General features: G+C 39.5%; 4 pseudogenes; 3 read left to right on the top strand and 1 right to left on the bottom strand.

The window, feature by feature from the left end:
- Nucleotides 1-6,719: 6,719 nt before the first annotated feature.
- On the top strand, nt 6,720-7,943 carry LOC129489514 (pleckstrin homology domain-containing family B member 2-like; annotated as a pseudogene).
- A 2,210-nt stretch (nt 7,944-10,153) lies between these two features.
- LOC129488141 (nuclear factor erythroid 2-related factor 3-like) lies at nt 10,154-48,771 on the top strand (annotated as a pseudogene).
- A 37,548-nt stretch (nt 48,772-86,319) lies between these two features.
- Nucleotides 86,320-87,632, bottom strand: LOC129489508 (endosome-associated-trafficking regulator 1-like; annotated as a pseudogene).
- A 3,640-nt stretch (nt 87,633-91,272) lies between these two features.
- Nucleotides 91,273-91,369, top strand: LOC129461443 (uncharacterized; annotated as a pseudogene).
- Nucleotides 91,370-119,648: the final 28,279 nt, after the last annotated feature.

Genomic DNA, 119,648 nt, shown 5'->3' with positions numbered 1-119,648 from the left:
CTTCACCTTCCACGTAACTTAGGGTCCTTCTCCTCCGTGGGCTACTTGTGAGCAACACTTGCCTGCACCCCATCTTTTTTCAGCATCTCACTGCTCACTGTGGAGGATTCCCCTTTCAGCAGCCTAGGAAATTTAAGCTGCCAAGAAGCTGCCTTTCCAATTCCTTTTTTCTTCCCTTAAAATCCTAATTTACAGTCTCTGAACAGAAGAATAGTGGGTGCTGGCAGGCCTCTGTTTCTGGTAGTCACTCTTCAACTGACCTCATAGAGATCATAAAGCTCTCAGAATTTGGAGCTTTATCTTTTTCTTTCTTTTTCTCTCCAGAAATATGCTTACCCAAGAATATGGGGCTAGACTGATTCACCAAACAACTGCAAATTAATTAATTCAGATGTGTTAATTCTGAAACTTTTTTCAGGTACAGATAAGAACCCAAACTATTCATTGCACTTAAAGAAAACATAATTCAAATTAATCATACCACTTAGCATTAATTAATGTACTAGTTCATTACAGAATCTAATGTCCATGGTCAATTCCACCAAATCAATTTCAGAGGCTGCAGGTCTAGAATTATCTCTCTTCATTTGTACTCTTTCTCCTCACCAGAAGCCAGTATATTAAAACCTGATTTAATTAGATACAGTCAGCAGGGAATGGTTCAGCTTTCTTTCATTTGGGCAGTGTAGGATTCTGTTATAAATAATCCCAAAATATAAGTTGTTTAACAAAATTTAAAGTTCATGGGTTGCTCACAAAAAGTCTAATGCTGTTGTTCTTAGTTGAGAGGACTTCTAGGCTTCTCTCTTCCAAGGGGCGATTTGGGGACCCAGGATCCTTCCATCTTGTGGCTCCATAGTTTGGCTTCCAGGTCACTGTTATGCACTGAATTGTATCTTCCCCAGATTCACAAGCTGAAACTCTAGCCCGCAGTTCCTCAGAATGTGACTATATCTGGAAACAGGGCCTTTAAAGATGCGATTAAATTAAAATGAAGCTGTTAGGATGGGCCCTAATCTAATGTGACTGATGTTCTTATAAGAAGAAGAGGAAACTTGGAGATATAAAGAGACACCAGGGATGTGCACACAGAGAGGAAAGCCCATGTGAGAACATGGCGAGAGGGCAGCTGTCTGCCTGCCAGTGAGAGAGGCTTTAGGAGAAACCAAACCTGCCAGCACCTCGGTGATGGGCTTCCAGCTTCCAGAACTGTGAGAAAATAAATTTCTGTTCTTTAAGCTCTGCTAGTCAGTGATGTTTTGTCATGGTAGCCCCAGCAAACTAATACCTGCACCTCGGCATCATCCAGGGAATTGATGAGTGGAGTGAGAATCCCATCTGGAAACTCTTCGTGGCCCATGTCTGTAAGTAGTATATCTTTTCCATCTATATTCCCTGGCCCAGAATTTAGTCACAAATAGTGGTGGCTTTAATAAGTGTTCACTGATAATTAGTGTTCAAATTGTTTATATTATAAGTACTCGGACACATATGGTGCATATCATAGTGAAAAAAAAACCCACCAAAAATTCTACTCCAGTGCCTCCAAAGTAGTAGTCTAATAGATAGTTTAGGTAGCCCTTTTTCTCTCTATGTTAGGGATCCTAGATTAGAGAGTTAGGGCAGGAAAAAGAATCTCTCTACTTGTTTTTAGGTAAATCTCTCATATGATTTGAAATTTGTATACTTTTTTTTTTGTTATTGTTATTTTATGTTTGTATTTGTAATGAAATAATGCTAAGGACCCTGTTTTCATAAAAATACATGATGCACAAATTACAAATTATTCTTTTCCTGTTATTAAAGGGCATTAGATATTTTTAAGAAGAGATTTAGGTGGTTTGTCTTCTCTTCTCTTTTTCTTCTTTCAGTGACAGGTTCTCACTCTGTTGCCCAGACTGGGGAGCAGAGGTGCAATCATAGCTTACTGTGACCTGGAATTCCTGAGTTTGGACTCACACAATCCTCTTGCCTCAGCCTCACAAGCAACTGGGACTACAGGCACATGCCACCATGCCTGGCTAATTTTTTTTTTTTTTTTGGTAGAAATGGGACCTCGCAATGTTGCCCAGACAGGTCTTGAACAATTGGCCTCAAGGGATCCTGCTGCTTCAGCCTCCCAAAGTGCTAGGATTACTGATGTGAGCCACCATGCCTGGCTTGTTTTGACTTTCTATAAGTCTTCTGAAAATAACCAACTACATTTCTTTATCAAAATCACACTTTTTCCAATAATTTTTCAAAATTAGTGTCTTGCTGCAAGCATGCATACTCATTTCCCCCATCGTTTTTTTTTTTCTCACAAAAAGACAACAGCAAAGATGTCCAGAAATCAGTAGTTGACCAAAAGCCTTTTTCATGCTTTCGTGTTTATGTTCGGGGCATGCCATATCTGCTGAAGAATGGTAGGGCTCCTGAGGTCTGAATTATGGCTTCCACTGAAGCCTGAGACCATTGCCCTTACAGAAGCTTATTCAGAAATACACTCTCTGAGAAGCAAAATTGTGTGGTAATTAAGGGCAAAGACTCCGATTTCAAATCCACCACTTAATAGCTGGAGAATTAACTTAAGCTCTCTGTGGCTCAGTTTTCCCACGTGTAAAGTAGGAATAACGCTAGACCTACGTCATAGGGTTGCTGTGCTGATGAAAAGAGTTAATATATAGAAAGAACTTAAAACAGTACCTGACACGAAGTAAGTGCTACCTAAGTGTTTGCTGCTATTGTTACTAATAATCAACTAGGTATTATCATCTTCCACGGACATAAGTCTGCCACTGTTTTTCTGTTTTAGCATCACATTTTCTAGGAAGAGTAGAAACTATCGGTGTGGGGAAAAAACTAATATGTTAATTTAAAAAATGAGGCCAGTTGCACAAGAGGCCTAAACGAGAAAATGAGTGCCTGTCTTGGAGATTCACAAGTTCAAGCATGATTCCTAACAGGTGCCTCAGAATTCTACTCCTTTAGAAAAGATTCACGCTGAAAACCCATTGTCACAATCACAGTTGCTGAACCAATCATCTTGCTGAGTGCTCCTAGACCTGCCCAAAGGGAAAGTCCAGGGATGGTGTTGAAATTCCGTTCTGAGCTAGAGGGCTGTTTTAACAGAGAAAGGAATCTATAATTGGCAAGAAAGACCAAGCTTAATCTCAAAGCAGTTTGATAAGTCTGGAGGTCTGAGATCACAGAATGTCTAGGCCAAGACTTACTCAGTCAGAATGAAACACGTTTCTGGAGGTAGGTAAATGAGATTAGGGAAGGGGAAGACACAACTATTTATCATGTGACTTTTTCTTCCTTAACGTTCCACAAAGAATTGTTGTGGGGCCTGATAAGACATATGTGGGAGACTAAAAGCTTAATGACACTCAACTCTGGCCAACCTAGTTCTCACTGTGTGCTTGGGAGAAGGATTCCTACTCTTGGGTTTCTGTCCCTTCTTCCCAACTCCGGTGTGACTTCCTGCGGTGAGCCATCTCTGCCTCCTCAATGAAATAATTGAACCAGAGAAACTTCTCAGATGTGGGTGGATTTAGAAAAAGATATGCGTGTGGGGAGAATGATTGAACACCTTGTATATGGGGTGATGCAGTGGTGGTCCCCTGAAGCAGTAACCGCTGTAGCAGGCTTCCTCGTTGGGCCCTGATGCTGCAATGTTGTGTGAACTTGGACCAATTAATGTTAAATTTCAATGATCTTATTTGAAAAATAGGTAGTGTAAAATCTACTGCACTAGCTGGATTAAAAGCAAAATTTCTAGTTCCATAGGTGGAAGTTGAAGCAAGATGTTTTTCCTCTAAGTGCATGGGTCTTTACACAGAGAAGCTAGCTGCATAGGATATGAGTAAGACAAAAACAAATTCAAAACAGACTGCTTCCAGTCTGTTTTAGCTTAGCAGGAAAAAAGACAGAAGGGAGAAAGAGGCTGCAGTTTTCCTCCACTTCATTAGTGACCTGGGGAAATGGAGGGGGCACTATTCCAGCAGCTCACTGGTTCCTGAAATGTGTTGACTCACAAAACTTTTGGTACCGGATGTGTTTGTTTTTCTTCCCCTCACATTAAGCAGTTCTCTAGTTCTTCGGAAAACAACCGGGTGATCTACAATTCCATTCAAGTCTGATAATTATCACCTGGAGTTAGTGCAGGTCCCATAGCTAAGGGTTCAGTCCCACAAGATTGGCCTCACTTCAGACGCCAATCACATGTCCTGGGTTGCCACCTGCACTTTGGTTCTGATTGGCTGGCTATAAATCAGGAGTTTCCATGCCCTTCTCCTCATGTTTGAGAATTTGATGGAAAAACATGGGAAAACCCTTTACTTACATTTACTGGTTTGTTATAAACGATACAACTCAGAACAGCCAAATGAAGAGACAAACAGGGCAAGCTATGGGGAACGAGTGCCCCATTCCCCCAGCACCTCCATGAGTTCACTAATTTCAAAGCTTCCCGAAGCCCCTTGTTTAGGGGTTTTTAGGATGATGGATTAAATCCTTGGCCATTGGTGATTGAACTCAATCTCTGGCTCTCTCTTCTCCCTGAAGATCAGGCTGTGAAACTGAAAGTTCCAATCCTGTAATCATGCATTGGGCTTTCTGGCAACCAGCTCCCATCCTGAGGCTATCTAGGAACCACTAGTCACCAGTCATCTCATTAACATATAGAAAGACACTCTTTTTTTAAAAAAACATTTATTTATTTATTTTTGTTATTGTTGTTGTTTGAGATGGAGTCTCACTCTGTTGCCCAGACTGGAGTGCAGGGGCGTAACCTTGGTTCACTGCAACATCCGCCTCCCAGGTGCAAGCGATTCTCGTGCCTCAGCCTCCTGAGTAGCTGGGACTACAGGTGTGTGCCAACACACCCAGCTAATTTTTGTATTTTTAGTAGATACGGGGTTTCATCATGTTGGCCAGGCTGGTCTCGAACTCCTGGCCTCAAGTGATCCACCCACCTTGGCCTCTCAAAGTTCTGGCATTACAGGCTTGAGCCACTGCTCCCGGCCCTTAACATTTATTTTAAGTTCAGGGGTACAAGGGCAGGTTTGTTACATAGGTAAACTTGTGTCATGGGGCTTTGTTGTACAGATTATTTCATCACCCAGGTATTAAGCCTAGTATCCATTAGTTATTTTGCCTGATCCTCTCTCTCCTCCCACCTTTCCACCTTCTGATAGGCCCGAGTGTGTGTTTTTCCCCTCTATGTGTCTGTGTGTTCTCATGATTTAGCTCCAAATTATAAGTGAGGATATACGGTATTTAGTTTTCTGTTCCTGTGTTAGTTTGCTCAGGATATGGCCTCCAGCTCCATCCATGTTCCTGTGAAGAACATCATCTCATTCTTTTTTATGGCTGTGTAGTATTCCATGGTGTATATGTGACACATTTTCTTTACTCAGTCTATCATTGATGGGCATTTAGGTTGATGCCATGTCTTTGTTATTGTGAATAGTGCTGCAATGAACATATGTGTTCATGTGTCTTTATAACAGAATTATTTATATCCCTTTGGGTATATACCCAGTAATGGGATTGCTGGGTCGAGTGACATTTCTGTCTTCACGTCCAAAAAAACCACTCTTAGTCATGCCAGAGATACTATGGGTCTTAGAAGCTCATGTGCCAGGAACTGTGGACTAAGACTAAATATACATATTTTTATTATCTCATATTGGCTCTGTTCATCCAGTTAGAAGAACAGCATTTCTTCAGGGGGATCTCAACAGAGACATGACATAGGGAAGGTGCAGAATTCTGTATGCCCGGATGCATTGAGAGCTGTCCTGAAGAGAGGCCAGCTAGAGGCTGGCTAGAGGCGGTGGAGACGTGGTCCTGATTCTTACTGTTGGGCTCAGGCATTGGGGCCTGAAATTCCTACCACAGGAATAAAAGAAGAAAGTTCATTCATATTCAGATAGTTTTAAGCTGGTAAGTGAGTTTCTATTCAAACTCCTACATTATTTTCAAGGTGCATTAGCCCATTTATGTTTAATACCTGTGGTTTCAACTAGCTCAGGGGCATTCTGATCACTGGAAAGAAAGCTGTTTACAAGGTGGTTTATGTCAGATGACTTTGCCAATAAACCTATCTTGAAAGGTTGCTGGAAGGATTATGTGAAACAGCATATCAAGGTTCTAAACAGTGCCTACTACATTAAGTGCTGGATGGTGACTAAGACATACTCCGTCCCTCTCCTTATGGTCCTCACGGTTTAGTGAGAAAATGGAAAAATAAACGTCATTTCATTCTCATTCTAACTGGCCGGGGTGGTGATGCTGAGTAAAATCTGAAGAACCCCTGTAAATTGTATGCTAAATTAAGCTTAAGTGAGCACATACTATTTTCTAGGGCTCAAGTCCAAAGATTTCATTAAATTTTTAAAGGTCTCCTTGGCTCATAAGAGTTTAAGGATCATTCGTTAGAAGTAGATGAAAAGCACCCCAAATTATCTTATGAAATATTTTCCTGTTTCCCAATTTATTGTATGAAAGCTAGCATTACATTTTATAAAAGCCAATAAAGATATTTCAAAAGTAAAACTATAGGCTGATTTTACTTATGGATATAGGTGTAAAAATTCTAGATAAAATATTCACAAACCAAACGCAGTATTACATTAGAAGAATAGATATTGGTGTGACAGTTGGAGCTGAGGAACCCCAGCAGTGTCTTTGCATTCTCCACTCTGGCTGGTGGGTGAAGAGATGGCCTGAAGAGTGGCTGGTTGCTGCAACAGAGTGCTATGTTGAAGCTCTGGAATAAGAATTGGTTTGACCTGTGGTCACATGGTACCTGACCTATTATGATGACCAGACTCGGCAGAGTGTTAAGGATAAGGCCCACATGCAAGTGGAATGCCTCAACATCCCTACCGGGCAGGAAATGTCGGGATAGTCAGCCTCTGGATGGAAAGTCAAAAGACTGCATACTGCCGGGAGTGGTGGCTCACGTCTGTAATCCCAGCACTTTGGGAGGTCGAGGCAGGCGGATCGCTTGAGGTCAGGAGTTCGAGACCAGCCTGACCAACATGGTGAAACCTCGTGTCATCTAAAAATACAAAAATTAGCCAGTCATGGTGGCACGCACCTGTAATCCCAGCTACTCGGGAGGCTGAGGCAGGAGAATTGCTTGAACCTGGGAGGTGGAGGTCGCATTGAGCCGAGATTGTGCCACTGCACTCCAGCCTGGGTGACAGAATGAGACCCTGTCCCCCCCAAAAAAAATGTATAAAATATATATTATATTTTGCATAATAAATAATATTTATATATTATATAATCATATTTAAATATATTAATATTTAAATATGATTATATAATATATAATATTCTTATTAAGATATATATCATATATAATTTATATATGTGATATATATATATCACATATTTATATATGTGATATATATATAAATATATATATATTTATATATGTGATATATATATATATAAATATATATATATTTATATATGTGATAGATATATATATATATATAGAAAAAGACTGCATGCTGCAGATTGTTTGCTCAGATGGGAAAGCAATTAGTCTTTGTGCAGAAAACACAGTGATTGCTTGGCCTGGAAATTTACACTCCAAGATTCCGGGACAAACACAGCCTGTGTGGGCTCCACAGTCATGACTGATGAGACACTCGTGGTTTCCTCCCCTTCACCACACACAGCCTATGCTGCACCAGCCACTGAGGAATAGGCCTGTGAGCCATACAGTGGTGTGTGCCTGCCAGGAACTCAAATTGTCTATGCTGCTAATGGACAGGCATATGCTGTGCCCTACCAGTACTCGTATGCAGGACTTTATGGACAGCAGCCTGCTAACCAAGTCATCATTCAGGAGTGATATCGAGACAGTGACCTGGGCAGTGGGCATGTTGGCAGGAGTGGCCATGGTCATGGCCTTAGGGTGTCTGTTCTTGGTCTTCTAGAGGCTGTAAGGTATTGATGTGCATAGCTCCTGATAACCCTGTGTGCAGTAACATGATTTACAGGGCATTTCTGTTTGTCACAAATGTTTTTAATAATAATTTTAATCGTTCCTTTGAAAGTAGTGACATCATAATTGTAACTAATCCACGTAAGTACCACAGAGAAAGGTTTGAACTGTGCTATTTTTTTCTTTTTCCTTTTTTTTTTTTGAGATGGAGTCTAGCTCTGTCGCCCAGGATGGAGTGCAGTGGCGCGATCTTGGCTCACTGCAACCTCTGCCTCCAGGGTTCAAGTGATTCTCCTGCCTCAGCTTCCCAAGTAGCTGGGATTACAAGCACGTGCCGCCATACTCGGTTAATTTGTGTATTTTTAGTAGAGATGGGGTTTCACCATGTTGGCTGGGATGGTCTTGATCTCCTGACCTTGTGATCCACCCACCTCAGCCTCCCAAAGTGCTGGGATTACAGGCATAAGCCACCACGCCTGGCCAGAACTGTGCTATTTTGTTCAAATATGGGCTCTCCAGGGGCACTGGCTCATTCTAGGACTGTCCTTACGGAGGTCTCGGAATACTTTATTTGAGCATAGCTGTTTTGAAAGGCATTTTCTTTTTAGAGTTAGGTGTAGTGCTTAAGGGATACTTTATTTTCATGTTATGCCAGTAATATAGTGCTGTATGCGTCATGAGTGATTGTGGCAAGAAAATCTACAGTTCCTTTCTGTTTAACTTTTTCAAACAAAAGACCAGAACCGGATGCATGTTACCTTAGGAGCTGTGGATTGGCAAGCTTCTGGTTACTTCTCCGAGGCTGTGATGTGAGAGCCCCCTGACTCGCCTTCTGGGGCTCCATAGGCCCCCAGCAAGGGTGACTCCTCAGGATGAGAGGGCACAGCCAGCCTTTGAAAAAACGATGCTTCAGAAATCTGCCTAACCCTAGCTTCTTCTTTTTCTTTCTTTTCTTTTCTTTTTTTTTTTAAGACAGAGTCTCACTCTGTCACCCAGGCTTGAGTGCAGTGGCACGATCTAGGCTCACTGCAACCTCCACCTCTCGGGTTCAAGCAATTCTCTGCCTCAGCCCCCCGAAGAGCTAGGATTACAGGCGCCCGCCACCAAGCCTGGCTAATTTTTTTTGTATTTTTTTTTTTTTTAGTAGAGATGGGCTTTCACTATCTAGGTCAGGCTGGTCTTGAACTCCTGACCTTGTGATTCACCCGCCTTGGCCTCCCAAAGTGCTGGGATTACAGGCTTGAGCCACTGTGCCCGGCCCCTAGCTTCTTATTCTCAGGTTATTCTTGTATGGTTTTGGTAGCCGTATTTGGAAAACATATCCCTCATTAGGAATTGATTTGAGCTTCTGAGTTTTAGGGTTTTATCCTTTAAAACTTGGAGAAGCCAGAACAATAACAAACAAGTGTGTGGGGGCAGATTTGCTTTATTCAGAGAGAGCTATTTGAGTGTGTGTCTGCCTGGGGTGTTTGCATTGCTGCCTCAGCCTCCTTATAGCCTATTTTTCTGCTTGTTGAGAGACTAATATTAAAAGAAAGGTGGGGGAGTGGAAGGAGAGCCTTAGTTAGAGCGTTTTCATTTCAGGCCTTCTGAGAGGTTGGACTGTGGGGGGATTGCTCTCTCTTGTCCCCCTGAAGGCCCACAGGAATGGGGCCCTGTGGCTGTCCACTGAGCACCAGGACAGACCGTAGCTGAGCAAACTCGGGTTATGGACGGGAAATGGGGCCCAGGGGCCCTCAGGACACAGGGACTGGTTCAAGGTGCCACTCAGTCTGGCCAGGACCCCTGCCTTGCTTTTGTTCTTGATCTCTGCATGATAGAGAAGCTTAGAACATGGAATTTTGAGCCCCAAAATGTGGGAGTCTCTGGAAAATCCAGTCCTGCCTTTCTGTCCAGTGCTCTTATTTCCAATATGATGAACTATGTATTTCAAATATTCACGTTTCTGTTGTTTCATGTTTTCAAGCTCTGAATTATTCTGGTTTTCTGTCCTGCATGCTTTAAACATGTGATTGTAAAAAGGCAGTTTAGCGCAGTGAATATCTCTGCCCCACCCTCCATATGGTCCTGTTTTCCCTAACATACGTTCCAGGTAGCACAGACGTGTTATTTTGCCCGACTAGTTACATACATGCTGTCTTGCTTTGCTGCTCAGTCACTTCCCTCTGAGGCCAACTTACATAGGATTCCACATGAAGCCAGATGCCCGAGAAACTGAGTGGTGACCACAAGTCTGTTTTTATCGCCAGTCCTAGGGGACTTGTTGACGTGAGAGTGTCTGTTCCCACCTGGAAGGATGTGTGTTTATCTGTCGTCTCTGGATAGATGCAACGTATGACAACGCTAGTGCCCATGGTTTAAAATGTCGCTTTGAGGATTTTCCATCCTGTATAATAAGAACGGCTTTGTTAAGATTATAATCGTTGTTAAAGCTGTATGTACGCTTTACTTAAAAACTGTGAACAGTTTTTCATGTTGCACTGGTGGTAATTTTGGACTTGGAATTACTGGGAGGGAATTACAGGAACCAGAGAGTATTGACTTTTGCAGCTGAAATGCTCTTGAAGCAGACGTCTCCCTGTGCCCCATGGCTGCTTCTGGATGAACTGGGGGAGATGTGGACTGAAGCTTGGGCACCCATGTGTGTCCCCTCCCCAGTCCCCATCCCCAGTGGGGCCAGCCTCATTAGGCAGCCATAGTTGAGCCTGGAAATTCACGGTCATTAGTGATTTGATCCTGGTATGAAATGCATACTGGGGATGAGGTGGGCTCAGATATTTCATTTCTTTGGCCACAACTCCCACAGATGCCAACATTTTGATAGCCTCAGTATCTCAATGACATCCTTTGTTTACGGTGCTACACTTAGTAATTCCAAGTCAAGAAGTGCGTGAGTTAGAAGAAACTTCTGTTCATTTTTGAGTAAGCATTTTACTTCCATGTGTCCTTTTTTTTTTTTTTTTTTTTGAGACAGAGTCTCACTCTGTCGCCCAGGCTGGAGTGCAGTGGCACGATGATCTCAGCTCACTGCAAGCCCCACCTCCCGGGTTCACGCCATTCTCCTGCCTCAGACTCCCGAGTAGCTGGGACTACAGGTGCCCGCCACCACGCCCCGCTAATTTTTTGTATTTTTAGTAGAGACGGGATTTCACCGTGTTAGCCAGGATGGTCTCGATCTCCTGACCTTGTGATCCACCCGCCTCGGCCTCCCAAAGTGCTGGGATTATAGGCATGAGCCACTGCACCCGGCCTCTATGTGTACTTTTAAATAATGATCCATACCTTGAAGAAGTTGGCCATTGACATTACTTGCATGCTAAACTGATTGTTCTTTTAGCTCTGTTCTTTTCATTCCTTGAATCAACTTCAGGGTCTTGGATATTAAAGAGAAGAGGGAGAACTGTGGTTAATATCTTGGATCATAATTTGTGAACAAGGCCAGACTTTGCCCATTTTAGGCCTTCCAGGACTCAGTGTAGCCACCTGGATCAGAATAAGATTCTCAGCTGAGACAAAAATGACCCCAGTTTATTTTCCACATCAAGTTTTGATCCCGCGGAATATTTCTTTTTCCTTCCCTGTGTATATAGATACCAGCCATGGAATGCAGCTCCACTTTCTCCCCAGAACTGAACTTTTTGTGATTGCTTTCTGTCTCTAGTATTCTTTCGTGTCTACGGAACTGATTTTTTTTCCTACGTATGCAAATTTTACGTTTGTAAGCAAAAATGTCAATATATTAACGTGTTAACCTTGAAGAAAAAAAAAGAATAAATACCAAGATTAAGTAAATTTATTCTGGAATGCAAGAATTGTTCAACGTTTAAAAAGCTATAAATAATAATCAATTACAGTAACAAATTAAAAGAGAAAACCTGCAAGATTATATTAATAAATATTTAAAAGTATGTGATAATTCAATATTCACTTCAGAGAAAAAAGCTACCTAAATATGATGAGATTTGCCAAAACCCAAAAGCAAACATCATACCAAGTATTATAGAACAAAAAAAGGTAACTGAATTAAAATGAGGAATAAGGCAGATACACTTGTTATCTCAACTTATTTATTACTCCTACATTGTTTTGGAGGCTCTAGCTAATGCAATAGAAGATGAGATTATTTGCTTAAATATTGAAAAAGGAAAGCACAATACTAGAATTAATAAGTGAATTCGGCAAGTCATTTGGACTTTTTGTTAATTGTCTTTGGCTGTTATTTATTGAATGATATGACATTGTAAGGAAATGTAAGTTTTATGTTTTTACACTAACAGATTTAAAAATCTTTTCCTTTAAATTTAGGATTTTGCATCTCTGCTTAGAAATGACTTCCTCATGCTTAGAAATGACTTCCCAGGATTTCTTCTAGTAGTTTTATGATTTTATGTTTAAACTTTCAATTCATCAGGAAGCTCCTTTTGGCTTGTGAGGGAAAATTGGGCCTAAGATTTATTTATTTTCAAAGTATTTTATGTATTACACAATGCACTTTCTCCCATTGATTTGAAATGCCAACATGGCATAAATTTCATTCTAGAATGCAGCTGGGTCTGTTTCTGGACTCTGTACCTCTGTTTTCTTCTTTTGCAGTTCCAAGATATTTTAATTATCGTAGCTGCATTTTATGATTTACTACCTGGACGAGTGAGTTTCTAGGGAGAAATTGTCAGCATTTTAAATAGTGAAGGGAAGGTACTAGCAGGGAGGTTAGTGATGTTACACAAGGGTGTATTTATTTATTTGTTTTTAGAGATGGGGTTGTGCTTTGTTGGCCAGGTGGTCTTGAACTCTTGGCCTCAAGCAGTCCTCCTGCCTCCACTTCCCAAAGTGCTGGATTACAGGCAGGAACCACCATACCTGGCCAGAAGGTTGTATTTAGATGACAGATCCCTGAAGAGGTGGGTGGGTGATAAGGGAAGTGCCGGGGGTTGAGAGGGTAGTGGGGAATGGTTTTCAGGGCCAGGTTGGGGTGTTAGCCTTGACCAGGAGGAAGGGTACTCTGACACTGTGAAGAGACAGAGAGAGGGAAAGCTGGCATTAGCAAGATTACAGCCCTTCCAGGAGAAAGACCCTTCATCCTACTCCTAATGCTGGTCTTAGGTAGCCATATTTTGTGACTGTGAGTCCCTGTCCATCCCAACCATCCCCGATTAAATCAGGAAGGCCCTGTTACCAGAAAGCGGTCCCCATCCAGACCCCAAGAGAGGGTTCTTGGATCTCGCATGAAAAAGAATTCAGGAAGAGTCCATAGAGTAAAGCGAAAGCAAGTTTATTGAGAAAGTAGAGGAATAAAAGAATGGCTACTTGGTAGGCAAAGCAGCCCCAAGGGCTGCTGGTTGCCCATTTTTATGATTATTTCTTGGTTATATGCTAAACAAAATGTGGATTATTCATGCCTGCCCTTTTTAGATAATATAGGGTAACTTCCTGACATTGCCATGGCATTTGTAAACTGTCATGGCGCTGGTGGGAGTGTGGCAGTGAAGACGACTAGAGGTCACTGTCGTCACCATCTTGGTTTTGGCCGGCTTCTTTACTGCAAGCTGTTTTATCAGCAAGGTCTTTATGACCTGTATCTTGTGCTGACCTTCTAGCTCATCCGGTGACTTAGAATGCAGCCCGGTAGGTCTCAGCCTTATTTTTACCCAGCCCTTATTTAAGATGGAGTTGCTTTGGTTCAAATGCCTCTGACAACCAGAGCATGGCAGCCATTCCAGAACAAGCAGACTGTGAAGTGACGTGACATGAAGAGCTCTTTTCCAAACATGAGGAAGGGAATTCAGTTAGAATCTCTAGTGTATTGATTTGCTGGAACACTCATTGTCAAGTTCTAGATTTTCTTTATGTAGAAAACGCAGACTCACAGTGTGAACAAAGCAAGTTTTAATGCTTCCCCACTTCCTCCCCAGACCCAGAGGGAGTGAAGGAGGGCAGTGTTCCTGTCCAGAAGTGGGTCAAGGCTTGAAATTTCTTACCACTGGGTGCAGGACTGGCTCTCACCAGGGATTGCAGGTCCTAGAAGATGCTGGGTCCTACCTGATGGAATCAGAGAGAAAGTCCAGTAGCTTGGTCTCAGTGGGGCCTCAGCGCAAAGAGACAGAGTGGATGTCCTTTTCCTCCAGACTGCCGGGGGCAGCAAATTCCATATGTATGTTTTGCTAAAATTTTTCTTCCTGAGAGTTTGCCTTCATGCGAATCTTCCTGAAGGGTATTTTCCCTGGGTCTAACCCCCTGCATATGAAAGCTAATGGTAGGCCGGGAGCAGTGGCTCATGCCTGTAATCCCTGCACTTTAGGAGGCCAAACTGGGTGGATCACCTGAGGTCAGGTGTTTGAGACCAGCCAGGCCAATGTGGCGAAACTCCGTCTCTACTAAAAACACAACAATTAGCTGGGTTTGGTGGTGGGCACCTGTAAACTCAGCTACTCTGGAGGCTGAGGCAGGAGAATGGCTTGAACCTGGGAGGCCAGCCTGGGCAAAAAGTGAGACTCTGTTGCCAAAAAAAAAGAAAACAAAAAGAAAAGAAAGCAAACAGTAGCAGTGGGTGGGAGTGTTGAGAAAGTGAATGATGGATTGATGGGCTCTTTTGCAAACCAGAGAGTTTTCAATTGAAGGAGGAAATAATCATGTTGTTTATTTGTTTCGCACCTGTCAGCTAATCAAGTGATTTGTTTCATTGACAGATGAACTAAGAAAGTTACTTATTTCTAGTGGAAAAGCATTCACAATAATTTAATCTTATCAGTAAAACTGAGAAGTTGTTCAGGGAATTGAATATCATTTCTGTGCCCAAATTCCCTTCCCATTTCTATTTATTTATGTGAACAAGTTTTTCACAGTTGTATATATATATATATATAAAAACAAAAATAGGAATAAAATCCATGCCAACTTAGTCTCACGCTATCATCTACAGATACATTAAAAATTGCAAAAGCCCTCTAAACTATTAAACAAATAGTACCATTCACCTTTCAGGAGCTTCGTTCTCAATATATTTCCTTTATATTTTATATTTACTTTCTGTTTAATGACTTAAAATATGTAATATTTAGGTACTTTGATCAACTGTTCACTGAAAACAATGGTAAAGATAATTTAATCCAGAAGAAAATTTAAATACAGAGCTTTAAGATCAAAGTAAATAATTTTTTAAAATTTCAATGTGTACACCTATTTTTGTTATAGAAACATAAGGAAGTTCAATAAAAGACTTTTAGACAGAAAAACACATTCCATTAGGATATAATTCTGTAGGAAATGTGGAAGGGCAGAGGTCCGGAGCCCGGGTCTGTGAACTCCCTTTGCCCCCAGGTCCTCAGATCTTGCCCTCCATGCTGAGATTTAGAGACTGGAGGCCCTAATGGCTGCTGATCTCGTATCAGGTGAGAGCTCATCTCCTTGATGACAACATCATTAAGCCCTAATTAGTCAGGCCACAGGAAGCTGGTATCTATTATTTAAAGGAAAGCAAAACACATTTTCCTTCTTCTTTGGTAGAACAGGAAGCAAGGCCACATGCTGAGTAGGAGGAGCCAGCACAGGGTGGAGTAGTGAAGGGCCGCTCTGCCCTAGCCACGTCTCAATGGTGAGCTTATATGTATTTCCCACTGGGCACAGCCGAGCGTCAGGGATTTGAGGTGTGTGTGTGTGTGTGTTTTGCTTATTTGCTTCACAAAGTCATTCTGGACCTCAGTTGAGAGAGAGAGGCTCTGATTCTTTAACTGGTGGCCCCAGGCCCTAGCACCCACTCTGTAGATGGGGAAAGAGAGGAACATTTGTGAGAGGTTTGGATAATCCTGGTCCAGAGAAAAGGCACATCATTTAAATTTTTATTTTTTTATTTTTTGAGATGGTCTCGCTCTGTTGCCCAGGTTGGAGTGCAATGATGTGATCTTGGCTCACTGAAGCTTCTGCCTCCCCGGTTCAAACGATCCTCTCACCTTAGCCCTGCAACTAGCTGGGACTACAGGCACATGCCACTGTACCTGGCTATTTTTTTATTTTTATTTTTTGTATTATTTGTAGAGATAGACTTTCACCATGTTGCCTAGACTGGTCTTAAACTCTTGGGCTCAAGCGATCCACCTGCCCTGGCCTCCTAAGGGCTGGTATTTCAGGCACGAGCCACCATGCCTGGCCTTTTTTTTTTTTTTTTACTTTAAAGGTTTTCGATATTTCCAACAATAATGAGCTTGAAGGGGCACATCACTTCTGCTCATACTCCATGACTTGAACTTGGTGGTTTGTGGCTTTCCTGGGGGTCCTGGAAGCAGGAGATGCTGGTTGGCTCCTCAGCTAGCTGTCTCTGCTCTACGGGGGTAGAAGGTTTGAAGACAGCTGAGACGGTTGGAAATAGCCACTGCAGCACGAGGAGAACAGCTGATCAGGAAACACAAGCCTGGTGGGCAGCATTAATGGCCAGCTGCAATCTGTGGGTTGGTGGGCTTTCCTCCAGCAGCCTCCAACTATGCCCCTACGAATGTCAATAGGAGAAGAGCTGGTTAGATCGAGCTTGTGGTTTCAGGGGAGAGGCATGTCAAGGGGACAAGGGGGCAAGGGAATTGAAGATCTTGGCAGGAAAGAATCTGAGGAACTACTATGTCTATGTTGGATAAGGAAGAGAGTGGTCATGGCAGGTGGGCGGAAAAGAAAGGGCTCAAGTACCTACAGGTCTTGATGAAACTGAAGAAGAGATGGAGTGGATGGAAGTGCTGGGATTACAGGCGTGAGCCACTGTGTCTTGCTCTGTTGCCCAAGCTGGAGTGCAGTGACACAATCACAGCTCACTGCAGCCTTGACCTCGGGGGCTCAAGCGATCCTCTCACCTCAGCCTCCTAAGTGCTGGGACTACAGGTGCTCACCACCATGCCCCCCTAATTTTTGTATTTTTTGTAGAGACAGGTTTTTGCCATAGAAACTCTGTATTTGTATTGTACTTGTATCTGGCCTCTAAACAGAATATACATGTTTAGAAATTGTTGCCCAAGCTGGTTTTGAACTCCTGGGCTCAAGTGATCCTCCTGCCTTGGCCTCCCAAAATGTTGGGATTATAGGTGTGAGCCACTTTGCCCAGCTCAATAAATTTTTTTTTCTTCAAGCCCCAGTCCAAAACTCAGGCTACTACAACAGGTATCTCAAATATGACACTTTTTCTTCTCATATTGGCACCATTGTCAGTTCAGTCTCTGAAGGTGAAGTGTCTTGAGATCACTGCTCTCCATACATAAAAGCAGTAAGAGACTTCTTCAAACTTGTATTTTAACCACGTGGCTCTGCTTTTTACCTTAAATTAATGATGACTATCACCTGTTTTCCACAGTAGTATTTGTTAACCGAAGCTACTAAGTATTGTAAGTTTGTCTAAGGCAGGATGATAGGGTACATAGGAAAAAATTAAATCTATTTTATAACTATAAAGGGAGGCATAAAACTAGAGCATGTTCCTGAAGCAGGTCATGTTTCAAAAAGATGTTCAGGGATGATGGACTTCTCCAGCAGCATGCAGCATTTTTTTAAAACTAGGAACTACCTTTTTTTTTTTTTAAAGATTAACAAAGAAAAAAAACAGGAAGTAAAGAACAACAACAATCTGCATTGCTGTACCCAGCGCAGGAGAAGTTGTCTGATGTGTAGATATAATTTCAGTCATTTGAGATTAAGAAACTTTAAAAGGGTCCAGGTGTGGTGGCTCATTTCTGTAATCCCACCACTTTGGGGGGCCGAGGTGGGCAGATCACTTAAGGGCAGGAGTTTGAGACCGGCCCAGCCAATGTGGTGAAACCCTATCTCTACTAAAAATACAAAAATTAGCTGGGAGTGTTGGTGGGCGCCTGTAGTCCCAGCTACTCAGGAGGCTGAGGCAGGAGAATCACTTGAACCCGGGAGGCGCAGGTTGCAGTGAGCTGAGACCACGCCACTGCACTCCAGCCTGGGTGAAAGAGTGGGACTCCATTTCACCAAAAAAAAAAAAAAAAAAAAAAAAAAGTTTAAAAGGATAATTTGGAATACTTGTATTCAGACTCTTAACACAGTATATATGTTTAAAAATTGTGGATTCTCAGATGATATTTGATTAATAAAAACATATTTTTATCATTGGTGAATGTACTGGGTTGGTTAGGGCCTCCCCAAGTTCACGTCTCCCTGGAACCTCAGAACATGACCTTATTTGGAAATAAGGGTCTTTACATGTGTGATCAAGTTAAGATGAGATCATACTGTATTAGGTTGCACCCTAAATCCAATGACTGGTGTTTTATTTTTTTTTTAATTTATTTTTTGGACACAGGGTCTCTGTCACCCAAGCTGGAGTGCAGTGGCACAATCTCAGCTCACTGAAGTCTTGACCTCCCAGACTCAGGTGATCCCCCCACTGCAGCCTTCCGCGTAGCTAGGACTACAGGTGTCCACCAGCATGCCTGGACAATTTTTAAATTATACATAGAGACAGGGTCTCCCCATGTTGTCCAGGCTGGGATTGGTGTTTTTAGAAAGCTGTACAAAGACACAGAGACACACAGGGAGAATACTGCATGACAATGGAGGTGGAAATTGGAGTGAAGAGTCTAGAACCAGGAAATGCCGGCAGCCACCTAGAGCTAGAGGAGGCAAAAGGGGCTTCTTCCCAAGCGCCTTCAGCAAGGACATGGTCTTTCTATACCTCAATTTCAGACTTCTGGCCTCCAGAATTGTGAGATAACAAATTTTTGTTGGTATAGGCAAGTTTGTGGTACTTTGTGGTAGCAGCCTAGGGAACCAACATACTTAGGTGGGGTAAAAAATATGGAGGTAGAAGGTTGGAATAGCTGACATTTTTTCTAAATGTTATGATGGACAGTCTGTGGTATAGCCTGAATGAACCAGATGCTTCCTGCTGGAACAGTGACATTCGCAGGTTCTTTGGTTCAGAGTTTACTAAAACATAGCCAATAGACTTCCCTTCAGATGGAGAAATGATTTTCTATTTTATATATAAACGAGTTTGGTATGCTTCATGGTATCTTTAACTTCACTAAATAAAACGCTGCACAGAAACATCCTACACTGCAGTCCCTGAAGATATTACTTTTCTTTTCTTTTTCTTTCTTTTTTTTTTTAGACGGAGTTTTGCTCTTGTTGCCCAGGCTGGAGTACAATGGCGTGATCTCAGTTCACCGCAATCTCCGCCTCCTGGGTTCAAGTGATTCTCCTGCCTCAGCCTCCAGAGTAGCTGGGATTACAGGCGTGTGCCATCATGCCCAGCTAATTTTGTATTTTTAGTAGAGACGGGGTTTCTCCATGTTGGTCAGGCTGGTCTCGAACTCCCGACCTCGGGTGATCCGCCCGCCTTGGCCTCTTAAAGTGCTGGGATTACAGGCATGAGCCACTGAGGCTGGCCGATATTACTTTTCATAATTTGTTTTTGCATTTTTCTTTGTCTCCAAGGCCAGCCTCATAGATGTGTAATATTTAATTTTACGTTTAGCTAATGGTTACAAATATTACGTTTCTTTGTCATTGAATACTTTTGAAGTTATTCTGATGCGTATTTACCAAACTTTATGAGGCTAAAAACCTTTGTGATTTTTTTTTTTTTTTGGGAGCATAGACAATATTTTTATATGCTGATAGCTATAATCGAAACATAGGGGTTACTTAAATGAACAAGCGATCTATCACAAGAGAAATGGAAACAGACATTTAATGCATCATTTTGCTAATGGTTCTTCCCTATCCACTAATCAGCCTCCATTCACTTTTTTGCTCTGATAAATGTACTATATTGTTTTATAAATTTTCTTCTGAGTGTTCATGTAAGAAGGAAGTTATTGCAGCCCTCTTTACACAGAGACCTAATGGAATGAAGGACTTGATCAACATCACAGTTTTCCTATCAGTGAGTAGGTTTTCTAGCTGGATTAATGCCAACTCTTCCTTTTTTTTTTTTTTTTTTTGAGATAGAGTCTCACTCTTTCACCCAGGCTGGAGTGCAAATGGTGCGATCTTGGCTCATTGCAACCTCTGCCTCCCAGGTTCAAGTGATTCTCCTGCCTCAGCCTCCTGAGTAGCTGGGACTACAGGTGTGTGCCACGATGCCTGGCTAATTTTTGTATTTTTTTTTTGTAGAGACAGGGTTTTACCATGTTGGCCAGTCTGGCCTTGAACCTCTGATCTCAAGTGATCTGCCTGCCTGCCTTGGCCTCCCAAAGTGCTGGGATTACAGGCGTGAGCCACCACACCTGACTCTTACTCCTGTTCTTAGCTCAAATCTCATCCAAAGGAAATTGGCACTCTCAATTTCCTTTTACATTAAGAATGAGTTTGATGTTCATAAGTATATACTCTGAAATGGTAACCAATATTCCCTTTGAAATGGGTCCCCTTGATGTCAACACAGGGAAATAAGGCAGAATGGCAAGACAAGGCCCTGTACTTACCCTGCTCTGCAGCCAAAATGGAAACTAAAGACCATTCGTTTAGTCAGGCCATTAACCTACATAATCATAAAAGCAGAGATCCTTGTCCATTGGTGATATCTACTCTAAAGCACAGTGAAATTTAGTCTAACACCTATTTTAATGTTTTGATTTTCCTATTCTGTAGCCTGATCTTGTAGGCATTGAGTTGGTGCTTTTAACCCTTGGTGAACACAAGATTTGAAAAAGCCTCTGAGAGGCGAGGGAATTACATAAACTATGCTGCATAGTTAGATGGTCTGAAACTTTGCTCTGCCTATGAAGTAAACACCTTCATAGGTTGTCACATTCTTAGAAATGCAAATAGCTTCTGTGGAGATACATTAAATATAAATTTCCAAACTTATCGGCCAGCTAACATAGGAAATATGTTAGATTTAAACACCAGGATTTTAGAATTTGTGTACTTTCTTTTATGGCAGCTGCAACTGGTTGTCAATCCAGAGAAAAAAGAGAGCTGAGTTTTGGAAGCTACTCCTATGTGGTATCTATTGTTTTTATTTTATTTTGAGACAGAGTCTTGCTCTGTTGCCGAGGCTGGAGTACAGTGGTGTGATTTCGGCTCACTGCAACCTTCACCTCTGGGGTTCAAGCTATTCTCCTGGTTCAGCCTCCCAAGTAGCTGGGATTACAGGTGTGTGTTATTATACCCGGCTAATTTTTGTACTTTTAGTAGAGTCAGGGTTTCGCCATGTTGGCCAGGCTGGTATTGAACTCCTGAGCGCAAGTAATACACCCACCTTGGCCTCCCAAAGTGCTGGGATTATAGGTGTGAGCCACGGTGCCTGGCCTGGGGCTAGGTATCTTTAAATATTGGGCAACTTACTAGCGATTTTCTTGGAAGGCAGATGGCCTCTTCGGTCACCAATTCTGTAGGGTCTATGAAAGAGGATAGAGTGAGTAATTAAAATATAGGCATAAAGAAAAAAGTGAGACAAATAGCAGGGGGCAGACCTCTGGGTTACAGAACACCACCCAACATTTCACTGTCTTAGCTTCGTGTTTTCTCTACAAAGAATTTCATTCCATCTGTTTGGGAAGTTTCTTCCCTAACTTCCATAGAAAACACATTATTTTGTTAGAACTGGAGGGTGGTATTTGTGATTTCAAGATGGTTTTTCGCCATTTTAATCTCTCTTTATCTGAGGTTAGACTTTTGTTTGCAGTTGTGATTTTCAAAGAAAAGGTCCTGTCAAATGTTTCAAGTAGAACACAGCAACACACATTTATTTGCACCCCAACTTGTCAACAAAGTGTGGGGACAGGCATGAAGGAGAGATGCCATTAACTGCCATTGTTTAACTTCATTGCTGCCTGCCTCAGAACTCATCTGACTAAAAACACTTCTTAACCCCAATGTTTTTCTGTCATTTTAGGATTTCAGTGTGGCACAATATGTTCCTGCGGTCCAAAATTGAGAAGGGAATTGAAACAAGGGAAACTTTTACTGTTATGAAATATAATAAATAGTGCTTGCTTTACTGTATGATTTTTATGCTTTCTGATTATATGGACTCTATACAGTTTGTATAGTCACAATGACAAGAATTATTTTATCTTCCCTTTCTTTGGCCCAGCTTTTTGGGCCACTCTCACTATGACTAGCAATGAGCATTAAGTGGTTAATAAGGAAGCAGGTGCCCAGATATTGGCTCCAGTTTTCACAGTATCCACCAGTGACTGTGGACACTTTGGGTAAGTCATTCTCCACAAAGAACGTGGTTTATTTGTATTTTTATAGATTTGAGCTATGTAGTTAATAAGGCTATGGTAGCTCTTTGATGTTCTATGCTGAATTTTCTTAGTTCATTCTTTGTTTTTTTGAGACAGAGTTTTGCTCTTGTTGCCCAGGCTGGAATGCAACAGAACGATCTTGGCTCATTGCAGCCTCCGCTTCCCAGGTTCAAGTGATTCTCCTGCCTCAGCCTCCCAAGTAGCTGGGATTATAGGCATGCACCACCACACCCAGTTAATTTTGTATTGTTAGTAGAGACGGGGTTTCACCATATTGGCCAGGCTGGTCTGAAATTCCTGGCCTCAGGTGATCCACTCGCCTCAGCCCTCAAAATGCTGGGATTACAGGCATGAGCCACTGCACCTGGCCTCGTAGTTCATTCTTAAAATCTATAACCATTAGCATTAAAACATAAATAACTGAAATTTAAGCATAAAATATTTAATGAGTAAAAAAATGGCCCAGAAGAGAAGTAAAAATCAATAGCTATTCATAAGGGTAGGTTTTCATATAGCTTGTATTAGGTAGCATTGTATTGTGTGTGTGTGTGTGCGTGTGTGTGTGTGTGTGTGTTGGGAGGAGTGCATTAATTTGTGAGGGCTCCCATCTCCCATAACAAAAAACTTCAGACTGGGTGGCTTAAACAACAATTTTTTTCTCACAATTCTGGAGGCTAGATGTCCGCGATCAAGGTGTCGGCAGGGTTGGTGTATTCTGAGGCCTCTCTCCTTGGCTTGTAGGCGGCTGATTCCTCACTTCATTTGTTCTTTTCTCTGTGCCTATCTGTGTCCAAGTCTCAGGAGGACAACAGTCATATTGGATTGGAGTTCATTCTAATGACCTCATTTTAATTCTATTGCCTCTTTAAAACCTTATCTCCAAATAGACAGTCATATTCTAAGGTATTGGGGGTTAGGACTTCAACATGTGAATTTGTTTTTGGCGGTGGGGGGGGGATACAATTTAGCCCATAATAGTGGGTATATGGCTTTAACAGCTTTCTTGAGGTTTATCTTATGAACTATACATTTAGCCCATGTTAAGGTTGACCAGTCTTAGTAATTTTATGCAGCCCTGCAACTGTCACCGCAGTCCCATTTTTTTTTTTTTTTTGACAGTGTCTTGCTCTGTCGCCCAGGCTGGAGTGCAATGGTGCGATCTTGGCTCACTGCAACCTCCGCCTCCCAGGTTCAAGCGATTCTCCTGCCTCAGCCTCCCCTGTAGCTGGGACTACAGGCGTGTGCCACTATGCCCAGCTAATTTTTTGTATTTCAGTAGAGATGGGGTTTCACTGTGTTAGCCAGGATGTTCTTGATTTCCTAACCTCGTGATCTGCCTGCCTCAGCCTCCCAAAGTGCTGGGATTACAGGCGTGAGCCACCATACCATGCCGCAGCCCCATTTTAGAACTACATGACGTTGTTCTAAGTCTCTTGGAGCACAATGATGTAATGGGAGTATTGGATGACAACCCAGTTGTTATATTCTCAAATTACTTACTAAAATTTATGTTTTAAGCATCAGTTAAAATGATTGCCTGTTGGTCTGTAAATTTTCCTAATCGGTTATACCGATGTTGATATATTTTGCACTTAGCATCCTGCCTATTTTTTTTTTTTTTTTTTGCCATGGTTTTTCTTATAAGGATGAAAGAGGAGACCCCAAATAAGCTACTTAGAAGGGAAAAAGTGTTATAAGTTTTCATATGGAAGATTTCATCTGATTTTGATAGAATGGAAAGGGCACTGGCCAGGCGCAGAGGTTCACGCCTGTAATTCCAGCACTTTGGGAGGTTGAGGCAGTAGGATTGCTTGAGGCCAGGAGTTTGAGACCAGACTGGGCAACATATGGAGACCCTGTCTCTACAAAAAATAATTAAAAAATTAGCTGGCTGTGGTGGTACATGCCTGTAGTCCTAGCTACTCGGGCCAGGAGTTAGGGAGACCTGGGTTTGCTCTGAGATTCATACTTTCCAAACTGAGCCTCAATCTTCTCAACCAAATAAGACCCTGCTCAGCATGCAACACTGCTAGGAGCATAATAAAGAATATTACCCAGAGTAAAAATCCTTAAAAAGTTTTTTAATGTAAATATAGGATGGTATTACTTTTTGAAGAAAAATAAAATGGGGTCCCTGATTAGAAATAATTAAAATAGACTTTTCTGAGCTGTTAACAGTTTACCCAGTTACTTCAAAGAATAATTGTTTTGCCAGAACCTTAAACTTTAAATTGGTCTATAATCTAAACATTATTATTATTATTATTTGAGATGGAGTTTTGCTCTTGTTGCCCAGGCTGTAGTGCAATGGCACGATCTCGGCTCATTGCAGCCTTTGCCTCCCGAGTTCAAGTGATTCTCCTGCCTCAGCCTTCTGAGTAGCTGGGATTACAGGCATGTGCTACCATGCTCAGCTAATTTTGTATTTTTAGTAGAGGTAGGGTTTCTCCATATTGGTTAGGCTGGTCTCAAACTTCTGACCTCGGGGGATCCGCCTGCCTTGGCCTCCCAAAGTGTTGGGATTGCAGGCATGAGCCACTGCACCTGGCCTATAATCTAATTATTAATGTGCCAAACAGCCTAAAGAAATTGGCTCAAAAAGACAAAGAGATTAAGGTAAATGTTAACAATTACAAAATCATGCTTCAAGTTTATGAACAGCAGTCATATTTCATCATGCTTTTAACTGTCTCATTAGATTGTGTTTAAATACATTGGGAAAGTTGTTTGCAGTTTGAAGCTTCCTCTGCTTTTGCTCACAAGGGTCTCTTCTCAAATAATTATTATTTGAAAGTAATGAGGGTCTGAGAAAGGAAAAGTCACTCCCACCACTCCACTCTACCACACATGCGAATTCAGATCACCCTGACTTCAGCCGAAATACCCTGGTTCTACAGTTACACTTGGTCTTAATTGAAATATGTGCAGTGACGCAGGTTTATAGCAAATTGATTTATTATTAAATAATGTTTGCTCAAAACTCATAATTTTAATTGAGATTTTTTTGTCCTTGGAGCAATGTACAAGCATAAAAGGGAGGCCCCTTCTTTGTAATCAAGAGGTTTATTTTTTTTTGAGATGGAGTCTCACTCTTTCGTTGAGGCCGGAGTGCAAAGGTGCCATCTCAGCTCACTGCAACCTCCACCTCGTGGGTTTAAGCAATTCTCCTGCTTTAGCCTCCCAAGTAGCTGGGATTACAGACACCTGCCATCACACCCAGCTAACTTTTGTATTTTTAATAGAGATGGGGTTTCACCATGTTGGCCAGGCTAGTCTCGAACTCCTGACCTCAGGTGATCCACCTGCCTCGGCCTCCCAAAGTACTGGTATTACAGGAATGAGCTGCCGCGCCTGGCCAAGAAGTTTCTTGAGGCAGGGATTTGAACGTGGAGAATGGGTGTAAATATGTAGGACAGCTCTCAGTCAGATATTTCAGGAAATAATGTTATTACCATCTGTGCTCACTCACTCTTTACCTCTTGTACAAGAGTTTACTGAGGGGAGTATATGTGAACCCCCATTTGTGCACTAATTGTGATGGTTAATCCTGAGTGGCAACTTGATTGGATTGAAAGATGCAAAGTATTGATCCTGGGTGTGTCTGTGAGGGTGTTGCCAAAGGAGATTAACATTTGAGTCAGTGGCCTAGGAGAGGCAGACCCTGGCAGGGGCAGATGCCAGCACAGCTAGAAAAAAGCAGGCAGTATAATCCCAGCTACTCAGGAGGCTGAGTCAGGAGAATCGCGTGAACCTGGGAGGCAGAGGTTGCAGTGAGCCGCGATTGCACCGAGCCGCGATTGCACCATTGCAGTCCAGCCCGGGTGACAGTGTGAGGATCCGTATCAAAAAAAAAAAAAAAAGAAAGAAAAAAGCAGGCAGGGGAAGGTGGAAGAGCAGACTTGCTGAGTCTTCCGAGCTTCATCTTTCTCCCGTGCTGGATGCTTCCTGACCTTGAACATCAAACTCCAAGTTCTTCAGCTTTTGGACACTTGGACTCGTTTGCCAGAGGGTCTTGGGCCTTTGGCCACAGACTGAAGGCTGCACTGTCAGCTTTCCAACTTTTGAGGTTTTGGGACTCAGACTGCTCCACCACTGGCTTCCTTGCCCCTCAACTTGCAGATGGCCTATCGTGGAGCTTTACCTTGTGCTCATGCGAGTCATTCTCCTTAGTAAGCTCCCTTTCATATATACATATATCCTGTTAGTTCTGGCCCTCTAGAGAACCCTGACTAATACACTAATGTTCTGTCATTTGCAACTTCCAGTAAAATGAAGTACTGTTTAATGATATTTAGAACTTATGACTGGCAATTCTTAGATTGAATCATTCAGACTTCTAAAGATCTGGTGTGTTCTTAAGAACATTAAGTCTTGCAACTTGTATTACAAAACCTCTTTCTAAGTGGCTTTGCTCTTTTCAAATGGAAAGTGTCAGTAGTGCATTGAACCATATGTGGAAATAAATCAGATGGCAGAACATGCTGTTAATTTCCCCAAGACGCTGATTATAAATATTCTTTACAAACAGGTCTAGCTCAACATGCTTGCTTTTCCTTCATGGAAACTGAAATCTCACCTGGCAATAGATTTCAATGTCTGGACACACACATAGCACTTTCAGGAAAGCCACTGAAAACAGCTGCGGCCAAGAAAGTCTTCAAATCTCAAGGCCACACCTAAGATACAAAGCCAAGGGGAGGAGCCAGCTGCAGGTTCTGCATTAGATGGATTTCCCAAGGGAGGGGCAAAATGTCTCTCTTACTGAACTCCACAGAGTGTATTTTGCTGTCTAGGTAAAGGTGGGAGGGAAGGGGCCCTAGGATTGTTTGAGATGCAATCTTGAGAGGTTGTGAGATTACACTCATTACAAAAAATAACTAGCCAGGTGCAGTGGTTCGTGCCTGTAATCCCAGTACTTTGGGATACTGAGTTGGATGGGTTGCGTAAGCCTAGGAGATCAAGGCTGCAATGAGCCATGCTCGCGTCACTGCACTCCAGCCTGGGTGAAAGAGTGAGACCCTGTCTCAATTAAAATAATGATAATAATAATAATAACCTTAGATGGAACTTGGAAATGGTACCAAGAAGCAAGTGTCTTTGAATATCTAAGGTAACTACAAAATCTGCCCCTGGAACTCCTAGCAAGCCATGAGATTGGTAACATTGATCCAGGCTCAGACTGATGTCTGTTAGTAAAAAACTCTTTTCCATTTATTCCTTATTATTATTATTATTATTTGAGACAGAGTCTTGCTCTGTTGGTCAGGCTAGAGTGCATTGGTGCGATCATGGCTCACTGCAGCCTCAACCTCTTGGTTGAGGTGGTCATCCTCCCACCTCAGCCTCCTGAATAACTGGGATCACAGGGGCAAGCCACCACACCCAGCTAATTTTTAAAATATTTGTGTAGACAAATAGTGAGACAGGGGTCTCTGTGTTGTTCAGTTTGGTCTCAAACTCCTAAACTCAAGTGATCCTACCACCTTGGCCTCCCAAAGTGCTGGAATTATAGGTATTAGCCACCATGCCCGGCCTCCTTATGCTCTTTTAAAACAGGAGTGAATAAAGCCCTGACATGTTCCCAAGCCTAAATTTCCCTCATTATTGATTCTTTTGTTCGAAATGTCTCCAAGGCAGTCATCTCTCTAAATTATTTCCTGATTACTCAGACGTGATAAATCATAAAGTCACCTATTTCTTCTACAGAGATTTGGAGAAGTGTTAAGTGATCAATATCCAAGCAGTGCAACATGAGCTGCTGGATTTGCTAATGATCACTCTAAATAGGTTTCTTGTAAGCGTTGGCAATGAACTTGAGAACTCACTTTATTCATTTTCTCTGATTACAGAGAAGATGAAATTTCACATAAGTGCACTGTAAGAAGCTGCCCATGTTTCTCCTGTATTCAGATAGTTTCCACGATTCCATTCTCATTCTTAGAGAATCAGTCCTTCCCTTGGTAGATGAAGATAGTTTCTGTTTAGCAGAGGACTGGGCCCATCTTTCCTTAAGGGATGACAATCTTTGTGCCATTGCCACTGGTGAAGGCTTCTAGGACATCTCCATGGATGGAATAAGCCATTGCAGAAGGAAGGTCACCTCCTCAGAGAATGGCCTTTGAGGAAGATCCATGGGGAAGAGGAAAAAGGTAAGAAAATGCATATCTACTAATAACCTTCAGTAAAACCAACAGGGTAAACTACAAATCAATTTGAAAGGAATACGTTAAAGACTAAATGTTCCAAATCAAATTGGTGCTGAGTTTGTGCACGTAAAAAACTTGTGTGCTAAAGCAGGGAACAGATTTCTAAATATTACTTGCCAATGCCAACGTGTACTTGAATTTTTACTCAGTAAATGTTCATTACTGTCAAACGTATCCCCAGGATCCTTTTAATTTTTAGAAATACAAAAATGAATAAGTCATGGTCTTTGCTAAGATGAGAACACAAATTAGTAAAAGATATTTTAGTAATTTCATTTCTCTCTTTTTTTTTTTTTTGAGACAGTCTCACTCTGTCACCAGGCTGGAGTGCAGTGGTGCACTCTCAGCTCACTGCAATCTCGGCCTCCTGGGTTCAACTGATTGTCCTGCCTCAGCCTCCTGAGTAGCTGGGACTGTAGGCACGCACCACCACGCTCAGCTAAATTTTTGTATTTTTGGTAGAGATGCTGGTCAGGATGGTCTTGATCTCTTGACATCGTGATCCACCTGCCTGGGCCTCCCAGAGTGCTGGGATTACAGACGTGAACCACCATGCTCAGCAGTAATTGTTAAAAAAGTGTGGTTTTGGAAATGTGCCAATGTAGAGCAAACACAGATTATATATATGAATTAGATCTAAGGCTTTTAGTGCCCTTATAGTGAAACATTAAGACAAATTTCTCTTTTTCTCTCTGTACAAACTAATAGTAATTTGTTAATCTATATTACTCTGATATCAACTGTGTAACAAGATGAGCTCATCTTTATCGATGAAAACATGATGTAGTTTTCCATTTTGGTGGTAGCTGACAAAAATGACTAACCTTTAAAGGGTTTATTATGACTCACTGATTTGAGCTGGGTGTATACCAATGAGAACTTGACTAAATATTAAGGTAGTTTGAAAAGAAACTTGCTGAAAGACTTAACATCTTTTGCAATAACTGGTTTACACTCAGTATCTCTACTTTATGCTATAATGAATATCATACCTGAATCTCCTTTGTAAATATTTACTTGTTCGAGTAAAAGAGAAATAGAAAAAAATTACTTGGCCAGGTGCGGTAGCTCATGCCGGTAATCCCAGCACTTGGAAGGCCAAGACAGGTGAATCACTTGAGGTCAAGAGTTCAAGACCAGCCTGACCAATGTGATGAAACCCCATCTCTACTAAAAATACAAAAATCAGCTGGGTGTGGTGGCACGTGCCTGTAATCCCAGCTACTTGGGAGGCTGAAGCAGGATAACTGCTTGAACCCAGGAGACAGAGGTTGCAGTGAGTCAAGATCGTGTGCCACTACATTCTAACCTGGGCAAGAAATTCAGACTCTGTCTCAAAAAAAAAAAAAAAAAAAAATGGCTGGGTGCAGTGGCTCATGCTTGTAATCCCAGAACTTGGGGAGTCCGAGGCAGGTGGATCACCTGAGGTCAGGAGTTCGAGACCAGCCTGGCCAACATGGTGAAACCCTGTCTCTACTAAAAATACAAAAATTAGGCGTGGTGACATGTGCCTGTAGTCCTAGCTACTCGGGAGGCTGAGGCAGGAGAATCGCTTGAACTTGGGAGGCGGAGGTTGCAGTGAGCTGAGATTGTGCCATTGAACTTCAGCCTGGGCAGCAAGAGTGAAACCCCATCTCAAAAAAAAAAAAAAAAAAAAAAGACAAAATTACTCATTCTTTTACTAAGAATAAGGAAGTTTATGAACCTAAATCATTTGGTGGCACCAACAATGACAGACTTCAACTTTTGATGTCAATCTTCAATGTTCAGGTTGGGCTGAGGTGCTGCAGAGACACCATAGGAGCACCAAACCCCCTACTTAACAAACTCAGGGTGGTATTTGCATGATGAGTTTAGTATTCCACTCGTCAGATGGAGAAATAGAGCCACAGAGAAGTGGAAGCAATCATGAATGTTTTGGATTGAAGACAAGCTCAGAGAAATGATTAAAATTCTTGAGAATTAACATCCTGTTCTGGCCCCTAGTTCTGGTTTCCCCTAAATTAGGTCATAGAACATCATTTCGGCCAGAAGAAAAATTTGATTCTTTAGTTTTAAAGCTTAACCCCTACCTCCAAAATGCACAGAAGCCAGATTCTACAACATCAAAATACCATGTGTCAAAGGAAAAACATGTTTAAAAAATTTTTTCCATAAAATAATTTAATATATTATTATATATTAATTATACATATAATTAATATATAATATATTATATAAAAATTATATATAATAATATATTAATAATATAATAATATTAACTATAAATTAATATTATAATATAATATTAATTATAAATTAATATAATATAATATAATATTATTATATTAATAATATATTATATATTATATAAAATAATATATTAAATGAAATGTAATATATTATTAAATTATTGAATTTAAGGTGCAGTAGAATAACTAGCTGTAGAGCTAAAACATGTAGTACTTAAAAGTAAAATTTAATTTTTATTAGTTCATATTCCAGCCAAAAAGGCTCTTAATAGTAACTTACAGTATATCATAAAAGACTGTATCAAGTGTCAAACTGGAATAGTCACTTATTAGAGTCTAAGGAAAACAAAAGAACTTTGATTACTCAGATTGAATCGTGGGATAAAATATTAGCAGCCAGGTCACCTTGATCTCAAGTTATATGAACAGTAGACTAAAGCGATTTATATTTACTTCCCTTTTCCTCCCCCTGCCTTTTAGTGTTGAAGACAGACTTGTTTCCAGAGGCTAAATAGAGCTGATGTGTCCAGGGAGTTTTAGACAAGCTCAAGGGGAATTGTGAGCTATGAAAAAATCAGACAGAGGGCCACTTGCCATTCTCATCTCATTTTAATCATGTTATTGTTCCAAGGATTAATACCAAATTTTCAAGACTGTTATTCGCCTATTTTTAAAACTATTTTTCAGCTTCTATGCATAGCTCTGGCATCATGCATAGATAAAAACTTACCTATGCAATCCTGCTGAATGAGACCTTCCTGGAGACACACATTCCTTCCTCTTTTGTGTTACCATTAAGGCCAATGTGGACAAATTTCCAAAGTGTTCTACAACTGTCTTTTCAGACTGTACTCAAATAGGTCAGAAAGACAAAATTCTTTAATGATGACACTTGTTCCCTGCTTTGATGACAGGAAGTACAGATGTCAAGCAAATAACCACATCTGAACTGTAAGCCTACATTTCATTTAGTGTTTTGAGAAACATAGCATATGTGATTCAGAGTAAAGGCATTTATTATGACACTTAGTCATAGAGAACTTACCTTGGCAATTTCTGCTGTCTAAAAAAGTGCATTCAGTTTTTAACCCATGGAATTCTGATAGCTCCAATTTTGCCTATACTAAAATTACTTTTGCACTTCTTAGGGGTTTGAATGTAACCTCCTACATAAATTTTTTGGTGTCCAGAGATACCATGCCATGGAAAGAGAAACAGATCTATTCTTTTTTAATTTTTGAATTTTTAAATATATTTTGTAATTTTTGTGGATACATAGTAGATGTATATATTTACGGGATACCTGCGATGTTTTGATACAGGCATGCAATGTGAAATAGCACATCATGGAGAATGGGGTAATCATCCCCCTCTCAAGTATTTATGCTTTGAGTTATAAACAAGCCAATTACATGAAGTTATTTTGTTTATTATCATTATTATTATCATTATTTGTGACAGGGTCTCACTCTGTTGTCCGAGCTGGAGTGCCGTGGCACAATCAAGGCTCACTGCAGCTGTGACCACCCTGGGTTCAGGTGATCCTCCCACCTCAGCCTCCTGAGTAGGTGGCACTACAGGTGCATGCCACCGTGCCTCCCTATTTCTTTTGTATTTTTTGTAGAGACAAGATTTTGCCATGTTGCCCAGGCTCATCTCAAACTCCTGGGCTTAAGCAATCCATTTGCCTTCGCCTCTCAAAGTGCTAGGATTACCAGCATAAGCCACTGTGCCTGGCCCTAAGTTATTTAAAAATATACAATTAAGTTATTATTGACTATAGTCACCCTATTGTGCTGTCAAATAATAAACATTATTTCTAAAAGAACAATGGAAACATATAGATGACAAAATATTTTGTCATTTTATTTTGACTTCTGGGAGATGCAGCATGGATGTTGAAATTTTGGCATTTCAGAGACATTTAAATGGCTTTATGGGATCACAGGGCAGAATCTTTTATCCCAAATTTTTACACATTCAAGTTGTGTTTTTCTATTCAAATATTTAATTTTTAAAATATTGAAATATTTAAAAAATAGAGAAAAGGATTGCATTCATTTACTTCATAAATATCTATTGAGAGTTTACTACATGGCAGCAACTGATCTCTGTGTTTGGGATATATCAGAGAACCATGTAGACAAAAATCCCTGGATTTCTGGAAAATATAATGTAGCAGGGTAGGCACGTGATAAAGAACAATTGCAGAGATAGTCTTGACTAGATGCAGGCCACGTTACCTAGTGCTCATGCACTGGGAATTGGATGTAGATGGTCCCATACACTAATGGGCAGGAAGGCAGAATATGTGGGTATAGATGCTAGTGGGCGGTGGATGTGATGGGGGAGGCTCTGGACCCTCTGATGGCATCATTGCTCTCTGGGAAGTAAGAAGCAAGGTCGTAAGCAGAAAGCAAAGATAGCAGAGGAAGTGGTGGATATTTGAGGAAAGAAGCTGAAGGTGTGAAAAATTTATTTATTTAGTATAGAAAATGACATAACAGATACTTATAAACAACCCTAAGTTTAAACAGATAACATTTTGCCATATTTTGTTCAGATTTTCTTTTTTTAAATAGTTACAGATATACAGTAACTCTCTGTTGATCATTTACCTTTCCATCTTCTCAAAGAAAACCACTGTCTCAAAACTGGTGTATTTGGTACTTATGCCTGATGTTCAAATTAGGACTGTTTAAGTTGGATTTGAAGCTGCTTATTTCTCTGAGAAACTGAATTCAATACGCTCCCCCCCACCCAGTGCCTTTTATTGCTTTGCTTTTTAAAATTGTGGCAAAATAGACATAACATAATATTTGTAATTTTATTTTTATTTTTTATTGTAAATTGAATATTCTTAATTGTATATATTTATGGGAGACAAAGTGATGTTATAACTCACGAATACAATGTGGAATAATTAAATGAAGCTAGTTAATGTATCCATCACCTCAACAACTTTTTTTTGTGGTGAGAGCATTTGAAATTTACTCTTAGCAATTTTGAAATGTGCAATACTCTATTATTAACCGTATTCACCACACTGTGCAATAGAACTAAAAAAAAAAAAAAATCCCACACCATGTTTCTCTTCTGAGATTTTGTACCCTTTGACCATCATCTCCCAACCCACTTCACCTTCAGCCTCTGTAGCCACCATTCCACTCTCTGCTTCTATGGGTTCAATTGTTTTAGATTCCACATGTAAGCAAGAATATATGGCATTTGTTTTTCTGTGCCTGGCTTATTTCACTTAGCATAATGTTCTCCAGTTCCATCCATGTTGTTATCAATGACAGAATTTCCTTCTTTATTAAGGCTGAATAATAGTTCATTGTGCATATACATCACATTTTAAAATCCATTTATCTGTTGATTCATGGACATTTCGGTTGATTCCATATCTTGGTTATTGTGAACACAGCTTCAGTGAACTTGGGCGTGCAGACATCTCTTGGACAAACTGATTATAACTCTTTTGGGCAAATATCCAGAAGTTGGATTGCTGGATCAATATTTGTCATTTTAACCATTTGTAAGTACAATTCAGTGGCCTTATGTACATTCATAATCTGTGTAACTATCACCACTGTCTCTATCCAGGACATTTTACTTATCCCTAACATAAACTCTGTATCCACTAAACAATAACTCTTCTTTCCCCACCCTCCCCTAAGCCCTAGATAGTCTCTATTTTGCTTTCTGTCTCTATAAATTTGCTTGTCATAGGTGCATCATGTAAATGGAATCATGAAATATTTGTCCTTGTCCTGGCTTATTTCACTTAGCATAATTTTTTCAAGGTTCATCCATGTTGTAGTATATGTCAAAATTTCATTTATTTTTATGGGTGAATAATGTTTATAACAGGCTTTTAGTATCATAAAAACTTACTACAACCATCATAGTCTAGTACAGGGGTGCTAAGGACTGCAAAATCTTACTGATGGCTTCTATCTTCCTTGTCAGTATTTCCTATTGTCTTTAGTGCAAAATTATTCTTCATAAATCCTTTTTGGGCTGTTTCACTGACATCACCTCAAAGCCATACTGAATGTCATATGGTAAGGCAGGATCTTGTTCACTAGCAAGCTATGAAGACCTTGGAAGGCTGCCAGGCTCCCAGCTCTGAGGCCCTGCTTGCTGCAAATTATCTCTGTTGGGCCGAGCAGGGCAGGTGCAGAGGAAAAGGGCAACTGTAGATCAACAGCAGCTGCTGCTTGCTGACCGGAAATAGGGCCGGTCGAGAAGAAACATCTTCGGTAATGGTTTCCATAGTTTCCCTCCTTAGGAGGAAATAAATGACAGTCACAAAAAGAGAGACCATGAATTACGGGAATTGTACTTTGCATAGCTTTGCATTCTGCAGCTTAAAAACATGACTTTTTGAAGTTTGAATGACTTAGATTTGGCAATCCTAAAGGTTAAAGGCATTTGGTCATTTTTATCTGAAATATCATGTTTTAAAAGAGATACTGTCTCATTTCTCAAATATTGTTTCTCAAAAGAACTAGTGCCTGAAAAATGTTTTCTAAAATTCTTACAATGAGCAGTGTTTCTTTTTTTTTTCTTTTTTTTTGAGAAGGAGTTTCTCTCTGTCGCCCAGGCTGGAGCGCAGTGGTGCAATCTCAGCTCACTGCAACCTCTGCCTCCCGGGTTCAAGTGATTCTCCTGCCTCAGCCTCCTGAGTAGCTGTGATTACAGGCATGCACCACCACGCCTGGCGAATTTTGTGTTTTTAGTACAGACGAGGTTTCACTATGTTGGCCAGGCTGGTCTCAAACTCCTGACCTCAAGTGATCCACCCGCCTCAGCCTCCCAAAGTGCTGGGATTACAGGCGTGAGCCACTGGGCCTGGCTGAGCAGTATTTTTTTTTTTTTTTAATGAGAATGTGTTAATTTGAAAACTCACTTTTGTTCTTGTTGTTAAAATTTAAAGTTTCTTATACTTTCTATATCAGTGTCTGTCCTAATTTTTCTGCAGTGTATTACTAATACCAACAATAGTAGGAAATATTTTTTGAAGGCTTAGTATATGCCAGTGTCCAAAGTAGGCATTTTATATAATCCTTACTTAACATTTGTAATTATATGATAAAGTAGAAGTTATAATATTCATTATTCTCATCTTTGAAATGAGGAAACTGAGGCTTAGCATAGGTGACAAAATACATAGCAAAACCATGAGTCAAGGCAAGCTTGGCCAAATGTCAGTGACCTTCTTCTTAGTCACCGTATGCATCAGGTTATCAGATGAGGTTCAAGAATGAAGAGTGCCTTGAAACTATCTGATTAAGCGCCCCCCCGCCCCGCCTTTTCAAATATGGACAGTGAGGCCCAGCGTGGCCTCAGCCCTCTTCCACACTTGTTGAGTGGGTTAGTTGCAGGGTGGGAGCCAGGAGGGGTCTCCCAACACCAGAAGACCCTTGTGCTTTCATACAAGAGTGCTTGTATTTTCTTGTAACTGCTTTATATCCGATGGTTTCAAAAAGAAAACTCTTGTAAATACTAAAACACAAAACAATATGTTGAAGAAGAGTGATTTGGGAGGTGGTATCTTCATGACTTTTCTACAAAGTGAAAAATGGGCTTGTTAGTGTCTGCTCATTTCACAACCACATTCAGTGAGAAGAGGTTTTTTCTTCATTAATTACATTCTCTATATCCTATAGCATTTGTATACTATGCATTTTCAGAAATGGCTAGAAATTCCTTTGAAACAAAACTAAAAGGTAAAATTAAAAATACATATTTCTGCTAAATATGGCCTTCATAAAAGATTCGTAAGTGTTGTTTATTTTTGATGCTGCTTCCCTCTATCTCTGTACACCAAGGCAACTTTGCATAACCTCGTATAACACTTCTACTGCCTTGTCTTGTCATGTCTGAAGCCCAGCTCTTTAACTGTAAGAATATTTCCTGTTTGCCTCTTTTCTAGCTTAGCCCCATCTGGCTATTGCCTCTGCTTGGAAGGTTTGAGGAAAATTCTGACTATTCGTATATTTCACTTCTATCACTTCTAAATGCATCTTCTTGTAAATACATCTTCTAAATATTTTGGAAGCCATCTCTGGTTTTCTTAAATTTTCTCTTATGCTAATTTTGTTCGGTTCTTTTTATCTGATAATAACAATAGATTCTTTTTATTTTAAATTGTTCAGTTCAGTAGTTTACAATTTAAAGTTGTACAATCCAGTAGTTTTAGTAGATTACAGAGTTGTGACCACTGTCCCTGCTATCGAATTCCAGAACATTTTCATCACCCAGAAAGAAACCTCATACCAGTTACTGGTTACTCTCAAGTCCTCTCTTCCCCTGTCCCGTGGCAACTGCAAATCTACTTTCTGTATCTACAGATTTGCCTATCCTAGGCATTCTGTATAAATGTCATCATATAGTATGTAGCCTTCTGTGACTAGCTTCTTTCACTTAGCATCAGGTTTCTCAGGTTCCTTCATTTCGTGATATGACTTAACTTTATTTTATGACCGAATAGTATTCCATTGTATGGATATACCACATTTGTTTATTCATTCTTCAGTTGATGGACAGTTGGGCCTGGTTTCTTTGTTAATTAACTCTCCCGTCTCCTTGATTTCCTCACTCCAATGCATAATCTGCTACATGTCCAGAATTATCTTCTCAAAGAGTTGTGATCACAGCACCCTGTATACGAAAACCTGTGAAGGTTCCCCAGTGGCTCACCCTCAGAATGAAGCCTTGTCCCCATCCCCCCACTTTAGTCTCATTGCCTATTCTTTCCAGATGCCCCATGTGGATGAACTCTTATGCCACTCACCTTCCTTGCTTGGGGCCCCTGCCCTGACTAGAATACCCTCTGCTCTCTCCAAGTGGCGAATTCCTCTGGCCTTCCCTGGGAAGGCTTTCCCAAGGCCTGCTGGGAGAAAGCATGATGCCTCAGCACTTTCTACATTGCCCTTAATGGAAATATTTACAATTCTGTATGGTATTTACCCTTTAATTGTCACTCTATAAAGAGTGTGAGCCCTTTGAGGAAAATGCATGCTTCTTATTTATCTTCTATCTCTCCATGACTTTTCTGTGACCAACTCAAAGCAGTTGTATAATCAGTGATGATTTAATTAATGTGAATACCTGTGCTTCACCTTGACTTTGAAATGTTTATGGAACCGTTTAATGTTTCTGGCACTCAGTTTCTTTCCTGGGAAAATGAAGCCAGCTACTTTGAGCCAGGTGCTCGCGTGGCCCCAGAACAGAAAGCAGAAGTGCGTTACCTCATACTGTGCCTGCTGCCCCACCTTCCAGATGATAACATGTTTTTGCATACTTTATCTTCTTTTGATTGCACATTGTCTGTGTATCTGGCAACTATTGTTGCCCTCAGTTGAAAACAATTTGAAAGCGAGACTTTTGCCTGTTTGAGGTCACACAGGTAGAATAAAATCTGTCCCATTTAAGCCACATTCCTAAGGAAGGAAGAGATCCGAAAGGAAAGAACATAAACTCTGCACTGGATAATTTAGCTCCTGAGGGGAAATGGTGGTTTTGCATAGGTTGTGTTTCCGCAAAGGAGGAACTCTTTTCTCCCCAAGTTCTTTTTCTTTTCAGTGTACGTGCATGTTGATATAAACATTCTGTGAGAAAGACAATGCAATAGGCCTAGATTGTCATTTTTTTATTTTTATTTTTTGAGACAGAGTCTCCCTCTGTTTCCCAGGCTGGAATGCAGTGGCACGATCTCAGCTCACTGCAACCTCCGCCTCTCAGGTTCAAGCCATTCTCCTGCCTCAGCCTCCCGAGTAGCTGGGATTACAGTCGTGTGCCACCAGGCCTGGCTAATTTTTGTATTTTTTTTTTTTTTTTTTTTTTTTTTTGAGAAGGAGTCTCGCTCTTTCGCCTAAGCCGGAGTGCAGTGGCGCTACCTCGGCTCACTACAACCTCCGCCTCCCGGGTTCACGCCATTCTCCTGCCTCAGCCTCCTAAGTAGCTGGGATTACAGGCGCCCGCCACCGTGCCCGGCTAATTTTTTTTGTATTTTTAGTAGAGACGGGGTCTCACCGTGTTAGCCAAGATGGTCTCGATCTCCTGACCTCCTGATCCGCCCGTCTCGGCCTCCCAAAGTGCTGGGATTACAGGCGTGAGCCACCGCGCCCGGCCAATTTTTGTATTTTTTTGTAGAGACTGTTTCATCATGTTGGCCAGGCTGGTCTCAAACTCCTGACCTCAAGTGATCTGCCCACCTCGGCCTCCCAAAGTGCTGGGATTACAGGCATGAGCCACCGAGCCCAGCAGGATCTGAATTTTCAATTCTTTTACTGTTCTTGCTCCAGAGTGATCGACCCCAAACCTGTGAGCAGAGAGACGATACAACAACCAGCTTAGGGCTTCTGGGCTTACAAGAATCAGGGAGCACAGGGAGTCCAAGTCAGGGTTGGAGACATCATTTTCAGGGCCCAGGGCAAAATAAAATATAAGATTCCTTGTTCAGAAAGTCTTAAGAATCTCAAAATCATGACAGTAGAGCATTAAATCAAGTAAGGGACTCTTCTAATATGGACATAGAGATTCCTTCTTGTACAGGTCACATGCCCATGAGGCTGGCCCTGGTCAGAATTGCCTAGTCTTCCTTTGGTATCTGTGGGAAAATGATTCCAGGACCCCTCCCCTGGTATTGAAATTTGAGGATATTCAAGTACCTGATATAAAATGGCATAGTATTTGCATATAACTTAAACACATCCTCATGTATACTTTAAATCACGTCTAGATTACTTATAATACCCCATACAGTGTAAAAAACCATGTAAATAGTTGTTATACTCTATTGTTTAGGAAATAACAACAAGGAAAAAAGTCTGTACATATTGATACAGATGCAACCATCCATTTTTTTTACAAAAATATTTTTGATCTTCAGTCGGTTAAATCCATGGTTGCAGAACCTACAGATACAGAGCAAATACACTTTGTTCTCAGAGTCATGGAGAAAACACCACCAACATCAACATTAAGGAATACAGACCAAGACGATTTCTCTTAAAATTCTTTTTTTCCCCTAGAATCTAGCTTATATAATAATTGTACTTTCTATATTCCAGGCACAGTTATAAGTGTTTTACAAATTCTGACTCATGTTTTTCTTCTTGAGAACACTATGAGGTAGATGCTACTATTATAATACCCATTTTGCACTTGAGGAAACTGAGGCATGGGAATTCATGTAAATTACTCCAAAATCTACAGAACTTAGCCAGTCTGGCTGAAGAGGCTGTGATTTTAATCACTACATACACTGCCTCTCTGAAATAAAAATAAGACATATTTACCTTAGTATATGACTCTGTTCCCGACATATTTTTGGAAGATGACAGTTTTGAAGAGTATCTTCTTTTTTAATCCTCAAAGAGAGAGGATTTAATTAATTACAGGTATCTGTAAAGAACTCCATGAATCCTTCAGGTTCCTGCAACCCAACCCATCCATGTATGATCCTATATGTACTGTTACATCATCTCACTTTTCAGCTCTCCGATTCAGTCACAACTATTCAAAAACATATCTGAGAAAGAATAAATGTACAAAAATACATCCCTAAAGGAACATCAATAACTATTACTACCCCCTTCCCTCCCCAATAACAAAGTAGCTTTCAAGAAAAGCTGATAAGACCTTGAGCAAATAAACACACAGCACTTAAGGTAGCTCCTGAGAATACCTCTATACTCACTGCCGAGGGAAACAACTAGCATTTTTGAATTTGAAGAAAAGGTTAAATTGGATCTTGCACTATAAAAGAGAGTAAACTGCAAAATGAATCTCAGCATTTTATTCAAAGTGTTAAAATAAATACAAAGTTATGGTATGTATATAATAACTTTATATAGAAGCTTCATATATTCATTCCCATTTACCTTTCATGAGATGTTTGATAAATGTATTGTTTCTTTTTCTTTTTTGAGACAGTGTCTCACTGTGTTGCCCAGGGTAGATTGCAGTGGCACAATCACAGCTCACTGAAGCTTCAAACTCCTGGGCTCAAGTGATCCTCCTACCTCAGCCTCCTGAGTAGCTGGGACCACAGGTGCATGCCACTGAACCCAGCTAATTAAAAAAAATTTATGTAGATATGGTGGTCTCACCATGTTGCCCAGGCTGGTCTTGAACTCCTGGGCTCAAAGAATCCTCCCACCTTTGCCTCTCAAAGCGTTGGGATTGCAGGTGTGAGCCACCACACCTGGCCGGTTTCTATATTTTATTTGCCTCTCTGTGCACTTTAGCTTCTGGAATGGAAATTAGGATTGTGGATTTTAACCTCACTGATGAAGACAGCATTTTTTTTTTCAAGGAATCTGAACTGATCCAAACGAAATGATACAAATAGATGGAAGAATATAAAAAAAACCCTTACTACACAAAGAGAATTCTTGTTTCCCTGAAAAGTGTTTACTTGAAAGCTATTTCTTAAAAAATGCTGAAAGGAGGCCGAGCGCGGTGGCTCACGCCTGTAATCCCAGCACTTTGGGAGACCGAGGCAGGCGGATCACGAGGTCAGGAGATAGAAACCATCCTGGCTAACGTGGTGAAACCCTGTCTCTACTAAAAATACAAAACATTAGCCGAGCGTGGAGGCGGGCGCCTGTAGTCCCAGCTACTCGGAGAGGCTGGGGCAGCAGAATGGCGTGAACCCGGAAGGCGGAGCTTGCAGTGAGCCGAGATTGCGCCACTGCAGTCCAGCCTGGGCTACGGTAGTCTTACGCAGACTCCGTCTCAAAAAAAAAAAAAAAAAAAAAAAAATGCTGAAAGGGTATGGGCGCAGCGGCTCATGCCTGTAATCCCAGCACTTTGGGAGGCCGAGGTGGGAGGATCACTTCAGGCCAGGAGTTTGAGACAAGCCTTGTCAACATGGTGAAGCCCCCGTCTCTACTAAAAATACAAAAATTAGCCGGGCGCGGTAGCGCATGCTTGTAGTCGCAGCTACTCGGGAGGCTGAGGCAGGAGAATCGCTTGAACCCAGGAGGTGGAGGTTGCAGTGAGCCAAGGTCGTGCCACTGCACTCCAACCTGGCGACAGAGTGAGACTCCGTCTTAAAAAAAAAACACGTCTCTGACCCTCTTGTGTTTGGGAACCTTATTTGAACAACTTACTGAGTGTAATGGAGTCATGATGGATTTTCCTAGACATTGCTTAGCGCTTCACGGACCTTGCTCCGTGATGTTTTGTCAGGAAATGCTGCTCCCGTTGGCATGCTTTCTCTCTTCCCGCGGTCGCCGGTGGGCTCCGGGGTTGTGCTGGTTATTCGCTTGCTCTCAGGTACATTTTTCTCCCTTCTCTTCCCTTCTCAGCCATGCAGCTCTCTTGCCCTCTTCTTTCCATGAAAGTTCTGCTAATATAAGACTAGAAGAGAAGATGCCAGGAAAAGCCTGGGTTTCTCTCTCTCTCAGCTGGAATCTTGGGAAGTGGATTTTCCTCAGAGCAGCTCCCTCTACGCTGTCCCTCTTTCCCCCTCCTTTTCTCTCCTTGGTTTTACCCTGCTCCAGCTTCAAATCCCCTCCTTTTGACATAAACTATGCTGCCTTCCATTTTCTGACTAGACCCTGACTAATTCAGGGGTGATTAGGAGATGTGCTAACCTACACCAAAATTGTCTCTGTTCCTTTCCTTCTGGCCATCACTTTTTTGAGATTATAGAACAGGGATGTGTACCTTTCACTGTTCTGATGTTTGTGGACAAATATTTTGGCTCTTTAAAAACTTTGGTGAGGTCGGGCGCGGTGGCTCACGCTTGTAATCCCAGCACTTTGGGAGGCCGAGGCGGGCGGATCACGAGGTCAGGAGATCGAGACCACGGTGAAACCCCATCTCTACTAAAAATACAAAAAAATTAGCCGGGCGTGGTGGCGGGCGCCTGTAGTCCCAGCTACGCGGAGAGGCTGAGGCAAGAGAATGGCGTGAACCCGGGAGGCGGAGCTTGCAGTGAGCCGAGATTGCGCCACTGCACTCCAGCCTGGGTGACAGAGCGAGACTCCGTCTCAAAAAAAAAAAAAAAAAACTTCGGTAAAACATTAGAGAAAATTTCATCTGCTGTTGTCTCTTGCAATTCCATTATCAGTGTTTTATTTTACTTTATTTTAAATTGTAAATCAAACTTTATTTTTAATTGTAAATTGTCAACTTATAATTATATAAATTTATGGGGTACAAAGCGATGTTATAATTTATAAATATGAAATGAAATAATCGCTCTTAGCAATTTTGAAAGGTACAACACTCTAATATAAATATATTCACCATGCTTGGCAATAGAACTAAAAAAAACCTATATTCTTCTGTGAAATTGAGATTCTGTACCCTTTGACTATCATTTCCCCATACCTTCATCCGTCTCTCCTCACCCCTACTCCACGTCTCTCAGCAAGTGCCAGGCTCTTATTTATAAAATACTCTCATCAGAACTGCATTTTTGCAAAATATCTTTTTTCTAATAACAAGTGTATAAAGAGAGAAACCTACCTACGCACTGACCAACTTCTAACTAGAATAATCCATCCCGATTTCTTACAGCTTCATGGGTTTCAGACACATAGGTCAAAGTCTGCTTCATCTTGAGCTCATTCTATTTCTTTCCTTGGCTTGTCACACTCCTTGCAGGAAAGTCAAATGACTCTTAGGAGCAATACCTATTTATTTATTGTTTGTTAATTGGAAAAGGTAAAAAGAAAAAATAATGTAATAAGCATTGGCATCCAAAAGAACATATTAAACTCATAAAATTAAGAAACATTTCTAATAAAGTTGAAGTTCCCTTGATCTTCTCTCTGATCCTGTTCCCTTTATTTCTTCCCATAGGTCCACACAATGATAACTGGGCATTTTATTATGTCTGTTCATGCTTTAAATTTTGCTACAAACGTATTTTTAATATATAGCATATAAATATTGCTTGCATGTGTTCACAAGTTTACAAAAGTGGTGTTGTGTTTCGCCAAGATCCAGATCAATCTAATCTCTGGGAATAAGAAAGAATAAAATTTCCTGAAATTACAAGCTCTGTTTTAGAAACTGTTCCCTTGAGCAAATTTTAATCTCTAGAGTAATCGGAGTGGCAAATCTTCACTGCAGACAAGAATTCTTGAGCCTCTTTTTGCCTTAGCGACTTTATGAGGTTCTCTTAGAAAATGACACCAGCTGGGGACTGTCTCTTACCCGAGGTCTGTAAACTTGAGAAAAACTTGCTTTCAGAACATTTCCAACAATAGATTTCTTTCTGAGAAGCTGATTTTTTTTTCTGCATCTATTAAAATCCTCAGGTGGTCACTATAGTGAATAAACACATATTTGCTATATTTTAAATCCCTGGATACAAGATGTCATTGTAGTCACAGTTTTATCTGTCCCAATATAGATTTTTCATGTTAGTGACAAAAATTTCAGAAAAAACATTAAAAATGTGAGTTAGTCATAGTATTTATAAATCCATCTTCTTTTTCAGCATGGAAAATTTTAATGATGTTTCAGAAATACACATGGGAATTATAAATTCTTCAAAGGTATATAGTTCTATACTCTTACAGTACCATGAGAAACAGCTGAGTACTTTCATACTTTAATTAGAATGAAATGTCTCCTCACCTTAGGGTGATTTTAATGAAAGCTGGTATGTTAATGAATCTAGCCATCTAGTGGCCACCTGTGACTAAAATACTCAATTACGTTGTGTTAGATTTTAGAGTAAGAATTTTATTTCTTTGAAAGTTTAATGAATGCATTCAGTTTAATATTTATGGATAATTGGATTGATTCACAATGTCTACTAGTAAAGTGATTAGCCATCCTGGTTTTCCTGGTACCAAGGGGCCTCCCAGGACATGAGACTGTTTTAAAACCATTCCTGGGCGAGCTGGGATGAATTGGCCACCCTACCTACGTAGGTACAACGTGCTGTCTAGGCACGCAGGAGACAGCAATAACTAAGATAATCAAGTCACTGTTCTCATCTAGTGCATGGAGAAAAACAGATGATATATAAACAATCATGTGTAACATCAGATAGCTATAGGCTATGCGGGGGACTAAAACAGGTTAATGTAATAGAAAGTAGCTGGGTAGCTATTTTAGGTAGAATGTTTGAAAATGGGGAGGTGACATTTAAGCTGAGATGAATGGCATATAAGTGCTGGTCATATAAAGACAGGAAGAACATTCTGGTCAGACAGAAAAGTTAGAACACAGCTTTTAGGTCAGGAATCAGCTTGGTGTGTTCAAGGAGCCCAGAGGGGTCAATATGCCTAGAGTAGTGTGGGTTTATTAGTGGCCTAGGGCTGCTGTAACAAATGACCCCAAAGGGTGGCTTAGCTCAATAGGGTTTTATTGTTTCACAGTTCTGGAGACCAGAGGCTGAAATCAGTGTGTCAGCAGGGCTACAGTCCCTCTTAGCTACCAAAAGCTAGGAAGGGCAAGAAAGGATCCTCTATGGGAGGATTGTAGATGCATTGCTCCAATCTCTGCCTTCATTGTCACCTGACATTCTTTCTGTGTCTCTTTTCTTTGAGACAGTGTCTCCCTCTGTCACCCAGGCTGGAGTGCGGTGGCGTGAATATGGGTCACTGTAGCCTTGACCTCCTGGGTTCAAGCCATCGTCCTGCCTCAGCCTCCTGAGTAGGTGGGACCACAGATGTGCACCACCATGCCCTGCTAATTTTTTTTTTTTTAGAGATGGAGTCTTGCCATGTTCCCCAGACAGGACTCGAGCTCCTGGGCTCAAGTGAACCTCCTGCCTTGGCCTCTGAAAGTGCTGGAATTACAGGCATGAGCCACCATGCCCTACCAATGTCTCTGTCTTTACATGGCCTTTTCTTCTAATAAGGACACCAGTCATTGGATTTAGGGCCTTCTGTAATGATGTCATCTTAACTTGATTACATCTGCAAAGACCCTATTTCTAAATAAGATCACATTCACAGGTATGAGAGTAGGCTGTGTTAGAGATTCAACATGTCTTTTTGCGGGACACAATTCTCTTCACTACAGTGGGCAAAGCCAGAAGTGGCACAAGAGACAGAGATGGAGGCAGGGCCCAGATCATGCAGGTTTTGCAAGGCAAAGTGAGGACTAAAACTCCTGATGGATTTTAAGGAGCAGAGAGATGTGATACCACAGCCAGTTAAAAGTAAGATGATAGCTGTGGAGAGATGGACCACAGGAGGGTAAGGGTGGAGAGAAAGAGACAGGTTAGGAGAGGGTTGGCATGGCCTGGGTGATGATAGCGGTGGTGAAGACGCAGTGAATTGAACAGAGTTGGGATATGATTTAAAGAGAGAACTACTAGGTTTTCTAGCATAGAAAGGACAATATCCCATTCCTAGACCCCATGCCTCATGGGGTAAGAAAAGATAGCTGCTTCTCTAGAGGGCTGTGGGGAAGGAGGAAGAGATGTTTTTATGGAATAAGCACGTTTCAGATAGGGCATGCGAGAGGAGAGGAGAAGGTTTAGAGAAGAGTTTGAGGATAAAGCGAGTTTCCTGATGATACACTGTACATTCCATAGAACGCACCAGCAGGGTTTTGGAGGGTGGAGACGAAGGGAAATTGGGTCAGATTAGAGCACGTGCCTGCTAGTTTGGGTGATGGTGGCTGACAGGCAGAGTTCGGGCTGCTGCTGATGACTGAGGTGAAGTGACTGTAAGCATGCTTTCTTAAAGATGCATCATAAGCTGTTTTTTTCCCCATAAATGGAAGTGTTAGAGAAACACTTTTAAAAGCAAATGTTGAGAATATGTTAGTTCAACATGTTTATTTCTGCATTGGTTTGTATGAAACAGGTTTACACATACAGCTTTAAAAGGCAAACATAAGTATGCTTTCTTAGTAATTCATTATAAGCTGAAGGATTAGTATAATGATCTCATAGCGGAAGACATCCAGTTTAGTATGTCTCATATGGGAGCCACTGGACAATTGCTCTGTCTTGCAGTTTCCAGGGGCAGAGTGGGCAGGTGAGAGCCAAGGCCTTCTACAGACTCCTTCTTTAGGAGGTTGGGAGTAATAGGCTCCTGGTCAGCTGGTAGAGAGCTGGCATTATCTGGAGCAGGAGGTTAGGCATTGCCTTATTTCCTGGTGACACACTTAAGCATAGACTATTATTCACAAAGCCTCTTCTGTTGCAGGGAGCCTCTTCTGCTCATGTGTCAAGTGGTCATGGTGCTAAGGTTTAGTTGCTCTAGACATGTCTACGGTTTAGAACTCATGCACCAAAGATGAATATTCCGTGCTCCAGGACGAGCTGCTGTTCCTGGGCGGCCAGGCCAGCTCCGCCTATGCGCTCAGCCTCTTCTCGACCTCGGGAGGGTGGGGGCGCGCGGGCCAGTTGCACCCCAAGGGCCGGGAGCTGGACCCTGCCGCGCCGCCCTAGGGCCAGCTACTCCGGGAGGTGCGTGTGCTCAGGGTCCCCTTCGTCCCTCGCGCCCGGGTGGATGCGTGGCTGGTGCACAGCGTGGCTGCCAGGAGCGCGGACGAGGCCCACGGGCTGCTTGGCGCAGCCGCCGCCGTGTCCACCTGAGGAGCCGGCGCCAGCCAGGCTGTGCAGGGGGGCGGCGGGGACCCCCGAGAGGCTCAGAGTGGTCCCTTGGACGCCGGAGAAGAGGAGAAGGCACCCGCGGAACCGACGGCTCAGTTGCCGGACGCTGGCGGATGTGCGAGCGAGAAGAACGAGGTACTAAGAGAAAAGCACGAAGCTGCGGATCATAGTTCCCAGCGTGAGGAAACTGAAGAAAGCGCGTCAGCCCAGAAGGAGAACTCACTTCAGCAGAATAATGATGATGAAAATAGCAGAGAAACCTGACTGGCAGAAAAGACCACTGAATCTAGAAATGAGAGACATCTGAATGGGACAGATACTTCCATCTCTCTGGAAGACTTATTCCAGTTGCTTTCATCACAGCCTGAAAATTCACTGCAGGGCATCTCATTGGGAGATATTCCTCTTCCAGGCAGTATCAGTGATGGCATGAATTCTTCAGCACATTCGCATGTAAACTTCAGCCAGGCTATAAGTCAGGATGTGAATCTTCATGAGGCCATCTTGCATTGTCCCAACAATACATTTAGAAGAGATGCAATAGCAAGGACTTCACAGTCACAAGAACCATTTCTGCAGTTAAATTCTTATACCACCAATCCTGAGCAAACCCTTCCTGGAACTAATTTGACAGGATTTGTTTCACTGGTTGACAATCATATGAGGAATCTAACAAGCCAAGACCTACTGTATGACCTTTACGTAAATATATTTGATGAGATAAACAATGTCATTGGCCACAGAAGACAACTTTGATCCAATCGATGTTTCTCAGCTTTTTGATGAACCAGATTCTGATTCTGGCCTTTCTTTAGATTCGAGTCACAATAGTACCTCTGTCATCAAGTCTAATTCCTCTCACTCTGTGTGTGATGAAGGTGCTATAGGTTATTGTATTGACCATGAATCTAGTTACCATCATGACTTAGAAGGTGCTGTAGGCGGCTACTACCCAGAACCCAGTAAGCTTTGTTGCTTGGATCAGAGTGATTCTGGTTTCCATGGGGATCTTACATTTCAACACATATTTCATAACCACACTTACCACTTACAGCCAGGTGCACCAGAATCTACTTCTGAACCTTTTTTGTGGCCTGGGAAGTCACAGAAGATAAGGAGTAGGTACCTTGAAGACACAAATAGAAACTTGAGCCGTGATGAACGGCGTGCTAAAGCTTCGCATATCCCTTTTTCCGTAGATGAAATTGTCGGCGTGCCTGTTGATTCTTTCAATAGCATGTTAAGCAGGTATTATCTGACAGACCTACAAGTCTCACTTATCCGTGATATCAGACGAAGAGGGAAAAATAAAGTTGCTGCGCAAAACTGTTGTAAACGCAAATTGGACATAATTTTGAATCTAGAAGATGATGTATGTAACTTGCAAGCAAAGAAGGAAACTCTTAAGAGAGAGCGAGCACAATGTAACAAAGCTATTAACATAATGAAACAGAAACTGCATGACCTTTATCATGATATTTTTAGTAGATTAAGAGATGACCAAGGTAGGCCAGTCAATCCAAACCACTGTGCTCTTCAGTGTACCCATGATGGAGGTATCTTGATAGTACCCAAAGAACTGGAGGCCTCAGGCCACAAAAAGGAAACCCAAAAGGGAAAGAGAAAGTGAGAAGAAACTGAAGATGGACTGTATTATGTGAAGTAGTAATGTTCAGAAACTGATTATTTGGATCAGGATCAGAAATCATTGAAACTGTTACAAGAATTATATCTTTAAGTACTGCTACTTGAATAACTCGGTTAAGGCTCTGTTTTGAAGCTTACATGGACAAGTGTTTAGGACTTCAAGTTCACACTTGTGGGAAATCTGGGGGAGCCACAACTTTTCATGAAATGCATTATATACAAAATTCATAGTTATGTCCAAAGAATAGGTTAACATGAAATCCCAGTAAGACTTTCCATCTTGGCAGCCATCCTTTTTAAGAGTAAGTCGGTTACTTCAAAAACAGCAAACACTGGGGATCAAATTATTTTAAGAGGTATTTCTGTTTTAAATGAAAAATAGCCTTATTTTCATTTAGTTCGTTAGCACTATAGTGAGCTTTTCAAACACTATTTTAATCTTTATATTTAACTTATAAATTTTGCTTTCTATGGAAATAAATTTTGTATTTGTATTAAAAATTAACTTTTCCTTTTTATACAGAAATCTCAACCAAATTTACCTTACTTTCCTTCCAAAATTTCCACTTTCAGGAATATAGGTGAATAACAAATAGGGCAGCATAGCAAATTGCTCAGACTCAAGCCGAATTGAGGTCAACATAGTATGACAAAATAAGGCAAATCCACCCCCCTACCCCAGTACTTAACACACAGAATACTATGTGATACAGAATGCATTGAAAACCTACAGTCACTGGTAGTTTAAGCCACAGGGCTTCCTCATGTAACCAGAGACAGAATGGACTACTTGCATAAATATAACTCCTTGTGTGTATATTAAATCCATAAAATCTCTGGCAGTAAAGCCAGCCTGAAGGGGTGGCCTCATCATCTTAGAATACTGAGATCTCACCAGAACATTTTAAGCCATATAAACAAACAGTAGGGGAAGAGTCAGTAACAGTGAAAACATCTAAAAGATTTAAGTGTTTAAAATGGGCAAAAGCGATTAGGGGAAAAAAACAGGTGAATTTGAAAATAAACCAGGGTAAGGTAAATTCTAGAAATAATGACATTTGAAATGAAAACCTCACTTAAGTTCACTGGAACAGTAAACAGGAGATTGTTGAGTTTTCTGAAGACAGCAATGACCTCACCTAGATGACTGTCAAGTTTGGGGAACATCAAGATTTTAATGTGTACTATAATGCTTAATATGTCCAAATTTTCAAAATGAAATTTCTCAGATGTTATTTCTGCCATAGGAGTTACAGTGTAGAGTAGGACATAAATATCTTGGGCTAGAGAAATGCAGTTTATATATACCGTTGGATTTTTATAATAAAGTTTTTTTCCCAAAAAAAAAAAAAGAAAATTCCATCTGTTGGTAAAATAATTGAATACTCTCAGTGTCTTTAAACAATACCTGCTAGTTAGAAAACTTGTATGTTGATTTTTATTTATTGTTATTTCGTATCTGATAAAACACCATACAATATGAAGATATAAAATGAAAATAGCTGGGTGTGATGGCATGCATCTGTAGTCCTAACTACTTGGGAGGCTGAGGTTTGAGGATTGCTTGAGTCCAGGAGTTCTGGGCTGTTGTGTGCTATGCCGATTGGGTGTCTGCACTAAGTTTGGCATCAATACGGTGACCTTCCGGGAGTGAGGCACCGCCAGGTTACCTAAAGAGGGGTGAACCAGCCCAGAAACTGAGCGGATCAAAACTCCAGTGCTGATCAATACTGGGATTGCGCCTGTGAATAGTCTCTGCACTCCAGCCTGGGCAACATACAGAGACCTTGTCTCTTAAGATAAATACATAAGTAAATAAAAAGAAAGATCACTTCACAATTCTAAGCTTATGTGAATGCATATATAGATTTTTTTTCCTATGCAAATTAATGGTCTTGTATTTAGACTTCCATGTCAGGCTAGGATCATGAAAACTCAGTAATAAATCACCTCTATGATGAAAGGGGAAGAAGCAGGAGGAAAAAAAGAGTAAATGCTCATTTCTCTCTTGTTTATTATTTTTCAGTTCAAACAGGTTAGAGAGGCCGGGAAGCCAACCAGACCTAGTTGATATGTCATATATCACATTCCAGTTCATGTGCATATTTCTGTCTGGTTCTGTGCAGAGAAGGGAAGACAAAAGAGAAAGGAAGAAAACAGCTGGCCTTTCTTCTCCAGTCCCCATTTCTGAGCTGGCCTTAGGGTTGAGGATAAGAGTGAGAATCAGTAGCACCTCCTTTGGGAGTGAACACAGAAAGACCAAAACAGAACTTTTCTTTTTCAGTCACTCCAGAATTAATGCACATAAATCCCTCCCTCCCCAAAAGCATTAAGAAGATTAAGTACTTGGGCTTTTCATTAGTTGCTTTCTTCTGTTTGGAATCAGTGTGGACAAGTATAGTGTAAACAAGAAGCTGTCTTTGGACAAAATTCATTTTCCTTTATTTTAGACAAAATTCATTTTGTTTTATTTTAAACAAAACATTTTGGCTAGTTTATTTTATAATGTACAAAGTATAAAAGTGATTCTTTTTGGTGTACTGATCTATAGATTTTGACAAATGTAAAGAGTTGTAACAACTACCACGATGAAGATACTGAACCATTCCATCACCCCATCAGCCCCCAAAATTCTGTCATGCTGACCCTTTATTCTGTCTTTTAAAGTAAATTATATTTTTATTTATTCTTAGGCAATTGATCTATATCAATTGGGTGAAACTGAAGAAAAAAATTAACATTTTTTAGAAAGATTAACCCCTCTCTATAACATGAGTATAAGAAGTTCTTTTCACTATGGGCCCATAATGGATTTCCATAGTGTAGTGCTTCTCATCTTCACCTCACAGTATAGGCTCCCCATCAGTCTATCAGCCCCCTCCAGTGTGATCACAGATTGCTTTCTGGGTCTAGCAGGATTAGGGTTGCTCTTTGATTCAAGTCGTTGCTTACAACCATAGGACTTCAATTCTCTTTATATTTATTCCACTCTTCCTCATAAAGTGGTTATTGATTTCTTCACTGTGTTTACTGCTCTTTAAGTGTGCTAAAGCAACTCTTAAAACATGGTGCCCAGAATTAGATGCAATGCTCCAGATGTTGATATCGTACATGATGGGCCTAACAAGCACACACTTTCCCCTCCTGGATTCTAAAACGGCAGTAGCATTTTTATTTTCATAGCCACAATTCAGTGTTTACTGACTGTGAGTATTCTGGTCAATTAAATTAAAAACATTTAACACATGGCTGTGAATTCATTTAGTCCTGTTCGTGTAGCACTGGGATTTTTGCACCCAAGTAAAGGCTTTTATGTTTACCCTCACAATGTTTTCTGTGTAAAAGTTAGCCATGGGTCCAGTCTGTTATGGGTCTAGATGCTGTTTCTGTGACATCATGCATTAGACATCCTTGCTTATTTGCCATCAAGGATAGCAGGCAGCCAGGATTGCTTGCTCACTGCCTTGTTAGTCTCACATCTCTCTTTAATCTTGATGCTGGCTCTTTTTTGCCCATTTTCTCGTTGCTCATATCTCTTCAAAAGTGAAAGACTCTACAGCCAGAGTCAATAGAAAGAGAAAAGGGACAGACCCAATAAGTGCTGCTGGACCTGCAACTCCTACTTGGGGGCTTATGAGGACACTGAAAACTGGGTCTTCTGCCTGGCCAACATGGCAAAACCCCATCTTTACTAAAAATCCAAAAATTAGCTGGGCGTGATGGTGCACACCTGTAATCCCAGCTACTGGGGAGGCTGAGGCATGAGAATCGCTTGGACCTGGGAGGCAGAGGTTGCAGTGGTCCGAGATAGAAACAAACAAAAAGAGAAAACTTGGCCTTTTCTGGAAAAACAAATGGAGGGGCTAGTAAAAAAAAAAAACAAAAAAAGGTTCATGATTGGGATTATTACCTTATGATGATATATTGGGCAAGCCTTGGAAAGAGCATGGTTTGGACTAAAGAATAGAAGGAACCCTCTATTAGTAACATTTCATCGGCACATACTTAGTGAGTTGCATTTAAAGGGGAAGGATAGATTGGATTGACTTATAAGGATTCTGGATGCCACTGTTACATGGGCATCAGTAAGAATGCAGAGAATGGCTGGGCACTGTGGTTCATGCCTGTAATCCCAGCACTTTGGGAGGCTGAGGTGGGTGGGTCACCTGAGGTCAGGAGTTTGAGACCAGCCTAGCCAACATGGTGAAAACCCACCTCTACTAAAAATTACAGAAAATTAGCTGGGTGTGGTGGCATGTGCCTGTAGTTCCAGCTACTCGGGAGGAGAATCACTTGAACCCTGGAGGCGGAGGTTGCAGTGAGCAGAGATCACGCCATTGCACTCTAGCCTGGGTGACAAGGGTGAAACTCCATCTCGGGGGGCGGGGCGGTGGGGAAGAATGCAGAGAATGATGTTTTGTACAACAGTACAAAACACAGTATATTTCACATTCTTGCACACTCTTGGTATTGCCACACTTTAAAAATTTTGCCAATCTTATGGGTATAAAGTGGTAGGTTATTTTTATTTTAAGTCTTTACACTTTGTAAATACCAGCTTAATTGAGATATAATTTACATACCATACCACCCACCCTTTTTTTTTTTTTTTTTTCTGAGACGGAGTCTCGCTCTGTTGCCCAGGCTGGAGTGCAGTGGCACGATCTCGGCTCACTGCAAGCTCCGCCTTCTGGGTTCACGCCATTCTCCTGCCTTAGCCTCCTGAGTAGCTGGGACTACAGGTGCCCACCACCATGCCCGGCTAATATTTTGTATTTTTTTTAGTAGAGACGGAGTTTCACCATGTTAGCCAGGATGGTCTTGATCTCTTGATCTTGTGATTCACCCGCCTCAGCTTCCCAAAGTATAGGGATTACATGTGTGAGCCACTGCACCCGGCCACCACCCACCCTTTTAAAAGTATATAATTTGGTGGTTTTAGTCATAGTCTCTTTTTGTAAATGTGTCTTTTTTTCATATAAAAGTTTCAGGAAGTAATGTAGTTAAGTTAATCGATTTTTTCTCTTATGATTTATACTTTTTGTATCTTATATAAGATTTCCTTCCTTATCACATTTTTTTTTAAAGAGACGGGGTCTTACTCTGTTGCCCAGGCTGGAGTGCAGTGATGCAATCATGGCTCACTATAGGCTCGACACCCAGGCTCAAGAGATCCTCCCACCTCAGCCTCCTAAGTAGCTGGGTCTACAGGTGTGTGCCACATGGCTGGCTAATTTTTAATTTTTTGTAGAGACAGGGTCTCACTATATTGCCCATGCTAGTCTTGAACTCTTGGGCTTAAGCAATCTTCCCACCTTGGCCTACCAAAATGTTGGGATTACAGACATGAGCCACCGTGCCTGGCCCCTTATCACAATTTTAAAAAGTTACTGTCTTACATTTTCTTCTGAAATTTTTCAAAGTTTGTTTTTCACATTTAGGCTTTTAATTCTCCTAAAATTGACTTTTATCTATGGGGTGAATTTAAGGATCTTAATAATCTCTTTCTATAGACTCCAAACCATTTTTAAAACAGTTTATTCTTTCCCACTGATTTATAATGTTAATTCAGTGTACATCGGATTTCTATATTTACTTTCTAATATGTTTCACCTATGTTTTTTGTTTTTATTATGTTAAGATCACAATGTCTTAATCATTTCACTTTACAGTGATATTCCTTAGAGTAAGGACATCCCCTGTCTTCTTCATTAAAAGTGGTTTTGTGGCCCTTTTGCTCTTCCAAATGAAATTTAACTTTGGCCTGTCAAGTTCAAAAACCTTAATGAAATCTGAAATGGAATATTAGTAGATTTACAGATTAATTTGGAGAGAATTGACATCTTTATTATATTCCCAGTCATGAACATGGTCTATGTAATTAAGCTTCCTTAATTTTTGTCTCCACTTACAACATAGGACCAATAGGAGAATGTCAAATACGACCCCTAATCAATCAAGTTAAATGTCAGGAGAATGTCAAATATGACCACTAACCAATCAAGAATGTCAAATATGACTGCTAACCAAGTGCTCTGTGTAGGCACTTAACTGAAGAAAAATCATAAGGTGCATAAATCTAGAAAAGGATACTTTATTTCTTGTAAAGGGTTACAGCTAGCAATGTGGCCAATCTGACAGGCTGGGAAGTATAGTCTCAGGCAAAGACCAGAGACAGGCACTTTGAAGAAGGGGTTGGGTAGGCTTCTAGTTAGTCTGCCTCCAGCTTCCCCAGGCCAACAACAGGATATACCCAAGCCTCTCATTTTTCCACTATAAAGCTATTCCATCTCTCTGCCTGTCTTTGCAGCTCTGCCAAACACAAGCGATTGTGGCTGGCTTTCTTGCTAGAGCAAGCTCTGAATGAATCACCTTTCCTTGTTCTCATTTGGATGGTCTCCATTTATTTCTTCCACACAAGAAAGGGAGAAGCACAACAGAGGAACACTGCTGAGATCTGTAGGATAATGTCTTCTCATGCTAACTCCCTCATGGACTAGATCCTGACTGGTGAAGATCCAAGACAGGAGATGTCAACATTCTTGAGGAATAGAGGATGTGTACAGCTTGGTTCTAGAAGTTCAGAAGAATTTATAACCAGTAAAGACATGAAAGAAGGGGTGGGTGAATGAGAAGATAGTTCTCTCTTTTATTTGTTTTTCCCTCAGGAGATATGTGAAAGTTGAGGGGGAAAAGGCCCTAGGATTATAGATGGAACTAATAATACTGGACTAGCCTAGACAAGGAGGTGAATTGTTGTTACAGGGTTGACCTTTGCATCCTTTCAGACTTGTGTTGATTTTAACATCCCTCTGGAAATCCCTCTGGCACATTGTAAGGGCCTAATATATGTTTGCCAAATCTGAATCTGAGGCTACCTGGCCAAGGCAATGTGGGAGATGACTTGAGGTAGAATCAGCCACTTTGGGGTTTCAGAACGTGAAAATCAAGCCATTTATCTTTTAGTTCCTCTTCTATTTTCGTCTCTGAATAATTATTCATTCATTTTAAAAATAATGTATTTAGTATCCCCTGTATGCTAGTCTCATTAGCCACCTAGAGACCAACTTTAAGTTCTTCCAATGCTGCCTAACAATTCCAGTTGATCGTGTTTTCTCTTTTCAAGCAAAACTAAATTCTGAGCTAAACTAGATGTCAACCTAAAATGTGAATGGCATTTATCCTTTCTATTACAAACAGTGTAATTATACACTTTTAGGTATTTTAAAATGTACAATTAAATCATTATTGACTACATAGTTATTTTTGTGATCATAATAAAAATTATATAGAAATATAAATAAAATCCATACATTTGAGTCATGAAAAATTATTAATAAATATTTGTTATATAGTTCTCTTTTTTAAAAAAGGTGAACAGTTAATTGAATTATCTCTTCTAATGTGTGTTTGCAATTTTTAAAGGGTGGCATTAGTACAGGTAAATCTCTGGCTTATTCCTGGAACATATTTTGAGCTAAATAGATTTTTTTAAAAAGTACCTTACCTCTATGCATCTGCTGGAACATAAAAGTATGGCACCAGTCATCCAATATCACTTTACTTTTTGGGAAATCCCCACTGAATGGAGCTCTGTTTAGGCGCTTAACAAAACAAAAATCAGGCCGGCATGGTGGTTCATGCCTGTAATCCCAGCACTTTGGGAGGCCGATGCGGACAGATCGCCTGAGGTCAGGAGTTCAAGACCAGCCTGGCCAATATGGTGAAACTCCGTCTCTACTAAAAATACAAAAATTAGCCAGGCATGGTAGCAGGCACCTGTAATCCCAACTACTCAGCAGGCTGAGGCAGGAGAATCACTTTAACCGGAGGTTGCGGTGAGCCGAGATGGTGCCATTGCATTGCAGCCTGGGCAACAAGAGCAAGACTTCATCTCAAAAAAACCAAAACCAAAACCAAAACAAAAACAACAAAAAAAGAAAAATCATAATATCTATAAATCTAGAAAGGGAGACTTTATTTCTTGTAAAGGGTTACAGCTAGCAATGTAGCCATTCTGACAAGCTGGGAAGCATAGTCCCAGGCAAAGACCAGAGACAGGCACTTTGAAGGAGGGGTTGGGTAGGACCTTTATGATGAACAGATTGGCTAAACATACATATTCAACAGGTTATGGCAGGAGCTATGAATATTTATGAAGGTGATCCTGATGCTTGCATATTGAACAAATTTGCATGTTACATATGATCCGTGTTTACTTTGGGGTGGAGAGTTAACATTTACATGTATTACAAGTAGGCCCCATATGTCAAAAGATCTCTTTAGGACACAAAGGCATCCGAATACACAGCATCTGTAAACTGACCAGAGCTAGTCCGTGGTTGTTGGGTCTTCCCATCTGGAGATATTTACTGCAATCAGTTTTGTGACCACGTAACAGCTGTAGTTATGGCTGGTGGAACAAGGGTTCAGTTAGTCAGCATCTGGTGGTGGATGAGCTGCGATTGTTTCAATAATGCTTATCTCGAGGCCAGTGCTTGTTTAGCTGTTTGTTTAAAGAAAAAGAAAAACCTTGCGGCAGTTAGAAGATAGTTTATTTTTTAAGTGTAAGGCACTGCCTTAGGCTCTGTTTATAATTTGGAATCTTATTGCTAGAAAGAGTCCACGCAGTCAGTCGTATGATCTCCATTTTCATATCGATGGCGGTCCAACTATTCTGTAACTTTTTAATAAAAGTTTAAAAACTCTTCTGAGAGTTGAAGCTACTCCTTATAAAGATGAGGAATTATTTTTATAAATTTTATTTTTTCTGTCACCACAGAATCACAATGCCTTTGCACATTATAGTAGGAAAGAGGGATTGTAATTTCAAAAGTATTAAAAATTCATAAGACAACATTATTGAGATTTAACTTAAAACAGGAATATTTCTATCTCTTTATTGCCTATTTTTCTTTTGGGAACAAGAAAACATTAGCAAAATCTGAGTGCAGTGGGAGTTTAGTCCTCGTGTCTAAACTGCAAAAGGGAGGGGGTATAATGAGGGTGTCTGACCTCCTGCCCCATCATGGCTGGGAACTCCGTTTTTAAGGTTTCTCTGGGGTCTCCTTGGCCAAGAGGGGGTCCATTGAGTTGGGTGGGTGGCTTAGAATTTTATTTTTGGTTTATAGGGAGAAACCTGGAAAGCGAGTCTCCATGGGCATAATACGTACTGAATCCCCGCACAAGAAATGCAGAGGTCACGGGCTTGTGGCTTAGAGTTGGGTATGTGAGTGGAGGTGATACAGGGCAAGTGAGCCCCCAACTGGAGCTTAGACAGTGAGGGTTCTTGGCTTTGCCCAGGAAAGAATTCAAGCGCAAGCCAGAGCTAGGAGAAAACAGCTTTATTGAACAGGCAGTGTTACAGCTCTGTGACTGTTCCTGCAGAGCAGGGTCACCCCACAGGCAGAGTAGCAGCTCAGGGCAGTTTTGCAGTCATATTTATACCCCCTTTTAATTGCATGCAGATTAAGGGACGTTTTATGCAGGGAAGGGATAGTAACTTTTGGATCACTGGGCGCCATGGAAAGGGGGGTAACTGCCAGGTGTTGCTGTGGTAACAGCAAACAAATATGGCACACTGGTGGGAGGGTCTGATTGAAAGCTGTATTCACCCTGCCCTGTTTTAGCTAGTCCTCAATCTGGTCCAGTGTCTGAGCCCCACCTTTCGAGTCCAGTCCCTCCTGCTACCTCAGAGATGAGGCTTAGAAAGGGACTCTTAGATGAAGAGAGGCTTAATAGAACGGGCTTTGAAAGCAGAAATTCAGGACACAACAATCCAAACAGGGAGGTCAAAGTGGGATGTGAAAGTGCCATGAAAGAAACATGAAGTGTTAATTTTAGTTCACTGAGAACAGTGAAAGGTGTTGAAAAGCCATTACCCTTAAAACAATAATTTTTTTCCTTTGTTTTTTTAAGATCAATGGCTTTTTTTTCCAGAAAAAGAAGCAAATTCTTGTGTATTTTAGTATGTCCAGCTAAGAGCATGTTCAATATATGTTGATTTAATCAATTTATCAAAGTTCATTAAGATTCCCTCCTGCATTAAATAACATGCAGGTTGAAACTCTCACTGCACTCAGATTTTGCTAATGTTTTCTTGTTCCCAAAAGAAAAATAGGCAATAAAGAGATAGAAATATTCCTGTTTTAAGTTAAATCTCAATAATGTTGTCTTACGAATTTTTAATACTTTTGAAATTACAATCCCTCTTTCCTACTATAATGTGCAAAAGCATTTTGATTCTGTGGTGACAGAAAAAATAAGATTTATAAAAATAATTCCTCATCTTTATAAGGAGTAGCTTCAACTCTCAGAAGAGTTTTTAAACTTTTATTAAAAAGTTACAAAATAGTTGGACATACTTCAAAACAGACCCAAACATTTGTAAGCACATTTGTAATTTTCTCATGAAAGTCTACACATCATCTAAAGATATGCTTTTTAAGTGTAACGTACCATTTTCTTCTTTTTAAAAAAAATTTCAATAGCTTTAGGGGTACAAGTGGTTTTTGGTTACATGGATGAATCGTATAGTGGTGAAGTCTGGAATTTTAGTGTGCCCATCCCTCAAGTAGTGTACGTTGTACCCAGTACATAGTTTTTTATCCCTTACCCACCTCCCACCATTCCCCATTGTGAGTCTCCAAAGCCCATTATACTATTCTGTATGCGTTTGCATCCTCATAGCTTAGCTACCACTTCTAAGTGAGAACATATGGTATCTGGTTTTCCATTCCTGAGTTACTTCACTTAAAATAATGACCTCCATTTCCATCCAAGTTACTGCAAAGATCTTTTTTTTTTTCGGCTGAGTAGTAGTCCATGGTGTATATATACTACATTTTCTTTACCCACTCATTAGATGATGTGCACTTAGGTTGGCTCCATATCTTTGTAATTGTGACTTGTAGACTGGTACTGCAATAAACATATGTGTACAGGTGTCTTTTTAATGTAGTGACTTCTTTTCCTTTGGGTAGAGGCCAGCGATACGGTTTGGCTCTGTGCCCTCACCCAAATCTCATCTCAAATTATAATCTCCATATGTCTAGCAAGGGAGGCAATTGAATCATGAGGGTCATTTCCCCTATGCTATTCTCATGTTACTGAGTGAGTTCCCACAAGATCTGATTGTTTTAAGTGTTTGGCAGATCCTCCTTCGTTCTTCTCTCACCTGCCGCCATGTAAGATGTGCCTGCTTCCCCTCTGCCATGATTGTAAGTTTCCTGAGGCCCCCCCATCCATGTGGAACTTGAGTCAATTAAGCCTCTTTCCTTTACAAGTTACCCAGTCTTCGGTAGTATAGCAGTGTGAAAACGGACAAATCCAGCCAGCCTAGACAACATAATGAGAGGGAAGAAGGGAAGCCTAGGGAGGTAAGAAAAGCGAGGCAGGTGAGGCAGGCAAGGCAGGCAATGCAAGCCTCTAGGCAGGCCAGGAAGGCCAGGCAGCCCATGCAGGCAAGAGGCCATGCAGGGTAGGTAGGCAAGAAAGGCAGAAAGGAAAACATATATGGTTTCATTTACCTTCTTGAACATATGGAGTCTATTTAGGATGGTTGTTATAACATCCTTGCCTGCTTCTTCCATTATCTCTGTCATTTCTGTGTTTCTATTTCTGATTTTTATTTTGGTTATGGGTCATATTTCTGGTTTCTTTGTATGCCTAATACATTTTAAATTTGTGCTTGACTTTTGAGTATTAGTTATTCTAGGGCTGTTTTAGACCCTCTTTCTTTCTTTTCTTTTCTGCCTTCCTTGCCTGCCTGGCCTGCCTGGCCTGCTTAACCTGCCTGGTCTGCCTAACCTGCCTGGCCTACTTAACCTACCTGTTCTTCCTGGCCTGCCTGGCCTGCTTAACCTGCCTGGCCTCGGCCTGCTTGGCTTTTCTTACCTTCCTAGGCTGCCCTCCCTCCCTCTCACTGTGTTGCCCAGAGCCTGGCCTCAAGCTCCTGGGGTCATGCAATCCTCTCACCTTGAGCCTCCCAAGTAGCTGCGCCTATGGGCATGCACCACCGTGTTCAGCCTAGTCCCACTTTTAAGGTAACATCTTTCTGAGGTTTCTACTGAATGCCTGTGTATTCAAGAAGACCCCCTGCAACCCCCTATTCCAGCTGGAGGGAATGAAATAATTCCTGGCACTGTATAAGCTTTGGAAATTGTTCATCTTACATCTCCCTTGTAATTGTTTTTTTCCCTTGGTAGTTGTTGTTCCCTGACCTTGTGATATTTCCTCTTATGTATGTACGCATTGGAATTCAGCCAAAGACCGAAGTAGATCTCTATTCTATGTTTGAATAACATTTACTTGGTAGGCTGGAGCACAAATTAGTGGTTAGTGTGCTAATTTACTAAGTAAGAACCTTTTGACATCCACTATGTGTGTGGTGCTTTATTAGGCTGCCTGACACTCAAAGAAATTGGCCAGATATACCATGTGACATATGGAAGAATTGGTTTTGTTTTTAATAACCACCATCACCTCCCCTGGGGAAGTGTCTTTTGATGTTCTCCAATACCTGTGTTATGTTTAATTACAGGAGGAGAAATACAAAACAACAACAACAAAAAAACAAAACAACCTCCCCCAAAAACAGGCAGGTCATAAAGGATGGATTGAAAATAACCTGGTGACAATTCTCCCATGAGAATTTCTGTGACTCTCTTCCTACCTCTTTTCCTTTGGAGAAGTTTACTCATTTCTATACAGAACTAAAAGGAGTGTGATTGAATTACACCACTCTCTGATTCAGCTGGCAGTGGCAGCGTAGTCTAGTAACTGGCAAGGGCTCTCAAGTTGTGCTACTCAAAACACATGATCCCCATATGCTCCCGTTAATAAATTCTGGGAAAATCAAACATTGTTATGTCTTAGCATTGATTCTGAAATCATCTGTGGTGCATTATTTACAAGTCTTTATTTTCAATTAATGGTTTTTTGCCTTTTTTTTTAAATTGGAAGAACCTTTTAATGACTTGAAATCCAGTTTGAAAGTCACCTCTCTAGTCATTGTTACACATGGTGAGGGAGTGAGAAAGGCTCTGGATTCAAATGCCAGGTCGGAGTCTCAGCTCCACCACTTGTGTTCATTATTTGGCCTCTATGAACCTCGGTCTGCTTCTTTAAAAGGGGTAATAACGGTACTGTATTATAAGATTGTTGTGAGTATAGAATGAGATAATCCATGTAGGGCATTTATTATTATTTTTATTTTGAGACAGGGTCTTGCGCTGTTGCCTAGGCTGGGGTGCAGTGGCATGATCACAGCTCACTGCAGCCTCGACTTCCCAGACTCAGGCAATCCTCTCATCTTAGTCTCCTGAGTAGCTGGGACTACAGGCAACTGCCACCATGCTTGGTGAATTTTTGTATTTTTTTGTAGAGATGGGATTTCACCATGCTGGCCAGGCTGATCTCGAACTCCTGGCCTTGTGATCTGCCCGCCTCACCCTCCCAAAGTGCTGGGCTTACAGGCGTGAGCCACCGTGTCTGGCTGAGGCAAGGTCTTTAGTGTGCTACACTTGCCTGTGTGAGACTCCTGGTACTCCCTTGCAGTAATGAGTAGATTCACCTGCAGGTAAAACAAAACCAAATCATCAAACTTGATGTAGTAGATTTGTACTGAGTCAATGAAGCTAAGCTGGAATGATGTTTCCCTGAATTCCCTTCCCTGCAGAGTTCCCCGTATAGTTAGTATGGTCCAGAAGGGACACTGATGTACGAGATTTGGAAGGCGGAAGAGAAGCAGCAGCATGTTGCTTTTATGCTCAGAAGGGGGTGCAGGGCCCGGGACCTCTTCTGCTCACATGTGTGATTGCATCTCTGTTGGCCGCCCTGGGGACATGGGCAGCAGCCGGCCTCACAGCTGCTCCAGCTCCTGTGCCCAGGGACCTTTGTGAGGATGAGTGCCAGCAGGTCACTTTCCTTGCTGAAGTTGGGGGCACTGAGGGACTGAGGTGGGATTCGGCCTGGCCATGTATGTTCCACCTTGTCCTTGTAGTCGTCTTGAGAAGAGCGTTGTGTGTGCACGTGTGTCTTATCAGGCATCGGTAGGAATTTAAAACATAGAGATGCTCATAGGCCAAGCAAATATTGCTCAGTTCCATTAAATAATCCCTGGAGCAATTTCTGGTCCTATCATGAGGGTCAATGAATAGAACTTTGGAGTTTTTGTTTCTTCTTTTCCTTTATTGTCCTCTCTTTACTTTTCCAAGTTGCCTCCCACCCCCACTTTTGCCCCAGGTCTATACTTTAATCAATTAGTCAAAATTTTCATTGAGTGCTTACTGTATCTATACTGTGTATGTGGGAATGTATCAGGCATTGTGCTGGGTACTACGGATACAGTAGAGAACAAAATGGAAATAGCTTAATGTTGGTCCTCTTGGAGATAGGTGTGAAACAAACAAGTCAACACAGGGATATGTAATTATAATTTCCAAAAGAACTATGGAGGAAAAGTTACCTACAAACGTATCTAAGGTACCTTCTTGACACTCAAGGTTCCTTGGTACTATAGCCTGAATGTTTATATTCCCTCCAAATTCATAGGTTGAAACCAAAACCAGTGTGACAGTATTTGGAGGTGGGGCCATTGGGTAATGATTGGGTCATGGTGGCGGAGCCCTCATAAATGGGATTAGTGGCCTTATACAAGGGACCCTAGAGAGCTCTCTTGCCCTTCTGCCATGTGAGGACACAGTGAGAAGATGCTATGACCAGGAAGCAGGATCTTAACTGACATCGAATCTGCCTTAATCATGGACTTTCCAACCTCTAGAACTGTGAGAAATAAATTTCTGTTTTCTGGTAGGCCACCCAGGCTATGGTACTCTGTTATAGTAGCTGGAACAGCCTAAGATAACTGGTCTTATACAATATGTAGGAAAGAAGAATTTATAAGAATGGCTACCAGGAAAGGTATCTGCACATCAACATTTTTCAGTGTTTAGCAGCCCACAAGGTTGCAGTCTATATGGTACAAGCAAAACCCTGGAACCTTATATTCCCCAGCACAGTTATCTTGGAAACTTCTAGTCAAACTGAACTATATGAATCGTATATTTATTTTTGTTTGACAATTCAGAGAATGTCTTCATATCTTTTCCTCCATTAGCGTTACGTGATCATGTGAGCAACCCATTTCTCATAGGGCTAATTTATAGGTCTTGATTTATGTTATGCTAGATAACAAGTTTTAATTATAAATAGTAAGACAAAAAGCAGGTCTTTAATTTTGACCTGTCACATGACTTAGGTCACCATCCTCAGCTTTGTGACAATCTACCATGCCCATCACCTTGTAAGGCATCATAAGAAATTCATTCCCAACCTTGGTGCTCTTCATTTTCTCATTTTGTCCAAGCTTCTAAAGTTGTATTTTTTGTTTTGTAAATAATTTTCATCAATATATTTTCTTAAAAAATATAAGGCCATTAAAAAAAGACAAAGCAACACTCTAAACACAGCAATTATTTTTCTATCTTCAAATTAATTTCCAGTCGTTTTCACACAGGTACATATTTCTTACGTAAATTAAGTAATTCACAGTGTAGCTGAAGAAACTTATACAGGGAGAAGTTACTGCTGCTGTGCAGTAGATGGCGCCAGACACCAGGTTACCAATCAGCCTGTATTTAAATTAAACGTCTTTAAAATTGCTGAATAAATTTCATAAGTTTGATAGCATCTTTCTCATTTTATTTGAGGAACATCAAATTGGCTTAGATTACTTTTTTTGTCCAGTTATCATATAGTCCAAAGTTTTACATTTTAAAATATCGTGAAAAAGTGCTATTTATTTTGGGGAGCATTTTTAACGGTTTTTTGTTTGTTTGTTTGTTTGTTTGTTTTGAGACGGAGTCTCGCTCTGTCGCCCAGGCTGGAGTGCAGTGGCGCAATCTCGGCTCACTGCAAGCTCCGCCTCCCGGGTTCACGCCATTCTCCTGCCTCAGCCTCTTGAGTAGCTGGGACTACAGGTTCCCGCCACCACGCCCGGCTAATTTTTTTTTGTATTTTTAGTAGAGACGGGGTTTCACCATGTTAGGCAGGATGGTCTTGATCTCCTGACCTCGTGATCTGCCCACTTCGGCCTCCCAAAGTACTGGGATTACAGGCGTGAGCCACCGCGCGCGGCCAAGGTTTTTTATTATACTTGTGGAAATTCTATAAATGAAAGTATCCTTAGAGGTAATTATTTTATGTGCTAAAAATTATGCATTTATAGAGTTTAAAATGCTTTTTGAATTATAGCAGTAAAAAATTGCCTGTTAGGCTGGGCACAGTGGGTCATGCCTGTAATCCTAGCACTTCAGGAAGCTGAGGTGGGAGGATCGCCTGAACATAGGAGGCTGCAGTGAGCTATGGTTGTGCCACTGCAATCTAGCTTGGGCCACAGAAAAATACCCCATCTGAAAAAAAAATGCCTGTAATCTGTGTGTTGGTGAGGCTGATTTTACTAGCTCTTAAAAAATTTTTTGTCTTTTAACACTATTCATCTTTTAATACTATTCTCAGGGAGTATGGTGTGTAATGTTGGTGTTATAGGCAGATGAAATAAGGTGCTGACTTACTTTGTAGGTGATTGATAGTTTCTTTTTGTAGCAACAGCTCAGAATGGGGAGTTTTTAGGTGAATGCCAGCCTTTGGCAATTGAATAGAACCAATCCAGTAATTATTTCAAGTTAACATTTTAGCACATCAGTGTAAATAATGCTGGATTATCAACATGTTCCTGTTTCTTACATAATAGAACAGTGTTTCTGTTTGGTATGAATATCCTTGGAAAGTGATATTTTGCACATCTTTAAAAATAAGTGGCTTTATGCGTGAGCATAGTTCTTAGCTTTATACACACAATATACATATTTCTATTTTGGGTAAAGTTAAAATAACCAAAATAATTAATTATTCTGGCCTTTTTATGTGGCCATTTGCCTCTTTTACATTTGTTAAAATATTTGCTTTACAAGTAGCTGGTCTTTGCTTATGTTTAGATAAGTACCTGTGTTATTGCCCTGTCATTTAGTAATCTAAAATTCTAAGCCAGGAGAGCCATCACCAGGTGATATGGTTTGGCTCTGTGTCCCCACCCAAATCTCATCTTGAATTATAATCCCCACATGTCAAAGGAGTGGCCTGGTGGGAGATGATTGAAAAATGGGGGTGGATTTCTCCCTTGCTGTTCTCATGATAGTAAGTGAATTCTCACAAGAGTTGATGGTGTTTCCCCCTTTGTGTACACTCTCTCTCTCTCCCACTGCCCTGTAAGGTGTGCCTTGCCTCCCATTCCATCATCATTGTAAGTTTCCTGAGGCCTCCCCAGCCATATGGAACTGTGAGTCAACTAAACCTTCTTTTTATGAATTACCCAGTCTCAGGTAGTTTTTTTATAGTAGTGTGAAAATGGACTAATATACCGGGGGTCTTGTAGTCAGTTGTTTCTTAGTAGATATTCTCATTTATATCCTGTGGGGATTCACTTTGGTACATAATTAAATTTTCAAGAAAACTGAAGCTTTTTTCTTAGCCAAATATATAAACTTAAAAAAATTCCTATTACTTGGAAATTTCTTAGACATCTTCTTCCAAATTACACTAAACATTTAATGATCTCTTTCTTAATGAGATGTTTTACTTTATAGTGCTAGTCATTATTTTATTTTTTGCTGCTTGCTTCTAAATGGAATATTCCTATAGAGTGGCTGTAATTCATCGTTTCCTGCATTTTATCATTTAGATAACCTAAATACAAAAAAATTATCAACCAGTGTAGCATGGATAGAGGTATCAGAATGGATGCTAGCTGAAAACACCTGCCTGATCATACCAGCATCTCCTAGTTAAATATTGGCACCTCCATTTACTTCCTCTAAGTCTGACCCTCTGTCCAACAAATGGCTTTCTGATGACTAATTTGGATACCAGGTACTTTGATTGGTGGAAGAATATGCTCTGGAGATGCAATATAAATATTCTGGTTACCACTGAAAAGGTGCATCCCCCTTCACTGTAAATAAATGAGTTGGCATCCAATCCATTGGTGACATGAGAGTTTAGTAGCTGATCTGAAAAGCTGAGGATCAGCTACATTATGGCCAACCCTCCAAGCTGGGAGGCTCTTCCAGAGAAACCAGCCCTCCCTTCTCTGCTTGTCTTGACCTGCTCTATCTTTCACATCTCTCCCTTTCACTCCAATGCTATCATCAGCAGAGAGTGAGAACATCTAAACGATGTTTTAATGTGGTCTCAACATTGACCACACACACACAAAAAAAGCCATTTGGGCTCTTTTGGATAAGAGCCCAAGTTTTAAATCATTAAACTTCTCCATATCGAAGTGAAGAAGTTTAATGATTTAGTCTCAGACTAGCATGATTGCTGATAGTATGAACTCTGCAATTAAACTTTGTGAATTCAAATCCTAGCTTTTTCACTTACTAGACCTATGAGCCTGTTTTCTTCCCTGTAAAATGGGGATGACAAAAGTTCTTAATACATAGCCTTTTAGGAGCAATAAATGCATTTAAGATTCCTAAATAGAACTTAGCATATAGTCATTACTCAATGAAGCTTCACCATAATTACCTTTTCTGAACTTGGTTGGGGTTTTAGCACTGCTCAAGTGCTCATTATTCCTTGTGGTAGTTATTTTAAAATTTTCACACTTTGCTCAAGCTTTTCTCTCTCCAATTCCATCCCTTTTTCCTGATTACCATGCCTCTTTCTTCACAGATAAGATATAGACAATTGAGTGTAATCTTTCCCACCATCTCATCATCTATAGATTTTTTTTGCCACATATCCTTTTAACTAAAGGATTGTTTCTCAGTGTATGGTCACCAGACCAGTGTCATCATCATCACCTGGGAAACTTTAAATGGCAGATTCTGGGGCCTCACTGCAGACCTACTAAATCAGGTTCTCATTGCAGACCTACTAAATCAGATTTTCTGGGGGTAGAACCCAGGGATCTATGATTTAACAGAATCTCTTAGGGAATGCTAAAGTTTGAGCATCGTTGCTCTAAAGCTTGGGGGTCTGACATGCAAAGTCCCCTTGACCAGGTCATTCTCTCCCTGGGAGTAGACCCTTAGCTTTATAAACCAAGAGAAATAAAATCGTTTCCTTACGATGTCTGATGTGAACCAAGGGGATTTAGAGGAATCAAATGATGAATGACTGGCTTAGCTTGGTTCATCTTTTCACAGTAAATCTAGGATGCCAGTGGAAGTATACTGTGCAGAGTCCATTGGAAAAGACTTTTAATGGGAGTACCTTGGGGTCACGCTGACAATATTTTCTTCTGTATCTCTTTTTTCATTAGTACCTCCATGGCTTTTAACTAAGATATTTCTTCTTTACATATACATATTTAAATTTTTTATTTTTAATTATTATGGGTATATAGTAGCTGTATATATTTGTGGGGTATATGTGATGTTTTTATTTTTATTTTGTATTTTAGAGACAGGACCTCTCACTATTTTGCCCAGGCTGGAGTCCAGTGGCATGAGCATAGCTCACTGCAGCTTCAAACTCCTGGGCACTAGAGATCCTCCCGCCTCAGCTCCCCCAGTAGCTGGGACAACAGGCATGTGCCACTATGCCTAGGTAATTTTTATTTTTTAAGATTTTTTTTTGTAGATATGGGGTCTCACTATATTGCCCAGGTGAGTCTCAAATGCCTGGCTTCAAGTGATTCTCCCACCTTGGACCCCAAAGTGTTGGGATTACAGGTGTGAGCCAGCAAACCTGCCCCATGTGATGTTTTAAGATCCTTCTTTCCATAGATTAATTCATCCAATCAGATTACCCACTGAAAAAGCATTATTCCTCTCTATTGTAAATGAAGGAATTGGCATTCTACCCATCACTAACACAAGTTTGGAACCTATTTCCTTTTTGTATTGATCTGAAAGCTTAATTGCAAGAGCGCAACCTTTTTTTCCCCACACTTTCAAGCTCTTAAGTAAAGTTTCTGTAATAACAAGGGATTAAATTAGTGCCAACAGACAGGAAAGCATGCAAGCAAATAATAATGTTTTACTTTTCTTCAAAGTGAAGGAAATAAGGATACCTTCATGTCTGATGCTTCTACAGTCAAATTAATATGTATTCTTGGGAATGGGAAAATGCCATTTTCTAATCAGGTTTTGAGTAATTAACCCACTTACTATCTATTGTCTCCAAAGGAGATAGAAAAAAAAAAAACCTCTATGTTAATATCAAACCCAGTGGAAGAAAAGGAAACAAGAAAGGAAATTAGGAGTTATTTATGGATGCGAAGAGTAAACATTTTTGACAGGGAACTTCAATGGATACAAGTGGAAGAAAGAAATTTTGATGAGTGCCTGTAATTATGCCAACTAACCTGTGATTATGTGTACTTGTTTTACAAGAAGAAATTCATTCTGAGTGAGCCTGTTTCCATGTCTTTAATATTTCTATATTATATCTCAATATTCCCTAAAGTTCTGCAGAAGAGTTCCTGCCTGTGATGGATACTGTGGTTGGCTTCCTCATTACCCCTTCCAACCCTCTTTCCCTGTTTCCCTCCCATTTTACAGTCTTGAAAGCTAAGATCCCATTTCTGGCTCTCCTTCAACTTGGGTGGCTGTGTGATATAGCCTGGCTCTTGAGGGATAAGTTGAAGTCTTCCACTGGGGGTTTCTGTGCAAGCTTTTGCTTTTGGATATAGATGTTTCCCCTTTCTGACTCGATTCTTCATCTCCTACTGGGAAAATGGTCTCAACTGCTGCAGCTTCACAACCTACTTGCTACCTGGTATGGTTTGGCTGTGTCCCCACCCAAATCTCATCTTGAATTGTAGTCCACATAATCCCCATGTGGGAGGGGCCTGGTGGGAGATAATTGAATCTTGGGGGCGGTTTCCCCCGTGCTGTTCTCGTGATAGTGAATGAGTTCTCACGAGATCTGATGGTTTTGTAGGTGTCTGGTGTTTCCCCTGCTGGCACTCATTCTCTCTCCAGCTACCCTGTGAAGAGGAGCCTTCAGCCATGACTGTATGTTTCCTGAGGCCTCCCCAGCCATGTGGAACTGTGAGTCAATTAAACCTCTTTTTAAAAAAAAAATAAAATAAATAAATTACTCAGTCTTGGGTATTTCTTCATAGCAGCGTGAGAATGGACTAACACACTACCATCAGGAAGAGGATAGATGGCTATTGAGCCTAAGTCCTGTTTTCTTTGAGCTGCTGAAACACAGCCAGCAACTGTGTACCTCATGATCATAAGTGCAAGGAAAGAAAATCATCACGCATTTAAACCATCATTATTTGGGTTTTCTGTCACTTGGAGTCTACCTGATACATGGTCTGTCTCAATGGAACTAGGCTAAAACAAGTTTTTGATAAATGAGTCAGAGTGGAGACAGCAATGAGACAGAGAAAGATTCAAGAAGAGAGGACAGCCCTGGCATGGTGACTCACGCCTGTAATCCCAGCACTTTGGGAGCCCGACGTGAGCAGATCACCTGAGGTCAGGAGTTCGAGACCAGCCTAGCCAATATGGAGAAACCATGTCTCTGTTAAAAACACAAAAATTAGCTGGGCGTGGTTGTGTGCGTGCCTGCAATCCCAGCTACTGGGGAGGCTGAGGCAGGAGAATGGCTGGAACCTGGGAGGCAGAGGCTGCACTGCAGTGAGCCAAGATTGTGCCACTAAACTCCAGCCTGAGTGACAGAGCGAGACTCCGTCTCAAAAAAAAAAAAAAAAAAAAGAGGACAAAAGAGATAAACTTAAGGTGGGAGTTTAGGAAGTCAGGGAGAAAATTGTCAATATGTTTCTCTTTGAGATGATGCGTGATCTGCTCTGATATGCTAGTCCAATAGATAATCATTTCATAGAAATGTGATTTTCTATACAGGCTCAAAGAAGGCTACCAAAAGTTGGTGTTAGAATATGTGTGAGCCTCTTGCACAGTTTCTCAATGGGGTTGCTCTTGAAATTTTGGACATGACTTTTCTTTATATGGAGAAATTATTATACACATATGGGATATTTATCAGACCAAGCCCCTGCTCATTAAATGCCTATAGTGCCTACCTGTTATTTTGACAAACAAAAATGTTTCTCACAAGTCAAATGCCACCTGGGAGGGTGGCCATATGTCTGGTAAAGAACTGCCTTCTTAGAGCATCTAATACAGTGCCCTCAAATGGATGTATTTGGTTAAACAGCTCCCATTGAGTGGTATGCTAGTAAGCTAGCTCTCTGAAAAAAAGCCCTGATTTGTAGCCTTTGCCAATTTCTATGTTGTAAATACTCCAAACGTGTCAATTTCATGCTGTCCATGGCTTAACCACTGGCTTGTGAAATTTAAAAATATTTAACAGTTGGCTCTTGAGGGCAGGTAGAGCTGGTTTCAGCACACCCATATGCTCACAGAAGTTCTGGAAGGAACTTAGGGATTACATAGTATGCCTTGGTTTATAAAAGAAGTAACACTGAAGAAGGTTTACAGTCAGAAGTATGTATTTTGTTATGACCAATCAGTCTTTGTCTAAACAATGCCCCAACAAATTTTCCAGGGAGCCTAAAGTGTTTAGTGGCTTAGCCACTAAATGACGATGGTTGTGGAAAGTGACTCAGGTCGCAGACCAGGCTGCAAATTCTTTTCAGGCACTTTGCCTTTGGGTTTATCTAATGTGTAGGTACACTTAATATGTATGCGTTATTTAGGTTAAACACACAAGCTGACATTTATTTGATGCTTCCCATGACCCGAAGGATTAAAGGAGAGAGAAGGAAATGTCCTACCCAGAGAGCTTGCTCTACTGTGTCCCCTTTTTTGCAGTAGCTACTTAAGCCTTTGGCTGGGAAGGGGAGGAGAGGTTCTTCATGGCAGCCTCCATTTCCATAAGATGCGAGATCATCTTCTTTTTTTTTATTATTATACTTTAGGTTTTAGGGTACATGTGCACAATGTGCAGGTTTGTTACCAAGATGGCCGAATAGGAACAGCTCCGGTCTACAGCTCCCAGCGTGAGCGACACAGAAGACGGGTGATTTCTGCATTTCCATTTGAGGTACCGGGTTCATCTCACTGGGGAGTGCCAAACAGTGGGTGCAGGACAGTCAGTGCAGCGCAGTGTGCGCGAGCTGAAGCAGGGAGAGGCATTGCCTCACTTGGCAAGTGCAAGGGGTCAGGGAGTTCCCTTTCCTAGTCAAAGAAAGGGGTAACAGACGGCACCTGGAAAATCGGGTCAGTCCCACCCTAATACTGCGCTTTTCCAATGGGCTGGGAAAACGGCACACCAGGAGATTGTATCCCGCACCTGGCTCGAAGGGTCCTATGCCCACGGAGTCTCACTGATTGCTAGCACAGCAGTCTGAGGTCGTCTTCTTTTGGTCATCTACAGAGTCCATGTGTTTGCAGCAGTGACATCCCTTTGGAGCTTTTTCCTCCTACATAAAGATCCCTCAAGTGGAAGTGGAGGTCTTCCCTTTTTATGAGACTGGTTACTGCTATAACTGGCATTAGTTTCAATGAGATGTGCCTGTCGTTCACCCTCTTGGCTCTCCTTCACTCTCACACTCATCAAGCCAACACTTTCATAATCATACACAAAATTTTCAATTTTAGACCTAGGGGCATACAATCATTTAGACAATAGCCTACGTACTATCAGTAGAAACCTCCATTGCTTGGTGTGGTCCTGCAGGACTTTAATGGGGTTATGTATATCTATAGTGTCAGAGCCACAACTAGAAATCAGGTCTCCTGGTTTCCAGGTGTTAATGAACTTGGCCAAGGTCAGACAGCTAGTAAATAGCGGAGCCAGAATTCAAACTGTGGTCTACTTACCTACTATACTACACTAGAGGAAAGGAAGTAGCTGCTGCCAGCTTTGGCTTAGGAAGAAGTTCTAGGTCATATTCCAGCATGCAAGTGACAGAAACCATTGGCCTAAATCCAGCATCCCATTAGATGGTCTCTGATAAATTGGACTATTAGAGCTATGCCTAATTAGCCTTTTGCAAGAAATGTCCATGATAGCCACGTGGTAACATCATGGACCTCCTCACTGCAATTTCAGTCACCTGAAGCAGGGATAGATAACCCATTCTGGGGGCCTGCAGGGCTGCCAATAGCTTTGGAATTAGGTACACTTGGGTTCAAATCCAACTCAACAACTTACTAGATGGGTGCCTTGGGAAAGTTTTATTTTATTTAAAATTTTGAGTCCCCTCACTGTTTCTGGGCTCTACTAGCTTCCTGTGTCATTGTACTTAATATGTACTTAATATGGATTTTTATTACCTATTTTCATGTCTTCCCCACTAGTCTATGAGTTCCTTAGCGGCATTTTCGGTTGTTAATATTAGTGTTCCTAGTGATGTTTACACTGTTTGTTATGTAATGGGAGCTTAATGAATTTTGGATAAATCACTGAACAGTGAAAGATGGTATGTCTGAGCTTTGACAATATTGGGGAAAGCTCGTCCTATGACTTGGGATATGATTGGGAACATTTTCTTTCTGTAAGTAAAAATTTCCTGAACTTCCTAATATTTTCAGTATTCAAGATGTTTCATTGCCATACAAGTAATGGGGATGCTTTAAGACAAATCAATCCTTGCTTTATCATCTTTTAGACATATGAGAACCCCAAGAGAACATGCTAGGCTGGATTTGGCCACTAGGTGGAACACTTAACCTAATGCCAACACTTGTTGAAACCAGCTGGATTTATTTCCAAACCCTTTATGGATATGAATCTTTGGTACAAATGGAAGTTTCTAACATTCTAGAGCTGTCATTTCTCATGTCCAAGAAGACCAGACCTAGGATTTATTTTGTCTCTTCAGTATATTGTGAATCTTCAGAATGTAACTAAGCTGCCTCCTATTTAGAAAGCAAAGGCAGAGGTAGAGAATTATTATTCTTGTCTTTCGTTGATGTTAAGAGAAGAACTCCATGGGCACCCACCCTATAAATCATATGGAAGAGTGAGGGATAATTTCAAAAATAGATGTCAGTTTAGTAAAATTTAAATCAGCCGATAATTCAAACAAACTTGAAACAAGTTCTGATGAAGTGATACCTATTTTTTTCCACCTTGCAATCATTTAAGTATTGTTTCCTATTATAAAATGTCCATTGCCAGAATTACAGTTTTATAATTTAATATAGTACTTTTGTGATACTTGAGATAATTTTATTTTTGAAAAAGTTGTTTATGGAAAATGTAAACTGAAAACAAAGAAAAGGAAGAGAGTAAAAAATATCAAGGGATAAAAGGAAGAACAAAGAACAGAAAACCTAAGTCCCACGTTGAAAGTGATATTCTAGGAGTATTTGAAGTATAGGAACACTTTCTTCTTCTGTTAGTTAGTTGTACTTTGGCAACTTGTTTTTAGAATTCAGAATTTTCATCTTAGTTTAATAAGAAGCTGCTCAAACTTTATATGACAAATACAAAAGTCTACACTTGTTCATACAGGCTAATTACAAAGAAACCTCTGTTACTATTTTTATTTATTTATTTTTAAATTTTACTTTAAGTTCTGGGATACATGCAGAACTTGCAGGTTTGTTACATAGGTACACACGTGCCATGGTGGTTTGCTGCAGCTATGACCTGTCCTCTAAGTTTCCTCCCTTCGTCCCCCACCCCTCAACAGGCCCCGGTGTGTGATGTTCCCCTCCCTGTGTCCATGTGTTCCCATTGTTCAACTCCCACTTATGAGTGAGAACATGTGGTGATTGGTTTTCTGTTCCTGTGTTCATTTGCTGATGATGATGGCTTCCAACTTCATCCTTGTCCCTGCAAAGATGTGATCTCATTCCTTTTTATGGCTGTGTAAGTATTCCATGTGTCTGTGTACCACATTTTCCTTATCCAGTCTATCACTGATGGGCATTTGGGTTTGTTCCATGACTTTGATATTGTGAATAGTGCTGCAATAAACATATGTGTGCATGTGTCTTTATAACAGAACTATTTATATTCCTTTGAGTATATACCCAGTAATGGGATTGCTGGGTCATACAGTATTTCTGGTTCTAGATCCTTGAGGAATCACCATACTGTCTTCCACAATGGTTGAACTAATGTACATTCCCACCAACAGTGTAAAAGCATTCCTATTTCTCCACAGCCTTGCCAGCATCTATTTTTTCCTGACTTTTTAATAGTCACCATTCTGACTGGCGTGAGATGGTATCTCATTGTGGTATTGATTTGCATTTCTTTAATGATCAGTGATGTTGAGCTTTTTTCATATGTTTGTTGGCCGCGTAAATGTCTTCTTTTGAGAAGTGTCTGTTCATATCCTTTGCCCACTTTCTAATGGGGTTGTTTTTTTCTTGTAAATTTAAGTTCCTTGTGAATTCTGGATGTTAGACCTTTGTCAGACGGGTAGGTTGCAAAAATTTTCTCCCATTCTGTAGGTTGCCTGTTCACTCTGATGCTAGTTTCTTTTGCTGTGCAGATGCTCTTTAGTTTAATTAGATCTCATTTGTCAATTTTGGCTTTTGTTGCAATTGCTTTTGGCATTTTCATCATGAAATCTTTGCCTTTGCCTATGTCCTGAGTGGTATTGCCTAGGTTTTCTTCTAGGGTTTTTATGGTTTTGGGTTTTACATTTAAGTCTTTAATTCATCTTGAGTTAATTTTTGTAGAAGGTGTAAGGAGGAGGTCCAGTTTCAGTTTTCTGCATATGGCTAGCCAGTTTTCCCAGTACCATTTATTCAATAGGAGATCCTTTCCCCATTGCTTGTTTTTGTCAGGTTTGTTGAAGATCAGATGATTGTAGATGTGTGGTGTTATTTCTGAGGTCTCTGTTCTGTTCAATTGGTCTATATGTCTGTTTTGGTACCAGTACCATGCTGTTTTGTCTTGTAGTATAGTTTGAACTCAGAGAGCATGATGCCTCCAGCTTTGTTCATTTTGCTTAGAATTGTCTTGGCTATGTGGGGCCTTCTTTGATTCCATATGAAATTTAAAGTGGTTTTTTCTAATTCTGTGAAGAATGTAAATGGTAGTTTGATGGGAATAGCACTGAATCTATAAATTATTTTGGGCAGTATGACCATTTTCATGATATCAATTCTTCCTAGCCATGAGGATGGAATGTTTTTCCATTTGTCTGTGTCCTCTCTTATTTCCTTAGGCAGTGGTTTGTAGTTCTTCTTGAAGAGGTCTTTCACATCCCTTGTTGGCTGTATTTCTAGATATTTTATTCTTTGTGTAGAGACTGTGAATCGGAGTTCATTCATGATTTGGCTCTCTGCTTGTCTATTGTGGGTGTATTGGAATGCTTGTGATTTTTGCACATTGATTTTGTATCCTGAGACTTTGCTGAAGTTGCTTATCAATTTAAGGGGTTTTTGGGCTGAGATGATGGGGTTTTCTGAATATAAAATCATGTTCATCTGCAAACAGAGACAATTTGACTTCGTCTCTTTCTATTTGATTATGTTTTATTTATTTCTCTTGCCTAATTGCTCTGGCCAGAACTTCCAGTACTATGTCAAATAGAAGCGGTGAGAGAGGGCATCCTTGTCTTGTACCAGTTTTCAAAGCGAATGCTTCGAGATTTTGCCCATTCAATATGATATTGGCTGTTGGTTTGTCATAAATAGCTCTTATTATTTTGAGATATGTTCCATCAGCACCTAGTTTATTGAGAGTTTTTAACATGAAGTGATGTTGAATTTTATCGAAGGCCTTTTCTGCATCTATTGAGATAGTCATGTGGTTTTTGTTATTGGTTCTGTTTATGTGATGGATTATGTTTATTGATTTGCGTATGTTGAATCAGCTTTGCATCCCCGGGATGAAGCTGACTTGATTGTGGTGGATAAGTTTTTTGACATGCTGCTGGATTTGGTTTGCCAGTATTTTATTGAGGATTTTCACATCGATATTCATCAGGGATATTGGGCTGAAATTTTCTTTTTTGTGTGTGTGTCTCTTCCCAGTTTTGGTATCAGGATGATGCTGGTTTCGTAAAATGAGTTAGGGATGAGTCTCTCCTTTTCAATTGTTTGGAATAGTTTCAGAAGGAATGGTACAGGCTCCTCTTTGTACCTCTGGTAGAATTTGGCTGTGAATCTGTTTGGTCCTGGGCTTATTTTTTGATTGGTAGGCTATTCATTACTGCCTCAGTTTCACAACTAGTTATTGATCTATTCAGGAATTCAGCTTCTTCCTGGTTTAGTCTTGGGAGGGTGTATGTGTCCAGCAATTTATCCATTTCTTCTAGATTTTCTAGTTTATTTGCAAAGAGATGTTTATAGTATTCTCTGATGGTAGTTTGTATTTCTGTGGAGTCAGTGGTGATATCCCCTTTATCATTTTTTCATTGTGTCTATTTGATTCTTCTCTCTTTTCTTCTTTATTAGTCTAGCTAGCAGTCTATCTATTTTTTCAAAAAACCAGCTAGTGGATTCATTTATTTTTTGTGGAGTGTTTGTTGTGTCTCTATCTCCTTCAATTCTGCTCTGATCTTAGTTATTTCTTTTCTTCTGCTAGCTTTTGGATTAGTTTGTTCTTGCCTCTCCGGCTTTTTTTTTTTTTTCTTTTCTTAAGTGGAATCTTGCTCTGTATCCCAGGCTGGAGTGCAGTGGCATGATCTTGGCTCACTGCAACCTCTGCCTCCTGGGTTCAAGCAATTATCCTGCCTCAGCTTCCTGAGTATCTGGGATTACATGCACCCTCCACCACGCCCAACTAATTTTTGTATTTTTAGTTGAAACGGGGTTTCACCATATTGGTCAGGCTGGTCTCGAGCTCCTGACCTCAGGTGATCCACCTGCCTCAGCCTCCCAAAGCACTGGGATTACAGGCATGAGCCACCTTGCCCGCCCCTCTAGTTCTTTTAATTGTGATGTTAGGGTGTTGATTTGAGATGTTTCTAGCTTTCCAATGTGGGCATTTAGTGCTATAAATTTCCCTCTTAACACTGCTTCAGCTGTGTCCTAGAGATTCTAGTATGTTGTCTCTTTGTTCTCATTGGTTTCAAATAACTTTTTAATTTCTGCCTTAATGTCATTATTTACCCAGGAGTCATCCAGGAGTAGGTTGTTCAATTTCCATGTAGTTGCATGGTTTTGAGTGGGTTTCTTAATCCTGAGTTCTAATTTGTTTGCACTGTTGTCTGAGAGACTGTTTGTTATGATTTCAGTTGTTTTGCATTTGCTGAGGAGTATTATACTTCCAATTATGTGGTCGATTTTATAATAAGTGCCATGTGGCACTGAAAAGAATGTACATTCTGTTGATTTGGGGTGGAGAATTCTGTAGATGTCTATTAGGTCCACTTGAACCAGAGCTGAGTTCAAGTCTTGAATATCCTTGTTAATTTCCTGTCTGGACAATCTGTCTAATATTGACAGTTGGGTGTTAAAGTTTCCCACTATTGTGTGGGAGTCTAAGTCTCTTTGTAGGTCTCTAAGAACTTGTTTTATGAATCTGGGTGCTCCTGTGTTGGGTGCATATATATTTAGAATAGTTAGGTCTTCTTGTTTAATTGTTCCCTTTACCAATATGTAATGCCCTTCTTTGTCTTTTTTGGTCTTTGTTGGTTTAAAGCCTGTCTTGTCAGAGACTAGGATTGCAACCCCTGTTTTTTTTTTTTTTTTTTTTTTTTTTTTTTTTTTTTGCTTTCCATTTGCTTGGCAAATTGTCCTCCATCCCTTTATTTTGAGCCTTTGTGTGTCTTTGCATGTAAGATGGGTCTCCTGAATACAGCATGTTGATAGGTCTCAACTCTTCATCCAGTTTTCCACTCTGTGTCTTTTAATTGGGGCATTTAGCCCGTTTACATTTAAGGTTAGTATTGTTATGTGTGAATTTGGTCCTGTCATCATAATGCTGCTGGTTATTTTGCATGCTAGTTGATGCAGTTTCTTCATAGTGTCATTGGTCTTTATATTTTGCTGTGTTTTTGCAGTAGCTGGTACTGGTTTTTCCTTTCCATATTCAGTGCTTCTTTCAGGAGCTCTTGCAAGGCAGGCCTTGTGGTAACAAAATCTCTCCACATCTGCTTGTCTGGCAAGAATTTTATTTCTCCTTTGCTTATGAAGCTTAGTTTGGCTGGATATGAAATTCTGGGTTGAAAATTCTTTTCTTTAAGTGTTGAATATTGGCCCTCAGTCTCTTCTGGCTTGTAGAGTTTCTGCTGAGAGGTCCACTGTTAGTCTGATAGGCTTCCCTTTGTAGGTGACCTGGTCTTTCTCTCTGGCTGCCCTTAGTATTTTTTCCTTCATTTCAACCTTGGGGAATCTGATGGTTATGTGTCTTGGAGTTGATCTTCTCATGGAGTATCTTAATGGTGTTCTCTGTATTTCCTGAATTTGCATGTTGGCCTATCTTGCTAGGTTGGGGAAGTTCTCCTGGGTAATATCCTGAAATGTGTTTTCCAGCTTGTTTCCATTCTCCCTGTCTCCTTCAGGTACTCCAATCAAATATAGGTTCAGTCTTTTTATGAAGCTGCATATTTCTTGGAGGCTTTGTTCAGTCCTTTTCTTTCTTTTATCTCTAGTCTTATCTGCATGCCTTATTTCAGCAAGGTAGTCTTCAAACTCTGATATTGTTTCTTTTGCTTGTTTAGCTGTTGATACTTGTGTATGCTTCACAAAGTTCTCGTGCTGTGTTTTTCAGCTCAACCAGGTCATTTATATTCCTCTCTAAATTGGTTATTCTAATTAGCAGCTCCTCTAACCTTTTATCAAGGTTCTTAGCTTCTTTGTATTGGGTTAGAACATGTTCCTTTAGCTCAGCGTAGTTTTTTATTACCCATCTTCTGAAGCCTACTTCTGTCAATTTGTCCAATTCATCCTCTGTTCAGTTCTGTGCCCTTGCTGGAGCAACACTGTGATCATTTGGAGAAGAGGCACTCTGGCCTTTTGGATTTTCAGGGTTTTTTTTGTTGATTCTTTCTCATCTTTGAGAGTTTGTCTAGTTTTGATCTTTGAGGCTGCTGACTCTTGGAAAGAGTTTTTGTGGAGGCTTTTTTTGTTGTTGATGCTATTGTTGCTTTCTGTTTGTTTTTCCTCCAATTGTCAGGTCCCTTTTCTGTAGGGCTGCTGTGGTTTGCTGGGGGTTCACTTCAGGCCCTTTTCATCTGGTTTGCTTCTGTGCCTGGAGATGTCACTCAAGGAGGCTGGAGAACAGCAAAATTGGTGTCTACTCCTTCTGGGATCTCTGACCTTGAGGGGCACCAACCTGATGCCAGTAGGATCGCTCCTGTATAGGATATCTGAAAACCCCTGTGAGAGGGTCTCACCCTGTTGGGTGGCCCGGGGAACAGGAACTGTTTAATGAAACACTTTGTCCCTTGGTGGAGGGGGTGTGCCTTTCCCTGGGAGGAAACCCACTCATCTGGGCTGCCCGGATTCCTCGGAACTACCAAGAGGGGTGGTGGCTGCAGGTTCCCCCTATTGGCTCAGGCCCAGAGAGATCCAGGTTCTGTCCCTGAGCCTGTGGCTGGAGTTGTTAGAGTTTCTGCAGGGAAGCCTTGCCCATTGAGGAAGGATGATTCAGGGTTAGACCTGAAGAGGCACTCTGTCACAGTCTGCCAAAGCTGGTGTGTTGGGCTGTGGGGACATGTCTTGAGACCAAGCCGTCCAGCTTCTCTGTCTCCAGCAGGGGAAAAGCGAGGCATGGAGCTATAGAGATAGATGCTGCCTTCCCCCCCGCCCAGAGAGCTTAGGGTGCTGTGAGTCCCAGCTCTGGCTGTTGCCCCTCCCCCAATGAGCTCAAATGGCTTAGATAGCAGGCAGCTGTAGCTGTGGTGCTGATCGCCCCTCCCCACCGGGAGCTCAGTAAGCTTAAGCAGATTCCAGCTGAGAGGCTGCTGAGAATCTGCAGGGCTCTGGGGTTGGGACGCTAGGCCCTGGAGGTGTGGGCTTGCGAGTGGGATCTTCTGATTCATGGGTTGCACGGTTACATAAAAAAGCATGGCTTCTCCAGCTGGGTAGCACGTTCACTTACCGCCTGTCTTGCCTCGGGGGTGGGGGCTTCCCTGCCCCGTGTGGCTCTCAGGTGGGTCACCGTACCACACTGCTCTTCCTTCCTCTCCGTGGAAGACATCAGTCTCCTAGCCAGTTCTGATGAGAGAACCTGGATACCTGCTGGAAGTAATGAAATCCTCATCCCAGAGGGTCCTGAGCCCCAAGTTACTGTGCCGCTCTCAGTCTGTGGTTGCTATTCTTAATTGAAGGAGGGGCATGTGGATCTCCTCCTGAGTCATGATTTTATTTTATGTTATTATCTTTTTTTTTTTTTTTTTGAAACACCGTCTTACTCTGTTGCATGGGCTGTAGTGTAGTAGCACGACCTTGGCTCACTGCAACCTTTGCTTCCCAGGTTTGTGATTCTCCTGCCTCAGCCTCCCAAGTAGCTGAGTCTACAAGCATGTGCCCCCATGCCTGGCTAATTTTTGAATTTTTAGTAGAGAAAAGATTTCACCATGTTGGCCAGGCTCGTCTGGAACTCCTGACTTCAAGTGATCTGCCTGCCTCGGCTTCCCAAAGTGCTGAGATTACAGGCGTGAGCCACCGTGCTCGGCCTTATTTATTTATTTATTCTTTCACTTTTTTGAGTATCTTACAATTTTTAATTTCATTTTGTTATAATTTTTAAATTTATTTTTTATTTAAATAGTTTTTTAGGAGCAAGCGGTGTTTGCTTACATGAATAAGTTCTTTAGTGGTTATTTCTGAGATTCTGATGCACCCATCACTGGAGCAGTGTACACTGTACCCAGTGTGTAGTCTTTTATCTCTCGCCCCCATCATGCCCTTTCCCCCAAATCCCCAAAGTCCATTGTATCATTTTTATGCCTTTGTGACCTCACAGCTTAGCTCCCACTTATGAGTAAGAACATATGATGTTTGGTTTTCCATTCCTGAGTTACTTCACTAAGAGTAATAGTCTTCAATTCCATCCAGGTTGCTGCAAATGCCATTATTTTGTTCTTTTTTAAGGCTGAATAGTATTCCATTATATATATATCTCACATTTTCTTTATTCACTTGTTAATTGATTGGCATTTGAGCTGGTTCCATATTTTTGCAGTTGCAAATTGTGCCGCTATAGACATACATGTGCAAGTGTCTTTTTCATATAATGACTTCTTTTCCTCTGGTAGATACCCAGTAGTGGGATTGCTGGATCAAATGGTAGTTTTAGTTCTTTAAGGAATCGCCACACTCTTTTCCATAGTGGTTGTACTAGTTTACATTCCCACTGGCAGTGTAGAAGTGCTTCCTTTTCACCACATCTTGCCAACATCTATTCTTTTTTGATTTTTTGATTATATTATGGCCTTTCTTGCAGGAGTAAGGTGTTATCACGTTGTGGTTTTGATTTGCATTCCCCTGATAACTAGTGATGTTGAGCATTTTTCCATATGCTTGTTGGCCATTTGTGTATCTTCTTCTGAGAATTGTCTATTCATGTGCTTAGCCCACTTTTTGATGGGATTGCTTGTTTTTTTCTTGCTCATTTGTCTGAGTTCTTTGTAGATTTTGGATATTAGTCCTTTGTTGGGTATATAGATTGTGAAGATTCTTTCCCATTCTGTGGGTTGTTAACTTTGGTGATTATTTCTTTTGCTTCGTAGAAGCTTTTTAGTTTAATTTGTTTCTACTTGTAAATTTTTGTTTTTGTTGCAATTGCTTTTGAGGACTTAGTCATAAATTCTTTGCTAAGGCGGATGTCCAGAAGGGTATTTCCTTGGTTTTCTTCTAGGATTTTTGTAGTTTTACATCTTAGATTTAAATCTTTAATCCATGTTGAGTTAATTTTGGTATATGGAGATAGGCAGAGGTCCACTTTAATTATTCTGCATATGACTAGCCAATTATCCCAGCACCATTTATTGACTAGAGAGTCCTTTTCTCATTGCTTATTTTTGTTGAATTTGTTGAAGATCAGATGGTTGTAGGTGTGTAGTTTTATTTCTGGGCTCTCTATTCTGTTCCATTAGTCTATGTGTTTGTTTTTGTAGTAGTACCATGCTGTTTTGGTTACTCTAGACTTGTAGTATAGTTTCAAGTTAGGTAATGTGATGCCTTTGGCTTTGTTCTTTTTTGCGTAGGATTGATTTGGCTATTTGAGCTCTTTCTTGGTTCCATATGAATTTTAGAATAGTTCTTCTAATTCTGTGAAATATCATATTGGTAGTTTGATAAGAATAACATCAAATCTGTAGATCGCTTGGGCAATATGGCTATTTTAACTATATTGATTCTTCCACTCCACGAGCATGAAATGTTTCACCATTTGTTTGTGTCATCAGTGATTTCTTTCAGCAGTCTTTTGTAATTTTTATTGTAGAGATCTTTCACTTCCTTGGTTAGATGTATTCCTAGGTATTTTATTTCCTGTGGCAATTATAAATGGAACTGCCTTCTTGATATGGCTCTCAGAATTAACATGATTGGTGTACAGAAATGCTACTGAATTTGTGCATTGATTTTGTGTCCTGAAACTTTACTGAAGTAATTTATCAGTTCTAAGAGCCTTTTGGTGGAGTCTTTAGGGTTTTGTAGGTATAGGATTGTATCATCAGCAAAGAGAGATGATTTGACTTCTTCTTTTCCTATTTGGATGCCTTTTATTTCTTTCTTTTGCCCCACTATAATTTTATATCCTACAGACAATTTGTTTTGGAAGTGTCTTTTTAATTTAGTACATTGCAGAATTCCAAGGAGGAGATAAAAGGGCTCCCAGTCTCAAGAAGCTTAGTCGTGCAATTATTAAGACATTCAAATTTAAAACAATGCAAAGAAAAAATAGTGAACTGAAACAAAAAGAAGACAACCTTTGGATTCAACATTCCTAGATTTCCCAGCTTCTCTATTTAGTAGCCATAATCTCTGAAAGTAACAACGTCTGAGCTTCAGTTTTCTTATCTATAAAATGGAAATTTTAGCAATACCAAATGGAGGTAATGAGGGTTAGGAGGTAACATCTAAATCATTTATTCATATGAGAGTTTATATAATAATTAATAGCAGAATATGGGATACAGACAAATAATACTCTAGAATTGTATAGGAATGATTACTTATGCTACAGTGGTTTGACAGGATTTTCAATTTTTAGCAGAATTTTGAAAAGTGTGGAATAATGAAGGAGCTAGTCCAATTATGGCGAATAATGTGAACAAAATTTTGCAGCATTATTTATCTAATGTAACAAAAAATGTAACCTTGTCCAAAGTAGGTTTGTTTAGGGAGCTGAGCAAGATGAGCCTGACAAAATGAAGAGAATTTGAATGTCTGGATGTCTGTCCATTTAAGGAGAAGGACAAAACCAAGATGAGCTTTTAGGCTGTATTATGCAGGAAGACTTGGACACGATTCATGCTTAGCCCCATACATCTGTTTACTGTCTCTATATTTTTGTCTTTTCTAGAATGTCATCTAAGTAAAATTATACACTATTAGCCTCTTGAATCTGGCTTCTTTCACTTATCATAATTCATTTGAGATTGACTTATATGGTTGTATGTATCAGTAGTTTGTTCCTTTTTATTGCTGAGGAATATTTTATTGTATGGCTGTAAAATAAACAGTGTGTTTATTTACCAGTTGCAAACATTTGGAATGTTGCCAGGTTTTGGCAATTATGAATCAACATTCGTTTAAAGGTTTTTACATGAATATTCAGTCTTCTCCTGGGTGACTGCTTAGAAATAGGATTGCTGGGTCATATGGTATGCTTATTTTTATAAGAAATGGTCATAGCATTTTTCAAAGTGGCTATAATATTTTGCATTCTCTTCAGCAATGTATGAGAACTCATCCATATGTCATTTTATTTGCTTGTTTTAAAAAATGAACTTCATTTTTTAGAACAGTTTTATGTTTACAGAAAAATTGCCAAGATAGTAAAAAGTTCCCATATGCCCCACACTGAGTTTCCCCTGCTGTGAACATCTTACTATTACATTATATGATTGTCACAATTCATGAAGCAATATTTATTCCAGCACTGAACCAACATTTTTCCAATATTGAGTATCTTTTAATATTGAACTGACATTATTATTAACGGAAGTCCATTCTTTATTCAGATTTCCTTAGTTTTAACCTAATGTTCTTTTATTGTTCCCGGATGCCATCCAGGATCCCACATTACACTTAGTCACCAAATCTCTTTAGGTTGCTCTCGGCTATGACAGTTTTTCAGACTTTCTTTGTTTTTGATGACCTTGACTGCTTTGAGGATTACGGTCAAATATTTTGTAGAATATCCCTCCATTGGGATTTGTCTGATGTTTTTCTCATTGTTACACTGGGGTTATGGGTTTTGGGGAGGAAAACCACAGAGGTAAAGGGCTATTTTTGTGTCATAAGAAGGGTATCTATTATGATTTAGGCATGATTTACCACTGTTCATGTTGACGGTGACCACTTGGCTGAGGTAGAGTGTGTCACATTCCTCTACTGTAAAGTTACCTTTTGCCTCCCCTTAACTCTATATGTGATTTTTTAGAAAAATATTTTTAATTCACAAATAATAATTATATATATTTATGGGGTACATTGTGATGTGATATTTTGATATGTGCATACAAAATGGAATAATTAAATAATCTAATTAACATATCATTACTTCACTTATCCATTTTTGTGGTGAGATATTTGAAAGGTACTCTGTTAGCAATTTTGAAATATACAATGCATTAACTATAGTCACTATGCTGTGCAATAGCTTGCAAAAACTTATTCCTCTTGCCTAACTGAAACTTTTTCTTTGACCAACATCTCTCCATTCCCTCCCTCCCGCCATCAGTCTCCAGTTACCACAATGCTACTCTCTACTTCTATGAGTTCAACTTTTTTAGTTTCCACATATAAGTGAGACCATGAAGTGTTTGTCTTTTCATGCCTGTGCCTGGCTTATTTCACTTAGCATAATGTCTTCCAAGTTTATCCATGTTGTTGAAAATGACAGAATTTTCTTTTTTTAAAAAAAGGCTGGCTAGTATTTCACTGGCATGTTTAAAAAAATATATGTATCCATTGGTGAATGCTTAAGTTGATTCCATATCTTGGCCATTGTGAATAACGATTCAATGAATATGGAAGTGGAAGTTTCTCTTCAACATATTGGTTTTATTTCCTTTGGATGTGTACTGAGAAGTGGGATTGCTGGGTCACATGGCAGTTCTATTTTTAGTTTTTTGAGGAATCTTCATACTGTTTTCCATAATGGCTGTACTATTTTACATTCCCACCAACAGTGCACAACAGTTACCTTTCCTTTACATTCTCATCAACGCTTATCTTTCATCTTTTTTTTTTTTTTTATAATAGCCATTCTAACAGGTATAAGGTAATACCGCATTGTGGCTTCCATTTTCATTTTCTTAATGATTAGTGATGTCGAGCATTTACTCATGAACCTGTTAGCTATTTGTAAGTCTTCTTTTTTTTTTTTTCTTAAAATCGCTGGCTTTTATGTCAATGTCTTCCAAGAGCCCATTAGAATCTATAAAATCGCAGGAATTTTGCAAACAAGGGCTGCATAGAAACCACAGGGTCAACTCGGCCAGGGCTGCTCCCATTGCGGTGGCCAAGAACTGGCTGAGGGCACGACACTGGACTCTTGTGATAAACACTTTACTCTGGGTGAAGACTGCATATTTAAGGACACAACTGCGCATTTAGATCAAGCAAGCGGTGGTGATCTCAGGGCATACACGGAGCTTCATGCTGAGAACACCCAGGGGTTCTCAAGAGTCTTCCTCCTCGTCTTTAATTTCAGAAATTCTGTCTATAGATTTAAGGATTTCGGCAACAAGATTCAGTGTCTCAGCTCCGGAAACCAGTTGCTTAATGGAAGCCTGTGCGCTGTTCATGACCACCCGGAGGTTCTGCTTCACCACTGTCAGGCTGGCGCCTGGCTGCACCGCAGGGCTTCATTCTCTGGCTGGAAGTTGGAGACCTGCGCCTGGAGCAAACTGATTTCCTGTTTCAGTTTCACGACGTGGTTTTCTGCCTTTACAGCCCGTTTGGTCATCAGCTCCAGGTTCTGCTCCACCTGCTGAACCACCGACTCCAAGTCGTGGTAGTCGCTTTCCTCCTTGATCATTTTTGCTTCTAATTTCCGCTCAAGTGTCCTCACCATCTCTGTTTGAGCTTCAGAGAAGCTCTGAACCTCCTTCAGCTTTCTTCTCAGCTTAGAATTTTCGGTGCTTTGTAACTTATCTGCAGCGTCCGCAGGTGCCTATCTCCCAGAGACTCTCCATGAACTGCAAAATCTGTGCTAGGACTTCCTGCCGGAGAGGCCGGAGGCACGCGAGAATCAGTGTCACTCAACGCCCACGGGGGCAGAGACTCAGGCCCTGCCAGCTCCGACGGGGTGGAGAAAAAGGAAAGGTATGTGCTGCAGGGCGACGTGCAGGCAGGGACCCTCTCTGGGTGAGTCTGCTCGATGGCGGACGGCAGGGAGGCCCCACTCCGTCCGGTGTCCTCATCCTCCTCCTCATCCAGGAGGTCACCGGCCCCTGTCAGGTCCTTGAAAAATGGCTGCTGATACTCCAGGCCATACGCCCCGGTTTGGGAGGGTGGGGAGTTGTGGTCAAGTCCCAGTGAATGCCTCGACGCTTCCTTTGCATGAATTCTGCTGGCCGGGTCCTCTTTTGACCCTCTTGGTCTTCAGAAACTCTTTAAAGGAGAATGGATTTGCCTCTTCAAGATCTTAAATTTGTCATCTCCAAAACGTGTCTCGTGGGCTCCTGACGGGCTCTGCTTAGAACATTTCCCCTTTCCATAGCCAAAATCATCGGGAATTGGCGAGGCTCCGGGCTCAGGACAGCGGGGTGACGCCCGGGCGGCGCGGGTAGCCCGACATCGCCGTGGGCCCGGCGGGGCAGGACCTTCCTAGCCCTGCAGCGGCGGCTCCATGGCCACGGCTCGGCCCGTGCCGCGGCCCGTGTCGCCCGCTCCCGTTGCCCGCCGCACGGTCACCCCTGATCCTCCGAGCCTCTCGTAAGTCTTCTTTTGACCAATGTCTATTCAGGTCCTTTGCCCATTTTTAAAGCCAGTTATTTGTTTTTTTTGGTATTGAGTTTAGTTCCTCATATGTTGTGTTAGGCCATTCTTATATCACTCTAAAGAAGTACCTGAGGCTAGGTAATTTATTAAAAAAAAAGAGGTTTAATTGGTTTATGGTCCTGCAGGCTGTATAGAAAGTGTGGTGTTGGCATCTTCTTCCGGTGAGGGCCTCGGGGAGCTTACAATCTTGGTGGAAGGTGATGGGAAGCCAGCATGTCACATGGTGACAGTAGGAGCAAGAGAGAAGGGGGGAGGTGCCATACTCTTTAAACAACCAGATCTTGCGTGAACTTAGAGTGAGAACTCTCTCATCACCAAGCGAATAGAACTAAGCCATTCCTGAGGATCCATCCTCATGATCCAAACACCTCCCACCAGGCCCTACCTCCATCACTAGGGATTACATTTCAACATGAGATTTGGAGCAGACAAACATCCAAACCATACCATATTATATGTTTTGGATAGTAACCCCTTATCAGATGTATGGTTTGCAAATATTTTCTCCTATGCCATGTATTGTCTCTTCACTCTGCTATTTGTTTCCTTTGCTGTGCAGGAGCTTTTTAGAGTGATGCAATCCTATTTTTCTCTTTTTGTTTTTGTTGCATATACTTTTGGGGTTATATTCAAAATATTGTCCAGACCAATGTCATGGAGCTTTTCCCTTATGTTTTCTTTTAGTAGTTTTACTACTAAAAGAAAGTTTCAGTAGTTTAGTGAAACTACTAGGTTTCAGGTCTTAATTTGTCTTTAATCCAGTTTGAGTTGATTTTTGTATATGGTGAAAATAAGGATCCAATTTCATTCATCTACATGTGGATATCCAATTTTCCCCACACCATTTATTGAAAAAGCTGTCCTTTCCTCATTGTCTCTTCTTGGCACCTTTATTAAAACTCAATTTTCCATAAATATTTGGGGTTATTTCTAAACTCTATCCTGTTTGACTGATTTTATGTCTGTTTTTATGGCAGTACTGTGCTGTTTTGATTACTATAACTTTGTAATATATTTTGCAGTTAGGTACTATGATGCTTCCAGCTTTTTTCTTTTTGGTCAAGATAGGTTTGGCTATTCAGGGTCTTTTGTGTTTCCATACAAATTTAAGGATTGTTTTTTCTATTTCTCTAAAGAATGACATTGGAATTTTGATAGGGATTACACTGAATCTGTAGATTGCTTTGGATATTATGGACATCCTAACAGTATTAATTCTTTCAATTCATAATCATGCCTTTCCATTTACTTCTGTTTTCTTCAGTTCCTTTCATCAATGTTTTATAGTTATCAATATATAGATCTTCACTTCCATGGTTAAATTTATACCTAGGTATTTTATTTTATTTTTTTGCTATTGTTAATGAGATTGTTTTATTAATTTCTTGTTCAGATAGTTTGTTGTTAGTGTTGAAATGCTCCTGATTTTTGTATGTTGATTTTGTATCCTGCAAATGAACTGAATTTGTCAGTTGTAATGTTTTTATTTGGTAAAGTCTTTAAGGTTTTCTATATATGAGATCATGCCATCTGTAAACAGGGACAATTTAACTACTTCCTTCCAATTTGGATGTTTTTTCATTTCTTTTTCTTGCCAAATTGCACAGGCTTGGACTTCCAGTAAAATGTTGAAAAGAAGTGAGATTGAGCATTCCTGTCTTGTTCTAGATCTTAGAGGAAATGCTTTAAACTTTTCACTGTTGCAAATATTAGCCATGGACTTGTCATTTAAGGCCTTTATTGTGTTGTGGTACATTTCTTCTCTACCGAATTTGTTGAGAGTTTTTATTATGAAATGCATTTGAATTTCATCAAATTCTTTTTCTATATCTACTGAGATGATCATATAATTTTTGTTCTTCATTCTGTTAATAAAATCAGAAACAAAAGAGGAGACATTACAACTGATACTACAGAAATACAAAGGGTCCTTTGGGAAGCCGAGGCAGGCAGATGACCTGAGGTCAGGAGTTTGAGACCAGCCTGGCCAACATGGTGAAACCCCGTCTCTTCTGGAAACTACAAAAATTAGCCAGGTGTGGTGGCAGGCACCTGTAATCCCAGCTACTCAGGAGGCTGAGGCAGGAGAATCGCTTGAACCCAGGAGGTGGAGGTTGAAGTGAGCCAAGATTGTGTCACTGCACTCCAGCCTGGGTGACAGAGCAAAACTCTGTCTCCAAAAAAAAAAAAAAAAAAAGAAATACAAAGAGTCACAAGAAACTACCATTAGCAATTATACCCCAATAAATTGGATAATTTAAAAGAAGTGGGTAAATTCCTAGACACATATAACCTGCCAAGACTGAATCATGAAGAAATAGAAAATCTGAACAGACCAATAATAGACAAGTAGATTCAATCAGTAAGAAAAAGTCTCCCATTAAAGAAAAGCTCAGGACTGATTGGCTTCACAGATGAATTCTGCCAAACATTTAAAAAAGTACTAATGCTAATCCTTTTCAAACTCTTCCAAAAAAAATTGAAGAGAAAGGAATATTTTCAAATTCATTTTATGAGTCCAGCATTACCCTGATACTAAAACTGGACACAGACACTACAAGAAAAGAAAGTTACAGGCCAATGTCCCTGATGGACATAGATGCAAAAATACTCAACAAAATACTGGCAATGCAAATTCAACACCACATTAAACAGATCATTCACAATGGTCAAGTGGGATTTATCCCTGGGATTCAAAGCTATTGCAACATATGCAAATCAATAAATGTGATACTCTATATGTGGTTTTGATTTCACCCCCCCTTCTCAATTATGTTCTCTGTCCTATACCATAAATGTTTTTTCTATATAGTCTTACCATCAGCCTTGAAACATGCTTCAGAAAAATTATCAATCTTTTTGCTTTTAAAGCTTATCAATTTGTTCTAATCCAAGAAACTTAAAAAACAACAGAATTTGGGTGATTCTGACTGAATAGATTGGGGTGGGACACAGGCATCAGTATCTTTTAAACAGTCCTCACATTTGCCTTCCCACTGGGTACACCCTTACCTGATGAAATCCTGTTTACCCTCCAGGATTCACCTGCATATCATTTCCTCAAGGACGTCTTCCTGAAGACTTTGATCTAAATCAGGTGCTCTCATAGCGCCCTGTTTCCTTTCTTAGAGCATTGATCATATTTCTAATCCAGAGTTTCAAACCCTCAGCACCACTGACATTTTGGGCTGGATATAACTTTGTTCTGGTGGTCTGTCATCTGCCTTGTGGGATGTTTTGCAGCATCCCTGGACTCTGCCCACTGGATGCCAGAAGCACTTCATCCCCAGATATGGCAACTGAAACTGTCTCCAAACATCGCCAAATGGCCCCAGGAGGGAACCCCTACCCCTCGCCTCATTAGAACCACTGCTCTAACACATGGTTATTTTATAGGTAGTCTGTTTCTCCCTCCATACTATAAACTCCAGCAGGGCACTTGCTTTGGCAACACATATATACCCAAATTGGAATGATACAGAGATTGGCATGGCCCCTGTGCAAGGATGACACACATTTGTGCAGCATTCTATTCAAAAAAAAAAAACGCAAAACCATCAGAAGAGCTTTCCTTTCTCCTAGATTCCCAAGGACATACCTCAATGCCTAGGCACATCCCAGATGTTGGACAAGAATTTGTTGAATAAATGAATGAATGAGATGGCTAAGCCAGGATTTCAGAGCTCTAATAAGGGTGAAGACCACAGGTGTCAATAGCAGAGAAGAAAAGGAAGGAATACATCTGAGCCACATTTAGAGAGCAGAAATTAAATTTTATGGGAACACAGTCACTTCTATTCATTTGCATATAATCTGCAGCTGCTTTTTGTGCTATAGACGGCAGAGCTGAGTAGTTGCAACAGAGACCACATGGCTGATGAAGCTTTAAATATTTACTGTTTGACCCTTCACAAAAAGAGTTTGTAGACCCCCTTTTTAGAGATTGTGTTTAGAATATAAATCCTAAGTAAACTATTATGAAAGTAGCTGATTGATTTTGATTATTTGCAAAACAGATTTCCATTTTTAAACATTTTACCATTGCCCTATTTCTCACACACGTGAGAAATTTGCATGCACAAAAATGTACAAACATGCATTGCAGAGATGTTCTTTCCTAATAAATAGTTTATCCTGTTATTGGATTTTTTTTTGAGGGGTTTTGAATGCACTCCACTCCTCTTTTCCTAGAAGGTCAGAACTTCTTTTTTTAAAAAATTTCAATCTTCTAGTTTTCTAAAGATTTTGTTGGGAACAAGGGAAAATTAAGAAAAAGGGTCTCAGTCCTCTGTGTAAAAACTTTTTTTTTATAGCTTTTGTCATGCTAAAGACACAAATCTGTTTATTTTGTGGTTGCTGACAGAATATATAAATTCTGTCTTGAAGATTGTGTGAAGCTTTTATAGCTCATTTGCTGATTCATTCAACAAGCATTAAGAAATGCCTTCTGAGCACTGGGCCCTGCGGATGCAGAGATGCATAAAACGCATTCTTTGCCGGTAGCCAGCCAACAGCAACAGACAGGAAGCAATTACCTGGAAGACAGCCTTGTTTGTGCTAAAATAAAGTGAAAATGGGAGTGCAGGGAAGGTCCAACCAAGGCTGCTTTACAGAATGGAAGGAAGCATAGGTTTTGTATCTTAAATTATACTTTTATTTGTTATTAATAGATACTAAGGCTCCAGTATCGTTGGTTAGAAAAAGTTTACCCCCAAATCTAAAACTCAAATGTAGTGTCAACTGTAAGAATCATGTTTAATTATTTTCCACCAGTACTCTCCCGATTAGCATGAAATATAAGAATCAAGTTGGCCGGGCGCGGTGGCTCACGCCTGTAATCCCAGCAAATTAGCCGGGCGTGGTGACGGGGTGCCTGTAGTCCCAGCTACTCGGGAGGCTGAGGCAGGAGAATGGCGTGAACCCGGGAGGTGGAGCTTGCAGTGAGCCAAGATTGCTGGGCGACAGAGTGAGACTCTTTCTCAAAAAAAAAAAAAAAAAATCAAGTTTTATTTGATCATTTCCTGAAAATCCTCTCCTAACTGCTGCTGTTAGCACAGGTGATGTCCCTTAGGACTGAGCTCTGCGTGCAGCGTGGAACATCTGGCTACTCAGGAGAAGACTATGGGATTCAGTACAGTTCTGGGGAATCAGGGGTGCCTGCATCTGAGTTCACAGATAACCAAGGTCTCTTCGGGAAGGGTACCTGAGGTTTGTTTCCTTTACTAAGTATCTCTTAGGTTCCAGCCCACTGAGCTGGCATCTTTTCCCAGACAGTATTATTTTCATGGGTGGTGTGAAATAAGGTCTGAGGCAGTGTTTCTGTCCTTGAATGTTGCTGTGTATTAGAATTACCTAGTGAGCTTTGTGTCCTGAAACCAGGCTACTTCCCAGACAAATTACAGTACAACATGGTGTCTGAGGGCAGGACCCAGACAGCTGTAGTTTTTAAGCTCCTTAAGTGACTCCAATGTGCAGCCAAGTTTGAAATGGCTGCTATAAATCAACAACTCTGAAATGTTAGCTTGCCTTAAAAGTTCCCACTGGGCCTGTTAAACAGATTGCTGGGCTCCAGCCCCAGAGTTTCTGATTCAGTGGGTGTGGGGCAGCTGGGTAATTTGCATCTCTAATAAGTTCCCATGTGATGCTGATGTGCTGTTCTGGGGACAACACTTTGAGAACCACTGCTTTAAATTAAAGTAATGAGAAGGAATGACTGTGGGAGAATAGTGGTTCTTCTTATTTCTTCACTAAGTTGGTCCAGTCTGCTTTTTGAAGAACGAGAGTGGAGAGGGTCAGGCTGGAGATGTTACTGCAGTCGTTACTGTGTACCTTTAAGGCATTCTTGGAATGATATATAACCCGTCTTTAGAATGCCCTTGCCCTATTTGGGAAAACACAGTACTTTTCAGGGTCTCTCACTTTGCCTCTCTCTCTCCCCCTTTCTCTCTGTCTCTCCTCCTTCCTAGAAAAGTCTTGAGAAGGGAACTTTGTTAAAATACTAAAGGGCATCTAAGGGAATCAGTTGCATTCAAAACACTTTTAATGTTAGAGGAAATTTGACATGTGAAAAACTTTTTGTGAAAAGCAATCTTAAATGATGTAGGTATTTCTGATGATTGTTTTTTAGCCCTATAGGAAAAACTTGTAACTAATAGCAGAAAGACTCATTCCACATGAAATAACAGTGAGTTCAAAAGTAATAGTAAATACAACACAAATAATTAAACATATTTTAACTGTCTATATTGACATCAGCAAAGAGCACCATGGCCACACCTTAATTACCTTAAGCATTTATGAAGCAGTCTCATACCACCCCAAACTGATTTCTCCTTCAGCCCACCTCTTACGTGCCATAAAACCAGATATTTATATCACATTCTAAATACCCTTTCAAACACTTCATATTCAACTGAGGGAATACTCTTCTTGCTAGTCATGATTATTTAGCATCTTCTATTTATATAGGCCATTTAATGAGTGAAAATTTCCCAGTGGCTGTGAAATTCCAGAAAGTAAATCAGAACAGAGGACACATTCACTAGTAGATAATTATAGGCCCTGGAGAATTTATAACAACACAGATATTTCAGGAAGGAAGTGGTGAAGTCAATTAGGCAAAGTCTACAGAAGTAAAGTGGCGAGCTGGCCAGTATTCTCTGAATTTTGAGTCCTTATCCTCTGAAAACCCAGGAGCTCTTTGATGTGATGTTTCCCTTTTCCTTTACTTAAAGAAATACTTTATTTTTTAAGAGCATTTTTAGATTTACAGCAAAATCAAGAGGAAGGTACAGAAATTTCACACGTATCCCTTGTCCCCATACAAGCACAGCCTCCCCCATTACTAACATCCCCCACCAGAGTGGTACGCATGTAACAATCCACAAACCTACATTGACACATCGTTGTCACCCAAAGTCCATAGTTTAACATTAGGGTTCCCTCTTGGTGTTTCACGTCCTATGGGTTTGAACAAATGTATAAAGACGTGTATCCACCATTGTAGTATCATACAGAATATTTACCCTTCCTACAGATCCTCTGTGTTCTGCCTGTTCATCCTGCCCTTTCCCAAAAACCCTGACAATCACTGATTTTTTTTTTTTTTTTTTTTTGAGACGGAGTTTCGCTCTTCTCGCCCAGGCTGGAGTGCAATGGCGTGATCTCGGCTCACTGCAACCTCTGTCTCCCAGGTTCAAGCGATTCTCCTGCCTCAGCCTCCCTAGTAGCTGGGATTACAGGCATGTGCCACCATGCCTGGCTAATTTTGTATTTTTATTAGAGACGGGGTTTCTCCATGTTGGCCAGGCGGGTCTAACTCCCGACCTCAGGTAATCTGTCCTCCTCGGCCTCCCAAAGTGCAGGGATTATAGGTGTGAGCCACCGCGCCTGGCCCTGACAATCACTTATCTTTTTACTGTCTCCATAGTTTTGCCTTTTCCATACTGTCATCTCATTGGAATAATACAGTGTGTGTTGCCTTTTCAGATTGGCTTCTTTTCCTTAGTAATAGGCATTTAAGTTCCTTCCATGTCTTTCCACAGCTCGATAGCTCATTCTTTTTAGGGCTCAATAATATTCCATTATCTAAATGTACTTCCTTTCCTTTTTTTATTCCTTCAGATGATTAATCTTTCTTTCCACTCTCTTTTGCCTGTTTATACAATCCAAGAACACTTAAAAACTCCATGCTACAAGAGATTATTCTTGTATGACTAAGAGTTTATAAATGATCCAGAGTTGTAGAAAGCAATCTGTTTTAAGAAGAAGAAGCAAGAAGGAGCAGAGAGAAGACATGCTTTGGAGTTGCCTTTTAGCAGTTCTGGCAGGTTGAATGTGAAAGCTAACATAGCCCCTTGCAAGGCTCTCATGACTACTAACAGGGAAAATACAGAAGTGAGTCTGCTACTGAGTGGGTTCTCAGTCTGTAAATGTTGGTTCCTTCACTTTCAATTGCTTGAAGAGTTTATTTCCTTTAGCAGACATTTACTTAGAGACTTCTCTGTGGCATGTTTTGGGAATACAGAGATGTGAAAGATAGTTCCTTCTTCTGGAGGACTTCATAGTGTAAAAGAAAGGTAGAAAAATAAACAGGTGGCCAGGGGCGATGGCTCATGCCTGTAATCCCAGCACTCTGGGAGGCCGAGGCGGGTGGATCACGAGGTCAGGAGATCGAGATCAGCCTGACTAACATGGGGAAACCCCATCTCTACTAAAATTACAAAAATTAGCCGGGCATGGTGGCATGTGCCTGTGGTCCCAGCTACTCGGGAGGCTGAGGCAGGAGAATTGTTTGAACCCACGATGTGGAGGTTGCAGTGAGCCGAGTTCGCGCCACTGAACTTCAGCCTGGTGACAGAATGAGATTCTGTCTCAAAAAAAAAAAAAATCTTATACTGATTGAAAAACTTATTGTAACATTAGTACAGCCAGAGTCTGTGGAAAAACACAAGACTCAAAAGGTTCAATTTAACAACAATTTATTGAGCATCTACTATGTTTTATATATTATTCTTTGCTCTTGAGATGTATTTGTTACCATTAATAATAACAACAACCACAATGAACCAAAAAGATCCCAGCCTGAGGAACCAGGGCAGGGTAGGTGTGTATGTGTACAGAAATAAACAGTAAACATCATAAGTTATATGACATAAGTAAAACGCATGTTACTTTAGAGGGTAATAAGTAATAGTGATAAGCTGTAGAAGAGAAAAGATCAGAGTAGGTAGGATGGGTCAGGTTGGGGTAGGCAGTTTACAATTTCAAATAGGGTGGTCAGAGTAAGCACAGTTGGCCCTTGAACAGCATAGGTTTGAACTGTGTGGGTCCACTTATATGTGAATTTTTTTTTCAATAAATATATTGGAAAGTTTTTTGGAGATTTGTGACAATTTGAAAAAACTTGCAGATGAACCACATAGCCTGCAAATACTGAAAAAATTAGGAAAAAGTTATGTCATGACTGTGTAAAATATATGTAGATATTAGTCTATCACTTACTATCATAAAATATACACAAGTCTTATAAAGGTAATAAACATTTATCAAAAAGTGCACACACTTAACAGACCATATGTGGCACCATTCATAGTAGAGAGAAATACAAACGAATGTAAAGATGCAGGATGGAATCATAACTGCATAAAATTAACTGTAGCACATACTGTACCACTGTAGTAATTTTGTAGCCACCTCCTGTTGCTATTTCATGAGCTTAAGTGTTGTGAGTATCAGCTTAAAACTGTGTGACCCTAATCATCTCTGGGTGAGCAGTTAATCTCTCCAGTACACTGTGTATGGAAGTAAAAGTGATGTCTCAAGGTTCTGGCACATTGTGTTTATTGCAATACCATAAACCTTGAATAACATCATGGGGCTCATACAAAGTGCCACCAGTGATGCTGGGAGCGCTGCTGAGATGCAGAGAAACATCAGACACGTCTTGTAAACAGGCAACGTATTTATGGCATCAATAAATGCAGTATGGTATTGTGAATGTATTTCTTCTTCCTTATGATTGTCTTAATATTTTCTTTTCTATAGTTTGTTGTGTGAGTACAGTCTCTAATATATATATAACATTAAAAATTGTGTTAATTGGCTGTTTATGCTATTGGTAAGGCTTCCAGTCAACAGTAGGCTATTAGTAATTGAGTTTTTTCGGAGCCAAAACTATACATGGAGTTCTGGCTCCATAGGTTGGCACCCCTAACCCCTGCATTGTTCAACTGTGGTCCTCATTGAGAAGATGATCTTTAAGCAAATACTCAAAGGAAGTGAAGAAATTTACTAGGCTAATTTTAGAACAGACTGTTCCAGGAAGCAGGGATTTGTTGAGTATGCCTGGAGTATTCTAGGAAAAGCTGAAAGGCCAGTATGGCTGGAGAAAGAACAAGAGAGAAAGAAGGAAATTGAGGTCAGGAAAGGGAACAAGGCAGAGACAGACCATATAGGGCCTTAAAGATTGAAGAAAAATCAGTGTAACCTATGACATAGTTTTCAACATTAACTGAATAAACACTATTTTCTACTTGTAATTTTCTATAACAGATATTTCTAATTTCACCATTACAAGTCAACAATCCTCAGAATTTTTGAAATAGATTTCTGAATAATGCAGGGAGGATTGCTGACCTTATTAAACAGACATACCAAGGAACCTAGCTTTATGATGACAAGATTTAATAAGCAGTGATTCAAGATAAACTTTGTGGAAACTGTCATTTCAATACTTTTTATCCTTCTTTCTACCTAATTAAATAAATGTTAATGAGTGGCCTAATGCTTTGTACCATCAAAAGCATGTGATGTGTTTCAACAGCTCCTTTCCTTAAACATTGTTAGGTGCTATTTAACATATCATTTCAAACAAGAATTTTACAATGGTTGAATTAAAAAATTTAGAGCTTCTAGTAACTTATTTTTATATTTCCCAATTTCTGATCAAATATCAGGGAGGATACCCAAAAAGACAGAAGTAAAAAGAAATGCTAAGGAAGCAAAAAGATAGAAGCCTCAACCAAATGTGTCAGTTGTAACAAAAAAGTACATAGAACATCCCTCCCACCATTTTTTTGTTGATATAGATGTTTTATTGGTGGTTGTCTGTTTTAGACAGTTGTGCTATATGAACATTGTTATTATTTTAAATGTTGAATTATAACAGAAGTATCAATATGTCACAAATTTTATAAACACACATTTGGAAAATGATACATTTTCCATTTACCGTGGTTTATTTCTCCCTACTATTACTGTGTTTTTTGAGCTCTTTCTAATTTTTCTTAGAATAACTAATGATATTAGGCACTTCTTCACAGAGAAAACATCCCTCTCTTTCTCTCACTGTCAATCTATTTATCATATTTTTCTGTATATATGAAACAAATTCTTAACCTAACAGAAAAAAGGAAATTTACAAGGAAAAATATATATTGTCTAAGAACATGCCCCTGGGCTTCTGACCCACCTGCTTTTGAATCCTGCCTCTTCTGTGAGACAAACCTGCTTATTGCTTAATCTATTTAATATTTGAACTTATATATAAATTTACTATCTACCGCACAGAATCATAATGCAGAATAAATAAGATAAAAGTAAAATATTTTATCACACCCCTTTTCAAAGGACAATTGTTTGGCCTTCCAGCAATGTAACAATCTGAGCTTGTGCAAATGGGACATCTTATAAATACTTATAAACATAAAATGAGCTCAAAAGACTGTAATTTCCAGGACTAAAGCCAAAACTGGAAATAAAAATGAGAATAGCAAGGAGACACTGAAAGCCCACAGTGACTGGGGACTGGGTATGTGATGGCCAAATAGTGGTCGCAGGTGCATGTGAAGTGAAAGAGCTCGGAGCAAGTGTCATGCATGCCTGAATCTTAAACCTCAACTCCACTCACTTTCCTTGAACAGTACTGGGAAGCCTGGATGGGAAAAACAAGTCAGCCATGAGGAATGTGTTCCTTTGGTCCTTTCTCAGATGCAAACATAAAATTTTCTTGTAACCCAAGGTACAGGAGACACAGAATAATGAGTCACTGCTAAAGACAAGCTCAAAAAATAATAAAAAATATTTCTACTATAAATATATCAAAACATCCCATCGAAGAGCATAAATTTATACAATTATTATTTGTCAATTAAAAAAATCTAGTGAGGAAAGCAAATAATGTCACGAAGATGAGTGTTAATTGCATAGGAATTGGAAATACTAGAACAATTTAAAAATTTTAAAAAAAGTTAAAATGATGAAAAAGAGAAGTCAATTTTCTCCCCCCCGCCACCCCCCTTTTTTTTTTTTGAGACACAGTCTCGCTCTGTTGCCCAGGCTGGAGTGCAGTGGCATCATCTCGGCTCACTGCAACGTCCACCTCCCAGGTTCAAGGGATTTTCCTGCCTCAGCCTCCGGAGTAGCTGGAATTATAGGAATGCACCACCACGCCCAGCTAATTATTAAATTTTTAATAGAGCGGGGTTTCACCATGTTGGCCAGGCTGGTCTCGAACTCCTGACTTTAAGTGTTACACTTGTCTCAGCCTCCCAAAGTGCTGGGATTACAGGTGTGATTCACTGTGCCTGCCAGTGAGAAGTAGATTTCAAGTAAAACAAAAGATTATGAAAAAGAAACAAGGGATTAGAACATAAAGTCCTAGGAATGAAAAATAAAATCACTAAAATTACTCAATGAATGTGCTAACAGCAGACTAGATACAGATAGGAACAGAATTTTATAGGGACTGGTATATTTGAAGAAACTATATCCAAAATACACTGTGAGAGATAGTATCTGAGCAGATACAGGACACAGAATGTAGAATGCACATACGCCCGTGGGGCTGGGCATGCAGGCTAACACGACCAAGCAACAATTGGCCCTGTGTGTCTAGGTGTGTTTGTTTCCAGTTGCTGCTGGAACAAAGTACCACAGTTTCACCAGTTTGTTCATCATTGAATCAACATCATGCTATTTGAATACTGTGATTTCATAATGAATCTTGTTGGTAGTGAAGAAATTGCAAATCTGTTCTTAAGATTTGCTCAGGTTTTTTTGGGGGGGGTCTTTTTCATTTCATATAAAATTTAGAATCATCTGTTGATTTCCCCAAAACACCTGCTGGATGAATAGGGTAAGACTGAATATGTAGATAGATTTGGGGATAATTGACATCTTTACAAATGAGTCTTCAGTTCATGAGCATGGTCTGTTCATTTATTTAGTTATTCTCTCAGCAACAGTTTAGTTTTCAGTAAATCAAAGGGCACGTCTTTCAATAAGTTATCCCTGTGTATCCATTTTTTTGCATGCTATTGTGTATGGTATTGATTTTTATTTTGTTCTTCAATTTTTAAAAGTAATATGTACATATGTACTATATGAGTTTGCATCCACCAACTTTGCTAAATTCTTTAAAAAATCTTATAGTTTGAGTTCTTTTGGATTTTCTATGTATGCATTCCTGTCATCTCTGAATAATTACATGATTACTTTTTTCCCAATAATTATACTATTTATGTATTTATTTTGGCCTTATTGCACTGGCTGGGTGTAATATAGGTGATGAACATCTATGTTTTTTCTGATCTCAGGAAGAAAGCTTTTAGTGATTTTTCTATTATGTATAATGTTAGCAGTAGGTTTTTTCATATATAATATTTATCGGAAGGAAGTTCCCTTTTAGACTTCATTTGCTGAGAATTATTTTTTAATCATGAAATGATATTAAATTTCATCAAATGCATTTTCTGCATGTCATTTCTCTCATTTATTCTATCAATGTGGCAGAAATAAAGCTATTAGTTGCCAATATTGAGACAATTGAGGAAATTTGAATATGGACTGTGTATTAGATAACATAGTTAAAGCAATCTTAATTTTTTTCATTATGGTAATAGAATTCTGTTTATGTAGGAGAGTGTCCTTGTGTCTAGGGTATACATGTTGAAATTTTTACATCTAAAACTTATTTTTAAGTGCTTGTACAATAAATAATATCTATCTCTGTACCGAGGTCCATGAAAACACATACAAGTTGTGTCTCTGTTATTTCTCCATCTATCTATCTACAAATGTAGCAAAATGCTGACAGCTGGTGAATCTAAGAGAACTGTAAGAGTGCCTGGAGTATTCCTTTAATCTTACTATAGGTTTGCAAATAAAAGACATTTGGGGGAAAATAAGGATAAGTCAAATGCAGATTTAATAATGAACTTTATACCCTTTTAAGTAACTGTACTTTATTTCCATTGCAAAGGTAATATTTATAAAAGCATTTGTATATGAAACCCAAAGAAATCTCAATAAATGTAAAAACTGAAGTTAAAGAGACATAATTCTCTTACCATATGAAATGAAATATAACTAAAAGTTAGTTATAATGTTTAATACGAACACTTTTAAAGTTTAAGTGAAAACTTTATTATTTAGAAATTAGCAACAGAGATAACCATATCACAACATACCAATTCTAAACAACCAGTAACCAGAGAAAAATTCACATCTTAAATATTTTATTTTGTTGTTACATAAGAAAGGTTTAATAATGAACTAACATCCATTATATGCAATAAATATATACACCTATTATGTACTTTCATAAAAATGAAAGTTAAAAAATTAAAACACTCCATCCATTTTATGAATATACCACAATATGTTCATCTAGTCACCTGTTGACAGACATTTGGATTGATTTCAGTTTTGCTTATTACAAATAGTACTGTTATGAACATCTGCATACTACTCATATGAGAATACATTTTTATTAACTTATTTTTTGGCAAATACTAGGAGCAGAATGGTTGTGCCATGTGGTAGGTATATATTTAACTTTTTAAGAAACTGTTCAGCTCTTCTTAAGTGGTTATATCATATTTGCATTCCCACCATCAGGGCATGAGACTTCTAGTTGCTTTACATCCTTAGGGTCAGTTTTGTCAATTCTAGTCATTCTAATAGGTGTGTTATGGAATATCACTGTAGTTTGAATTTGCATTTCCCTAATCATTAGTGATGTTGAGTGTCTATTTATTACTCATTTGTCATTTAGTTATATTCTTTGGTGAAGTGTCCAAATATTTAGCACAACATTTTGTTAGATTATGTGACTTTTTAAACATTGAGTTGTGAGAGTTGAGTATTCTTGAGACAAGTCCTTTTTCAGATGTGTAATTTGGAAATATTTTGTTCCAGTCTGTGGCTTATTTTTTCAATCACTTACCATTGAGTGAAAGAGCAAAAGTTCAAAATTTTGATAAAATCCCGTTTATCTTTTTATTTCTATTTTTTTTTGCTTAGAAATCATGTTTTAGAAGTCTTATGTAAGAAATCTTTACCTTGGGGGCGGGGCAGGGACGGGGGCGATCCCCACCCCATCCTGGCCAATTAAAAAAAAAATCTTTGCCTCACCCAAGGTCAAACATTTTTTTCAATTTCTAAAATACTTTCAGATTTAACATTAAGGTATATGATTCATTTTGAGTTAATTATCATTTTTTTGCATATGGTAAAAGATATGGAGTAAAGTTTGTTTTTTTAAATATGGGTATCCAATTTTTCCTGTACCATATGTGGAAAAGGCTATTCTTTCTCCACTAATTGCCTTTACACTTTGCTAAATACGAATTAATCATACATGTGTATGTCTACCTCTGAACTGTATTCTGTTCCATTGTGATTTGTTTATCTTTTTGCCAATACCATACCGTCTTGATTATTATAGCTTTATATTTACTCTTGAAATCAGATAGTGTGCATTCTCTTTGTTCTTTTTAAAAGCTGTTTTGGCTATTTTATGTCCTGTGCATTTTCATATAAATTTTAGAATCATCTTGTCAAATTCTACAAGAATATTTTGTAGATTGGATTGACTATATAAATCAGTATTGAAGAGAACTGACATTTAACAACATTCAGTCTTCCAATCCATGAACTCATGAACATGACATGTGACTTCCTTTATCCAGGACTTCTTTAATTTCTCTTAGCATTTCTTTGTAATTTTCAGTGTATAAATCTTGTATAACTTTTGTGAGATTTATTCTTAAGCATTTCATATATTTAGATACTATTGCAAATGATTTATTTTCCAGGAGATATATAGCTTATTGAATTATATTTTTGGGAATAATATTTTAAAATTTAAATTTCTGATTATTTATTGTTAGTATATAGAAATAGAATGATTTTTGTATATTGATCTTGCTTCCTGGAACTTTGCTATACTCATTTAGTTTAAGATTTTTTAAATCTAAGATTACGTTTATTGTTTTTTGTGTGTTTAGATCATTGTGTTTTTTTTTTGTTTTTGAGACAGAGCCTTGCTCTGTCACCCATACTGGAGTGCAGTGGCAGGATCTCGGCTTACTGCAACCTCTGCCTCCTGGTTTCAGCCTCCCAAGTAGCTGGGAATACAGGTGTGTGCAACCACAGATGGCTAATTTTTTTATTTTTAGTAGAGACGGGGCTTTGCCATGTTGCCCAGGCTGGTCTCGAACTCCTGACCTCAAGTGATCCACCTGCCTCAGCCTCCCAAAGTTCTGGGATTACAGGTGTGAGCCAGGGCACTTGGCCAGATCATTGATATTTAATGTAATTGTTAATATTGTTGGAGCAAAAATTACCATTTTGCCTTGGGACAGCAAGAGCAGCCACTGTGAGGAAAGGCATGGACCTGCACCCAGATCCTTCTTCTCTATCTCCTCTATAGAACAAAGTCTTTAATCTGCTGAGGAAAGGGGAGCACATTTGTGACCTTCAGGTCACAGATGAAGATCCAATGCATCTGGGGGAAGGAAAGAAAAAAATACCCTCTATTCCTGGGTGAGAGAAATATGTCCTGGGCCCAAACCATTAGAAACTTTCTATCATTGAGTGAGAGGCAAGTTCACCGAGAATACCTTGCCCAGAAGATTCAGGGGCACGGTGTCTACCTAAGAATAAATCTGAGCAGCAGCAACAAGGAATGCACATGCCATCTGCCAACACTGGGGAGAATAGGGCTCCTGACAGCCACAGACACAGGAAAATTCAGATCCTTTTGCAGACTCCTCTCCACAGACCTCACTAGGTGATCACAAGAAAGACTGGGCACGGTGAGATGCTGGAGAAAGCTCCTGATGAAGACATATCCGAGACTGGCAAGAAAAATAGGTTTAATGGACTCACAGGTCCACGTGGCTGGGGAGGCCTCACCATCATGGCGAAAGGCGAAAGGCACTTCTTACATGGCAGCGGGAAGACAGAATGCGAAAGAAGCCAAAGCGGAAAGCTCTTATAAAATCATCGGATCTTGTGAGACTTACTACCATGAGAGCATTATGGGGGAAACCACCCCCATGGTTCAATTATCTCCCACCAGGTCCCTCCCACAACATGTGGGAATTATGGGAGTACAATTCAAGATGAGATTTGGGTGGGGACACAGAGCCAAACCATGTCAGTCCCCTTTCTGATGGGGGTGTCTGTGTGTGATTCTCAGGAGTTATGTACTCTCTTGCTATCCCACAGCAGGACTACAGTAATTTATTAAGAATTTTAGCTGAATTCTTCCTACTAGTTCGACCAGTTTCCAGCACCTCTCCAGACACACATGGGCTCACATTCTGTCTTTTATTTGAAGCTTTTGGATGTGTTGGTTGTCCCTGAGTTCCTTTCTTTGATGGATTTTAAATAGTTGTGATTTTGCAAATTATCCAGCTTTTTTTTTTCCTTCAGTGGGAGCACACTCTTTCTAGTTTCTTACATTCTAGGCAGAAGCCAGAAGTTAGTAAATGTTGTTTGAATGTGTGTGTGTGTGTGTGTGTGTGTGTGTGTGAAATGATGTAAGGATGAGGGATGTCTTGAAATTGTACCTCATAACATATTTTACTCCCTAAAGTTACAAATATATTTGAAACAATTCTATGTTGGGAGTCTAAATATTTTAAACATCTAAACATTAGAATTTCTATAAAAGCTCCTTTCAAACAGTTGTTCCTGATTTTACAAGATGCTATGGCAATAAATGAAGCAGGATTTATCATAGTGGTGGTATTTGGTGATGGCGTAATCCACCTGCAAGCAAGTGGCTGGTTAAATCAACTCAGTTCATTAGAGATTGACAAGGTATTGCCTTCTTGCTGGTGATGGAGTGGCTTAACAACTCCATTAAAATATTGCATTGCAACTGTGTGCATATGGTATATTCATTGTCCCTCTCTTGTCCTTATTCTCTTTTGATTTTAAGAGACATAAACTCTAGATACATTTTAATCTAGAATTGTTTCAGGTTCCAGATACTATGGATAAGCAATATTGTACATTAAAATAAGAACCTACCTTGATATCCTTCTTAATTCACAATATTGTTACAAAGCTCAAAAGAAATGAATATAATAGAAATGAAAGTACTTAGACTCCAAAATTCTATACAAATATAAAGGTTTAGGATAAGAACTGTCTAAACATAGTGGCTTTTTAGTTACAAAATTAACCATTCCTAGCAAAACAGTAAGAAAATGGACTGGAACCTTTTAAGATTTCTAGTAAACCACAGGCACAGGAAGACTTCTCAGGTCTTCCAAAGACTGTTGCAAAAAACACAGAAATTTTAGGAATCACGTCTTTCCTCTGAAAAGACAGTTTCTTTGTTGAACTATCTACCTTTAAGTTAGACGTTAGCACGGTATTTTTTATCATAGGTAGGCTTGAAGCCTAGTATATAAACATTTTATTTTACAGGGAGGAGTTAACCAAATGTAGGTAGGTCCAACAAGATGTGCCGTTATAAATAAAATGTCATTGTTGAGGTTACACGGTGAATATAGTTTGCTAATCATAGGCAATTCCTGTCTTTCTTTGGTCCTTATGCTTTTCCGGTTTTAAGAGGCATAAGCCAATCTCAGACATAAACTTTATAAAATCAAAAATCATTGTTTGAAAAGAGCTCTTTTACAACAATTCCATGTCTCTTTCTCAGCCATCTACTTGATGTTAGTTGTATGGTACAAGAAGTATTAGAATACATTATAACTGACCTTAAGCTAGTCCACATTGCTGTGCTAGGCTTAATAAGAAACCTTAGCAAATCCATTAAATACTGTTTGGGACTATTTCTTAGTACTTTTAAGTGACCAAGACCATTGTATTAGCCAAACGTAAATATAAAATCTGTAGTCATCAATAGTATTTGTGAGGCATTTCATACAAAGCATAATTTTCTTTTTTCTTTTTGACAGAATCTTGCTGGAGTGCAGTGGCAGTAAGATCTCGGCTCACGGCAACCTCCACCTCCCGGGTTCAAGTGATTCTCGTGCCTCAGCCTTCCTAGTAGCTGGGATTGCAGGCAGGCGTCACCATGCCCGGCTAATTTTTATATTATCAGTAGAGATGGGGTCTCCCTTTGTTGCCTGGGCTGGTCTTGCACTCCTGGCCTCAAGTGATCCACCTGCCTTGGCCTCCCAAAGTGCTGGGATTACAGGTGTGAGCCACCACGCCCAGCACCGTAGCACAATTTTAGAGAAGTTCATTCATAGCTGTCCCAGGAAGTAAGAAGGGAAGATTCAGGATAAACCATCATGTGTGACTTGCTCTCAACTGAATCTGTTTAAAATCGTCATTGAGCTCAGGACTGAAAGGAGAAATCATACAACATGAAGCCTGAGGAAGAATTGTAATATTTGTGAGATAAACTATTCCTCCATTCAGTATATATTGATTGAACACTCCCTTTATGGAAGTAGCAAATCGTAAGATCCTTTCCTCCTTTAACTAGCAACATTACCCTGGTTCCTTTGTCCCTCCTTCACTTGTGGTAATGGGCTAGTACACCACGATGCCCTTCCCCTTTTAACCATATTAACGAAGTTGGTTACATGTAGCAGGCTGTTCCAAAAGTTTACTCCATCCCTCTAACCACAGAGTTTGATTTAGAGGTAAATAAAGGCCCTAAACTTGACCAATGTGAACCGTTTCTAAGACTTAAACTATCCCTTGGAGAAATACAGGGAGAGACACCCTGAACTCTGACAACACAGCATTATTTGAGACTCTGGGTCCAGTGATGCCTATAGCTAGATGCACTTCTGAATTTCTAATTTCTTAGGCCAAACTTTTTCCTTTATTCCTAATCTAGTTTCTAGTTTTCTAGTTGGGTTTCTGTCACTTCCAACAAAAGGATTACTAATAACTTATTATGAGTCAGGCATAGTTCTGGGTATGTACTGGAGAAATTATGGTGAAGAAGACCCAGGCTTCGTACTTGTGGGTGTAGTTGTAGACTTGGTGTGTATGCGTGCACACATGTGGGGGACCGATGTCTGAGGCATTGTGGTTTCTACAATCATGTTGGATGAATGACCAAAGATCATAGTCTATTGCTGAAACTCTTCATGCTTCTGATTCCTCCCCAATTCACTTGAGCTGCTGAATCTGAATTGATGAGGTACGTTTGCACTAAATACACATGTTTTCATGGCTTGTTTGATCAAGAGAAGGTCTCACAGTTCTCTCAGGTTTGATCATAAGCTACTATTAGAGAGTTTTAGAAAAATACCTAAAAGTATCAGTATTTAGAAAAATATTTGCATATGTGCAATAAACATCCTAACTTTTGTGACTAGGAATTGGAGATCAGGAAATATTGTGGGCTGATGAGAACATAATCACCAGACAGAAAACCATGTTGGAGGTGCTGAATGGAAAATTTTATTCTTTTATTTTTTAGACAGTCACGCATTGTTGCCCAGGCTGGAGTGCAGTGGTGTGATCTCAGCTCACTGCAAGCGCCGTCTCCTGGGCTCAAGTGATTTTCCTGCCTCAGCCTCCTAAGAGGCTGGGATTATAGGAGCACACCACCATACCTGGCTAATTTTTTGTATTTTTAGGAGAGACGGGGTTTCACCATGTTGTCCAGGCTGGTCTCGAACTCCTGACCTCAAGTAATCTGCCCATCTCAGCTTCCCAAAATGCTGGGATTACAGGCATGAGCCTCTGTGCCTGGCCTTGGAAAATTTTATTATAATGGAAACATAAATAGGATTTAAGAGAAAAGGATGATGAAATTAGAAATATGAAAGAAAATAGGACAGATAGCAAAGTCATATCTAGAAGATTCAATCTAAATTGTAATCAGAACCCCAAAAGGAAAAATAGAACAGATGAGAGAATCAGAAGCAATAATTAGAGAAATAAGAGAAAAAACAACATTATCTTAAAAATGACATTAATCTAATAAAAAATATTCAGTGTTCAGCAAAATAATAAATACAAAACAGCACCTAGAGCTGTGCTTCCTAAAGTGTGTCCCATAGACCAATATTGTTATTTGATGTTCATCTGAAAAATGATTTTGTGGCCTGGAAAGTTTGGAAAATTTTGCATAATATAATGGCTTCTGAAAGATTCACATTGTGCATTTGCTAGTTAAGTGAGATAATACTAAGACAAACAAATCTAACATATTTTAACACAGAATTTACCTAACTTCTATGACCACTTTTTTGTGATAACACTAATAAAATGTGTCAGAATAGAGTTCCACAGAATTTATTTTGGTGAAACAATGACTTAGACATTTCCTGATTAGATCACTAAATTTTAATATATTGGTATCTCTATTTCTATCTATATCAGTTCTATATATACATCTTCAACTACAACTATTTCTACCTCCAGATCTCTATCCCCATCTCTGTGAATGCTTAACATTAAAAAACTATAAATATTCATAAAATAAGAAATGAAATGACTATTTTCTAAACCAATGAATTAAAAAAAGACATTAGGAGTGATTTTTTCTTTTCAAAAAATTTATTGCATTTTACTCAGACTTGACACTGAATTTATATTAATGTAATAATTACTAATATAATAGTATATATTTCTATAATTTTTATTTTTTAATTATATATTATAGTATATAGTAGTATATATTTCTGTAATTATTGTTTATAATTGTTTCTATAGTTATTTCTATAAAGGAAATAATAGTATATATTTCTATAAATTGAAGTCAACAAATTTTAGCAATATAGATAATCTTAAATTTTTTTATATCATTTAAGCCAGTGATTTTAATCCTGGAAATCTATTCTAATGACTTCATATGAAGAATGGACAAAGAATATACAAGAGAGTTCATTTAATCTTTAAAAATGAAGATACAAGTCATAGAAAATGTTTAAAAAATTGCCAGGCCGGGCGTGGTGGCTCATGCTTGTAATCCCAGCACTTTGGGAGGCCGAGGCGGGCGGATCACGAGGTCAGGAGATCGAGACCATGGTGAAACCCCGTCTCTACTAAAAATACAAAAAAATTAGCCGGTCGTGGTGGCGGGCGCCTGTAGTCCCAGCTACTCTGAGAGGCTGAGGCAGGAGAATGGCGTGAACTCGGGAGGCGGAGCTTGCAGTGAGCCGAGATTGCACCACTGCACTCCAGCCTGGGCGACAGAGCGAGACTCCGTCTCAAAAAAAAAAAAAAAAAAATCGCCTATTTGGAAACCATGTATCTGATAAGGGGTTAGTATTCAGAATATATAAGGAATTCATATAACTTGATAGCAAAAAATCCCAAATAACCCAATTAAAAAATGAGCAAATAACCTGAATAGACATTTTTCCAAAGAAGGCATGCACACAGCCAACAGGTGTATGAAAAGTTGATCAACATCACCAATCGTCAGTGAAATGCAAATTAAAACCACAACGAGATATCAGCTCACACCTGTTAGGATGGCCATATAAAAAAGACCATAGAAAACAAATGTTGGAGAGGGAACATTGTTGTACATTGTTGGTGGGAAGGTAAATTGGTACAGCCTATAAGGTAAACAGTATAGAGGTTCCTCCAAAAATTAAAAACAAAACCACTATATGATTTAGCAATCCCACTTCTGGGTATATATTGAAAGGAAATAAAGCAGTATTTTCAAAAGATATCTGGACTCCTATGATCATTACAGCATTAATTCACAATAATCAAGATATAGAAACAACCTAAGTACCCAATGATGGATGAATCGATAAAAAAAATATTTTATATATATGTATGTGTGTGTCTGTATATATATATATATATACACACACATATATATATACACATATATATATACATATACACACACATATATATATACATATATACATATATATACATATATACACATATATATGTATATATATATGTATATATACATATATATATACATATATATGTATATATACATATATATATACATATATATATGTATATATATATATATACATTCACACATATAATTCAGCTGTAAAAAGAAGGAAATCCTGTCATTTGCAACAACACGGAAGTATCTGGAGAACGTTATGCTGAATGAAATAAGCCGGGTACAGAAAAACAAAAACCATATGATCTCACTGATGTTTGGAATCTAAAAAGGCTGAACTCATAGAAGCAGAAAGTAGAATAGTAGGTGCCAGGAGGTGAGGAAAATGGGAGTTTTTGGTCAATGGATATAAACGTTACAAGGTGAATAAGTTCTGGAGATCTGATGTACAGTGTGGTGATTATAGTTAATAATACTGTATTATTTACTTGAAATTTGATAAGAGAGCAGATTATAAGCATCTTCACCACTCTCTACCCTCACACAAATGGCAACTATCAGTGGTGATGAGTGTGTTACTTAACTGGCTATCGTAATCAGTATATTATGTATATGTCTATCAAGTAATCACATTGTACACCTTGAATATATGACTTTTATTTGCCAATTAAATACTTTAAAATTAAAAAATGCTTGTTTACATTTCACTATTATGTTGACTGAGTTTGTGGTGGAATTTTGAGAAAAGTATCATTGCATATTAAATTATTGGTTTTAAAGTCTTTTTCTTCTCTTTTTTTATGACAGCAATACATGTCTACTGAGAAAAATTACAAAAAAAAGATAAAAGTAGAAAGACGTGTCGATGCAAATATAACAAAGGATGCTACAAGGATGATTAGGTATTGTGCATATGCCAGGAAATATTTTTCAAATGAGTGAGTCAATAAATGAGAGAATAGGTTCTGGCTGACTCATGGTTTCAGTATGCTCCTGATGGATTGAATTTATGGTATTTCAGTGCAAATTAGCATTTAGCATTCCTTCCAATAGTTATCCCTTTATAAGCAGTTTCCTTGAAAACATTGTGACTATAAACAGCCCTCCTCAAAAAGCATATAAATTGCTTATAAATGAGGAAATGAATATTTTATATGCCATAGAATTTTATGTTCAATAGTTTTGTGATAGAGTGAAGTTAAAATGGATGGTATGGGAATATGTACTCCTTTGTTTTATCCCCACATTTTTAAGAACTGCTGTACAGCTGTTGAACAACTCTTAAAATGTCTCAAGACATTCATCATTCGGTACACTGTGTAAATGAAACTTGGCACCAACAATAATCAAGAAACTTGAGTGTCCGCAATGGCTCCCAGTAGGAGACAGGATATGCTTCCCAGACCAGATGGGAGCCCACACAGGGGAGCAGCAGCAGGAAGGGGCGGAAACCTGGAAGAATCAAAGACACTGGCAGCGGTTCCCGGGGAGAGAATTAACTATTGGAGATCAAGTTCAAATAAGGGCCTTGCAACTCACATCACACCCAAGCAGGCACTAAGTGTCTAAGGAGAAATCTACTGGTGTTACTTAAGAAGGGCAGAATGGAGACAGCAGGATGTCAATCAAAATAAGTCCCTTTTAAGAATTCAGTTCAAAATTAGGAAGAACAGAAACAAGAATGACCCCTTGATGGAGGGTACTAGTTGGAATGTGTTAATAATGAAAACGGGAGGATGTCTAATATATAAATCTTCCAGGTTTCCAGAGTTGTCTGTGGGGTCGTTTAATAAGAAAAGAGTTCTGAGATTAAGGTCTTAACACCAGGTGGTCAGTTTGTGCAATATCAATATGGAAGGAAACCTGAAGCCTTGCTAGAGCCATAGGATGAAGGAGTGGGAATTTTGGCATAAGAGCAGACAACATAGGCATGAAAGAAAAAGAGGTTATCTTTACTTCTAACACCATAACAAATCCGAATGACTTGGAAGGTTTATTAAAACAGGTTGTTTGCCTCCACTCCTAGTTTCTAATTCTGGAGTGGAGTAGGGCCAAAGAATTTGCATTTCTAACAAATTCCCAAGCGATGCTGGTGCCGCCTGTCTGGGAACCACACTTTGGGAACTACTACACAGAGGATGCCATGTTGTGTAGGAGGCTGGGAGGAAAAAGCAAGGATACCAATCATAAGGCGGATAGAGACAGGGTGAAATGCAAACACATTGGAGCCGCTCTGGAAGACACCGAATTCTGGTCAGTATCTCTTGTAAAAATGGTGTGTCATTCCAAACAATCTAGGTACTCTGCTTCAAGGAGGTGAAGAATTACTCCTCACTCTTTAAGCGTGGCCTGTGTATACTGACTTCCTTGCAGAAAGTAGACTATGGAAAGAGGAGAAACATGGAGTAATTTATTGTGCAGAAACTTGACCAATACTACTTCAACCAGGTGATTAAGGTCAACATCATCAGATATAAGTCATGATGATAGCATGTACCATGATAAGTTGATATGTTGTGATGAAAATGGCAGTTCATCTCTGTGGTTTTCCTTCCAAAAACACTTAACCATAATCTAATCATGAAAAAAAAAATCAGACAAATCCCAATTGAGGGATGTTCTACAAAGTACTTGTCTAATACTCTTCAACACGGTCAAGGTCATCAGAAACAAGGCAGGCCTGAGGAACTGCACAGCCAAGAGGAGCCTAAACAGACATCATGACTGAATGTAACAGCATCCTGGAAGAGAAAAAAGATGTTAGGGAAAACCCGAGGAAGTCTAAATGAATAATGGACCTCAGGTAATCATAATGTATCACTATTGGTTCATTAATTGTTAATAAATATGCCATACTAATATAAAATGTTAATAACAGGGGTAACTGGGTGTGGAATATGTTGGAACTCTCTGTACTATCTTTGCAATGTTTCTGTTCTAAAGAATAAAGTTTGTTGAAAAAATCCAAAACTTGGAAATATGGCAATAAAAAGTGGTATGCCACATTACTTCTTGGCAAGGTACAGACCTTTACATGAAAGGTTCATGTCCAAAATAGATATTGGGTGCCTCAATTGTGAGAGTGCGAGGGAGGCAGTGAAATTCTCTTTTAAATATTTTTAGCACATTGCCTTTTGTGTATGTTACTTACGATGGTCTTTTGAGAAATTTCTCTGATTGCTCTAGGAAGAATAGTTGTCTTCTGAGCCATTGACTTTTTGCTTTAACATTTATGGATAGTGTGAATCATGCCACAGATGTTGTCTCCTTCGTTATGACACTGGTAGACAATTTTGTGACCTACCCCTCGCAGATTAGCAGGGTCTTTCAGCATGCACACCATTCACCTGGAACAATCTTTGTTTCATGGAACCCCCTTTTCTGGCATTTTCTTTACATTTACTTAAGCCACATTTATTCTATGAGTAAATGAAGAAGATGGTTTGCATTTTTATCCCCCTATTTTACAAAAAGTTCATTCAATAAATACAACTGTTAAATATTTCTTTTTGGATTCATTTCTAAGTAAAACAAATAACATCAATTTCTTCTATTTTTCCCATTTAAAGGCTAGCACTTCCCTTAATACTGCTAGTTCCTACATTCCTATCTTATTGTTGCTTTTTAACCTGTTCAAAATTCTTAAGAGGGTTATTTCATTAACTGGAACTAATCTATTGGCTTCTTTTCACTCATTAAAATACTTATGAAATATTTTTTATTAAATTTTAATCTGTTTATTTTGAGACTGGGTTATGAGACTGGCTGATTTTTGTATTTTTGGTAGAGATGATGCTTCACCGTGTTGCCAAGGCTGGTCTCAAACTCCTAGGCTCAAGCGATCCACCCACCTCGGCCTCCCAAAGTGCTGGGATTACAGGCATGAGCCACTGCTCCCGGCCAAAATATTTCAACAACAAAAATGTCATTGATTGCCTTTGGAAAATGCTGGGTAACCAACTCATTATTTTGAAAAGTGATATATAAAAGGTAAGAATTCGGCATTTACTCTTCCTTTCCAATATGAACTGAATTTAAACAGTTGATGAGGGAAGTTTTTATTTAAAGGAGAATTGCAGCTAATAAATGAAGAAGACATGACAGCATCAGAAAATTACAATTTTCTAATTACTAAAGACTGACAGGATTAGATAGTGATCATCAGTTGCTGCTATCATCACAAAAATGGAGAAAAACAGAAATTACGTACTTCCTGATAGCAACATACTATGTCACTTGAAAAATATTCTTACCATGAATCAAACCTGAATCTAATCATGACTCTAGGCCTCATGACTAAATTACAGGAAATTCAAGGGGCAGAGGAACAATTAACATTGAATGTGATCAGCAAAGTTCAGACTGTGAGAAGCACTACAGGAAAAAATGGTCAGTTTTTTTTGATACATAAACTGCAAAGGAAAAAAACTGGAGGGAAACCTATGGGTTGAGAGAGACTTAAGACATGTATCAACCACATGCTATAAATTTGGATTTGAGCCAATTTTTTTAAAAAATAAAAAATTGGGACAATTCATACATTTGATAATATTAAGGTATTATTGCTAATTTTAAAGACATAATTTGGTATTGTGATTATATTAAAATGTTCTTATCTTTTGGATATACATACTGATTTTTTTATTTTTATTTTTATTTTATTTTTAAAATTAAAAAAAATTTTTACTTTTAAGTTCAGAGGTACAAGTGCAGGTTTGTTACATAGGTAAGCTTGTGTTATGGGGGTTTGTTGTAGAGATTATTTCGTCATCCGGGTATCAAGCCTAGTACCCATTAGTTATTTTTTCAGATTCTCTCCCTCCTCCCAACTCTCCACCCTCCGAAAGGCCCCAGTGAGTGTTATTCATGCTGAGGTATTAATGGATGAAATAATATAATTCCTTCAGTTTCTTTAGCTATAATGCTTGTGTGGGGTTTTTGATGTGACTATGTCTTGAACAAGGTAGTCTATGAAATTACAATAGTTGAAGCTGGGTAATATGTAGTACATGGTGCTGTATTATACTATTTTTCTACTTTTGTATATATTTAAAATTTTCCATAAAGTAAGGTTTAAAATGTAATACTAATGTTTACAATATAATACTAGTATAGTGACAACCCATGTCCACAACTCCAAGTTTAAGGAGAAACATTAGGGATATAGCCAAATTTCTCTTTGTGCTGTTCCCCAATTACATTTCAGTCACTTTTCTTCAGGCATACTGTTTCCCAGAATTTATCACTTTTTACCCTCATGGATACCTTTACAATTTTACTGCATATACATATATCTGTAAGCTATACAAAGAATTTCTTGCACATTAAAAAACTCTGTCTATGGTAGTGTATCATATATACAAATATATTCAACATTATATTTGTGGGGTTCATTAATGTTGATACATGATATAAAGCTTTAGTTCATTTTTTTACTGTTGTTTAGGATTTCATTATAGGAATATAAATTTGTCTATCTATCACCTGTTGATGAATATCTGGGTTGCTTCCAATTATTTGCAATTGTAAATAATGCTGTATGAAACTTGTATACATATTTCCTTGGCAACCTGAGCAAGAATTTTTCTAAGGCTTGTTGCTAGAACTGGAAATGTTAAATTTTATGGCATGCACACCTTAAACACTACTAACTATTGCCAGTGGCTTTCCAAGTATTTATACCAATTTGCGTTTTTCTACCAACAATGGCTAAAAGTTCCCATTTCTCAAACTTTGACAAATATTTGCCAATATTTTAATTTTTGTCAAATTGATGGGTATGAAATAGTATCCTTTTTTGTGTTATTTTGCATTTCTCTGACGTCTAGTGAATTTGACCACCTTTTCTCATGCTGTTGGTCATTTGATTTCCTTTTCTGTAAACTGCCTGTTCATATCTATTGCTCCTTTCTCTATTGTGTTTGCTTTTTATTATGCTGATTTGTGGTAGTTCCTATATATGTACTGTACTTTTTGTTATTTTTATATATTTCAAATACCTTCTCCCAGTATACAGTTTTGCACACTCTTTTAATCATATTTTTGATCCATGGAAGTTTTAATGTTAATTTAAATGTATCTATCCTTTTCTTTATGGTTTATGCTTTTTGTATTTTTAAAATTCTTTCCCTTCCCTAATGCAATAGGAAATCCTATATTTTCTTTAAAAAGTTTAAAAAATTTGATCATTTAATTTGGACCTAAATCCAACAGGGACAGTGTGTTTTTTGGTGGTAGAATAGCATTCTCAGCTTTCTTCCTATCTGAGAAATTGGAAGCCCAGAAGCCTTTTTACACATAGAATAGCCTAGTAAAACTTTTGCTAATGCATCGCTCTCAAAAACTTTGTGAGTTTTCTGTGTATCTGTTTCCAATTAACTCTATTTTCCCAAAAATATACTCACAATTATTTTTAATACATAATTTTCTCTATACTTAATTACAAGTATTTTAAGCGTATTGCATCTGTGGGACCATGCCCCTAAATATTATAGATGCTGTTTTTGTCAGTAAGACAGCCTACTAAAACCATCTAGAGATGGCTACACTCTTGCCTTGGTCTTTGATATGGGACTATAACCTAATTTGAAAATCTACTGACTAGAGAAGCTGGAGAAGGGAAAGAGTCCAGTGTTTCAGTTAATAAGCTTTTGGTTTTCTATGTTCCCTGTCATTCTGCTTGCCAAGGTGTCCAGTTGTTTTCTGAGGTTGTGCCTTTCTCATAGAGCCTTTCCAAATGCACCTAAAAGCAACTGATTGACACTTTCAACATTTTGCCTGGAAACCATGAGGCACATGTTCACATATTTATTTTCTTTCTTTATCTCAGATGACAGTGGTGCCCATCTTTTGGCTACTATGTAACACAAGTTGTTATTTTTCTAGCCACCCATAACAGTTTTCTCACAAATTGTCCAGCCTCCTATGAAGTTTCTTTGTCTTCTGTTGTCCTGTACCCAAATCAATACCACACATGTTAGCTTTTCATTTTAGCATTTTATGCAAATAAAGTCATGTAATTCTTGCAACTTTACAAGACAGGTACTGTTATTACACTTTTTGTGGCTGAGAAAATGGGGACTCTCCTCTGATACAGGAGTTTTGATATTAATAGACATCCAATAGATTTTGCTAGATAAAATGAATAAGCAAATACTTTTTCTGATTAATCCTAATACTTGAATATTTGATTCATATTTCAACGTATTTAAATACTTTTTTTGAAATTTAATGTATGTCCACTGAACTGAAAAATGTTTCTTCGATCTTGTTTGTTTATTTATTTATACATCTTATATTTTTCTTACCTGACAGCTTTCCCCTAGTTAAGGTAGGCTACATTGTTTTCTTGGAACCAATATTTCTTGAAAATATTGTTTTCTTGGAACAAAAATACTTCTTGAAAATATTCTCAGAGGAAGAGAGTATACAGATATACAGAATAAAAGCAGTAGACTAAATAGTCACAGAAATTACAGTAACAATTAAATTATGATTACAGATTTAAAGATAATCCCAAAAGGGGACTGAAAACATGTATATATATATGCTTCTCACTGCTTCTTCTTCTCACTGCTGGTACTGCAAATGAGGCTAACATCCATTCACAGTTGTACTACCACTGAAGGTTCTTGGTGATTCTCCATATCTGTGAGATACATATATATATATGGCACATATATATATGGCACACATATATATGGCACACATATATATATGGCACATATATATGGCACACATATATATGGCACATATATATATATGCTTTTATATATATATATATATATATATATATATATATATATATATATATATGCTTTTCCAGACTAGAAACAATTTCCAAATAAATTTGGTTTTGGTGTTGATATTTTGCAAATGTTTTAATTTTCCTATTATACTGCAAAACTCTCATTTTTCATGATATAAGAGAATTAATGAAGCAAAGTAAATATTTGGATTTTATTTTTGGCTATGAGTTTCCCTAACTATAAATGGCAAGTAGTATATGCAGTATTTGTTCAGCACCAGATGACTCACAAGAGATAGAATATACAGTTCTGCTTTTGATAACAGTCCAAATAATGTACAGTTCTATTTTTGATAACATTTCAATACAATTGAAGGAGAGACTAAGACTATTAATGCTAAATAACTGCAGAATTATGGCCATATAAATTTATTTGTGTGGGCTGAGAAAGGAGATATACTATGGATAAGAAAGGAGAGATGAATTGAAGTATTCAAAGTATCTTTCTTAGTACTGATGGGATGTGAACGTATTGATAGATTTGTTATGAATAGGCGGAAGAAGGTGAACATATGCTAGAGTATATGCCAGAGGCAATAATGCACCTTGAATTTTGGTATATAAATTGAGACACTAACTGCTACAGAGCAGAACATTTGAAGCAGGAGTGAAGTCTGGAGTAATGCCATAAATTGGTACCTAGCACTGGCTGGGTGAATAGTAGCAACTAAATAAATACAGTAGAAGGGAAATGACTGAAATAATGCATTATGGGGAGAAAAGAATCAACTTTTGTTGGGCTTTGACTGCCAGATCAAAAAGTCAGATTTGATGTCATATGTGATGGGGAACATTTTTTTTTTTTTCACTCAGAGTTATTAGGAACTAACACTTAGATCATCTCCCAGGTTAGACACATGAAAATGAGCTTTTCTCTCTTCTCTATCTTCTCACTGCTGGTACTGCAAATTAGGCTAACATCCGTTCACAGCTGTATTACCATGGAAGGTTCCTGGTGATTCTCCATATCTGTGCTGTATGCTCTTCTTGGGTTAAATATTGCTGGCAAAACTTCACTATTGCTTGACAATATACAAAGGTTCCATATTGCCTTTAAGGTACATTTTAATCTTCATACTTTAAAAGCCTATACTGTCTGTTTTTTATTTTCCACTAGTTTTCCCTATCTCCCTGCAGACCTTTTTTCTTCAGTAATTATGTGTACCCTGGTTGTTCCCAGTTCATACCAAAGTTTGTTCTAGCCTAAGTTAATTTATTCATTGTAATTTCTCAGTCCAGAAGGCCATTCTCTTCTTTCAAACTTACCTCATCACTTAATAATTTTTTTCACCTGGTGCTCCTTCAGTTTAAAAAAATGGTTTCAGAATGCCTTTCTCCCGTTTCCCTAACTATCAGACCTAATTAATAAGCATATTTAAGAAATGTTAAGACTATAGTTCCTTTCCATGTCTTTGTGGAAATCGTATACATAAATAAAT

Source organism: Symphalangus syndactylus, chromosome 1 (assembly GCF_028878055.3).
Source record: "Symphalangus syndactylus isolate Jambi chromosome 1, NHGRI_mSymSyn1-v2.1_pri, whole genome shotgun sequence".
Lineage (NCBI taxonomy): Eukaryota > Metazoa > Chordata > Mammalia > Primates > Hylobatidae > Symphalangus > Symphalangus syndactylus.
The sequence above is the reverse complement of the archived record's forward strand: the minus strand, read 5'-3'. Positions and strand labels throughout refer to the sequence as shown.